Genomic DNA, 144,179 nt, shown 5'->3' on the forward strand with positions numbered 1-144,179 from the left:
ATAAGAGGGATTGTTAGCACAAGTGACTGTATTCCCATAAGGGATAGACTCGAGAGGTGTAAACAAGTCACGATGTGAAGTAATGTGCTTTGTAGCACCACTATCAAAGTACCACACATGTGAATCTGTAGCAATTGACATACATGCATCATGGAAATAAGGATCATAAGTGCACTCTGCTCTAAGTGCCCACTCTGTATCTACATCAACATTACAATCTTCTTTCACAAAAAATTCTACAATAGCTACACTTGTAGCACCACTATCAAAGTACCACACATGTGAATCTGTAGCAATTGACATACATGCATCATGGACATAAGGATCATAAGTGCACTCTGCTCTAAGTGCCCACTCTGTATCTACATCAACATTACAATCTTCTTTCACAAAAGATTCTACAATAGCTACACTTGTAGTGGAACCAACCTCTTTCTTCTTGGCCTCTTCTGCCTTCAATTTAGGATACTGCTTAATCAAGTGATCACTATCCTTACAAAAATGGCAACGCATCTTCTTCTTGTCTTTTTCAACAGAATTCCCAGACAAGGTGCGGCAAACGGAAGCATTAGGAACAGGTGATTTGCTACTCATCGAAGAACCATGCAAAGTGGCTACATTGTTGTTACCACCTTTTCTTTGAGTATCAACAAAAGCCTGTTCAACTGCACAGTGTTTAGCCATGTTCTTTCTTGAAAGTGACTCTTGCAAGAGCAATATGCATTATGCATCAATCAAGTTGAGAACATGAGGATTTCCTTGGGTCATATGCCTCCAAGTACTAGCAATAGTCTGGTAAGAATGTGGCAATGCATAAAGAATAGTTTGCACAAGTGAACTGTCAGAAATGACATCGCCTACAGAAATGAGTTGCTCATTAGTATCCTTGATACCGATAAGGAAAGTGTCCATGTCATCTTCCTCATGCATAATCTTTGATTCTAGTTCTTTATGTAGCAATACAGTTTTAGCCTCATTCTGACTTGCATAAAGACCATCAAGAATATCCAAAACCTCTTTTTCTAATTTACCTGAGCAAATGTGAGGAAAAATAGTGCACTTCATAAATAATGCAATCAATGCATGAGCCTGCGCACCTCTAACATCCCAAGGAGACTGCTCCGCCGTAGGAAAAACAGCTCTGAGAGCAATAGTCCTGCCAAACTTGCAACATCCTCAATAGAGCCTCTATCCACAGAAGGCGGACGTACATCAATGCCCTACACAACATTCCAACCGTCCTTTGACACAAGAACATGTTGCATCATGTAGGCCCACATTGGGTAGTTATCTCCATCCAGTTTATCCTTAGTAGCAAACATCTTGAAAATGTCTATGTTGTTGTCAACCATGGCGAGTGACTGTACCTGATGCGACAACTGCCTGAAAAGAGGGAAAACGGTGTAGGACCAGCATGTGCTATACAACACAACCCAAAGAAGATCGCAAGGGTCCTATCACAAAAGGACGAATTACCTAAGATTGGGCATCTGTTCTTGTACAGGGGTGGATGTGGTGATAGGCGTGATTCTCATCAAATAATCGATTCAGTATGGTAGAGAAATTTAGAAGGAGGTTTGCAAGAAAGCTTTCGGAGTGAGTTTTTTTTTTGTTTTGTGAAGGGGGGGGACATGCCACGTGACACAAGAAAAAGTAAAAGCTCGCTCTGTAGCTCATTCGAAACCTACACTCCCTTAGGATCTATGTAGGTACTTTTGTGTGGTTAGCTTATGTGGCACGTCAAGAATGCGTTAGTCTTTGAGTAATATCATATCTACTCAAATGGTTGTCCTTGGCATCTAGTAAAGTATAAATTCTTGGAAGATTGTTGTGCATTTTCTAAAAGTTCATTTAGAGCTCAAGTTTTGTTTACCAAGGCAAAGATTACAATTCAATTAAGAAAATGCAAGGTGATGACTCATGTGGGCCCTTTAAAATTACATGAATAACATTTACAAATGTTTGTATGTGTATCTCTAAAGCCTGTTTCAACAAGGGGGACAAGGGGGGGGGGGGGGGGGGGTAAAAGACACGAGGCATAGTTATTAGTTATTTTGCTGAAACTATGCCTCGATCATGGTCACGCGAAAGGATCTTGCAAGGCATAATACTACTATGCACACAAAATTGTAACTATGCCGATTTCGGCATTGCTACTCTTGTAACCGGCTCAACTTTAGTGAATCGAAAGGCGTGAAGGGTTGTTAGCCTTTGCAATGTTGCACAACATGTGGGCTTCACAAGCATTACTAATGCACTTTGCAACGTGGCTCAACTTTAGTGTCGCATGAGGTGTAGGCCTCATAGGCATCGCTGCTGCATTGTTTCTGTCTATTGACCCTGCACGGTTAGCGATACAGTCTCCAGCTCTAGGTGGCGGTCATGCAGATGAACATCACCGCATGTGACCACTAAGGATGCAAGCATTTATTAATAAAGGCTTAGTTGGCCTCTATTCCTTTGAAAGGAAAACTATGCACTGTGTGACCACGCTCTAACTTCGGAGGAACAAATTGAGAGAGAGAGAGAGAGAGAGAGAGAGAGAGAGAGAGAGAGAGAGAGAGAGTAGAGTAGTGCAAACATGAGAGCGTTCGACAAGTCTCAGTGAGGTGGAACGAACCCTTCATTGATTGTGCCTTTGCGCACATGGAGGATGAATGCTTGTGGCTGGAGTTCTTGATGATAGCTTTTGCAGAGACTTTTGCTCTAAACTATCACTTCCTATTGGTTAAGAGCACTCCCCCATAAACCATAGAAAATGGAGAGCTCTCTAAGAAATTTAAGGGTAGTAGACAAAGAATTGTGGCTCCATACTCCCATCTTGCGCATTTTCCCTCCCGTCCCGTTTCAAGTTCATGCACCGAGGACTCGAATAACTATGATCTTATTTGCTTTTCACTGGATTACCCACTGCAGCTTGTGAAAGTGGCCATGCTTGCTTTTGGAGTGTGGTTGAAGCCACAGGCCCTCTAACAAGCTCGTGAACGGCGGGGGGCTCCTATTTACGGTACGTTAGTTTGCCATACGTTAGGTACATGTGAAGCCAAGATAGCGTGACAGCGAGCCGATTTCGAACACTCGTCGATAGTTTAAAGGTTCTCCAGATTCCGCCGTCGCAAAGAGAAGTCATGCACGGTCGACTAAGCTGCACGACAAGGCGAGAAGGAAATCTCCTGGAGCAATGGAAGAGCCAGGTGGAGAATTGCATCGCTGCTGCAACACAGAACTTTCAACAAAACCCATTTTTGGAAAACATTTCAAAATGGCCCTCTTCTTTTCTGCAACGTGCCACATCCACCAATGCGGGCGTTTCCGTCAAAAGGCTTATTTCGCACCATCGACAAAACCTCCCTCTCGCATGCTTGTCCACTTATCAGTCCAACCCTCCTACGGATAGCAAGCACCTCATTGATTTTGCCTTGAACAGTGATGACATCTCACAGAGGCTTGAGGGGATTCCTGTCTACGCTGTATGCAACAACTCCAGTGAGTTTGTGCTCGTCTCTGATAGTAGCAACCAGAAGTCATTGGGTTTCTTTTGCTTTCGCCGCAAAGATGCTGAATCTCTCCTTCAACAGGTTCCTTCTTTTTAATTCGCATGGCATTTGATTGAGGATTCCAATGGCTAGTGCAAAATCTATTTTTAGAGTTATATCGTGCGATTACGGCTCTGTGGCATTAAATTGAATACACTTAATGAGCAGTGAAAACAAAAGCTAGTTGTTAATGTCGACAATGAGCATAGCACTATGGTATTCTTGCCCTCTTGCTTTTATAGAGATCACGTGGCTTGTGATTTTTACAATAAAGTAAATGTTTTGTGGAATATGGTAGTACACAAGCACCTTAGACGGCAGGTTATTGTTGTTTCTCTCACTACTAAAGTGATCATAATGAGCTTTGATGCCAACAGATCTTTCCGTTTATAAAGAGAAACTGTTTTGTATGCAAACTCTCTCTCCCATGTAGGTGAAAGGAAAGAATTGTAGCTGTTGAGAAACAAACATCCTGTTACTGACCATGTCAAAATGCACATTGGCTCTGGGTGCCATATGGACATATTATATTGGCACTCAACATGTCACATGGACATTGGCTCTATGTGCCATTTGGACATGTTATACATACCTCATGGCCTATGTAACTATAGGAAAACTTAGGGAAACCTAAGGGATTGTGGTTCAGCAACCTTGTGAGCTTGTTTCTACAGGCAAATTACTACATTATGAATATTTTGATGCTTCATGGGATGGATGACAAAAGCATCATGAAGTGGGCAAAAGGAGAATATTGACCTCAGTAGAAATTGTGCGGTTGAATAAGAACATAAACAAGGAACATTTTTTACCAATTATGTTTTGAGCATGTATGCAGCATGAAACTGCACCCCAATGATGTGTGGACAAGTGTCTGTCATGATAAGGCCCTTGTCAGATGAGAGCGGACAGACAAGGCAAAGCGCGAACGGGTCCAATAAAAACCAGCGCTTCAAGCTTTTTCTGTCACACTGCGCGGTGGACATGGTGTTGCCAAGCTGAGCTGGAATTCCAACTCATGCCAGTCACCCCCTTCTTTACGTCCGAGGGGTAACCCTTGCCTACAGCTGCCCATGCCATCTTTCTTGAATTTTGATTGGAGCAGATTGACCTGCGCACGCACTTGTTCCACCGCTTCGTCTGACTGGGCCCGCGGACTCTCATGTGCGACCTGCTTCGGGCGGCATGGTTAGACTGTGCCACCTCACACGTATCTCTATTTCTATCTTTGCTGCGACACAGGCCTAAGTAAAGTTTTTTGATTGAGTTGTACAGGTTCCATTTATTTTCAATAATTTGGTCATTTTTAACTGTGTATGGTCTGTGTCACTTAAATATTAAGCATGGCAGAGAACCAAAGAAAACCTTTTAAAAAGCTGGCAACTTCTAAAAATAAGGCCGGAGAAAACCCAAAAAGCAGTAACAATTGGTATTGCAATACCATTATTTACAGACTTCTGATTACAAAGCGACACAGATACATGAGGCATGTTTTGTGAAACCGGCTCGTGGGGCAGTAGTCGTTGGCTTTCACCCGAAATTCTTTACTTTAGACACACACACACATCACTTTTGCAAAGAGAACCTGCGACGGGAATTAACACTTGAATACACACACGACTCGGAAGCTAGAATGCCCCGAGCAAACGCCGACAACCTGTAGGCCCCAAAATTGGTACCCCTTTCGGTATTTCTTTATTCTTTAGGAGGGTAAATTACAAAGTAAGGTCCTGGGAATCCTTTACCTGTATCACACTAGATACTACCTGATTTGGCCAAATTTCAGCAACATAACAGCCCCAAAACTTGCGCGAAATCAATTCCCCTGCTGGATCTCACTTGCATTGGCGTAAACCCTCTGATTCTTGCCCAAAAACAGCAAATTCAGCTCGCTGTATTTACTGGTTTTTTCCCTGTTTTCAGCCCCAAACAGTCCCCGAATTGTTCTTTGCCAGTGGGGCACTATTCCCAAAGGTTTTGGCGTCCGTATGGCTGAAAAACAGTCAATTTACAGCTCATACACAGCGCTGAATTTGCACCTGTACGTGAGGTTATGACCCTCACCGGTGCCTGCTTTGGAGTAGCAGCTAGCTACCCCTGTTCCTGCTCAAGGAGGCTCTTGCCTCAGCACAAACGCATGAACCCACACAGTTGTACATCAGTCAAATGAAGAGCCCTCTTGTGGGGCATCACATAACTGCACGTAGGGGAGAGAGAGAGCAGTGTGTAGTGTGCAGGTCATCACTCCTAGCACCACACTGTACATAGAGAGGAAAGCAAGCACTCCATAGCTCTTAACTTGACAGGTTCTCAATGAAGCATCCCCCAGCATAAATCGAGCGCCCCCTCTGCTGCCCTTGACGTGTAATGCATCTGTGAACAAATAGATGCAAAAAGGGGAAGATGTCCATGGCTGCCAAAACCTGCGTATCGCTGAAAACGCAGCAAAACAGCCTTGTAAACACGCATCTGATGCCTTCCAATGCTGAAAATGAGCTCCTTGGTCCTAGGTAAAGTCATGGGAAGCTCAAAAATGGAGAGAAATGGCTGAAAATCAGAGTTAACAGCCTCCAAAACTGCTCCAGAAAGTCAGTTACGGATTCTCTCCTCTCAAACTTGGTAAATTGACCAAAAAGTGCAACTTGGTACTCATAGATGCAATTTCTCCGCATTGGGCTTCCTGCTTAAAAATCTCTCAACTGGTGCATCAGTTGACTTTGTAGCAGCGTAATAAAATGTTCCTCTTGTCATTTCGAAGGTAATGACATGAACACATTTCATGGCCCAAAATAGCAGTTTCCTAATTTTTAGGAGATGCTTCCATTGGGCTCCCACTAGTCTTCTGACCATCTATCCTCATTGGAACCGCATCCAAAAGTGCAATGTGGCCCAATTGTCAGATACTTTCTGTTGGTGATTTCTCTTGGGGCAATCCTTGATTTGGTGACCCGTCTGGCCACATCCGAAGCAAGTCCCCTTCTTCACTGTATCAGCAACTCAAGCATTTTTGGCTTTCTTCTTCTCCTGAGAAGATCTTGGCGGTGATTTGGACTTATGCTGGAATCGGGGTCGCTTCCTCGAAGCACACTCACCGGATTGATGGTCTGCAGTGCTTTTCTTCTCATAATTCGCTCCATTTATTAAATGGAACGTCCTGGCTTTGCCATTGCATCCTCGATGGTCGGGCTTTGTCCTTGATTAAGGCCCAACGGTAATCCTCATGCAATTCCAGCAGGTACATGTGCACAGCGTACGTAGAATCCACCTTGCAGAAGGTGAGCGCCTCCTTGAAAGCTGTCGTATACTTATCAAAAGGCAGGGTTTTCATCGAAAGACTCTGCAGTTTGGCATAGGCTTTCAAAGGATCCATTTTGGCAAAATCCCTCTTGAATTTCACACAAAAGTCAGTCCACGTCGTAGGCTTCTCTGTCATGTCGCGCCACTAGGTAAGCGCCTTATTGCGCAGATAGAGAGGAATCGTCTGAATCCTTCGTTCATCATGCTCCCCATGGAGATCAAAGTATGTGGTCCAATGGTGCAACCAGTTATTTACGGCCAGTTCCGCACACTCCTTCTCTTCCCCTGAGAAATTTGTAGTTTTGTACGGAGTTGTGGCCGTCGGACCACCCTGTGAACGCCCAAAAGCAGCAATCTGCATCCACAATTGTTGGAGATGGGTTTCGCCCTCGGAAATATGCGCAGTCGTCGATTGAGCCATATTTTCGAGAGTAGAGAGTCGGGAACTGAGCCCTTGCACGACCCCTTCGAGAGAGGCCAAGCGAAGGTTCGTCTGAACGTTCGCGTTTTCCAGAGCGGTAACACGCTGGTCGAAACTCTGGAAAGTACTTGTAATCCATGTGTAGAGAGCATGCGTGAATGGAATCTGGATATTACCTGGCGCGTCATCACGCTGCACATTTGAGCTGGAGGAATCCATTGCAAAGTGCGTGAAAAGCTGGAAATTTCACGCGAAACTTGGCCTTTTCTGCACTTTCCATTCGCAAAAAGTTGAAGTTCGAGGAGCTCCACGCGTCGGCGTGAGCGTCTGAAGGCGAGCAGGTGATGGCGGGAGCGTGAGCAGATGGGAGAGAGCAGACTGGAGAGAGGAGCAGGAGAGAAAAAATAAGTTCTCTGTAACTCTGTAAGTGAGTTTTTAATAAAGCACAGGTTTCATACCATACTTAAAAAAAAACCCAAAATGTCTTGGCCACTTTAAAATAATTAAAGTGATCACTTGATTTAACCAAACCAAATTTAAGTGAGCGTAAAAAAAAGCTTCAACTCGTTACGCATGTTGAGAAAAAAAATCGAGCGTTGGTCTGCTTGCGGATGCCGCGTGGACAAAAAAATCCCGCTCGTGCACCCAACGTGGGTGCGTGTGCCCAGCGCACTCACAAACGCCAACGTGGAGCCCCCGTTGGACAGTCTGCAGCCTCAATGTTAACAACTTTGAGGAGATTGCTCGCACGCGAAGAGGTCTCTCTCTCTCTCTCTCTCTCTCTATGCTTCGCACAGAGGAAAAGGAGATTACAGAGAAAACTTAAAGAGGATACTGCATGCTGAATTTTAACCTAAAATCAGCCACTTAATGAGTAATTTACTGAGTTTCATAAAAAACCAGTAAAATCAATAAGTAATCCCCCAATTTTTAATAGTTTCACCTTCCAATTTACTGATTTTTGTCAAAAATCAGCAGCATAATATTGCTTTAGACTTGCAAACATGTCCATGAGAAGAAAATAATCGGTTAAACAATTATGTCATCAAAGATTACATAGAACAGTGATTATCTGACTCGAACCAGTCCGTAGGTGTGCACACAGTCCTTCGTGCAGCCAAGCCTGCTCAGATACCATAAAACGAACGCGGAGCGAGGATCTCCCGGCTACGCAGACCGCCTACAGACACGCGTCGGACGAACCACCCGACCATAGCCACCATCCGGCAGCTCCCCCATGCTGGGGCCAGCGTCCGAGGACGTAGGTGTGCACTTGTAAGACCGAGCGTCCCATACCACCCGGCCTCACTGTTATGTCCCGCTTAGAGGAGAGGGGATCTAGCCCAGATGCCATCGGGATGGGCGTCCAGTGTCCGGGCGGGCGTAGTGTGAACCCGGCCAGTGTGGCTGGCCATTATTATAAAAGGGAGGCCAAGGCCTCATTTACAGTTATCGACCCCCACTGGCAGAGTGCTAGTGGTTAGCCCGCTAGGCTAGGAGTGCGCGAGGTCACCTTGAGGAGGTGAGGCCGGGTGGTATGGGACGCTCGGTCTTACAGGTGCACACCTACGTCCTCGGACGCTGGCCCCAGCATGGGGGAGCTGCCGAATGGTGGCTATGGTCGGGTGGTTCGTCCGACGCGTATCTGTAGGCGGTCTGTGTAGCCGGGAGATCCTATCTCCTCGTACGTTTCATGGTATCAGAGCCGGCTTGGCTGCACGAGAGACTGCGTGCACACCTACGGGCTTGGTTCGTGTCGGATAATCACTGTTTTATGCAATTTTTGATGAATTAACTGTTCAACTGATTATTTTCTTCTCATAAGCTTGTGTGCAGGTGAAATTTAATGGGTTGCTCGCTGATTTTTTATAAAATTCAGCAGTCTAGCAAATGGGAGTGCTGGAAATTGAAAGGTTTTTGATAAATTTTATTGATTTTCGATGAAAATCAGAGAATTGCTTCTTAATTTACTGAATTTAGACTAAATTCAGCATATAACGCATTTAACATCTCTGTGTAAATCCCTCTCTCTATAAGTCCCTCTGTGCGAAGCATAGAGAGAGAGAGAGAGAGAGAGAGAGAGAGAGAGAGAGAGAGAGAGAGAGAGAGAGAGAGAGAGAGAGAGAGAGAGCTACCCCTCTCTGTGGGCGGGCCTTGAGTCTGCAGCAGAAGATGAAGAGGAACTGGCGTTATTTTTTTCTCCAACGTGGATTGCAGGGAAACGTGACAGTGCTGGCTTTTCCAGCGTGGACGGCTGAATAGCGCTGGCATATGGCGTAGTCTTTGATTTGTGCGTGCTGGCCACGGGCAACCACACGCCCTCTCGTCTCTCTTCGTGATCTCCACGTGGCAGCGTTGCCTTCGATTTCTTTTTTTTGCGTTGGTAGTCTGCGTGGGTTATTTTTACTCAAGAGCTTTTTTTTAAAGGCACTTTAACTTAAGTGCTCCATTTTAATGGCCAGGACACTTCAATTTTTTAAAGTTGGGTGTGAAACCTGTACATTATTAAAAAACTCACTTGCAGAGTTGTAGGAACTTACAGAGACCTTATTTCTTTAGTCTCCTGCTTCTCTCTCGCGCTTCCTCTCACACCTGCTCGCGCTCTCGTGCTCCCGCCATCGCTTGCTCGCGTTCAGACGCTCATGCTGACGCGTAGAGCTCTTCAAATTTCAACTTTTCGTGATCGAAAAGTGCAGAAAAGGCTCGGTTTCGCGTGAATTTTTCAGTTTTTCACGCACTTCGCCATGGATTCCTCCAGCTCCGATGTGCAGCGTGACGACACGACAGGTAACATCCAAATTCCATTCATGCATGCTCTCTATACATGAATTACAAGCACTTTCCAGAGTTTCGACCAGCATGTTGCCGCTCTGGAAAACGCGAATGTTCAAACGAACCTTCGCTTGGCCTCTCTCGAAGGGGTCGTACAGGGGCTCAGTTCCCGACTTTTTACTCTCGAAAATATGGCTCAGTCGACGACTGCGCGTATTTCCGAGGGGGAAATCCATCTCCAGCAATTGCGGATGCAGATTGCTGCTTTTGGGCGTTCATAGGGTGGTCCGACTGCCACAATTCCGTACAAAACTACAAATTTCTCAGGTGAAGAGAAGGAGTGTACGGAATTGGCCGTATATAACTGGCTGCACCAGTGGACCAAATACTTTGATCTCCATGGGGAGCATGATGAACGGAGGATTCAAATGATTCCTCTTTATCTGCGCAGTAAGGCGCTTACTTGGTGGCGTGACATGACAGAGAAGCCTACGACGTGGGCTGACTTTTGTGTGAAATTCAAAAGGGATTTCGCCAAAATGGACCCTTTGAAAGCTTATGCCAAACTGCAGTCTTTCGATGAAAACTCTTTCTTTTGATAAATATACGACAGCTTTCAAAGAGGCGCTCACCTTCTGCAAGGTGGATTCTACGCACGCTGTGCACATGTATCTGTTGGGATTACATGAAGATTACCGTTGGGCCTTAATTAAGGATAAAGCCCCGATTGATGTCGAGGATGCAGTGGCAAAGGCCAGGACGTTCCATTTGATAAATGGAGCGAATTATAAGAAGAAAAGAACTGCAGACCATCAATCCGGTGAGGAAGTGATCCCGATTCTGGCATAAGTCCAAATCATTGCCGAGATCTTCTCAAGAGAAGAAGAAAGCTAGAAAGGCTTCAGTTGTTGATGCAGTGAAGAAGGGGGCTTGCTTCGGATGTGGCCAGACGGGTCACCAAATCAAGGATTGCCCCAAGAAGAAGAAGACGCAGAAACCGCAAGGCCGTCCTTCGGTTCAAATCCACGAGATCTCAGGTAACTCTGACGTTGTTCAAGTTGAAATCCATCATTTAGTGCACAGTTCCTGCACTAATTGTACTTTTAGCACCAAAGTGTTTCATAAGCACGATCTTCTCCGTTTTCCCGGGAAGATCAATGGTCACGATGTGACCGTACTCCTTGATAATGGAAGCTCACACAATTTTGTGGATGCAAAATTGGTGCAGAAACTGAGCCTGCGGACGCGGGACAGTGACCATGAGTATAGCGTGAAGATGGCTCGTGGCGTGGATACGGATGTATGGAATCGGATGGTTCCAGACTTGTTGCTCGAGCTAGCCGATTACAAAGAGAACCTGGATTTCCACATCATGCACCTGGACAGAGCAGATGTTATTTTAGGAATTCCATGGTTTTATGATAAACAAGACTCATTGTATATAGACTATGTACATCACTCTCTTGTTTTTGTTAAGGAGAACATGCCTCATGTATTTGTGTCGCTTTGTAATCAGAAGTCTGTAAATAATGGTTTTATAATACCAGTTGTTACTGCTTTGGAAATGTATAAAAAAATAAAGTCTTCTGATGTTGACTTTTATCAATGTGTATCATCTGCTTGGTTTGATTCATTAGTCCTTGGTACTTCTGTCAACTGAATTTCGTAAAAATGTTTCATGTTCTTCTGTTGAACTTGGGGATCCCGACGAATCCAACCTTATCCGAGGAATCTTGACTGATTTCGCAGATGTTTTTCCCCGATGATCTACCTCCCGGCTTGCCGCCTTCAAGAGGAGTAGATCATGGCATTGAGTTGGTGGCTGGTAGTCAGCCCTTCTCAAAGCAACCCCATCGGTTTAGTAAAACCGAGGAGGACGAGATTCAGCGACAGCTGAAGGATTATCTCGACAGGGGTTTTGTTCGGCCTAGCAAATCCCCGTGGGGAGCGCCAGTGCTATTTTCTCGAAAGCAGGATAACACTGTGCGCTTCTGCGTGGATTACAAGGGGTTGAATAAACTCACTGTCAAGATCAAGTATCCGCTCCCGCGTATGGAAGATCTGATAGATTGGCTCCATGGAGCGTTGTATTTTACGAAAATAGACCTGCGATCAGGCTATCATCAGATACAGATCAAACTGGAAGATATTCCTAAGACAAGCTTCCATACGTGTTATGGTCACTACGAGTTTTTGGTCTTGCCTTTTGGTTTGACCAATGCTCCAGCTACGTTCCAGTAGATGATGAATGATCTGCTGAGACCATTTTTAGGCAACTTCGTTGTTGTATTTCTTGATGATATCTTGATCTATAGCCGAAGTTTGTCTGAGCACGCACTCTTCTCGAAGTACTGAGAACTGAGAAGCTTTACGCTAAGGCTTCGAAGTGTGAAGTCTTTAAGAAAGAGCTTCTGTATTTGGGTCACATCATTACTCGCGATGGAATTCCCGTCGACCCTGAAAAGTTAGATAAAGTGCAAAATTGACCCATTCTGAAGAATGTACGCCAAGTAAAGTCCTTTTTAGGGTTTACTGGATTCTTTCGCAAGTTTATCAAGGATTACTCTAAAGTTGCTGCTCCGCTTACGCAACTTTTAAAAGGAGTGTGAAAGGGTCGAAGACTTCGGGTCCTCGTCGTAAAGGTAATCCCCCTGTTGTTTGGAATGAGCGTTTCGACGAGAGCTTTCTGACACTAAAGCACTTGGTGACTACTGCGCCAATATTGCACATTGTGGATCCTAGCAAACCGTTTGTGGTTGAAACGGATGCTAGCGATTATGCTATTGGTGCGGCTTTATACCAGGATGGATGTCCTGTTGCGTTTGAAAGTAAGAAGCTTTCTGACGTTGAGATGCGTTATCCAACGTACGAGAAAGGAGCTTTACGCTGTAGTCCACGCCTTGAGAAAATGGAAGCACTACTTGTATGGCTCTACGTTTGTTGCATGGACATATCATCATTCCTTGCGCTATATTCGTGATCAGGGTTATCTCAGAGGCCGGAAAGCTAGATGGGTTGAGCTTATGCAAGAGTTTGACTTTGAGATCCGTTATAGAAAAGGATCCAGCAATCGAGTTGCCGATGCGCTCAACAGGATTTCTGAGGTTAATGCCTTGTCTATGGCTGAAATCTCGACGGATTTCTCTCTCTCTCTCTCTCTCTCTCTCCGAGGGCTATGTGGTTCCGATGGCCATTTTGGCAAGATATGGAACGAGGTCGAAGCGAGGCATGAATCGCATACAGGCTTGGTGATCCGGAGACCCAAGTGAGTCGTGCTGGAGAGACGAGACAACGACAATATTCCATTAGAGGTTGACTATTGTTCAGAAATGTTAAAGTCCGCGTGCCGGAAATCGATGAGATTCGACAAAGGATTTTGTGCGAATGCCACGATGTTCCTAGCGCTGGGCACCCAGGCATCCAAAGAACTTTGGCTTTGGTCAAGCGATATTCCTATTGGCCAAGAATGCGCTCTTACATAGAGAGCTATGTGAAGAGATGCGCTCAGTGTCAGGTCAATAAGGCAAAGCGCCTTAGGAAAGCTGGCCTGCTACACCCATTGGAAATCCTAGATGCCAAGTGGCAGAGTATTTCCATGGATTTCATCGTTGGTTTGCCTAATACTAGTCGGGGCAATGACGCTATTTGGGTTGTGGTCGATAGACTAACAAAAATGGCGAAGTTTATACCAACGAAGTCAACAGTAAAAAGCCACGAGTTGGTGGTTTTATTTGTCGATCAGTTTTATAAGCTGTAGGGTTTTCCATAAGATATAGTCAGTGATCGAGATACTAAGTTCACTGGTCGATTTTGGCGAGATGTGTTTGCTCATCTTCAGACGAAGTTGAGTATGTCGTCTTCTGACCATCCCGAGTCCGACGGACAAACTGAGAGGATGAATCAGACGTTAGAGGACATGTTGAGAGCCTATGTCTCTCACAAGCAATCTGATTGGAAAAGGTATCTCCCACAGTTAGAGTTTGCCTATAATAGTAGCAAGCATTCTGCTACTGGATTTAGCCCGTTCATGCTGATGTATGGATTTGAGCCTAAATCCCCAATTGCTATTGGCTTAAAGAAAGTCAAGGAACGCCAAGCTCGTGATTTCCTGTATGACATGCAAGAAATGCTCGAATTGGCTAAGGACAATATAAGAACGGCTTGTGATCGAGTCACTACTTATGCTAATCAAAAGTGATCTCCAAGGACTCTAGATGTGGGTGTCACCAGGAGGTGTATTTTTCCTGTTGCCTTTCGTAAATAAGTACTAGATATTTTTAGTTATTTTTATTTCTACTTGTTTTCCCCGGAACCTTTGAAAAGGTGCAAGTGGACATTGCATGGCCAGTGTGAAACGGCTCTGGCCGAATAGGTTTCTCACATTGGGAGTCTAAGTCGGTCAGTCTGGGACTGGTCGGGCCGATTAGCACTGAACTCTGATGAATATGGAAGCTTGTGTTCGCCAAATGAAGTCTGGGCCACTCGGAAAGTCACTTACAACTTTATAAGTTAGTGGGAACTAGGGAATTAACTCAAAGGGGCAAACTGGACACTTGGTAGGAGGAGAGCAGCCTGCAGGACACCTCAGCAAGAGGAGGCGTCCATTTGAGGCTCGGGGCTGTTTTTTGCTCAATAAGTGACCTACAGTGTGTATATGAGTAGTGTGTGCAGGTCTACAGCTTCAATGGAAAGCTTGCCTTCTCCTCTGTCTCATGTAGCGCGATGATTTGCTCTCGTGCATCTCTCTCTCCCCTTTGGCACATTTGGTAATGCCCCACTAGTTGGGCTACTCAGATGAACATGTACAATTCTGGGGGTTTATGCGCGTTTGCCAAGGCAAGAGCCTTCTGAACAGGAACCGGATTAGCTAATTGCTAATCTCTTATAGGTACGCACAGTTCCATCGCGAAAGATTGCGAGTTCGGAGAGTTTTCTTGAGTGAAAACTCGTCCAATTCACAGGGGAACTGTCCCATTGTGTGCGGGAGCCCTTGGGACACGCGTAGGCGTGTTCGCTCCGCTAAAAACGATCCGAAACAGCGAATTACAGCCTGTTGTGTTTTGATGCAGGTTTAGGGTTTCGCACCTAAACTGCAAGGGAACCCAGGGGGAGCCTCGTGAGAGCCTTGGGATGCGTGTACAGGCTTTTGGGCACCCGGCAGTGAAAAACAGAGAATTATAGCCCGCTGAATTTCTGTGACAGCTCACCAGAAAGCTTCCAGATAGCGAGGGAATCCGTCCTAGACAGGTGCTTTTGACCTACAAAGGTTTTTGCGTCGTTATGTTGCCGAAATCCGGTCGAAAACCTGCGTTTTCAGCCCTCGTCGGGTTTGGACAGCTATGTGAAAGCTTGTGGTAAGTGAGCGGATCGTCTACCTTAATTTGAATAAAGAAATACCGAAAGGGGCGCTAGTCTTTGGGGCCTACATGGTGTCGGTCTCGTGTGCGCAGTGACATTCTAGTCGTTGGACGCAACTGTGTTCTCTTCCCTTCTCAGTGCTCTGTGTAAAGTTAACAGGTAATTCAAATAGTACCGCCCTCTACGTTGTATAGGCCGGTTATATGGTTCCATCGACGGGATAGTCACTTTTTCTTCAAAAAGTGCAGCGTGGGTTGTTGTGGGTGAAAGCAACATAGAGCTTGTCGATATGGCAGAGAAGGGAGACCAAGTACCTGAAGAGGGATCTTCCTCACATGACACAGAGGAAATTCCTTCAACTCTTCAAGAAGAGGACAGGTTGTTTAGAACTCAACTGCGTTGCTGCATGGACATGTTTCAACAGTTGGCTAACAACCCAAGGATGCGGGAGTTCTTACAGGCTCCGACACAGGGTTTTCAACCTCCTACACAGGGCATGACTGAGCCGTTGCAGGAAAAGGAGATTTCCAATGCGCAGAGAACTCACGATGCTCGAGGGAAAGCCCATGTGGTTGAGCAACTAGCGGTGTCCAATGATCGAAAGCAACTTGCTTTAGCTGGACAGGAACCGTTTGTGAATGGTCAAGGGAGTAATGAACACGCTATGCGTTAGACCCTTCCATTACCTATTACTTATCCTGGTTATTTTGGAGGTGGTTCAGTGTTTCAAGCTATGGCTGGACCTTCCACAGGTTATATGCCAGGGAATGTGTTCGGGACAATCCAAACAGGCATGTGTAACCCTATGTACGCGAACATGGGTGTCCAACCAGGTTTTCAGGGTGCCTATGGCCAATTTCGAGTGCCTGGAATACAATTTGGTATGGCTGGTTTTTCGCAGCCATACGTACAAAATGCAGATACGACAGGAAAAACAGTTGATACGAGTGCTGGAATGAACAATCATGGAGCACCAGTGTTACAGGCTCCTGTTTATGATAATGTGGCTCCTTTGAGTCAGCCTAAGGATTACAAGGAAGGTGGGCAGGGAGTGAAGTTTGAAACTTTCAGAGGAACTGAGGACCAGTTGAAGGCTTTGACCTTCATACAACAGTTCGATGCAGCTTATGATGGAGGAAACTTCACGGAATCTTCAAAGATACGCAAGGCTGCCACTTTCTTGAAAGGGAATACGCTTCAATGGTGGACCACATTGTTGAATCAGGGTCAAGTCTCAACAAAGTGTGTCCAATTCAAACAGCTTTTTGCGCCTGCATGGCTGACAAACACTTTTGAAGTGGATGTGATGACAGAATGGCACGAGTTGAATGCTAAACAGTGTGAGAATCTGGAAGAGTACAATAAACAGTATTGGGCCGCACTGTTGCTAGTCACCTCTTACAGGTTTGTGCCATTGTCAGAACAAATTGAGAAGTACTGTTGCGGATTGCTCAAGAAAATCAGGGACTATTGCACAAAGACTACTGTCATGAATATGTTTCAATTGATAGAGAATGCAAGAGTGGCCAGCAATCTGTCGAAGGGAGATTCCGATGGATTTAATAGCCACAAGAAAGGGTCCAAGGGCAAACAGTTTTCAGCCAAGGGCAATGTTGCAGCAAAGCCTTCTGAGCCTCCCACAAAGAAGCCCTCCACTGAAGAAGGTGATATGTCCAAGAAGCAGTCTAAGTCTTCTTCAGGACGAGGACAAGGACAAAAAAGACATTTTTCTGGCAAAACTTTTGAAGAAAGGAAAGCTCTTAGGGAGGCCAAGAAATGCTATATTTGTGCGCAAGAAGGACATGTCACAAAGTGATGACGTGGCGGACAACAGAAACCCTAATTTTTGCCAAAAACCCTAAAATTTCTGCAAACCCTAATTTTTGCCAAAAACCCTAAATTTCGGAAATCGCGGAGGCGGATTATTATTATTATTATTATTTTTTTGGAAAATGATGAGCGACGCGAATTTTGCTTTTGCTTTTTTTTATAACAAAAAAAGAAAAGACTCTCTAAGAGAGAGAGAGAACTGATGCTTTTGATTTTAAAAGCTTTTGGGGCTCTGCTTTTGGGCATCCCTTGTAACCTTTAAATTAGTGGTGAGGGCCTCACTTCTCAGAGCATCTGGACGCAGAGTCTGAGAGTGAAACCCTAACCGCTCTCTTGTACTTTGATGATTGATTAATATAAAAAGAAATACCGAAAGGGGCGCCAGTCTTTGGGGCCAATATCTCTAGGCACGGAACTCCGCCGGACCAGTGTAAATCTATTGTGATCTGTGAATTGTTTTGAAGTGGTTATTTGATGCTGTCGCGGTTGATTCTTGACTTGGAGTGTCCAAGTTTGTTACAGTGGTATCAGAGCACGGCCGATTTCTCTTCTACGGGAAATGCGATCCCCGAATTTTTTTTTCCGCGGCACCTATGGCTTCAGGCAATGATCAGTCGACTCCCTCTGCATCTGGAGATGCGGGCTGGGATCACAACGAAGATTCAGGCAGATTATGGCCCGCCTTGGCCTACTTAGGCGGAGCGACGAGAGAGAGCAAAATATATGAACCAGACCTCTTTGAAAGAGGTACAGATGGAGTGGCAGAGAACCACAACCACTCCCGAAACCTGCTCTCAAGAAACCTTCTGCCTCCATGAAATATACGGAGAAGGAACTGGAGAACGTGGTTGATGCACGGATTGCTCAGCTTTTTGACATGCAAAAGAAAGCCAAAAAGCACGGCAAAAAGCAGAAGAAAGGCACTGACTTCCCGGGATATTTGGGTCGTCGGTTGACATTTGACAAGGCAAAGAAACGGAAGAAGCGTGTTCGATTTGAAGGAGTACCCAGTTCTTCTTCTTCTTCTTCTTCTGATAGTTCTTCTAGCTCCTCGGATTAGAGCGAAGAAGACAGAAAAAAGCAAAAACCGAAGCAAGACACAAAGCTTCGGAACGGGCAAGAAAAAGGCAAAGAAGGCTACATCTCGCCCAGAGACTGACAGTTCTACTGAGGACTCGTCTACAGACAGCTCAGATTCCGATGACGGAAAGTTTTATGCGAACAAGAAGAGTTTTTACAAAGCCAACCAGTATGACTTTCTCGAAGATGAAAGCAAGAAAGTCCGAGAGTTTAAGGAAGGTGGCCACTCGATCAAGTTTGATACTTTTCAGGATACTCAGATGCTTCGAAGGCTTTGTCTTTTATACAGCAGTTTGACATCGCTTTCGCGGGAGGACGCTATTTAGAGCACTCCAAGATTCGGAGAGCTGCCTCTTACTTTAAGGGGAATGCTCGTACTTGGTGGTCCACGTTTCTATTAAGCAAGACTGTGCCAGTTACATGGCTGAAATTCAAGAGGCTTTTTATTTCTTCTTGGTTGACTCAAGAGTTTGAGCGAGATATACGAGCTGCTTGGAACCATCTCCGGATGACCAAGAGCGATACAGTGAATTCTTATTGTGAAAGATTCTGGAGCTCTTTTCTACCCGCCTCTTCATTCAAGAAGATCTCGTTCAGAGAACAGATTGAGCGGTTTACCTTGGGTCTACCTACAGAGATCCGAGATCACTGCTTGGAACAGAAGTCGGCTTCTATTCAGGAGTTGATGAGTCATGCAACGCGGGGCTTTGCCATTCACTATGGCAGTCTGACCTACCCCACAGATGAGGCCATGACACAACGAGCCGAACAGACTTCTGGGAATGAAAGTAGAATGAAAAAGAGCAACCCAGAGAAAAAAAAGAATGCACGACCCAAGCTTACTCCTGAGGAGAGAGCTCGCTTCATCAGAGAGGGGAAGTGCTTTGGATGCGGGGAACATGGACATATTTCCGCGAAGTGCCCTGATACGGCACAGAAAGAACAGCATGATAAAAACGACGACAGGCCTAAGAGTTCGAGAGCAGCTGAGGAATGTGGCAGAAAAGGCAGATAGAAAAGCAGAACTGGTACCACATGGTGTGGGACGTGCACCGAATCTAATGAATGAAAGTACAAACTTTGCCGCTTTCGGGGCAAAGCGAAGGATCAGGAAGCTCTTTTGAAGGAGCCAAGGCCAACTTCTTTTCACTTGGAATTAGCGGCTCGATTTGGAACTACGCCCGACAGACTGACGCCACAGGCGGAGGTAGTTTGACTGGCACCCGGATGGGATGTTGCCATTACACCGAGCATTGGCAAACTTGTTTGCAATGACAGGGGTGTTCAGGGCACGTGAGTGACGTTCTACTCGGGATCCCTTGGTACCACAAGAACTACGCTGTGGTTGACTACCGGGCCGAGAAAGCGACTTTGATAAATGAAGGGCTTAGAGATTGTACTTGATGAACTTCAGTTTTCTTACTCATTCTTTTGGGAGAACTGAACGATGGATAAAGGTTGAATATGTTTTGACCTGAAGAAAAGAACGCCAAGATTTTTTTTTCTCCACGCTCATGCCGATTGCTTTTGAGAGGGCCTGAAGATCATACCATTGATCTGATATCTGGAAGCACGCCACCGAATCGGCCACCTCATCGTGTGAGCCGAGTACAGAATGAAAAGATTATGAACTCAGTGAAAGAACTCTTGGAAAAGGGTCTTGTCCAGCCTAGTACTTCACCGTATTGCTCTCCAGTGTTGTTGGTTTTGAAGAAAGACGGATCTTGGAGAATGTGCATCGATTATAGCACTCTCAACGAAATCACCATCAAGAACAGATTTTCGATTCCTAGGATCTATGATATACTCGACAGGTTACAGGGATCCTCGTGCTTTAGCAGGATTGACTTGAAGAGTGGATATCATCAGATCAGGATAGCACCAAGAGATGTCTACAAGACAGCCTTTCGGACGACTTTTGGGTTATTTGAGTTTTTGGTGATGCCTTTTGGCTTAACCAATGCTCGTGCGACATTTAACCGGATGATGGACAGGATTTTTCGAGAGTACAGGCTATTTGTTGGCACTTTCTTTGACGACATCATTGTTTTCTCCAAGAATGAGGTAGAACACAGAGATCATCTGCTTCAAGTCTTTCAGGCATTACGAGATCACACGTTAGTGATTAATGCAAAGAAAAGTGAATTTTTCCTACTAGAGATACACTTTTTGGGACACATTGTGTCAGCAGCAGGAGTACGAATGGACCCAGCCAAGATAGAGACTATCCGTGATTGGCCCGATTTGAGGAATGTCCATGAAGTTAGAAGCTTCTTGGGACTGTGTTCGTACTACAGGCGGTTCATACGAAAGTTTGCAGAGGTTGCTTCCCCTTTGCATACCTTGACACAGAAAGGAGTACCTTTTTCGTGGGGACTCCCAGAGGTGACTGCCTTTCAGACGTTGAAAGAGAAATTGACTACGGGACCTATTTTGACTTTGCCGGACTTGCAGAAGTCATTTGAAGTATTTTGTGATGCTTGTGGTCGTAGTCTGGGTGCGGTCTTGATGCAAGAAGGCCATGTCATAGCTTACGAGAGCCGTTTATTCTCTAGGCCGGAGATGACAGCACAGATCTATGGGAAAGAGCTTTTGGCGGTTATCCATGCTCTTACTCAGTGGCGGCATTACCTACTCGGAGCGGATTTTACTGTCTTTACAGACCATCAGAGTTTGCGCTACTTCTTGTCACAGAAGCAGCTTTCGGAAAAGCAGATGCGGTGGGTGAACATCTTGTCACAGTTCCACTTCCAGATTGTCCATGTGCAGGGACAGAAGAATGTGGTGGCAGATGCTTTGTCTCGGAAACCGTTGGTTCTGGCTATTTCCGCGATACATCATAGGAGCTTCGAGGATATGGTCGATCAGTATGCCACAGTTATAGGTTTTGCAGATATTTTCACACGGATACGGGATGGGGAGACAGTAGCTGGATACTCCCTTCGGGAAGGCTACTTGATGAAAAAGACTATGTTGTGAGTTACACAGCCGTTGAGGGAAAAGGTTATGACTGATTGCCACTGTCCACCTTTTACGGGTCACCGCGGCATTGCTACCACCATGAAAGGGGTAGAGAGAGATTTCTTTTGGCGGAGATTGAAGAAGGATGTGAAAGAGTTTGTGCGCAGTTGCTTGGTATGCCAGAAGGTCAAGTTTGACAGGCATAAGGCACAGGGATTGTTATAGCCTTTACCCATACCCACCCGCCCCTGGGAAAATATTGAAATGGATTTCATTTTTTTTGATCTCCCGAGAATACAGAATGATCACGATGATTTTCCGATTACATGGCACGCCTGAGACGATTGTCTCCGACAGAGACCCCAGATTTATGAGTTTGTTTTGGAAAGCAATTTGGGAGAACATTGGCACGCAGTTGCAGTTCTCGTCATCGTTCCACTTGCAGACTGACGGGCAATTTGAGATTGCCAATTCAGTGATTTTAGATTTATTGAAGTCTTGTATCTCGGATCAGAAGACTCAATGGGAAAAGAACTTACCTTTGGTGGAATTTGCCTACAATAACACGATACACTCTTCGACGGGGAAGACGCCATGTGAGATTGTTGAAACTGCTGCGAAGGTTCCATCCTTCCTGAGCACGAAAGATTAGAAATTTGAAGCGGATGAATATTCGCATGATTTGGATACGGCTTTTGCCAAGGTTCGCGAGACTTTACAGAAGTCTCAAGAACGACAGAAAAAGGCAGCGGATCGCCATCGTCGCGACTGGAAACTGAAGGAGGATGATTGGGTGCTCTTACTTTTGAGAAGGCACGCCTAAGAAAGAAACAGGGAAAGGAGAGGCTTTTTTCAAAGCTTAGTATGTGATACTATAGACCTTTCCAGATTACTGACAAGATAAATGATGTCTCCTTCCGATTGAAACTGCCAGATACTTGGAGGATTCACAATGCATTGCGTGTGAGTCTCTTGAACCCTGTTAAGGGTGATGTGCCTGATGATGGGGAGCCTGATGAGCAACCCAAAGTGGAAGAAAACGAGGAGATCCTTGTCCTGAACAGATTTTGGCACATAATGATACGAAGAAAGGTAAAGTCCGAAGGCGGTTCTTGGTTAAGTTCAAGAACTTTCCTGCATTTGATGGGAAGTGGATGGAGGGAGGAGGACCTAGCAGATACTCCTCGGATTGTGAAACTTTACCTCGATGTTTTGGTTTAGCATAGTCTACTCCAAACGGAACCCAGAATTCATCTTGGCCGGAGATCTGGTGCAGTGGGATGCACAAGAGGGGTGTCACTCCGCTCCCTTGTCAACAGATGCCTCGATTTTGATACTAAAGTCACTGATGTCTCTTTGAGCTTCAGGGATACTGAGAGCTGACAGTATTCTGCTGGATGACTTTATGAAATGGAATTCCTGATTATGATACTGATTTGTTCTTGACTTCTTGTGAGTGTAGGAACTGATAGCCGAAATGATTGCAGCATTTTGGTCTGATTTATCTCGTATAGACATGGTTGCAATAGGGGTAAGTCAATCGGACATCGTTGAGGTCCCGATTGGACCTAGATGTGATTGCTACCTACATTGCCGATAAATCATGGTCTAAGATCCGAATGAATGTTGAATGTCATGTGATGTCCTGTGATGTCTGGTGATGTCCTGTGATGTCGTGTGATGTGACTGTCGATTTTGTACATGTGCTAGATGTGCGTTCCTAGTACGTAGGTACTAACAGTCAGTGTCTGCTAAGATGGTTTATGGCTTTTGTCGGTTTTGCAGGCGTAATTGCGGTCGATTACAATGCTTTCAAGAGGGGGGTATGTCACAAAGTGATGACGTGGCGGACAGCAGAAACCCTAAATTTCCTGCAAACCCTAATTTTTGCCAAAAACCCTAAATTCCGGAAATCGCGGAGGCGGATTATTAATTTTTTTTGTTTTTTTTTTTGGTGGAAAATGATGAGCGACGCGAATTTTGCTTTTGCTTTTTTTTATATAAAAAAAAGAAAAGACTCTCTAAGAGAGAGAGAACTGATGCTTTTGATTTTAAAAGCTTTTGGGGCTCTGCTTTTGGGCATCCCTTGTAACCTTTAAATTAGTGGTGAGGGCCTCACTTCTCAGAGCATCTTAACGCAGAGTCTGAGAGTGAAACCCTAACCGCTCTCTTGTACTTTGATGATTGATTAATATAAAAAGAAATACCGAAAGGGGCGCCAGTCTTTGGGGCCAATATCTCTAGGCACGGAAGTCCGCCGGACCAGTGCAAATCTATTGTGATCTGTGAATTTTTTTGAAGTGGTTATTTGGTGATGTCGCGGTTGATTCTTGACTTGGAGTGTCCAAGTTTGTTACAGGACATTTTGCAAATGAATGCCCACAGAAGAAGTCACAGGATAAGGATGACAAGTCAGACCAGAAAGGGAAGAAGCCAAAGCCAAGTGCAGGACTTGTTCCAGATTTGGTTGGAGACCAGCCAAACACAGATGCCACGGAGCTGTGTAGAGCTTGGGGCAAAGTTAGAGACCAGACAGTGCTGGTTTTCTTTGATCCAGGAGCGCGTGCAAATTTCATATCACCAGAATTGGGATCAAAGTTGGGCATTCGTGCAGAGGAGATGGGTATGACAGGGGAAGCAGGTTTGGCATGCCCAGGTCATTCAGAGCCGGTTACTACATTTTGGGAAAGCTTTGTCTGCACATTCAGAGCTATGTGGATGTGGAAGAATTTCATATTATGCCACTTGAGGGCTGTGATGTGTTACTGGGTATCCCATGGTGTTACAGGTTGCATGCTATGGTGGATACTTACAACAAAAAGATTACCCTTGTACATAGAGGAAAGACTCATGTCCTTGATGTAAAGCTTAAAGGCGAGTCTGTTCCAGTTGTTTCTGCTTCTGCTATTTCATCTATAATAAAGAATCATCTTTCTGCGTACTTGATCTTTGCAAAAGAAGTACCTCAAGTTGTATCTAATTTGTCTACCTTAGATAAAGACAGGTCGACTTTTTTGAGTGGTTTCAGTGATTGTTTTTCGGACTCGTTGCCAGGGGAGTTACCTCCTGAGAGACCTGAGGATCATACCATAGATCTTGTGCCAGGTTCTGTCCACCGAATAGACCACCATACATGGTTAGTGCAGCCCAGCAGAAAGAGATTATGAGTCAGGTCAACGAGCTTTTAGAGAAGGGGCTGATTCAGCCCAGTTCATCCCCTTTTTCTTCGCCTGTACTCTTAGTGCAGAAGAAGGATGGTTCATGGCGCATGTGCATTGACTATCGCGCCTTGAATAAGAATACCATCAAGAACAGGTTCCCCATACCGAGGATAGATGACATTCTTGATCGGCTTGAGGGAGCGTCATTGTTTACAAGGATAGACGTAAAGAGTGGCTACCATCAGATACGCATTAGGCCAGAAGATGTCTATAAGACTGCGTTCAGGACAACATTTGGTCTGTATGAGTTTCTTGTCATGCCATTTGGTCTCACAAATGCTCCTGCCACATTTAATAGAATGATGGACATAATTTTTAGACCACATAGAAACTTCGTGGGTACCTTCTTTGATGACATGATTGTCTACTCGAAGTCTGAAGAGGAGCATAGGGATCACTTGACTGCTGTTGCTAAACTGACTTTATTTGACAAGAAAATAATTCTAAATGAATTATTGGATTTATAAGTGAGAGGGTTTTCTCGCTTGGAACAACAGGAAAAATAATTCTAAATGAATTATTGGAATTTTAAGTGAGAGGGTTTTTCTCACTGGAGACATCCGACTACAGAGTATTCCTAGTGCGTCGTTCAAAGTAATGACGGAAGCACTGAGAACGGGAATATCTGTAAGGCCACCAGGAACGGGTACTTCTGATGCGTCACATCGGATGGGTGACAGGGAGCATCGGAAAGAAGTATCCGACCATCCGGGAACGAACATCTCTGATGCGTCATAGGATGGGTGACATAGAGCATCGTGAAGGAGATTGTACCGTAAGTTCGATAGGAAAGGACTAGGTGATGGGTATTCCTGATGCGTCACAAGGTCGGTGACGGGTGCATCTGAAAGGGAATATCCATAGTCGGGAGGAAATTCCGAACTGTGTTAGAATTGTGCACAAGGTAAAGCAAGCACTTGAATGAAGATGGGTTCAGAGGAAACTTCGAGGAAAAACAGATGCTTTCTGAGAAAGCGGGATTGCTTTTCGGGAAAGCAGATGCTTTCCCGCGAGGAAGTTTATGTTTGCATTGCAATTGTGCGTGTGATTGCATCCAGGGATGCCTGGGAAGTGCTGTGAAAGCATTGTTTTTAACTTATAAGGTTTTATTGAGTTTTTGGGCAGGTTCAGACTATTTTTAAAATACGCCGGCTTTCCACTTAATAAGTGGGCAACCATCTGATAAATAAGGCAACATATCAGCCAGCGTTTTCTCTCTCTCTTTTTCTGGCAGAACAGAAAAAAGAAGAAGAAAAAAACCGGCCGCGATCTCTATGCGAGCAGCTATTCGTGCCTGTGGCTAGGAGCTATAAAAGCATCACATGCCCTCACTCAGAGAGGAGGACCAATCTTTGCAAGGAGGAGATGCTGCTGCAGATTTCAGCCGTAAAGAAGACGTTGCCGGTGATGCCCATGGCTGCCCCAAGTGTACCAGATGTCGCCAAGACCCAGTGCGCGAGTTCCCTCGCGAAGAAGTGCCTACGAAGCGTGTTTCCATCGCGACAAGTTGCTGTTTTTCTCTGTTTTCAGCCCATAAACGTCGTAGACGGGGCTGATTTACGAGAAGGAACCCGAGAACACACCTCTTTTGTGTGTAGGATTGGAAGAGAGGATTTTCTATGGAGAGATCTCTTCCGAGGAATTGCTTTTCGAGAATCGAGTTGCGTTTCGAGCGTCGAGACTTCGAAGGTAACGATTTTCATGTTCTGATCTTTGAGTATTTGATTGCAGGTGTACTTCCTCTTCGTGAGGGAGTAGGAGCAGAGGAAGGCATGAGCCTGTGTTGGAGAAAAGCGCTTTGAGGAACTAGAGCCAGATCAGCCCAAGGGTTTCGTACCCGAGTTTGGGAAGTAGATCCACGGATCGGAGAGGTAGTCTCTCAAGTTGTGATCCGGAAGTTGGGATTCCCAAGTAAGGACTTCGTGTCCGGGAAAGCAGAGTTCTTCTGTGGGAAGAGGACTCTGGAAAGAGAGTTGGAAAAGAGTTGCAGGGATGCCATGCCCTGAGTCTGGAAGGTGAGATCCAGAGGCGAGAACCTTGATTCTCGAGGAATTGGAATCAGGAACGGAAGTTCCTTGGAATAGGGTTTTGCCCTAGGAATCGGAAGCTGAGGCTTCCCGGAACCATCAAGTCTTATTCTAGAACGAACGTGGTAATACGTTCGGTTCAAGTGCTTGTATAGACTTCTCCTCAGTAATAAAGATACTATTACGGGGGGGGACCAGCCCATCTTCTGGTCCCCAGTACTGTGTCGATCTTCTCACTCTCTCTCTCTCTCTCTATTTATTTCTCTCTATATCCTCTGGCTTCAGTAATAAGTGATAAATCCTATTTATCCGAATGTATTTTATATTGTTATGCGCTCCCATTTGTGACAGTGGTATCAGAGCATGGTCTCCTCTCTTTCTCTGTAAAGGAGGACGACTCTGGGAAGATACGGGAAGAAGCCATGACAAGCCAAGAGAGAAGTAAGCAGGCGGAAACCTAAGTCCTGTAGGAAAAGCTCGCAGAGTTGGAAAAAAAATTCTCTCTGCAAGAAGTCGACCCAAGACTTGGGATTCTCTGAGAAGGCGACAAGAGCATGATGCTCAAGAACCTAGAGAATCCAAGGAGCGGAATGGTCAAGATCCTTTAAAATTCAAAAAATATCCATAAACATCAATCCAAAACCATAGCCATGAAATCCCGTCATTTCGGGAAGGATATGAAGAAGGTCTCTACACCTAGGAACACTTGTGACGGAAGAGAAGATGTTCCGAAAGCTATCGCTTTAATTCGATAGTTTGAAGTTGCCTTTGCAAATGGCAATTTCTCGGAAGCGTCGAAGGTGAGGCATGTGACTAAACACCTCAAGGGGGATTGCAAGTACTTGGTGGTATCCCAAAGCTCTGCAAGGAACTTACAACAAGACTTGGATTCAATTCAAGGCTGAATTTTTTGACAAATTTTTTTCCTCTATGCTTTGAAGAAGGCATCCAAGAAGATTGGGATCGGTTTGCCCAATAGGAACACGAGTGATTCAAAGCAAGTAGTGGTTCACTCTTGCCAAGGTAGCTCCATTCTTGATCCTCTCTGAGGAAGGAAAGATGAACAAATTTAACGAAGGACTTTTGCCCGAATTTGTAAACCCATCTGCAAGATACTTTGCAGCAGATGGTGGAGTCAGCAATAAAAGTTGAAATCGTACACCTTGATGTACATAGAATACAATCCCCGCAGTGGGACGAGAACCATTAAACCCAGAAACAACGAATTTTTGTTACCTCTCCTCGAAGGATACGTTGCTATCCGGAGAAAGTTTGGAGTAAGGAAATTCAATCTAACTCCTGAGTTTTTTGAATAGAAGACTCTCAAACTTCAAGTGAGAGGGCAGGTCTGATCAAAGTTACGTCTTTGAGGAAGTTACAAAGCGCGTTTTCTTTTTTGCACGAGGATTGCGTAAGTCTAGCCAAGACTGATTACTCTTGAGTGCTTATGAGAGTAGGGTTGAGTCAGAACATTGTTTTATACGATGAACTACTTTGCTTAACCATCCGGAAGGTCCACAATTGATCTGGTATCCGGTAATTCTTGAACAGATTACCTGCTACTGCGGGTAGGAAATTATGAAGGAACCATTATGAGCTTTCCAACAAAGAAAAGCTTTCATTAAGCTTGAGTACCTTATGAACCAACACCCCTACCCGGTAAGGGAAGATATGGTAGTGCTTTTTGCACAAGTGAATGAACACTCTCTTTAGGAGGGAAGGAACAAGCGACAACTACGGCTTGTGCTTGAGGAATCCAAGGATTAAAATCCTAGATTATTTGATGAGCGGGTTTTGCTCTAAGATCGAGCCAAGTGATCGTCAAGTTGAGCGTCTTCGCTCTAAGGATCTTACGAAGGGAAGGTAATTTCCCAGGTTCACCGAAACATTAACACAGCTTAAGAATTATGTACACTTTTGAGTACATGGATAACACACGAAGATGCAGACCTATGCCAAGGAACTGGACGAGAGTTTGTTATACTCTCTTGAGCGCCTTTTTGCGCGCAAGAATATTCCGACACGAGAATCTCTATTTGAGATGTGTTTGGTAGAAGGAATTTGAGTTTCTCTACGGAGAAGAGGTTTTCCGATGGTCGTTGATCATTGAGTACGTTATGTGCCTTTACCATTACAGTAGCAACTTTTGGTTGCGGTATATGTTTCTCTATGAGAAGGTCAAGTAGCATTTACACGCTGCTGGAATAAATTCGAACTATTATGTTCGTAAGAATATAGCTCGCCAACCGTTTCAAAATGGTAAGAATTACAAATGGAAGAATATCCCTGAGAATCAAAGAGGGTTTGCTCTATTGTGAACCAGGTTTGAACGTACGTTCAGAAAATGCTATGGCTAGAATCCTATCTGCCTGAGATTTGGCAAATCGCCATTGATGCTTGCAAGGTGAATCATTTTTTAGGATTTTATAAGGAAGAGACGCTAATGGGCGTCGGGAAATCACTGTTGGTGGTAATAACTCGCAGGAGGAAAAGATTGGAAGGAAGTGCCGCCGTGCACAAAGAATCTTCGGATTGGAACCGTTCGCGTACGTTGAGCGACTGCCCGAAACAAGAACCTTCTTTAAGGTGAAGGAAGATATGGAGATTAATGCTCTATGACTTGAGCATTCCCTATGTGGGAGGACACAAGAGGTTTAATACCCTCTGGACTAACAGCACAGGATTATGCGCAAAGACAGATACCTAGATTGATTTCTAGGAGGATTATTCTTTTCGGATTGAGAAGGTGGAATTGAGTTAACAGACTCTGGAATGAGGAAACTTCCAATCTGTTGGAAAGACGCGAATGACGAGTTCTTACATGGCTCGTAAGTTTGATAATTGGTGAAGGATATCCTCGAGGTACTAGAAGAAGGACATGAACCGGTAAGGTAAGTATTGAATTATTGAATTATTGAATTTCTGTTTAAATTAATTTTAAAGTTCTCTTTTGAGAAAGAACTAGCTCAACTCACCATTGAGCAAGATTTGAATTCTTTCCGGTTTCTCCCCGGCAGTTCAGCTGGACCTCTACAGTTGAGGACAACTGTTTATAAGTGAGAGGGATGTTGCTAAACTGGCTTTATTTGACAAGAAAATAATTCTAAATGAATTATTGGATTTATAAGTGAGAGGATTTTCTCGCTTGGAACAACAGGAAAAATAATTCTAAATGAATTATTGGAATTTTAAGTGAGAGGGTCTTTCTCACTGGAGACATCCGAGTACAGAGTATTCCTAGTGCGTCGTTCAAAGTAATGACGCAAGTACTGAGAACGGGAATATCTGTAAGGCCACCAGGAACGGGTACTTCTGATGCGTCACATCGGATGGGTGACAGGGAGCATCGGAAAGAAGTATCCGACCATCCGGGAACGGACATCTCTGATGCGTCATAGGATGGGTGACATAGAGCATCATAAAGGAGATTGTACCGTAAGTTCGGTAGGAAAGGACTAGGTGATGGGTATTCCTGATGTGTCACAAGGTGGGTGACGGGTGCATCTGAAAGGGAATATCCATAGTCGGGAGGAAATTCCGAACTGTGTTAGAATTGTGCACAAGGAAAAGCAAGCACTTGAATGAAGATGGGTTCAGAGGAAACTTTGAGGAAAAACAGATGCTTTCTGAGCAAGCGGGATTGCTTTTCGGGAAAGCAGATGCTTTCCCGCGAGGAAGTTTATGTTTGCATTGCAATTGTGCGTGTGATTGCATCTAGGGACGCCTGGGAAGTGCTGTGAAAGCATTGTTTTTAACTTATAAGGTTTTATTGAGTTTTTGGGCAGGTTCAGACTATTTTTAAAATACGCCGGCTTTCCACTTAATAAGTGGGCAACCATCTGATAAATAAGGCAACATATCAGCCAGCGTTTTCTCTCTCTCTTTTTCTGGCAGAACAGAAAAAAGAAGAAGAAAAAAACCGGCCGCGATCTCTATGCGAGCAGCTATTCGTGCCTGTGGCTAGGAGCTATAAAAGCATCACATGCCCTCACTCAGAGAGGAGGACCAATCTTTGCAAGGAGGAGATGCTGCTGCAGATTTCAGCCGTAAAGAAGACGTTGCCGGTGATGCCCATGGCTGCCCCAAGTGTACCAGATGTCGCCAAGACCCAGTGCGCGAGTTCCCTCGCGAAGAAGTGCCTACGAAGCGTGTTTCCATCGCGACAAGTTGCTGTTTTTCTCTGTTTTCAGCCCATAAACGTCATAGACGGGGCTGATTTACGAGAAGGAACCCGAGAACACACCTCTTTTGTGTGTAGGATTGGAAGAGAGGATTTTCTATGGAGAGATCTCTTCCGAGGAATTGCTTTTCGAGAATCGAGTTGCGTTTCGAGCGTCGAGACTTCGAAGGTAACGATTTTCATGTTCTGATCTTTGAGTATTTGATTGCAGGTGTACTTCCTCTTCGTGAGGGAGTAGGAGCAAAGGAAGGTATGAGCCTGTGCAGGAGAAAAGCGCTCTGAGGAACTAGAGCCAGATCAGCCCAAGGGTTTCGTACCCGAGTTTGGGAAGTAGATCCACGGATCGGAGAGAGGTAGTCTCTCAAGTTGTGATCCTATTTATCCGAATGTATTTTATATTGTTATGCGCTCCCGTTTGTGACAACTGCAGTTTTCAATGAGCTACGTAACAACAGGTTACTCATTAATGCAAAGAAGAGTGAATTCTTTTTGCAAGAGATTCACTTCCTTGGGCACATTGTTTCAAAGGATGGGGTACGCATGGATCCCGCTAAAGTGGAAGCAATTAGGTCATGGCCAGACTTGAAGTCCGTACATGACATTCGAAGCTTTCTAGGCTTATGTTCCTACTACAGGAGGCTCATCCAAAATTTTGCTGAGATTGCTTCTCCACTTCATGCACTGCAAGGAAAAGGAGTTACTTACAAGTGGACAGCCAAAGAAATTTTAGCGTTCAAACACTTGAAAGAGAAGCTGACTTCAGACCCGGTAATCATTTTGCCAGATCTTTCGAAACCTTTTGTGGTTCAGTGTGATGCGTGTGGCCATAGTCTTGGTGCAGTTCTAATGCAGAATGGCCGAGTAGTCGCATATGAGAGCAGAATTCTTTTGAAGACTGAAAAGAATTTGCAAGTCTATGAGAAAGAATTGCTTGCAGTAATTCATGCTCTCACTAGTTGGAAACACTATCTGCTGGGGGCTGATTTTGTTGTCCAAACGGATCATCAAACCTTGCGATATTTTTTCACACAGACGAAGTTGTTTGAGAAGCACATGCGATGGGCAAACATCTTGTCAATGTTCCATTTTCAGATTGTGCATGTGCAAGGGAAAAAGAACGTGGTGGCTGATGCGTTGTCACGAAAGCCCCAAGTTTCAGCAGTGTCAATTCCGTACCATTTTGAACTATACGAAATGAAGACACAATATGCTGAAGATTCAGATTTTGCAAGGATTTATGACCAGCTTGCTGATGGGCAACATCATGAGCACTATATGCTTAAGAACGACTTTCTCATGATGCATGGAAAGGTATGCGTTACTAAACAGTTACGGCCAAAGATTTTGATGGAAAGTCACGCTCCACCTTATGCTGGGCATCGTGGAATTGATGCAACAGTAAAAGGGGTTGAGGCATTCTTCTATTGGCCAGCTTTGCGTCAAGATGTTGACACATTTGTAAGATCATGCTTAGTATGCCAAAAAGTCAAATTTGATAGGCAAAAGCAACCGGGATTGTTGCAACCATTGCCGATCCCTGATAAGCCATGGGAAAGCATAGCAATGGACTTTATCTTTGATCTTCCAAGGACGCAAACAAGCAATGATGGGATTTGGACTATCATTTGTAGGTTCAGTAAGCAGGCCCATTTCATTCCTGTGAGGAAGAAGATAAAGCCAGAACACATGGTCAAGATATTCATGAGCAATATCTTTAAATATCACGGGATGCCTCAGTCAATTGTCAGTGAGGTGACAGGGATCCACGTGTGACGAGTCTTTTCTGGAAGGCTTTGTTTGAGAACATGGGCACTACGCTAAAGTTCTCTTCTTCGTTTCATCCGCAAACTGATGGACAGTTAGAAGAGGCAAATTCTACTGTCTTAGACCTGCTCAAATGTTATGTGTCAGAGCACAAGGCAACTTGGGAACACCATCTTCCATTGGTTGAATATGCTTACAATAACACTATGCATACGTCAACAGGTAAGGCACCATTTGAGATAGTGGAAGGAGGAAAGAAGGTCCTGCCCATTTTTGCAGACTAAGGACAAGATTTTTGAGGCAGACAAGTATGTGCAAGATATGGATGAAACATACAGGAAGATAGAGATTGCTCTTGAGAAGACTCAGGCTTAAGCAAAAGAAAGCTGCTGATCGTCACTATCGTGAACTTATATTTTCACTTGGTGATTGGATGCTTTTGCGCTTTGAAAAAGCCAAGGTAAGGAAAAGGAAAGGCAAGGAACGTTTGTTTCTTAAGCTCAATATGCGATATTATGGTCCTTTTCAGATTTCAGAAAAGATCAGCGATGTGGCTTACAGGTTGAAGCTACCAGATGGCTGGAAAATACATAATGCTTTTCATGTCAGCCTTCTAAGACCCTTTGTTAGTGATTTGCCAAAGAATATGCTTGATGAGGAACAACCCAAAGTGGAAGAATTGAATGAAATCCTTGTTCCTGAACAAATATTGGCACATAAAGAAAGAAAGGTTAGAGGAAAGGTTGCAAGACGCTATTTGGTGAAGTTCAAGAACTATCCATCGCTAGATGCCAAATGGATGGAAGAGTCTGAATTGGTTGATTCACCTCAGCTATTGCAATTGTATCTTGAAGCCTTTCAGATGGAACCCACAGTGACTTGATGTACCCTTTTTGGAGCAAGGCAAGAGCATGGTTCATGATGCTCAAGAGAGTAGTTAAGCAATTGTATCTACTCTTTCCATACAGAATTTAGCTAGAGAAGTTTGTGCTCGAGTGTACATTAGAAGACTTCTATGCTTGATATATGTGTTGTAGCCAGGTTGGTGGGATTGTTTAATCGTCCAACACTACATTTCCGGAAGCATGTATATCTTGGATTCCCATCATAGAATATATGTGATATCAGGAGATATTCGCATGTATTATTGGCATGCAAGTGAGGTCGCTTGCAGTATTTCAAGGGTGGGGTGTGTCACCAGGAGGTGTATTTTTCCTATTGCCTTTTGTAAATAAGTACTAGATATTTTTATTTCTACTTGTTTTCCCCGGAACCCTTGAAAAGGTGCAAGTGGACATTGCATGGCCAGTGTGAAACGACTCTGGCCGAATAGGTTTCTCACATCAGGAGTCTGAGTCGGTCAGTCTGGGATTGGTCGGGCCAATTAGCAATGAATTCTGATGAATATGGAAGCCTGTGCGCCAAATGAAGTCTAGGCTACTCGGAAAGTCACTTACAACTTTATAAGTCAGTGGGAACTAGGGAATTAACTCAGAGGGGCAAACTGGACACTTGGTAGGAGGAGAGCAGCCTGCAGGACACCTCAGCAAGAGGAGGCGCCCATTTGAGGCTGGGGGCTGTTTTTTGCTCAATAAGTGACCTACAGTGTGTGTATGAGTAGTGGGTGCAGGTCTACAGCTTTACTGGAAAGCTTGCCTTCTCCTCTGTCTCATGTAGCGCGATGATTTACTCTCGTGCATCTCTCTCCCCCCTTTGGCACATATGGTAATGCCCCACTAGTTGGGCTACTCAGATGAACATGTACAATTCTGGGGGTTTATGCGCGTTTGCCAAGGCAAGAGCCTTCTGAACAGGAACCGGATTAGCTAATTGCTAATCCCCTATAGGTACGCACAGTTCCATCGCGAAAGATTGCGAGTTCGAAGAGTTTTCTCGCGTGAAAACTCGTCCAATTCACAGGGGAACTGTCCCATTGTGTGCGGGAGCCCTTGGGACACGCGTAGGCGTGTTCGCTCCGCTAAAAACGATCGGAGACAGCGAATTACAGCCTGCTGTGTTTTTCTGTAGGTTTAGGGTTTCGCACCTAAACTGCAAGGGAACCCGGGGGGAGCCTCGTGAGAGCCTTGGGATGCGTGTACAGGCTTTTGGGCACCCGGCAGTGAAAAACAGAGAATTACAGCCCGCTGAATTTTTGTGACAGCTCACCAAAAAGCTTCCAGATAGCGAGGGAATCCGTCCTAGATAGGTACTTTTGACCTACAGGGGTTTTTGCGTCGTTATGTTGCCGAAATCTGGTCGAAAACCTGTGTTTTCAGCCCTCGCCATGTTTGGACAGCTTTGTGAAAGCTTGTGGTAAGTGAGCGGATCGTCTACCTTAATTTGAATAAAGAAATACCGAAAGGGGCACTAGTCTTTGGGGCCTACAGGGTGTCGGTCTCATGTACGCAGTGACATTCTAGTCGCTGGACACAACTGTGTTCTCTTCCCTTCTTAGTGCTCTGTGGAAAGTTAACAGGTAATTCAAATAGTACTGCCCTCTACGTTGTATAGGCCGGTTATAGTGGGACAATGGGTCTATCTGAAGATACCCAAGGATTTCAAGACTATGCGAACAGGAAAGCATTATAAGCTTTCAGCTAGATATTGTGGTCCGTTCTTGGTCACAAAGAAGATTGGCCAAGTTGCCTACAAACTAGCTCTTTCTCCGGATGTTAGGGTACATCCAGTGTTTCATGTCAGCCGCCTTAAAGTGAAATTGGGCGAAGCTGACGTTGTTGTGTCCATCGAGGAAAATGTATGGCAAGATATGCAAACTGAGTCTATTCCTCGAGAACGAGAAGCAGTTTTAGATCATCGTACCCGTCATTCGCGCCAAAAGGCTTATGACGAGTACTTAATTAAATGGAAGGGTCAATCTGAAAGGTTTGCTACTTGGGAACCTGTTAGAGCTTTGAAGGCTCAGTATCCCCGCTTCATTGATGAGGATATCAATGGTTCTTAAGGGGGGAAGTATGTTATGTCCCGCTCACAGAAGAGGGGATCTAGCCCAGATGCCGTCGGGATCGGCGTCGAGTATCCGGGCGAACGTAGTGTGAACCCGGCCAGTGTGGCCGGCCATTATTATAAAAGGGAGGCCAAGGCCTCATTTACAGTTATCGACCCCCACTGGCAGAGTGCCAGTGGTTAGCCCGCGAGGCTAGGAGTGCGTGAGGTCACCTCGAGGAGGTGAGGCCGGGTGGTATGGGACGCTCGGTCTTACAGGTGTACGCTTACGTCCTCGGACGCTGGCCCCAACACAGGGGAGCTGCCGGATGGTGGCTATGGTCGGGTGGTTCGTCCGACGCGTATCTGTAGGTGGTCTGTGTAGTCGGGAGATCCTATCTCCTTGTACGTTTCACTCACCTCCTCGAGGTGACCTCACGTACTCCTAGCCTCGCGGGCTAGTCGGGATCGGCGTCGAGTATCCGGGCGAACGTAGTGTGAACCCGGCCAGTGTGGCCGGCCATTATTATAAAAGGGAGGCCAAGGCCTCATTTACAGTTATCGACCCCCACTGGCAGAGTGCCAGTGGTTAGCCCGCGAGGCTAGGAGTGCGTGAGGTCACCTCGAGGAGGTGAGGCCGGGTGGTATGGGACGCTCGGTCTTACAGGTGTACGCTTACGTCCTCGGACGCTGACCCCAACACAGGGGAGCTGCCGGATGGTGGCTATGGTCGGGTGGTTCGTCCGACGCGTATCTGTAGGTGGTCTGTGTAGTCGGGAGATCCTATCTCCTTGTACGTTTCACTCACCTCCTCGAGGTGACCTCACGCACTCCTAGCCTCGCGGGCTAACCACTGACACTCTGCCGGTGGGGGTCGATAACTGCAAACGAGGCCTTCGCCTCCCTTTTATAATAATGGCCAGCCACACTGGTCGTGTTCAAACTACGTCCGCCCGGACATTGGACGCCCATCCTGACGGCATCTGGGCTAGATCCGCTCTCATGTGAGCGGGACATAACACGGCCATAAGATGATCTCGAATGAACGGCCTTCTGGATGATGTCCTCCACGGCTACTTTTGAGAGAGGGGCTCCCTGAGTGATATGAAATGTCTAAAAGATAGGAATGGTGATGATGCATCTACTTGCAATGAATGGATTGGCCAGCCTTTGGTGCTTCAACTCGGATGGTGTGTACCAAAGTGGAAACCGGATTGATGCTCATAGAGCGAATGGTTGGATTTGCGAACACTGATTTCCTTGTTGGTTACTGTCACAAACTGGTGACGTGGCAGGTCCGGGACAAACACACACAGGTGTTGACGTGGTAGAAACAGTATGAACAGCAGTGGCAGAAAACAGTACGGACAGCAGTACGGATCTCCGCATATCGTGTTGACATGCTGACGTGGCTGTTGTACGGATTTTCGCAAATTGCACTGATGCTTTTTGTTGGGCAGACTTCTGGGTTTAGTTGCTTTTGAACAAATTGCTTTAAGGGATTATTTGCTTTTGAGTTTAATTGCTTTTGGGGGCTCTGATTTTGGCATTCGTTGTAAGAATAAAAGAGCCCTCAGGGCCTCTCTCTTCAGGGCATCTGGACGCAGAGTCTGAGAGCAGAGAACCCTTTGGGAGTTGTACTTTGCTCAAAGATTAATATAAAAGAAATACCGAAAGGGGCACTAGTCTTTGGGGCCAATCTCTTTGGGCACGGAACTACGCCGGGCCGTGTCGACCAAATTGAACTGTGATTTTTAAAGTTGTGAAATATTTTAAGTGATTCTCTCTCATGGTGTGACAGAATCTAGACTTGGGGTGTCCAAGTTTGTTACAGTGGTACCAGAGCATCAGGCGTGTGTTTTTCTCAAAGCATACCTGTCCTATCAAATTGCAGACATGGCACTCTTGGAAATTGTTATTTAAGGAATCTTCGGGTCCCGACCTCGGACTTATTAGCCACTCCCACCCTTCATACATCGTGTATCGGGCGTGCTCCCGTCTTCATCGCTCCGTCTTATAGGGCATAAAGCCATTAAGAATCCCAGATTACACATGGGTTCTCGTGGAGAATCTGACAGAGATAACACCTCCCAGTTGAAATCAGGCGTGAGAACTGAAGAAAAGAATGAAGATTTGGGCAAATTTTTTTTAAGTTTGCTAGAGTAGAATACAAGCGTCTACTTACAGGTTGACATGGGTATGAAAAGATTGATGAAGTACTCCAGAGACCCGAGATTTGCGAAACACCCGAAGGATTACCCAATTGATGAGATTCACTCGAGATGGCTTGAGGCCATTGATTCCCCTCTGAGGACAAGACGAAAGCTGAAAGGACAGAAAAGTGCATAAAAGCGGAAGCTTTATGTCACAAATTGTTGACGTGTCGACCTTCTGAAGAACGGAGCTATCGGCCGAGGGGCCTAAACCCTAGAAGATGCAGAAGCAAGAACAGATTTTTGAAAATTGCGTAGCTGTTGATGATGTGGCAGATTTTTGAAAATTGCGTTGGCATGATGATGTGGCAAGTTGTACGGAATTAGTGCGTTTTGCACTGGCTGATGACGTGGCAGGTTGTACGGAGAGAGAGAGAGAGAGAGAGAGAGAGAGAGAGAGAGAGAGAGAGAGAGAGAGAGAGAGAGAGAGAGAGAGAGAGAGAGAGAGAAATGAAATGAAAATGAAATGTTATATTAACGTCTTCAAAAGGCAAAAGTGACCTATGAGACCTGAAAGTTACAATGTGGTGGATCTGATACAAAGTCCGAATAACAAAAGTAACAAAATGAAATGAAAATGACAATATGACAAAATGACAAAATGACTAAATGACTACTATGGAATCCTAAACTGCAAGGTGTGAACTGATCAGCTAGCTGGGATAGCTAAAATCACAAGAGATCCAGCATCGGTCGCTGGCGGATCTCATCAATCTCCTCCATGGTCAGTAGCTTGACCGAGCGTTGTGCATGTCGGGCCAAAGTGATCTGAATCCTCTGATGCAGCCTCCGTCGGTGCCGTGTAGTCCTCCGTAGTTGCGGGCATCTGGATCTCCCTAGCTCGGTCGCTCGGTCGATCAGTGTGCCTCCGGTGTGAGGCGGCGAGCTCTTCTGTGTCTGCGCAGCTTGAGCAAAAACAGACCCAAGCATCTCTCATCCTCGTACCGCATGACTCTGGAGAGTGGTCCAAAGCCCTCTCTGAACAAGCAGTGGAAGCGGCCTCGTATCTCGTAGTAGACGGGGCAATGGCATGTGTAGTGCAACTCTGTCTCAGGCTCTATGTCACATAGGGGGCATGTCTTGGCCTCTGTTGGTACTCTGCTGTATCTCCCAGTCTCGGTCCGCAGCTGGTGTGAAGATGTGCGTATCTGGCCAATAGCACATCGTACCCCATGAGACAAGTGGGTGTCCATGTACCTGGGCCTCGTCACAAAACCGTCCTCTGTAAGCTGGAGAAGATGCTCTCTGTAGAAAGCCATCTTCGTGCCCAACTCCTGTGCTGGCTGTATCCATGTCCTCCTGGTGTCTAGCTGAGTCAGGTCTTGGCGGATGAGCCTGGTGATCTCGGACTGTGTAAGAGTCAGAGAGGGTGCATCCAATGAGTACTGGAAGGGAGGCAATCTGTCTATGCTGAACCCATGTACCTGAAACCATGATGTCATCTCCCCATACCAGCATGCTGTATCTCCCTGCATGGCTAACTGTCGAGAGGTCTCAGGTGCAAGGCGGGCATATCTGTCTCTGGGAAGTTCCCACATGCGGTGTATGAAGGAGACAGATCTGGTGAGCGCCTCAACCACTAGTTGGGGGGCAGCTAGCTCTGCTTGGACAATGGCATGTGGTACTGAAGCCTTGGCTCTAAAGAGCCGCAAGAGCATAGAGACCAGAGGCTTCTCCATGTCCCCTCATCCATCAGTGCGGCCTGTCCTCCCGTGATGATCCAATGAAGGTCCCCAAATCTCAGCTCCATAAAGCAATGCAGAAGCTACCAAAGTGTCAAAGAGCTAGAGCTTCGTTCGAGCGTCCTGAAACTGAACCTGTGAACACATGCTTTCCAATCTACCCAATGCTGCCTGGGCTTTGGTCAATCTAGTCTCTGCTGCCCTCCTCAGTGAAAATGCTGTCCCACTAAAAGCCACTCCAAGGTAAGTGTAAGCATCTGTATACTCCACCTTCTCCTGGCCGTATGTGAATGCGGGCGCTGACCTCCTGATCCATTGTGGGGTGGTATTAAATACCATGACCTTGGTTTTACCAAGGTTGACGAACAAACCACTTTCCTGGGTAAACCTATGCAAAGCATCCAAGTGACGTTGCATCCCCTCCGGAGAGTCGGAGATCAACACAATATCATCAGCATATAACAATAGTGGAATCCATGTCCCTGCCAGTTGTTTTTTTTTTATTTTGTGGAAAAATCAGGGCTGTATATTACTAAGTACAATATAATCCCCAGCGGATGCCAAAAAAGCCTATCACGTGGGGCGTACAAGCTGAATGTAAGGGTGAGAGCCACTATAGTGACAACTCTACTAGAACAATCTCATGGTGGTCTATATGATGAGTGGAGGAGAAACCACTGAGGAGGTGCATAATGCCATGTAATCTGTCCACCTGTAAGTCGGAAGAAGAGTGGAGATCGAGCCCAACGCCAAAGGAAGGCAAATCGACGAGCCTCGGCTGCTCTAGATGTACCTGAGGAAGAATCCCACTGCCAAATGAGGGTGTGAATGATGTCCAGCCAAATGGCAGTGAGGGTATCCAGAAGGAGCTGTGGAGCCGCACTGAGAATGTGAAGACAACGAGCTCTCCAAACATTCCATAGTGCAATGCTAGTGATAACTGAGAAGATTTCATCACGCGTCTGAGGATTCCCCTGCCAAGCAATCTGTGGTAACATAGCCAAAGTCCCTCGCCGATAACCAGTCGAGGTAAGCATAAGAGCTGGATCTGTGTGTGAGCCCTCGTAGAAAAGATGCGGTCCTGGCATCGGCATCAACCAGGAAACAGATCCCCAAGTGAGAAATCCATGCTGAACACCAGCTCTGCTAAGTAAAGAGCAAACTGCTAGCCACACTACATGAGAAGACGAGCATGACCAAAGACAGTGTGCAGGTGACTCAGGTAGTCGCAAAGGACAGCGAGTACATAGCGGATCATGACCCATAGAAGCTAGCCAAGTCCCAACTGGAAGTCCTGCATGTGCAATCATCCACATGAAAAAAGAAATACGACGAGCCACATGTAAATCCTAGATGGCTGACCAAAACTGCTGTAGATAGGCATGGGAGAGACCTGAATGTAACTAGAAACGCATACAAGTGGGCTGCTCTGTGCTGTCTCATCAATGCGAATCTTCCAATTGTGACATTGTACTCAAAGAATGATACATGTGCACCGGTGGGGTTAGAGTGAGGCCAATGCCACTCTCCTGGGTCCCAATAAAGCTGAGATAGGGCATGACCCTCCCACACCCAAAGCCTCCAAAGTGCGGCATCGGCGGAAGCGAAACGGGGGTCAACACAACGACGCTTCCCGCGAGAGCCAACTACTCGTATGGCCTCCCATCGAGCGCCGCTGTGGAGAAGGTGCGGAGAGGTGGTAGCATATGTCAATCTAGCATGCATCCCCGGAGAGTAGTCAGTCTCAACTGTGAACAGCATGGTGTCAAAACGAACTAATAAGAGAGTGCTCTGAGCAAAGAGGCCTTCCCAGCCACAATGTGGAGGCATCTGAACCGTGCCTCGCATGACTGCATCCCAGTGTGAAGGAATGGCGGAGTCAATCTCAAGCAATCTGTCTGTTACCCCGCGACCAATGTCATAATGTTCTGCCACAAAATCTGCATCCAGCATACGTGTCTCATGAAACAACCGCATAGAGGCAGCAGGGCCAGTGTCCCTGCCAATTGTGCACCTCTATCACCATCTCTCTCAATGTAGTCAGAAACCTCATCCACATACATACCAAATAGAGTAGGAGAGAGCGGGCAACCCTGCTTCACCCCAATAGTGGAGTGAACCGGTGTGGATAGACCCTCTGAGGTGCATACATGCCCCACTACTGACCTGTATAATGCCATGACCCCCCAAATGAGCTCTGTGGGTACTCCCATCTGCTGTAATCTGCGCATCAATCTAGCTCTGGGTACTGTGTCAAATGCTTTGCGGAAATCCACAAAGCTACAATAGATCCGTCTCCCATGTGATCTGCCCTCCTCAATGATGGCTCTGAGTGTCAAGATATGGTCAAGAGTAGAAAAATCCCTCCTGAACCCTGCCTGCCCGGCTGCGCGTATCCCCTCCCTCTCTGCCCATCTACTTAACTGCTGCTCAAGAATAGATGCGTACAACCGTGCCAATGTGTGTCCAATCATGAGTGCGATAAGTCCGAGGCTCCATAGGGTCTCCCGACTTGACGTTAGGTACAATAGTAGATAGGCTCCAAGTATCAGGCAAGCCCTCACACATGGCACGGTTAAACATAACTGCTAGAAGCTGTGCTAGTAGATCTCTGGCATGCGTGAAATGCTCAGCCACTAAGCCATCATGATCATATGCTCTCCCAGTCCTCATCCTGTCAATGGCCTTCCTCACCATCTCAGCGGTGAAAAAAGCACATGTGTGTGGGCATGGATTGGGGGGGTCGGAAAGGGAGGGCTGCTCAGGAACTGTGTACAGAGATGATGCGTATTGGCCCCAGGCCTTTGTAGAAGTAATGGCGGGGGGGGGGGGGGGGGGGGGGGGGTGCTCATGAAAGAGCCGCCATGCCTCACGCGAGTCCTGACTCAAGAATAGCTGGTATATATCCTGCTCTAGGCGAGCCAAAAATGCCCTCTTCTTCCGCCGCACTAGGCGTCGGAAGTCAATCTGTGACTGTCTGTGAGTGATGTCCCCCAAAAGTACCTCCCTCTGAAGTCTGGCTCTAGTGTCCCGGCATTCCTCATCATATCAGCTGTTCTAGGGCATGCTCCCCGAACGGCGTCTCTGCTCAGGCTGGGTATGTGGGTATGCCTCTGCTGCTGCATCATGTATGATGTAGTGTTTGTGTCAGTATAGTAGTAAGCTCCTCCAGAGGTCGCCCTGGGTCCTCTGTGCACACGCGTCTGTAGATCCCATCTATGTATACAGAGTCCGTCTCCCGCGTGAAGGTGTAGCGAGTAGGGGCTACTGCCCGTGGCCTGTGTGCTACACTAAACTGAAAAGAGATGGTAAACGACACAAGAGCATGATCTACTGCCACACCCACAGGTCTGGGTCCAAACCGTGAGATCCTGGATATGAGAGATGAGGCTCGGTTGTGCCATGATATAATCCACTGTGCTGGCTCCATGTCTGTGTGGAAAGCATGTAAAACCCCTCGCAACGGGAAATCTCTGTAGGCCATTCAAGATGGCCAATCCATGTGCAATCCCCATGTCTATCAAGTGTCGTCCATACTCAGTGTGTTCCCCATCCTGTGATAGTATGGATAGGCCCGTCTCTGCAACATCAAGCTCTCTCAACATCTCCTCTGAAGTATCATAAAATACTGTCTGATGAACGGCAGTCCTAGCATTGAAGTCCCCTAGAATGATGATGTCACCATCTCTAGAGAACTCACCATCATCCAAAATAGAGGAGGACGACTGTCCTCTGGGTGGTGCATAAACTGACGTGCTCGGGGGAAAGTAGCAAATAGCAATGTAAAGATATCTGCATGTCTCTGCTCTCAATCTCACCCACATGTACGTAGGTTGCTCATCCCTGCGAGCTATATGTATCAATGGTTGCAACTCCTCCCTGAATAACATTGCCACTCCTCCTAAGCCCCGCCCTCTGTGCTTTGATCGTGTCTCCTGTCTACAGGTTGTCTCCCATCTATATCCACTAATGTGAGGCATAGACTGCCCAGGGGCCTGATACACTATTACTTTAAGAAAACCACATTATCTTGGAAATTTGACTTGGTATATCACTAAATATAAATTTTGTGTATCACGTGCGTTCAACAACTATTTTAAACTCCTTATCTTTGAATTTTTGACAAACAATTCAATCTAAAAAAAATAATTCAATTATATTTTATGGTATCTTTTTGTATGTGAAAAGGTGAGAAAAAATAATAATAACCCCTTCTGTTGTACTCACGTGATAGTCGCATAGATATTAAGTGACCCCCCCTCCCCCTTGCCCAAGAAATTTGAAGGGTGTCCTTGGTGAGACGGAGCCCTATGAGCTAGAAAGGAAAATCTTAATATCTCTCTCTCTCTCTCTCTCTCGTGTGCACGTGCATGTGCACGTACACGGACACACATGCAATGCAACTCTCTCTCTCTCTCTCTCTCTCTCTCTCTCTCTCTCTCTCTCTCCCTCATGGTCAATAACATGGATAACTACTCCTTCATTTGCATGTATTTTCTCAAAGTGAAACTATCCCAAGTCGACACCACACGAGTTGTTTTTTTTTTTTTTTCAATCTCTTTAAAGAAATAAAAACTAAAAAAAATATATGTCAATATTGGTCTTGAAAAGAAACTCTTGAAAAGTAAAAACAAAATATATCTTCAAAAATTAAATCCTCATTAAATAATAAAATCTCCACTAAATTTATCTCCTTTTTGTTATGTGCATTTTAACCAATACATTTATTCTTTGTAGAGGAGAAAGCATTTGATTTTCTATGATTAAAGCACTTTCGACTACTAAAGAAAAAGTAAATGACTTTGTACTCTACATAGACGAAATGTTTCAATTTAAATGCACATAACAAAAAAGGAATACTTTTAGTAGAGATTTTGTTATTTAATGAGAATTTAAATTTGGAAAGTATATTTGGCTTTATTTTTTCAAGGGTTTTTTTTCAAGATCAATATTGATATTAAAAGAAAAATTTGGTAGAATGTATTGCTTTAAAGAGTTTGAAAAAAAACTCGATTAGCATTGACTTGGGGTTGTCTCACTTTGAGGACGTGCATGCAAATAAAGGGGACCTTATTCACATTATTGGCCATGAGAGAGAGAGAGAGAGAGAGAGAGAGAGAGAGAGAGAGAGAGAGAGAGAGAGATATTTTACCACCGAGCTCATAGGGACTCTGTCTCACGAAGGGCACCCTTCAAACCCTTCAAATCTCCAAGAGAGAGAGAGAGAGAGAGAATGAAATGAAATGATATATATTAACATCTACAGAAGGCCAAAGTGACCTATGAGACTGTCACAAGACGGGCACCACGTGCCAATAGAAAAGAACAGACTGAACATAATTTTAGCACTTCAATAACAACTGAACTGAAAGAGAGAGACGACACGCGACACGGAGTGGTGGAATTCCACCCCAGAGAGTATTGGCCCCAAACCTTGGCACCCCTTTCGGTATTTCTTTTTATTGCATCAACACAGTACAAGCCGATACTCCAGACTCTGCACCTTCTCCAGGAAGCATGCCAGAGAAATAGCCCTAGCCTCATATTTAAAGGCCCTTGGCCTGAAAAGCAGTTACAGTAAAGAGCCTTTAAAACTCAAAAGCTTCTGGTCCAAAAGCAATGCCAAAAAGCTGCCAACGCAATTTACGAAAATCCGTACAGCTTGCCACGTCATCAGCCAACGCAAAACACGAAAATCCGTAAAGCCTGCCACATCATCATGTCAACACAATTTTCGGAAACTGCCACGTCATCAGCTGCGGGTCCTGCTTTATTTTAATCCTTTATGTCACTTGGGGCCCCATTGGACGAGGTCCCCATAAGTTGGTAGGACTTCTTCTTCTGTTACTTGTTCTTGTTAGGGTTTAGGCCCTCGGTCGGCATCTGCAAGTCGGCTCCCTTCTTCAGGGCTTTGACACGTTAGCAATTTGTGATAGAGACCAAAAAAGTTACAAGTGGTGAATCTAGTACAATGTCTGAGTACAACTAAAAAAGGGGGGGGGGGGGGGGGGGGGAGGAATGGGAGCTGATATAATGGTACAATGGGTGGGTTGATACAATGGGTGATATAAAAATGGTAGGCGAATCAGGGGAAGGGGGGGGGGGGGGGCTGTTCAGAGGAAATCCCTGATTGATCGGTGGCAAATCTCGTCAATATCCTCCATAGTAAGTGCTCTGACTGGGCGCCTCGCATGTCGAGCTAGGGTGATCCGGATCCTCTACTGCGGCCTCCTCCGGTATTGTGAAGCCCCCCGTGATCATGGTCGTCTGGATCTCCCTAGCTCAATCGTTTGATCGATCAACGTATCTCTGGTGTCGGTGTGATCTGAAGCTGAGCTCTGGTGTGGTGAGCCCTCCTCTGACTGCTCATTGTTTGGTGTAAAGAAATTCGTGATCTGCCTCTTAGACTGTCTCTCCCCTGATGTCCTCAGCAAGCTCTCCTTGTGTTCGAGTAAAAACAGGCCTAGGCATCTCTCATGACTCTAGAAAGTGGTGTGAATCCCTCTCTGAACAAGCAGTGAAAGCGGCCACGGATCTCATAGTACACAGGGCAGTGACATATGTAGTGCAGCTCTGTCTTTGGCTCAATATGGAAATAAATGACATATCCTGGCCTCTGTTGGTACTCCTCGAAATCTACCACTCGATGTGAAGCTTATGCGAGGATGTGCCTATCTGGCCAATAGCACACCGTATCCCATGAGATAAGTGTGTATCCCTGTATTCAGGTCTCGTCACAAATCCGTCCTCCATGAGTTGGAGAAGATGCTCTATATAGAAAGCCATCTTCGTGCCCAACTCCTGTATTGGCTGTATCCATGTGCTCCTGGTATCTAGCTGAATCAAATCCTGATGTATGAGTCTAGTGATCTCTGTCCGTGTGATAGATAGGGAGGGTGCATCTTTGGAGTACTGGAACGGGGGCAATCTGTCCATGCTGAACCCATGTAACTGAAACCATGATGTCATCTGCCCATACCAACATGTTGTATCACCTTGCAATGCTAGCTGTTTGGAGGACTCAAGAGCCAGCCAAGCATTTCTGTCTTTGGGGAGGTCCCATAAACTGTGCATAAAGGATACCGATTTGGTAAGTGCCTCGACCACAAGAGCAGGAGCAGCTAGCTCGGCTCGAATAATGTCATGTGGCACTGAATTCTTAGCCCGAATCATCCGAGAAATCATAGAGACTAGAGGCCTCTCCATACATCTCCATCCATTAGTGCTACCAGATCTGCCATTGTGATCCATCGAGAGTCCCAATATCTGAACTACATAAAGCATAGCTGAAGCCACTGGAGTGTCAAAAAGCCAAAAAATTGCTCGAGGTTCTTGAAACTGAACCTGCGAACACATCCTCTCCAGTCTCGCTAATGCTAGGTAAGCTCTGGTCAGAGTCTCGTCTTTGCTGCTCTCCTCAAGGAGAATATTGGGCCAGTGAAGACCACCCCAAGATAGGTATATGCATCCGTATACTCCACAGTCTCTCGACCGTACGTAAAGGTGGGAGCTGACCTCCTAACCCACTGTGCTGTGGTGTTAAACACCAATACCTTGGTCTTACCAAGGTTCACTGACATTCCACTATCCTGGGCAAACACCTGTAATGCATCCAAATGACGCCGAATCCCTTCTGGAGAATCTGAAATTAGCACAATATCATCAGAATATAACAACAACGGAATCCATGTCCCTGCTAGCTGAGCACCTATGACTCCCTCTCGCTCTACATAATCTGAAAACTCATCGACATACATCGAAAAAGAGTCGGAGATAGTGGGCATCCCTGCTTCACCCCAATAGTGGAGTGGACCATGTCAGACATATCCTCAGTAGTGCGTACTCGGCCTACCACTGTCCTATATAAAGCCAAGATACCCCAAATCAGCTCTGTGGGCACATCCATGTCTTGTAGTCTACGTATAAGTCTGGCTCTCGACACTGTGTCAAAAGCTTTGTGGAAATCTACAGAGCTACAATAGATCCTCTTACCATGGTGTCTACCCTCCTCAATAATAGCTCTGAGTGTCAAAATCTGGTCAAGAGTAGAGAAACCTCTCCTGAATCGTGCCTGCCTTGATGCTTGTATGCCCTCTCTCACTGCCCCTCTACTCAGCTCCTGCTCAAGAATAGATGCATATAGCCTAGCCAATGTGTGACCAACCATGATTGTGAGATAATTCCTAGGAATCATGGGATCTTTTGCCTTGAAGATAGGCACAATCGTGGACATACTCCAAGTCTCAGGAAAACCTTCATACATGGCTTGATTAAACATCATAGCAAGAAGCTCTGCAAGCATATCTCTCACATGGATGAAATGCTCTGCTACCAGACCATCATGATCATGTGCTCTCCCTATCTTCATCTTGTCAATGTCTTTGCTTACCTTTTCAGCAGTAAAGAAAGTACACGTCTCTGGTGGGTCCAGCAAAGGTGGTTGTCCTGATGTTGTGTAGAGAGACATGGCATATTCCCCCCATGTCTCTGTGGAGCAGTGTGACATAAAAACGCGTTTCATGCAAATGAAACCTCGAAACCCCGAAACCTATGAAACGTTTTGCCGAAACGCATGAAACAGACATGCATTTTTTATGAAACGTTTAAAATTGGGGCTTTATTTCTTTTTTTTTGAGGTTTAGCTCCAGTTAACAGATGATTGTGGTCCCTAAAACTTATGGTTTGTGACAATGAATTAAGTTTGAACTTTGTTCAATAGAAGTACTTTGCTAAATGAATCAATGATGCATCAGTTATGATTCATGAAACTAGTGGCTGTGTTTTAACTTTCATCAATACTGAACATCTCTTTGATCGTGCTTGCTTGAAGTCGCTTCTAAGCAGTGATCACTGAGCAGTGAGCGCGTCTCTCTCTCTCTCTCTCTCTCTCTCTCTCTCTCTCTCTCTCTCTCGTGTACATTAATGTCTAGAGTCATGTGTGCTACATTGTATACGTATTTATCATATTTTATTAATATATAATTTAATGTCGTTTATGAAACCCGTTTCATGTTTTTGACGCTATGAAACGAAACGTTTCAAAACCTCGAAACCCCGAAACGACCGAAACCACGAAACGTTTCATGTCACACTGCTGTGGAGGTGATGGGTGGTGTTGGTGAATGCTCCTGAAATAGCCTCTATGCCTCGCCCAAGTCCTGACTCATAAATAGCTGATCTACAAATCTTGCTCTAACTGAGATATATAATCCCTCTTCTTTTGTTGCACTAGGCGGCGAAAGATAATCCGTGACTGTCTGTGTGGTAATACCCATGAGCACCTCCCTCTGTAGTCTGATCCTTGTCTCTCTACACTCCTCATCATACCAGCTGTTTTGGGGCATGCTCCCATATCGTTTCCGTGTAGTTTGATTGTGGGGATATGCCTCTGATGCCGCATCATGGAGCGTTTGTGTCAGTATCTGAGTGAGCTCATCTAGTGGCCGTCGTTGCTCCTAAGTGCATAGCTGCTTGTATATCTCATCAATGTACACGGAATCCGTCTTGCTCACGAAGGTATACGGAGTGTATGTGGAGACTTTTCCTTATGCTGAGCTGTAACATGAGAGTGAAAGACAAGCTAGCATGATCAAGTGCTACTCCAACTGGCCTAGTGCCCACCATGAAATCCTCAAAAAATGGAATGAGACGTGGCTGAGCCATAACATAATCCACTGTACTAGCCCCATGTCAATGTGGAAAACATGTAAAACCTCCCGCTGTAGGAAATCTCTGTAGGCCATTCAAAATGGCCGATCCATGTGTAGTCCGCATGTCTATCAAGTATCGGCCATACTCAATGTGCTTCTCATCCTGTGATAGTCTGGATATGCCCATCTCTGTAACATCTAGCTCCCTAAGCATCTCCTGTGAAGTATCATAGAATATTGTTTGGTGATGGGCAGTCCTAGCATTGAAGTCCCCTAAGATGATAATGTCACCATCCTTGGAAAACTCCCATATGTCATCATCCATAATAGCGAAGGGGGACTATCCTCTAGGTCATGCATACACTGACATACTAGGAGGGAAATAACATATAGCAATGTAGAGGTATCTACCTGCCTCTGCCCTCAGTCTCACCCACATGTACCTAGCATGCTCATCCTTGCGGGCTATATGTATCAATGGTTGCAGCTCCTCCCTAAATAAAACTGCCACTCCTCTCGAGCCTCGTCCTCTAAGCTCCGATCAAGTCTCCTGCCTGCAAGTAGTCTCCCATTTGTATCCGCTCACATGTGGCATGGACTGCCCAGGTGCCTGATGTGTCTCAGAGTAGAAGATGTTGTCACTCCTAGTGAAACTATCCTCAAAGGCACCTACATCAAGGCGTAAAGATCCATTACAATTCTAGGTGGCAACTTTGAGTGTGGTCCCATAGGTCTCGTGCCGTCATGCGGAGCGCCTCTGCATAATAACCACTCGTCCATCCTTGTAGAAGGCCACTTTCCCTTTCTCTCGAGCTGTCCTTATTTTAGGCATTACTTCTTTCATATGGGCAAGGTGTGAGAGTGTGAGGTCATTCCCAATAAATATCCCTGTTGTCTTTAGGGTGGGACGCCCCTTCAAGAAATCCTTCTTGGCTTCTATGGAGGGGAAATGCATGATTAATGCTTTTTTCCTTTGAAGTCTCCCCCTTTCCTTCTCTCTTCTTCCCCACTCTCCATGCCTTTGTGTGAGTAGCCTCACCACCCATCATGAAGAGAAGTTCTTTGACTTCCTCTTCCACATCATCCCGGTCTTTTAGACTAGTTACTCATATATGCAAAGAGAGAGAGAGAGAGAGAGAGAGAGAGAGAGAGAGAGAGAGAGAGAGAGAGAGAGAGAGAGAGAGAGAGAGAGAGAGAGAGAGAGAGAGAGAGAGAGAGAGAGAGAGAGAGAGAGAGAGAGAGAATTCATGCGATAGACATGGAAAGGCGGAGTTCTACTCAGAGGGCAATGGCCTCAAAACCTTGACACCCCTTTTGGTATCTCTTTTATATTGCTTCACAAAGGTACCACAAACCTGGCATGCCAGAGCGAGCCGCTCGATTACATATTTAAAGACCCTTGGCCTAAAAGCATACGCAGTGAAAAGCTACTGCTCCAAAAAGCTCTCTACAGCAAAAGCAGACACTCAACTTCTCTTGCGGCTGTCCGTACAGCTTGCCACATCAGCATCTGTACGCTCTCGTGATTTGCGGCGCAGACTTCGGGTCTTTGTACAACTACCATGTCAACAGTTTTTAGGGATTATTTGTCTTCGGTTGGTTGTCCCATGCTGGCTTTAATATCCTAACCCCCTTTGGAGTTGTGCCACGTCACCAATGTCTGACATCGAGGATAATCCTAGTTCATCTTCAGATATTTCCGATAGTTCCTCTTCTGCTAGTTCCAACGAAGATGACAAGAGGGGAAGAAGTAGAGAAAGGCTAAGAAAAGCAAATCCAAGAAGAAGTCTAGAAAGCACAAAAAGCAATCTAGCAGTTCAGAGGAGGACACCTTGTCCTCTTTTGACAGTGATTGCCACACTTTTGGTACCTTTTATGATAAGAAGCAGAACCACTTCACAAGAGCCACTTAGTATGAAACCTTGAAAAGAAGAAAAAGGAGACCAAAGAGTTCATGGATGGGGGTCAAGCAATACGATTTGACACTTTTTCGGGCTTCAAGGATTCCCATCAAGCTCTTGCTTACATATACAGCAGTTCGACACCGCTTTCTTTGGGGTAATTCTCTGAAGCCTCCAAGGTACGAAAGGTGGTTTCTTTTCTTAAAGGTAATGCTTAGACATGGTGGTTGACCTTGCTTCTGTTAAGAAACATGGGTAAAGTTTAAGAAACTATTCACTTTAGCATGGTTGACCAAGCAATATGAACAAGGCATGATTACGGTTTGGAACCATGTGAGGGTGCGGAAAGACAATACCTTGGTTATATATTGTCAACAATTTTGGGATGCCTTTTTGCCAATTGCTTCTTTCCGGAGGGTCCCTTTTTTGGAGTAGCAGTTTTGTTGCGGATCACGTAAAGAGATCCGGTGATACTACTTGAAGCAAAAGTCCAAGAGCATTTAGAAGCTCTTGGAACACTCAAATGACAGTTTCTCAATGCATTCAGGCTCCTTGACTTCGGGGAAAGAGTCTTTTGAAGATAAGAAGAAGGCAAGAAGCAGAAGAAGAAACCCACATGCCCTAAATTGACAGTGGAGCAGTGTGCAGAGTCCTTCAAAGAGGGAAAGTGCTATGGCTGTGGGGAATAGGGGCACATTTTGACAAAGTGTCCTAAGAAAGAATCAAAGGAGATAGCTGAAGACAAGTGAGAGAGTTCCAAACCAGCAGAGGAGCAAGCAAAGAAAGGAAAGACAAAGGCAGGACTGGTTCCAAATTTTGTGGGGGCGACCTTGGATCAGAATGATGAGAGTACCGAGCTCTGCAGAGCAAGGGGGAAAAGTACGAGATTAGGAGGTTCTGATATTCTTTGATGGCAGAGCCAAGGCCAACTTCATTTCATTGGAATCTGCGGCGCGACTCGGAATAACGCTTGAAGAAATGGGACCACAGATAGATGCGGTTTTTAGCGGTACCCGGGTGTGGGTGTGTAACAGACTTGGAGACTCCAAGTCAAGAATCAACCGCGACAGCACCAAATAACCACTTCAAAACAATTCACAGATCACAATAGATTTGCACTGGCCCGGCGGAGTTCCGTGCCTAGAGATATTGGCCCCAAAGACTGGCGCCCCTTTCGGTATTTCTTTTTGTATTAATCAATCATCAAAGTACAAGAGAGCGGTTAGGGTTTCACTCTCAGACTCTGCGTCCAGATGCTCTGAGAAGTGAGGCCCTCACCACTAATTTAAAGGTTACAAGGGATGCCCAAAAGCAGAGCCCCAAAAGCTTCAAATCAAAAGCAATTGCTCTCTCTCTCACAGAGAGTCAAAACATGAAAGCAAAAGCATTCTCTCTCTCTTTCTCATTTAAGTAGAGAAAAAGCGAAATTTGCGTCGCTCATCATTTTCCAAAAAAGTTTTTTTAAAAAAAAATAAAAAAATAATTTTTTTTTTCAGCCTCCGTGATTTCCGGAAATTAGGGTTTCTGCTGTCCGCCACGTCATCACTTTGTGACAGGGTGTGATGTCGCCATAACACCTGTCATTGGCAAACTGCGGTTGCATTGTAAGGGGTATCTAGGGCACAAGGACTTCTATATCATGATGCACGTCAAAAGGCTTTTGAAGATGTAGAAGAATCAAAACAGGTCCTGTGGTTAACTTCTCCTTTAGGCACTCAAATGCTGTAATTTGAGTAGGTCTCCAATGGAACTTCATTCTTCGTAGTAAGGCATGCAACAGTGATGCAAATATCTGCAAACTTTCTGATACAACTCCTGGCCTTAGAACCTCCTCACGCCATGCTCCTAACCTCATGCACGTTCTTTGAAGATAGCCAACTACAAATGCCTCTAACTTGGCTGGATCCATACAAACACCCTCGAGAGACACAATATGTCCCAAGAAGTAAGATTGTATTTGACCTATCTTAGTGGCCACTTTCTTCTAAAGGCTTTAGAAGCACTATATTTATGTAGTGTCTTTCTGGTCTTTTTTATCATGACTATTTTGGAGAAACATTTTATGTACGCTATATGACATTTTATGTCTCAAAAGATGGTAACTACACTGTATGATATGGTTTCATTGTGTTCAAGAATTGTGGGTGGATTTTGTCCTAGTGCTTGGAGACATAACACTTTGCCAACGTCCAATGCATGAAGTGTAGGGGAGAAGGGACGTATCTGTAGTGCCAACCTCCAATACCCTGATTACTCCCTTAGTTAATTACCAGCCACAATTATGGAAGACAAAGGCGACTGTAGAGTTGCTGTGAGGCTGCACTGGATTCGAAAAGCCAGAATTGATCAGAGCTTGATGGTGTAATAGCTGATGTGTACTGTTACTGATTTGTACCAGGCAAGGATATCAAATTCTTGATACAACAGGCGCTATTGTAGTTTTCTTTTCTGTGCTATGAATGGGTGCACTTTATAGGGGGATCCATGGTGGAAATCATCCACTTTACAGCTGGCCTTGTTCGCAGGCATGAACGGGCCAAGAAGAGGATTAGTTGTGCACTTTTCTTCACTTCCTCACTTCTTGTAAACATTCTATTTATTTCATCAAGAAAAAAGTGAACCAAAGCTGTAGTAGAGTAGCCCAAAATTTTGAAAAATGTGGTAGAAGTTGTTGCCAGCATAATGATAGGGGCCAAGCTTCTGGGTAAGATAGTGGTCATACAAACCTATGTGAAATTGTTTTATCATTTGATCTATGGCTTACTTAGGCATGAGGCGGGGCCCTCTCAATACATGTCCATAAAAGCTGTAAATTTAAGGTGATTAATATTCCAAGATAGAATGCTTGCAGGTCTGAACCCATAATTGAGAGGTATTTTCCCATAACATGATTATGCAATTTATTCATATGTGAGTCATATAAATAGTTCTTGAGCATGAGGACCCAAGAATGAATTCTTTCTGTTAAAGCTGTGTAGGTACAGGCAAGGGAACCAGTTACTGGTAAGGGAGCAAAGGTTGTCGCTGTCTCTCTCAACAAGGTTATATTTTAGTACCTGTTTCCCTCCATTGTCAAGTTCATTCACCTCATGCAGAGGTGTCATGTTGTGTGTTTCTATGCATGTAATATACAGGTGTACAAACTTCATGCCGAGGGTATATCATTCAGGTTTCTTCCTGATCCAGAACAAGTAAAAAACGCTTTACAGGTTACTTTTATTATCCTTCAGGGATACTGCCAAAATGCTAAAGTCTCAACTCTTTCTTATTGCACTATTAGAGAGGTCTAGGATGCTCTTCTTCTTGCTTTTTATTTGTCCCCCTTATTTCTGGATGCTTGATTTCTAAACTACACAATTCTCTCATTCTTATTTTATTCATTAGGCATCCTTACTCCAAAAAAAAAGCTTAAAAATGTTTCAGTAAGACTTGGTGTGTGTGTGTGTGGAAAGGCAAGGCACGTCCTTTATGTAGATTCTGTTGTCTGGTCTCGGTGTATTCAGCTTTAGTGAGGAGCAAATGTTTCTACAGATGTGTGTCACTAGTGTGATGCAATATAGTTATTAACATCCTTTGGCTACTTTACTATCTGAATGGACACTTTCCAGAATTACTTAGTAGCTTTTTACTTATAGATAAGTGATTCGTTTGCGCTTGCTTTACAAAAAGCTTCTGTTTGTAGACTTGTACTGAATTGTTTGAAATTGGGTGTCATTCACATGATGGTTAAAGGTGCTGTAGGCCAACACTTCAGTATCTTATAATACTGTTTTGAGCAGGATTTTATATGGGTGTGAACCCATGTGGCTGGAAAATGATGCTAAGACTTTTGCTGAGTGTCTGTGAGGTATTAAACTGGTATAAGATGGGCTGCACGGTAAGTGCATCTGATAGATTATCCTATGCACAGAGGCTCTTGGTTGCAAGCGTCCATCCACTGTCTCTCTTTGTTTTCTTGTGTTTCTTTCATCACTTTGGTTTGCGCTGGTGTGCTCTTAGCTTTTTGTCTTTGCGCTTCCCTATGCATTCTTCAAAAAAGGCTCATGGCCCGGCAAGGGAGCATTGGCACTACGTTTTCAGCCCTAAAAATCATACTCCAAGAGATAAATATGCAAGGAAAGCAGATTGTTTTTGTAAAAGCAAGACTTCCTTAAATTTCCAGATATCTTGGGACGACACTCAGATTTAGCTGAAAGATCTTTGATGTGAAATGATAATGATGTACCTTTTATCGATGATGGTCAAATTATGATGGCTTTGCGATCTTATGATGAGTGTCATGTATATAAGAGCTCCCCTTTCTAACACAGGTCCATGTTTATGCTGTCGATCGGGGCGAATCCGCTTCCGAATATTCTTCATTTGACGACTGCTTGGAACTCAGGCTCGTAGTTGGACCTGCTATCATTGTTGCCATCTGAATAAGAGTCTGATGGTTCCTGCTCAGAGGGGAGCTGTTGCTCCTTGTTTCTAGTGAGGACCATGTTTATGATTTCACTGAGTGCAATGACAAAACTGTGTCGGGAGGCTAATTCCACTGCACCAAAATATCAACAAAGTGCACTCAATTGTCACAGTATACTAATGTCCCCTCAATGAAACAATAGCAGCTGTGTACAAATTCCATGTCGTTGTGAGCGGGATGGAAACACATGCAACGCCTCTATGATCACCCGACACACACTCTTGGAATGATACACACACACACACACACACACACTATGGGGCACCACTCGGCTTACACAACCCACCTGGCCGAGACAGGGAACACACCAATGGAGTGAGAGGAGAGAGACTATCCATTTGTCCACTCAACACAGAGACACACACACAAAAAACTCAGCTCAAAAGAGGAAGATTTCTGATGTTTAGATACAATTGAGCTTGGGCCAACACCAATAGGGCAAATAGCTCACACAATATGGATGAAATATGTCAGATACAATCACAAATTTGAAGAGAAGCTTCGCTCACAGGAGAAACTTACACAGCCAAAACAACAAGAAAAAGTGAGAAATTTGGCAAAATGGATAGCACCATTGCGTCCGGAGCGGCCAAAAACCGAGTCTACAATATCAAGAGTGCTCCAATCTGACCTCGGATGAGCAGTTTATGGTGAAAACAGGCTCCAAAAACAGCAAAAACTGAGTTGCGGCTGTTCCTTCTCCTCTCTCCATGTTTTTTCTGGCCTTCTCTCAGGTTTTTCGGTGTCCACACTTCACTTTATCCCTTGGGTACCTTTGGCCTTTTAGTTGACCTCAATCGGACCCCGAACATGCCAAAAACTGGCCACGCAGTGCATTTTTTTCACCCTTCTCCATCCATCCGCACATGTGGCATTCAACTTTTTTCAATAATGCATCCCGCAACCACGTGAAGTGGCCCCTAAATATAGTCCTCATGATGATCTTTCTGCATAATCATCACAAGAAAACACCCACGTTGTGTCCTCGCTTACCTACATGCAAGTATTGACCCCATTCAACCTCTTGACGCTACTAGATGCCATCTGATGCACCTGCTTGACTCCTGTCGTCGGCCCGCGGATAGCTTCCTCGAGAAGTTTTAGGCACTACCAACTCCCATTATTATAGAAAAAACGCACTGGTACTGGTGATAATGAAAATCGATGTACTATGTACATGCTGTCTTACCTGTACACATGTGGGTCCCACGCAACCACCTGGCTCTAGAAAATGGGCAATCCTTTATTCGATGCACCATGCATGTGTATGTACATATGCGCAATCACTTCTTCCAGAAAACTCCTAACATAATTTGCCTATCCCCTAGTCTGCTAGATCATTCATGATCAGCAGCAGCAAAAAGAGATATGAGACTCGCCGTGTCACAAGTCTCCTCATCCCTCACATACATTACTTGTTCTGCAGACATCTCGACTTGCTCCACTATCATTAATCTAGCATGATACAATTTAAGACGCAATCCATTTACCCTTGACTTATGTAGAATCCCATCCAGGTTAGCCAACTGATATGTACCATTCGGAAAACACTCGACTACCTTGAAAGGGCCTTCCCACTTAATTTGAAACTTCTTTTGGGATGTCTTGTCCAACTTACTGTTGTAGCGCAAAACCAAGTCATGTTTCTTGATACCCTTACTTTTGACCTTTTCATTTATCTTTTCTAAAGCCTTATCTTGCATCTGCCCATAATGTTCCAATTCGCTCATTCTATGTAGCTGAACCTCATGTAATTTTAAGAGCCTCTCTTTGAATGCATCACTAAGCGGCCCAAGCAACTTCTCTAGCATCTTGACTGTAGGCAACTCTACTTCCACAGGCAATAGTGCTTCCTTTCCATATACCAAATGAAATGGAGTAAACCCTGTACCTGTCTTCATCGGAGTACGGTAAGCCCATAATGCACTAGGCAATTCCAAATCCCAATTCTTTCCTTGGTGCTTTGTCACTTTCGAAAGAATTTGTACCAACTCACCATTGAATCTTTCATGTAAGCCATTACATTGTGGATAATAAAGAGTGGTATGTTGGTGCCTAATCTTCATCTTCGCGCATAAAAAGTCTAATAGCTTAGCTCTAAATCCTGGCCCCTTGTCCGAAAGTAGCTCTAGTGGCACCCCAAACGTGCAACATATTTCATCGTACACAAATTTTGCCACATCCTTTGTAGTGATTTGTTTTATTGCTATAGCCTCTGCCCATCTAGAGAGATAGTCCATTGCAGTCAAAATATAGCTTTTGCCCCTGCTTGTGATAGGTAACGGGCCTATTGCATCAATCCCCCACTTTTCAAACACATGAAATGCCATAATGGTTTTTCGTAGCTCTGGCTTCAACACTCTCTTCCCAAATGCTTGATACCTATTGCAAGACCTACACCAATGTTGAACATCCTTGTGCAAACTAGGCCATACATACCCCTCTTGCAAGATCTTATGCAAGGTGATCTTTAGAGCAAAATGTCCGCCACATGTGCCTTCATGATTCTCTTCCAACACTCTATAAAGCTCCTCCCGCCAAGGTACACGTCTCAACACGAGATCAGCTCCTTTTATGTACAAGACATCATCAATCAATTTGTACCTGGATGCTCTACGCACAAAACTATACTTCTTAGACTTGTGAATGTCCTTCAGAATGATTTCGGTTAGCAAAAACTCCTTTTCTTGAGCCAAACTTTCCCGGCCATGATAAAGAGGTAAATTGCTAACACAAATAGCTCCCCAATCATGCTTTGAGCTGCTTCATGTGCCTCTCCATTTAGAGCACGTTCAATGTGTCTGATGCTCGATGCTTCAAACTTTTTTAACAGGCCTTTAATTCTGAAACACATTTCCTTCAATGAGGTGTTCTCGCTCTTCCACACACCCAACACTTGCTTCACAACTAACAAGGCATCACCTTTTATGCTCAATCTTCTAATCCCATGCTTCAAACAAATGTGTAATTCGGCTTCCAAAGTAGCATATTCAGCCTCATTGTTACTATGACATCCAATTTGAACCCTCTCTTGCATACTAGCTTTCCCTCTGGATCGTAAAGTGCTATACCTCCTGAAGCCGTATCATGGCTCTTTCTGTATGAGCCATCAAAGAACAACACACGTGCATTGCTGATCCGTGGCACTTCTTCAACTACCCTTCTCACCACCTCTTCCAATAAATCAACTAGGGTAGCTCTTGTACTGTCTTCCACTAAAAAAGAGAACTCAAACTCTTGCAGCTTAATTACCCATTTCTTGACCACATTTGACATGTTAGTGCCATTAATTAACTGTGGCAAAAAGGCGTAACTTGTTAAGAAAACAAAAGGTCGTGGTAGCAAGTAATGACGAAATCGTCGACAAGCAAATATTACACTAACCATCACTAGCTCTACCTTCAAGAATTTTCTCTCTGCTACCAACTTCACTCGGCTTGCACAATACACTGGCCTCATATAATGGCTGCCCTTCTCCTTTTGCAATAGCATGGCTCCAATGGCATCATCCCCTACTGATGGATTTACGTAAAACACTTGCTCCCAATCAGGAGCCTTCATGGCTGACAACCCCCCAACACCTCTTTCACCTCTTGAAACACTTCTTCACACTTGTCATCCCATTGTAATGGATCATGCTTTGCCACTTGTTGTAATGGATAAAGGAGCTGTGAAGACAATGGAATAAACCGAGCCATGTACTTCACTTTGTGTATAAAGGTTTCCAATTGCTTTGTACTCTTAGATGATGGAAGAAGAATAAGAGACTTAATTTTGTCTGGATCAGCCTCAATGCCATTTTCTGACACCATGTGGCCCAATAACTTCACCCTTGTTTGTGCTAAATGACATTTCTTTAGATTTAGTTGTCCTCCACATTCATCATATCGAGCCAATACCATATGCAACTTCTCATGGTGTTCAGCCCTACTGCTGTAGACACATAAGTCGTCCATAAAAGCTTTAACACAACTACCAATGAATGGTTCCAATACCCAATTTGCTCTCTCTTGATAGAAAGATGGTCCATTTGACAATCCAAATGGCAATACCATGTAGCAATAACAATCCCATGGCGTAATGAAATTTGTCTTTGCTCGGTCTTTAAGAGCAATCTTCAATTGAAAATAGCCTAAAAAACCATTACACACTGTACCTCTCATAATAAGCGACTGAATCCAAGATCTGATCGATGAATGAAAAAGGATATGGGTTCTTCTTAGTGGCTGTATTTAAGGGTTTGAAATCTACACAAATCGTCCACTTTCCATCCTTCTTTGGGCTGACTACTACTGGACTCACCCATTCTGTGGTTTCCACTGGGACTATGAACCCTGCCTTCAATAACTTGTCTACCTCTTCCCGCAAGGCTTCCATCTGCTCTTGACCCATCCTTCTTAGCCTTTGCCGCACTGGCTTAGCACCTTCCTTCAGTTCTATATGCATCTCTTCTCCCTTGAACCCTCTAATCTCTTCATATGAAGTAATAAACAAATCAGGGAAACTAGCAAGCATGTGCAAATATATCTCCTTCTCCATAACTGAGAGGTCTCCATTGATCATTTGTGTCATCAATTCTTGCTTCTTTGACAATTCAACCTTGGTTTGCATCTGCCCTTCAATCACTTCATAAGGCCCTTCACTTTCATCTTCAATCTCATTTGCAAATGCAACTAAACCAGACTCATGGATTTCTTTGTCCATCAAAAGAAATGCAACATCAACATCCTCATCATTGCTGGTAGTACTATCACTGTCCTCATCAGTCACTATGGAATAGTCATCATCACTAGACTCATCTTCATCTTCATAAAGCTCTTCCAATACTTTTCTTTTGTCCATATTATATAGCTTCTTGGCACCTGTCTTTCCATAGAGGCTAATCTACCACGTCTCTAATCTTGAACAGCTCCCATTGCACGTAACCATGGTCTGCCCAGTATAATAGGATATGCTCCCAATCCCGCTGGCATCACATGAAAATCAACCACCGCCTTTGCATCATACGCCTCCACTTCTAAGCTCTTTACAACGCCCAAACATTTTACTTTTTGATGGTTTGCCAATCCAATCCGAAAGCCTGACACCCAAGTCCACTGTAAGATCCATCTTCTCAACGCATTAGTGTGTTATGTCACATATTTGGGCACTGCCATCAACATAACCTTGTCCTAGATTTTTTCTTTTGTGCCACACATCTACTATTGGGCAAATGTCTGGTAGCTCATTCATTGCCAATACCTTCACTGAACCTCTCTCTGGTTCTTTCTCCATTGGATTAACCATTCTCTTCCACTGTCGCTTTAGCTTAGGCACCATCTCTATAAGCTGCCCAAAGGTAACATCTGCTTTCCTGCTTGTCAGATCCTTCTTCAAGTCATAGCTTAATTGCCCATCTTCTAGTGGAAAATCTGAAACATGAAACTTGCGACGAGCCCTTCTTTTCCTCTTGGCTTTGACATCCTCGCCTTCATGGCTCTTTCTCTTCTTCTTGCTAGGACCTGGGGCACTTCTTCCTTTCTTATCCTATGTGGTCTTCTTCCCAATAGGCATCACCAATGTATCCTCCAGCTTTGCTGCCTTCTCCAAGGTGACCACACTTATCACTTTTGTCTTTCCCTTTTCCTCTTGGGTTAATCCACTGGTTCCTTCTTCTCCTTTAATTTCAATGCCATAATCATTAGACCTAGTTAGCACATATCTTGGCAATGGATACATGTCTCCCCCCATCCTTGGTGGCTTATCACATTGCGGGCTGATGTGGCCCAACTTTCCGCAATTATAACATGTGGGCGTCTGCCTCCAAAACCTACCATTGCTTTGTCCAACACCATTCCTAGGTTTTTCTTCACCTCTTGGCTGATTTGCAAACCTCCCCCGACCTCGATTATTTCCCACATTACCTAGCATGTTTAGGTTGAGATTCTTTATTAAATCTACCACTTGCCTCATGTCTTGCCTTAGCCCATCATCTTACACTGCTATAGTGACCATTGCTGGTATAACTTGAGGAGTAACAGAAACCACTGGTTCATGATGAACCCCTGGCATGTGACCTTGCAAAGAATCCATAGGTTGAAACTCAGACCTCCCGGGCAAAGACTCTACTCCTAGCTGACTCATTCTTCTCAGCTTCCACTCTTTGTTCCTTGCTACCTCTAGTGCATCTTCATATGTGCTAGGCTTCTTTAGCTCCACTCTCCAACGTATATTCTTCGAAAGACCAGCCAAGAACCTGTCCTTCTTCATCATGGCAGGTGGGGATACCTGTGGTGCTAAGGCCTTGCACATCTGCTCCCACGCCAATGAAAACTTACGTATGTATGCATCTAGTGGCTCACCTTCCCTTTGCACTAAACCCTGTACTTCTTGCTACACTTTGTCAGGATCTTATGTCTTCACAAACTCCACTTCCAATCCATGCCTTAGATTGTCCCAACTTAATCTCACAGGTGGATCCACCGCTCGCAGATCCTCTTCAAATGTAGTGCATCACTCTTCAAACAGATTTGGAGAAGATGTAACATCTGTGCAGGATCGTGAATCTAATTGCTAATACAGGCAACCTCAATCTTTTCCAAAGAATCTTCCACATCTTCATCACTTCTTCCTTGAAACTCCGGATAAGAGAAAGCCATGGCTACCCAAGTTTCAATGCTTTGAGAACCCCTTCTAACACACGTGCAAGAACCCAAACTTTTTACTCACCCTATCCCCAGAAACTTCAATGGAGCTCAACTTTAGATAAGGACAAACACATGCACATCAAATATGTTTTCATAGTTAATCATCGGAATTACAACAGGCAAAGGGCATTTCAGTATCTCTCTTAATCTTCTTGGCCCGAACATAAAGACTATGCGCTGCTTGAAAAAAATCTTCTTGGACACATGAACATTTATTTGGATTCTTTGTGTTAAATGAAAAGGAGTGAATTGAGGTCCGTTTTGATCATCCATTAAAGCAAACAATGCAACTCCCAAAAAGGCACATCTGACTTATCCTCTGATTTTGCCAGAATTTCAACAACATAACAACATAAATTGCTCAAAAGACCAAAAAACCAGCCATCACAACTTTGAAAAATTTTGGCAGAGTTTCCCCAGAAGTAGAGCAGTAAGAACCCAAAATATAGAATGTATATGTATGCATAACCTGCCAACAATAGAACCCGAGCATCAAGTAGGAATCTCTAGTACATAGCCTATGGCGAGGTCACGAAAAGGGTGCTCCAGCCACCTGTATCAGCGAAAGAATCTCACATTTGAGAATCCCCCAGCTCAATAAAACCTCACGCTGTCAGGAGTTTTTTGGAGCAAGGAATTGCGCATATGTACATACACATGCATGGTGCATCAAATAAAGAATTGCCCATTTTCCAGAGCCAGGTGGTTACGTGGGGCCCACATGTATACAGGTAGGACAAGGTGTACATAGTGCATCGATTTTCACTATTACCGGTACCAGTGTGTTTTTTCTACAATAAGGAGGAGTTGGTAGCGCGTAAAACTTCTCGAGGAAGCTATCCGCGGGCCGACGACATGAGATAAGCAGGTGCGTCATATGGCATCTAGTGGCGTCAGGACGTCGAATGGGGTCAATACTTGCATGTGGATAAGTACAGACACGACATGGGTGTTTCTTTGTGATAATTATGCAGAAAGGTCATCATGAGGACCATATTTTAGCTTCACGTGGTGGCGGGATGCATTATTGAAAAGAAATGAGTGCCAGGTGTGCGAATGATGCAAAAAGGTGACAACTATGCACTGCGAGGTCAGTTTTTGGCCTGTTCGAGGTCCGTTTGAGGTCAACTAAAAGGCCAAAGGTGCCCAAGTAATAAAGCTAACTGTGGGAACTGAAAAAACAGAGAGAAGACCAGAAAAAACATGGAGAAGAGAGGAGGAACAGCCGCAGGTGTGTTTTTGGGGTTTTCGGAGCCTGTTTTGGCCATAAACTGCTCATCCGAGGTCGGATTTGAGCACTTTGACATTGTAGACTGGGGTTTTGGGCCATTCTGGACGCGATGGCGCTGTCCATTTTGCCAAATTCCTTACTCTTTTTCTGCTGTTTTGGATGTGTAAGTTTCTCCTATGAGTGAAGCTTTAGCTCCAATTTGTGATTGTATCTGGTATCTTTTACCCATATTGTGTGAGTTGTTTGCCCCATTGGTGTTGGCCCAAGCTCATTTGTATCTGAACATCAGAAATTCTCCTCTTTTGGACTGAGTTTTTTGGGTGTGTGTGTGTGTGTGTCTGTGTCTCTGTGTGGAGTGGGCAAGTGGATAGTCTCTCTGCTCTCACTCCATAGGTGTGTTCCCTGTCTCGGCCAGGTGTGTTGTGTAAGCCAAGTGGTGCCTCATAGTGTGTGTGTGTATCTTTCCAAGAGTGTGTGTCGGGTCGTTATAGAGGCGTTCTGTGTGTTTCCATCCCGCTCACATTCTTTTGGCGCCCCCACGGAGGATCTTCTTCGAGTACCTTCTGCTTCGAGCTTCAAGCTTCGAGATTCGGGCTTACAAGTTGCAGGTTACAGGTTACATGGACAGCTACAGGTACAAGTGATTCACACAGGTACAGGTAGCTGGAGTACAGTGATATACTAGCAGTGGTGTCACTTACAGTTGTTGTGGGTATGCATCATTTGGCGCCTGTTTGAGTGCATTGTCTGCTGGATCGTACGTTACTCATGGAAACTGCCATTGTACGTCTCTGTGGAGCCATATTTGGTTTTATTTGGCAGTCCCAGCCATTTCTGAGACTTGGTCTGGAAGATAGTCATTTCTGAGACTTGACTATACGCGATTTGCATTAGCCTTCGTGTGAGGGTCGATAGCGTGAGGTTTTATTGAGTTGGGGGATTCTCAAATGTGGAGATCCTTTTGGTGATACAGGTAGCTGGAGCACCCTTTTCGTGACCTCGCCATAGGCTATGTATTAGTGATTCCTGTTTGATGCTCGGGTTCTATTGTTGGCAGTTTATGCATACATATATAGTCTATATTTTGGGTTCCTACTGCACTACTTCTGGGGAAACTCTGCCAAAATTTTTCCAAGATATGATGGCTAGTTTTTTGGTCTTTTGAGCCATTTATGCTGTTATGCTGATGAAGTTTTGGCAAAATCAGAGGATAAGACAGGTGTGCTTTCTTGGGAGCTTCATGGTTGGCTTTGATGGATGATCAAAATGGACCTCAATTCACTCCTTTTCATTTAACTCAAAGAATCCAGATAAATGTTCATGTGTCCAGGAAGATTTTTTTCGAGCAGGGCATAGTCTTTATGTTCGGGCCAAGAAGCCTTTGCCTGTTGTAATTCCGATGTCAACTATGAAAACTCATTTGATGTGCATGTGTTTGTCCTTATCTAAAGCTGAGCTCCATTGAAGTTTGTGGGGATTGGATAGTGAAAAGTTTTGGGTTCTTGCACGTGTGTTCGAAGGGGTTCTCAAAGCATCGTAACTTGGGTAGCCATGGCTTTCTCTTATCCGGAATTTCATGGAAGAAGTGGTGAAGATGCGAAAGACTTTCTGGAGCAAGTCGAGGTGGCATGCATAAGCAACAATATGTGTGATGAGGAGAAGATTTTGAAGCTATTTGGATTCCTTTTGAAAGATGAGGCCCGTGTTTGGTTTATGGATTTGGAAGGTAAAGAAGCAGTGGCTTCTTCTTATGGTTTGAGTCTTGACAAGTTATAGAAGCTTTTTTAGAGCGTTTTCAGGTTTTTGAAGATACAAATGCAATATGGAATGAGCTCAATGCTCTTAAGCAAGGTTCTTGTCAAGGTGTTGATGCCTATATACAAGTTTTTACAGATTTATGGACTCGTTGGTGTGTTGCTCTTAAGGATGAGACCCCCCCTTGTTCATTGAAGAAAAGTTCTTTTGTTGATGGTTTGTCACCTTGGTTGCGGTTCGAGGTTGAGTTGAAGACGCCCGAGTTTTTTGAAGATGCGGTATGCATTGCAAAGCACAAGGAATGGAAGTTTAAGCGTCTTGAGGAACATGGTATCAGTACAGGTATGCATGTGCAAAATGGATTTGACATGGAAGATAAAGTTAAGCCTAAGCAGGTGAAAAGTAGCCTATCCTATGATGTTTCTCGTTTCTTCCCAAGGTCTATTGTGAAGCGTAAAGAGGTCTTGCAGGTTGACAGGTTTATGGAAGAGCCTAAAGAGGTGAGTAATGCTTTGGATACAGGATTGAAAAGTCTTGAAGAGGATGCATTGGCTACTTGTGTACCTCGTGATTCTGGGTGTGAGTGTGAGGTTGAGGTTATTGATGATGAGCACGTATCTTTGGATACTAGTTCCTTGGAAATTAGGGAAGAGGGCAAGGTTGAGAGCCATTTTGTGGATTTGTTGGATGTGGAGCCTGTTTTGAAGCCATATTTTGATGTATGTGCAGTGATTGAACCGATTTGTGAGCATGATTGTGCTTTAGAGCAGGGATCTGTATTCTTGGAGACTGATGAACCCATGCTAGAAGCTATGGATAGTGGTGATAGCCATGATTATGATGTGGATAAAGTTGTGTGTGATGATGAGTATGCTTATGATGATGAGAAGGGGTTTGGCATATATGAGTCCAATCTCAGATATATGGATGCCTATGCTAGGGATATGTGTGCCGCGGGGATACTTTTGTGCTTTGGATATCAACAACTTTACCTTCACACAATGCTTTTAGCTACTTAGGTGCATGATTTGCAGGTTGTTGCTATGGCTGGTGAAGCCAAGATGCCAGGTGATGAGTCACTTGAGTTGTCTCTATCGGTTGGGTTGAATGTGGCATGCAATATTTATGCTTTTGGAACTCCAGACAGGGCGGATGTGTTAGTTGGATATGCCTATGGTGCATTTTGGTTGATTGTTGACAAATGTAGGTGTGGTGTTAAGATGCTTCTTGCGAATCAGGCGATATGCCTTTGGCCTTTTGATCCAGGTGGAATGAGCATCTACTAGTGCTGCTGCTGACCATGAATGCTCTAGCAGGCTAGGGAGTGGGTAAATTATGTCAGGAGTTTTTTGGAGCAAGGAATTGCGCATATGTACATACACATGCATGGTGCATCAAATAAAGAATTGCCCATTTTCCAGAGCCAGGTGGTTACGTGGGGCCCACATGTGTACAGGTAGGACAGGGTGTACATAGTGCATCGATTTTCACTATTACCAATACCAGTGTGTTTTTTCTACAATAAGGAGGAGTTGGTAGCGCGCAAAACTTTTCGAGGAAGCTATCCGCGGGCCGACGACATGAGGTAAGCAAGTGCGTCATATGGCATCTAGTGGCGTCAAGACGTCGAATGGGGTCAATACTTGCACGTGGATAAGTACAGACACGACATGGGTGTTTCTTTGTGATAATTATGCAGAAAGGTCATCATGAGGACCATATTTTAGCTTCACGTGGTGGCGGGATGCATTATTGAAAAGAAATGAGTGCCCGGTGTGCGGATGATGCAAAAAAGTGACAACTATGCACTGCGAGGTCAGTTTTTGGCCTGTTCGGGGCCCGTTTGAGGTCAACTAAAAGGCCAAGGGTGCCCAAGTAATAAAGCTAACTGTGGGAACTGAAAAAACAGAGAGAAGACCAGAAAAAACATGGAGAAGAGAGGAGGAAGAGCCACAGGTGTGTTTTTGGGGTTTTCGGAGCCTGGCGCCACACTTGATGCTAAAGCTCTTGTTGTGGTTAAATCCACAAGAAGCTGACCCCTTGCATATAGTGCTTTCCTTGTGAACCCGGTTACTGCAGGTCCTACTATGCTTCAACCCATCTTAGCCCTTCCCCTCTCTGGCACTGCTAGCCCAGACGCTATGCCATCAACGCACCCACCCCTCTTGCGGCCTGTCTGGCCATAAACTGCTCATCCGAGGTCAGATTTGAGCACTTTGACATTGTAGACTAGGGTTTTGGGCCGTTCCGGACGCGATGGCGCTGTCCATTTTGCCAAATTCCTTACTCTTTTTCTGCTGTTTTGGCTGTGTAAGTTTCTCCTATGAGCGAAGCTTTAGCTCCAATTTGTGATTGTATCTGGTATCTTTTACCCATATTGTGTGAGTTGTTTGCCCCATTGGTGTTGGCCCAAGCTCATTTGTATCTAAACATCAGAAATTCTCCTCTTTTGGAGTGAGTTTTTTGGGTGTGTGTGTGTGTGTGTCTCTGTGTGGAGCGGGCAAGTGGATAGTCTCTCTGCTCTCACTCCATAGGTGTGTTCCCTGTCTCGGCCAGGTGTGTTGTGTAAGCCGAGTGGTGCCTCATAGTGTGTGTGTGTATCTTTCCAAGAGTGTGTGTCGGATCGTTATAGAGGCGTTCTGTGTGTTTCCATCCCGCTCACAATGCTATCGACGCTCTCACGAAAGCTTATGCAAATCTCGTATAGTCAAGTCTCAGAAATGACTATCTTCCAGACCAAGTCTCTAAAATGGTTGGGACCGCCAAATAAAACCAAGTATGGCTTCACAAAGGCGTACAATAGTAGTATCCACAAGTAACGTACAATACCAGACAAATGTGCTCAAACATGCGCCAAATGATGCATACTCACGACAATTGCAAGTGACTTCCACTTGCCAGTGTACCACTCTACTCCAGCTACTTGTACCTGTGTGAATCACCTGTACCTGTAACCTGTAACCTGTAATCTGCAATCTGTACTCCCAGAGCTGAAGGTACTCCTCCGTGGGGCCACCAAAAGAATGTGAGCGGGATGGAAACACACACAACGCCTCTATGATCACCCGACACACACTCTTGGAATGATACACACTCTTGGTGATACACACACACACACACACACTATGGGGCATCACTCGGCTTACACAACACACCTGGCCGAGACAAGGAACACACCAATGGAGTGAGAGGAGAGAGACTATCCATTTGCCCACTCAACACAGAGACACACACACACACAAAACTCAGCTTAAAAGAGGAATATTTTTGATGTTTAAATACAATTGAGCTTGGGCCAACACCAATAGGGCAAATAGCTCACACAATATGGATGAAATATGCCAGATACAATCACAAATTTGAACAGACCACAGGAGAAACTTACACAGCCAAAACAATAGGAAAAAGTGAGGAATTTGGCAAAATGGACAGCACCATTGCGTCCAGAGGCCAAAACCCGAGTCTACAATATCAAGAGTGCTCCAATCCGACCTTGGATGAGCAGTTTATGGTCAAAACAGGCTCCAAAAACAGCAAAAACTGAGTTGCGGCTGTTCCTCCTCTTCTCTCCACGTTTTTTCTGGTCTTCTCTCAGGTCTTTCAGTGTCCACACTTCACTTTATCCCTTGGGCACCTTTGGCCTTTTAGTTGACCTCAAACGGACCGCGAACATGCGAAAAACTGGCCACGCAGTGCATTTTTGTCACCCTTCTACATCCATCCGCACACCTGGCACTCAACTTTTTCCAATAATGCATCCCGCAACCACGTGAAGTGGCCCCCAAATATAGTCCTGATGATGACCTTTCGGTATAATCATCACAAGAAAACACCCACGTTGTGTCCTCGCTTACCCACGTGCAAGTATTGACCCCATTCGACCTCCTGACGCCACTAGATGCCATCTGATGCACCTGCTTACCTCATGTCGTCGGCCCGCGTACAGCTTCCTCGAGAAGTTTTACGCACTACCAACTCCTCATTATTATAGAAAAAACACACTGGTACTGATGATAATGAAAATCGATGTACTATGTACATGCTGTCCTACCTGTACACATGTGGGCCCCATGCAACCGCCTGGCTCTGGAAAATCGGCAATCCTTTATTCGATGCACCATGCATGTGTATGTATATATGCGCAATCACTTCTTCTAGAAAACTCCTAACATCGTCTTACGTATATTGAACCCACAACCAGACATATGTGCTAAACTTATAAAGACTCTGGCGAGGTCTGCCTGGCAACCCTCCTCTATATTGAACCCACAACCAGATGCATATGCTAAACTTATAAAGACTCTGGTGAAGTCTGCTTGGCAATCCTCCTCTGTTTGTGTCTTCTTGTACTTTGACCTGTGTGTGGCGAGAGGAGATCAACAAAGCCAGGGCGCTGAGGATGGGAGGTGGGGTGGTGCCTGTGGTGGAGCTAGTGGGGCCTCCCATTGAAGCTGCACAACAAGCTCGGAATGCTTAGTAAGGGTGTTCTGAAGTGTGAAGAATTATCGTGCTGAATTGTAATACGTGATAAGTGGGGTTGTTTTTGAAACAAAGCTAGCTATACAGAATATCAAAAAATGGCCATGTAGGATTACTCCAGGCGAAGGGCGAACACCCACTGGCAAAGGGATGGGGGGTAAGAGGCGAGGGCCGAGCAATTGGGCAAGAGGTGAGGGAGGGACCAATGGCGAGCACCTTGGGCGAGAGACAAGGGCTGAATGGCAAGCAGCTTGGGCGAGGGCGAGGGAGGGGCTAAGGGCCAACGACGAGGGTCGGTTGGGCAAGGCGAGAGATGAAGGGCTAAAGGCCAACGGCAAGGGTGGCTGGGCAAGGCCAGAGACTAAAGGCAAAGGGCCAATGGCGAGGGTCAATTGGGCAAGGGCGAGAGGCGAAAGTTTAAGGGCCAATGTCAAAGGTCAATTGGTAAGGGTGAGGGCGAGAATGGTGGGGGCGAGGGAAGGTGTGAGGACAAGGGCGAGAGGCAAGAGGATAGGTACAAGGGGGTGAGAGGCCAAGCTTGACGATGAAAAGGCTTGTCAGCGTCTTGCTAGATGTTGCATAAAGCTCTTTATTAAGCATCTAAGTGTGAAAGAGGAGGAAATTGTCTACGGGGCTAAACCTGTAGCAGACACTGCATGACCCAAAAGCGTACCTTGAGTGACCAAAAAGTGGCATTTGTTAGGATTGAGCTTAAGGCGCGTCTCTAGACACTTGAGAAAAACTACGGAGAGCTGAAGCAGGTGCTCCTCTAAATTCTCCACAGGGGTGGGCATTTTTCAGCCCAAATGACATTGTCTTGTAGATGAAAATACCCGAGGGAGTCACAAAAGCGGTCTTGATCTGGTCATCAAGATGAATTCCTAATTGATTGTAGCCATTGAAACCATCCATGAAACTTTAGAGTATGTGCCCAGCCATATGTTCTAGGACTCTTTCTGTGAAAGGGGTTGGAAAACCATTAGGGATTGTTACCTTGTTGAGCGCGCGGTAGTCGATGCAAATGCAGATTTTATTGGATTGCATCTTGGGAGCTATGACCATTGGTGATAGCCTCTCGCAATGCTTCAAGGCACGATGATACCTACTTCTTGCATCTTCTTTAGCTCTAGTTTGACAGATTCTGCATGCTTGGGGTCGACCTTGTAAGCTTGGCCTCTGACCGGCTTAGCCCCATCGACTAGGCCTTCCAAATCTTGGTAAGATGAGGCAAAACATCCTCGAACGAGTAGCGTAGGGTGATCGCATAGCCAAGCGGCTAAAAGAATGGGCTGTAGGTTGTCAGGGTCACCGAGGTTGACTTCCTTGACTGGGTCAAGATGGGGTACTAGTGAGGTCGAATGTAGATGAAGATGCTGATGGAGCATCGAGACATTATGAGCCGATGTTTGATCAATTTTGGAATCGTATATGCTTCTTGTAGCCATCCTTGGGGAAGCTCGTCGAAGGGTAGTTCATCAGACATAGAGGTGACCTTAGCTGTGGTTGGAGAATCAGACTTAGAGGAGGTTGAGTGTTGGGTGAACTATTGTAGAGGAGATTTCTTCCCTCTTACATGATCCTCTAAAGGCTCACCAAGCCTAAATTCTTCCACTTAGGAGCATTTGAGTCATCGACCTCGATGACCTTGATGCTTGCTTCTGGGCTATGCGGCACACTAGGGCCAGCTACTGTAAGATCGTTGGAAGATGGGGTATCCTCAGGTAGAGATTGAATAGAGACCACATAACAAGGCATAGACTTGGTAGCCTCCAACCAGTCAAGCAAGTCCTCTGATCCGTTAGGTAGAGTGGGCTATTCCAATTCGAGGTTGGACTCCATGGACAAGGAACTATGATGCACCACTGGATCCATCCCTCCTCCAAGGTGAACGGGTTTCATTGGGGATCCAGGATTATGAATCCACATCGCGTCATTTATCCAATGATGTAGCGTCGTAGTGTGCCATAGCCATGGTCTGTCGATGAGCAAAGGGAAGCCGCCCTCAACCTGCCTTGTACGTGGAGACACCTTGTCCACTATGACCAATGGATAGACTATCCTCTGGTCAGCTAGAGTAACCTTGTAGGGGGTGGGTAGGGTAGGCTTCAGACCTAATACCAAAATAGTGAACTCAAGCATCCGGTTGATGCCAGATCCACCATCCACTATCACACTTGAGAATTGCCACCCCAAGATGAACACAGTGAGACGAAGGCTTCTATAATTAGTGAGGGGAGCAGCGGGGTAGGAGATCATATAGGACTCTAATGGCTGCACTAGAAGGGCCACTAGGGCCTGCTTCGGCGTAAAGCGACTGAATAACTGCAAGGGTGTCACTTCAAAAACTTGCATCTAGCAGTGACACTTCTTGAAAGGTATTCTTTAGGATCGTTTCTACTATAGGTTTCTCTCTCTAGGTAAGTGCCTTGTCTGGTTCCTTGATCTGCTGTAGGTCAACTACTACTTTCAAGAAGGCCCCATTGATATATAAGAGTAGAGAAGTAGATCTGCCCTTGGCACTTGTAAATGGCTTGTCAGCTGGGAGAGGTGTATTCATTGAGGAGGGAAGAGTTGGACCTATTGGAAGACTGAGGCCAAGGTTTGCCCTTTGTGCCCGAATGAGAACACCAACAAGCTTCTCTACTAGCTGCAATTCGTCTCAAGGGGCAACCCCATGGGAAGAAGGCGGCGACTGAGGGATTGTAGCAGGGCTACAATGTCACTAGCACATGACAGGCAGTTAGTTACAGTTGGGTTGGAGTTCACATTGGACCCTTGTCAGTGACACGTGGCAGGAATACGGATGGTGGTCTAGTCGACACTGTGGCAAGATCACCACCACCACGGTTTCGAGATAGACTTAGCTGGGTTGGGATATTTTGCTAGCCGCTGGTGGCTCTTTATGATTGTTATATATTTGTAGTTGGTTCTAATTAACATCATCATCATCCACTTTCTATGGTCTAGCGTCTTGAGTCTTGAGTCCAATACCACACACTTGCACCCTCCCTGCACATTGAAGCCTCGACACCCCCATTGTATCTGTGAGTCTTGGGTTTGGAGCCGAGTCTACTAGCCAGAGTCTGTATGGTTCTATGAGTTGTCGAGTTCCAGTGAGTTCTGAGTCCGCTGTTGTGCTTTGAGTTGTTGTTAAATTGCTGTGTGATGTTTTCTTTCTGTTTGAGTAAGGTTTCACACATACTGCATTGAGGTTTCATGTTGCACTGAGGAGCACCCACTATAGAGAGCATGACACACTTTCACTGTTACAGGGATGGTGCTAACTGCAATCAGATTAATTTTTGGAAATGTGAATTCTAGTTGGCTCTGACTGGGGCTCGAAGTTGTTGAGGCGTGCTGCTTTGGATAGTCCTTGCTATAGTGATCCTTGGCATTTGGGCAATGTCGGCAAGGAGGAGACCCTTTTGGCAGAGGACGTTTGCGTTGGTAGTGCCCATATGCCCCGCATTTGTAGCACAAAATGGGCCAATTGGATGGGCGAAACGGGGGGGATGGGGTGGTCTTTGCTCCTACTACATGGAAGTGGATGCTGACGTGTAGAAGCTCTGAGGGGCTATTGGAGTGCTAGCATGATAAAAACTTTGGGATGGAAAAGTACCTTGCATACCTTGCATAGGTGGGGTGGTTAGCAAAGGAGGCATGTAATTTGGATGGCCATAGGGGGAGACCATGTTGGATGTGGCAATCCTTGTTGACGAGTAGGGGCGAGGCTGCAACAAACTTGGACACTCCAAGTCAAGATTCAACTGCAACACAACAGAGATTCACTTCAAAACAGTTCACAGTTCACAATTGATTCAACACGGCCTGGCGGAGTTCTGTGCCTAGAGATATTGGCCTTAAAGACTGGCGCCCCCTTTCAGTATTTCTTTTTGTATTAATCTGAGTTCAAAGTACAAGGGAGCGGGAGGGTGCTCTGAGTTGTGAGAGCCCAACCCACTTATTTATTGATTACAAGGGATACCCAAAAGCAGAGCCCCAAAGGCTGCCTTTTAAAAGTTCTTAAAATAAAGCAACTTATCCCAAGCTTAATTCAAAAGCTTGTGTAGAAATTTCAGCTGCTTTTCCTTTCGCCAATCAGCGCAAAAAGCAGGATTCCGTACGCTCAGCCACATCAGCATGCTGCTGCGATTTACGGGAGTCCGTACGGTACTGCCACGTCAGCATCTTGCGGAATTTCCGGGCTACTGCAGCCGGTGTGTGTGTGTATTTGCTGCCACGTCACCCATTTGTGACATACCCCCCTCTTGAAAGCATTGTAATCGCCCTCGATTATGCTTGCAAAACAGACAGAGGCCATAAATTGTTTTAGCAGACACTGACTGTTAGTACCGACGCACTAGGAAAACACATCTAGCACATCAGTCACGTCACAGGACATCATAGGACGTCACTTGACATCACAGGACATCACATGACAAATCACATTCAACAATCATTCCAATCTCAGACCATGATTAATCGGCAACGTATTTAGTAATCGCATCTAGATCGAGTCGGGACCTCTCAGATGCCCGATTGACTAATCCTTATTGCAATCATGTCTATAGAGATTTATCAGACTGAAATGCTGCAGTCATTTCGTCTATCAGTTCCTGCACTCAAACAAGTCAAGTACAAATCAATATCATATTATCGGGAATTCCAGTTCTTAAAGTCATTACAACAGAATAGTATCAGCTCACAGTATCCCTGAAACTCAAGAGAGACATCAGTGACTTTAGTATCAAAAAGCGGGGCAATCTGTTGACAAAGGAGCGGAGTGACTCCCCTCTTGTGCATACCCACTGCGCTAGATTCGCCCATGTTGAAGTCGGGGTTCTATCGGAGTAGACTATGCTAAACCGAATGCTCTAAGGTAAAGGTTCAGAATCTGAGGAGTATCTGCCAGGTCCTCCTCCTCCATCCACTTCGCATCCAATGCGGGATAGTTCTTGAATTTAACCAAGAACCGCCTTATCACTTTACCTTTTATCTTTCTATCTTATGTGTCAATATCTGTTCTGGAACGAGTATCTCCTCGTTTTCCTCCACTTCGGGTTGCTCATCTGGCTCCTCATCATCAGGCACATCGCCTTTAAAAGGCTTCAAGAGACTCACATGAAAAGCATTGTGAATTCTCCAAGTATCGGGCAGCTTCAACATAGTAACAGGGAACGGCCGGAACTGGCTCCTCCCATTTCCGGAACGCGTTCTAGACAGGCATTTTGCCTCAGAACGGGAATGGGAGCGGAACGGTGTTCCGGCTCAGAGTGTAACTGGAACGGCCGGCCGGAACGGACCCGGAACGGCCGGGCAGAACGCTTGTTTCAAATTTAAAAAATCTGACCCCTCTCTCTCTCTCTCTCTCTCTCTCTCTCATCTTCTACCTCATCATCTCCATCTCTTCTACACTGTTTATGGGCTGAATTCTCTCTTTCTCTACTGTGTAATGCTAGGAGTTGTGAGCTCCAATCTCTATCACTTGTCTTTGAGCTGAAAACTCTCTTTCACTCTGTCCCTTATGCTGAAACTTATGTGTGCTCTCTTCCACCACTTGGGCAATAGCCCCCAGCCGGTTACAGTGGTACCAAGCCCAGCTGATTGTTCTTTTGTGTGGCAATCTGATCCAGATTTATGGCCATTTTCAGTAGCTATGGAGAACTCCAAGTACACCAATAACCATCAAGAAGAGGAGTATGAAGAAGTTACAGCCATTTTCAGACATACATGCAGTTCATGTATGGCATGTTGACACATTGGCAATGCATGCATGGTAGATGGCCACACAGTGTAATAGGGAACGGACGGAATGGGCCCTCTCTACTAACGTATAGGTTAAATCCAACCTAATTTGAGCATATTTTAAGCTTACCGTTCCGGCCCCCGTTCCCGTTCTGCTTTTCCGAGGGTCCCCCGTTCCGGAAACGTTTCGGAGGTCCCATTCCCGTTCCCCGTTCCCGTTCCGTGTAACTTTGAGCTTCAGCTTAAAGGAGACATCATTTATCTTTTCGGAGATCTGGAAAGGTCCATAGTATCTCATGCTAAGCTTTGGAAAAAGCCGCTCCTTTCCCTTTTTCTTTCTTAGGCGTGACTTCTCAAAACGTAAGAGCATCCAATCGTTCTCCTTTAATTTCAAATCACGACGATGTCGATGTGTTGCCTTTTTTTGTCTTTCCTGAGATTTCTTTAAAGCCTCCCGGACCTTGGCAAAAGCTGTGTCCAGCCTCGTGTACTGGTCGGCTTCAAAAATCTTATCTTTCGTGCATAGGAAGGGTGGAACCTTTGTAGCACCTTCAATAATCTCAAATGGCGCCTTCATCGTTGAAGAGTGAATCGTGTTATTGTAGGCAAATTCCACCAAGGGCAAATACTTTTCCATTGAGTCTTCAGATCCGAGATATAAGACTTCTATAAATCAAGTACGATTGAATTTGCAATCTCCGATTGCCCATCTGTCTGCGGGTAGAAAGATGACGAGAACTGCAACCGCGTGCCATGTTCTCCCAAATTGCCTTCCAAAACAAACTTGTGAATCGGGGATGTCTATCAGAGACAATTGTCTCAGGCATGCCGTGTAATATGAATATCTGGGCAATAAACAGTGTCGCTAAGTGATCCGGCTCGATTGTTTTTTTCACTGAAATGAAATGAGCTTGCTTGCTAAATCTGTCAATAATAGTCCAGATACCATCATGCCCACTCTGTGTCTTCGGGAGATCAAAAATGAAATCCATTGCAAACTTTCCCAGGGGCGGGTAGGTATGGGTAAAGGTTGTAACAATCCTTGTGCTTTATGCCTGTCAAACTTGACCTTTTGGCATACCAAGCAACTGCATACAAAATCGTCCACGTCCTTCTGAGTCTCGGCCAAAAGAAGTATCTCTCCACACCTTTCAAGGTGGTAACAATGCCGTGGACAGTGGCATTCAGTTAAAACCTTTTCCCTCAACGGCTGTGTAACCCACAACATCATTTTCTTCATCAAGTAGCCATCCCGAATGGAATATCCCGCTACTACCTCTCCATTCTGTATTCGACCGAATACATCTGCAAAATCTGGATCTGTGGCATACTGATCGACCATATCCTCGAAGCTTCTATGGTGTATCGCGGAAATAGCCAGAACCAACGGCTTCCGGGACAAAGCATCCGCCACCAAGTTCTTCTGTCCCTGCACATGGACAATCTGGAAGTGAAACTGTGACAAGATGTTCGCCCACCGCATCTGCTTTTCCAATAGCTGCTTTTGTGACAAGAAGTATCGTAAACTCTGGTGATCTGTGAATACCGTAAAATCGGCTCCGAGTAGGTAATGTTGCCACTGAGTAAGAGCATGGATAACCGCCAAAAGCTCTTTCTCATATACCTAAGCTGTCAATTCCGGCCTTGAAAACAATCGGCTTTCGTAGGCAATGACATGGCCTTCTTGTATTAAGACCGCACCCAAACTACAACCACAAGCATCACAATATACCTCAAATAACTTCTGCAAATTTGGCAAAGTCAAAACTGGTCCTGTAGTCAATTTCTCTTTCAATGTCTTAAAGGCAGTCACCTGTGTGGGTCCCCACGAGAAAGGGGACTCCTTTCTGTGTCAAGATATACAAAGGGGAAGCAACCTCTGCAAACTTTCTAATGAACCGCCGGTAGTAAGAAAAGAAGCCCAAGAAGCTTCTAACTTTATGGACATTCTTATCTCCACTCTTGTTGCTGAGACGATGTGTCCCAAAAAGTGTATCTTTGATAAGAAAAATTCACTCTTCTTTGCATTGATCACCAACTTGTGATCCCGCAATGCCTGAAAGACTTGTGGCAGATGTTCTCTATGTTCTGCCTCATCCTTGGAGAAGACAATAATGTCATCAAAGAAAGTGCCAACAAAAGATCTGTACTCTTTGAAAATCGTGGCCATCATTCGGTTAAAGGTCGCTAGAGCATTGGTAAGCCCGAAAGGCATTACCAAAAACACGAATAAACCGAAGGTCGTCCGAAAAGCTGTCTTGTAGACATCTCCAGGTGCGATTCGGATGTGATGATATCTGCTCTTCAAATTGATCCTAGTGAAACAAGAGGATCCCTGTAGTTGGTCTAGAATATCATCGATCCTAGGAATCGGAGATCTGTTCTTGATGGTGATTTTGTTGAGAGCTCTATAGTTAATGCACATTCTCCAAGATCCGTCTTTCTTCAAACCCAACAACATCGGAGAGCAGTAAGGTGAAGTACTCGGCTGGATAAGACCCTTTTCCAAGAGGTCTTTCACTTGGTTCATAATCTCTACATTCTAGGCTCAGCTCACACGGTAAGCTGGCCGGTTCGGTGGTGTGCTTCCAGGTATCAGATCAATGGTATGATCATCGGGATGAGCTGGTGGCAACTCGCTTGGCAGGCCCTCAGAAAAGCAATCAGCATGAGTGTGGAGAAAATCTTGGTGTTCTTTTTCTAGGTCAGACATATTTGTCCTATGATCATCATTCAACTCTTTCAAAAAGATAGAGTAAACAAACAGATTGGATTTCATTAATTTCGAAACGGCCGAAGCTGATACAATAGGGACACACTCGCCCTTAAGTTTCACATCAAGTACAATGGTTCGGCCCTTTTCAGTAGTCAATGTCGCTTTCTTTGTCCGATAATCGACCACGGCGTTGTTCTTATGGTACCAAGGGACTCCCAGGAGAACATCACAACCTTCCAAGGCCATTACGTAGAAGTCCTCGTGCCCCAAATACCCCTGACAATGCAACCGAAGGTTGCCAATGAAAAGGTGTAATGGCCACGTCCCTGCCAGGTGCCGCTAGAACTGCCTCTGCTTGTGGTCCCATCCGATCGGGTGTAATCTCGAGCCGCGCCGCCAATTCAGGTGAAATGAAGTTGGCCTTGGCTCCTCCATCAAAGAAAATCAGGGCTTCTTGATCTTTCACTTTGCCCCAAGCTCGGCAAAGTTCTGTACTTTCATCAATCGTGCTTGGGTCAGTACCCATGCAATCTGGAACCAGTCCTACTTTCATCTTGCCTTTTCGTCCACGTTCCTCAGCTGCTTTCGAACTCTCTGACCTTTCTTCATCATTTTCTTTCTGTGTCTTTTTAGGGCATTTCGTGGAGATGTGCCTAGGTTTCCCGCATCCAAAACACTTCCCCTCTTTGATCTAGTTGGCTCTCTCCCGAAGAGTGAGCCGGGGTCGTGCATCCTTATCTTTTTGATCTTGGGGGCTCTTCTTCTTTCTACTTTCATTTCTAGAAGTCTGTTCGGTTTTTTGCGTCATGATCTCATTTGTGGGGTAAGTTAAAACGGCCTGAATGTATGGCAAAGCCCCGTTTCGTATGACTCATCAGTTCTTGAATAGAATCTGACTTTTGTTCTAAGCTGTGATCTCGGATCTCCGTAGGAAGTCCACAGCTAAACCGCTCAATCTGTTCTTTAAACGAGATCTTCTTAAATGAAGAAGCGGGTAGAAAAGAGCTCCAAAATCTCTCGCAATATGCGTCCAAAGTATCTTTCTTGGTCATCCGGAGATGATTCCAAGCAGTTCGTATGTCGTGTTCGCATTCCCGAGCCAACCAAGAAGAAATAAAAAGCCTTTTAAATTTCAGCCATTTAACTAGCGCTTTCTTGTTCAATAGAAGAGTGGACCACCATGTTCGAGCATTTTCCTTGGAAGTAAGAGGTAGCCCTCCGAATCTTGGAGTGCTCTAAGTAATGCCCTCCAAAGAAAGCTATATCAAATTGCTGTATGAAGGCCAAAGCCCTGGAAGCATCTCGAAATCCAAAAAAAGTGTCAAATTTAATTGACTGTCCACCTTCTTTAAATCCTCGAACTTTCTTGCTTTTATCCTCCAGAAAGTCATACTGGTTGGCTTTATAGAAATTCTTCTTCTTTGCATAAAATCTGTGATTGTCGGAGTCCGAACTATCCGAAGACGAGTCCTCTGTAGAACTGCCAAGACATTGGGTGAAACTTAGGCTTCTTTGCCCTTTTTTTGCCCTTTCCAAAGCTTTGCTTTTTTGCTTCGCTTTTTCCTTTTCTTGTCTTCTTCGCTTGAGTCAGAAGGGCTAGAAGAAGAAGAAGAAGAAGAAGAAGAACTGGATACTACTTCAAATCTGACATGCTTCTTCTTCTTTCTTGCCGAGGCAAAAGTAGATTGACGACCCAACTAACCCGGGAAGTTGGTTCCTTTCTTATAGTTTTTGTCGAGCTTTTTGGCTTCGTTGTTCGCGTCAAAAGGCTGGGTAATTCGTGTATCAACCACCTCTTCCAATTCTTGCTCTGTAAACATCCTCGGAGTAGGAGGTTTCTTGAGTGCCGGTTTGAGGGGTGGTTCTGTGGCCTTCCGCCACTGAGATTGCACTTCGTCGAAGGATGTCTGAGTTAAAAATTTTGCAAATTTTGGATCCTTCGCAAGGTTGATCATCATCTTTGTCGCATCGTCAATCAATTGTTGACGTTCCATCTCTTCAATCTCCACCCGAGGCGGGCCGTATTCTTAGTGAGAATCTTCTTCGTGATCTCTTCCCGCATTTCCAGATGCAAAGGAAGTTGACTGTTCGTTGTTGGAATCCATAAGTACTGCGAGAAAAGGATCGGATTTCCCGGTAAAAGAGAAGTTGGCTGCGCTCTCCTACCACTGTAACAAACTTGGACACTCCAAGTCAAGATTCTACTGTGACCCAGCAGAGATTCACTTCAAAACAGTTCACAGTTTACAATTGATTCAACACGGCCCGATGGAGTTCCGTGCCTAGAGATATTGGCCCCAAAGAGTGGCGCCCCTTTCGGTATTTCTTTTTGTATTAATCTGAGTTCAAAGTACAAGGGAGTGGGAGGGTTCTCACTCTCAGACTCTGCATCTAGGTGCTCTGAGTTGTGAGAGTTACAAGCGATGCCCAAAAGCAGAGCCCCAAAAACTGCCTTTTAAAAGTTTTTAAAATAAAGCAACTTATCCCAAGCTTAATCCAAAAGCTTGCGTAGAAATTTCAACTGCTTTTCCTTACGCCAATCAGTGCAAAAAGCGGGATTCCATACGCTCAGCCACGTCAGCATGCTGCTACGATTTACGGGAGTCTGTACGGTACTGCCACGTCAGCATCTTGCGGAATTTTCGGGTGCTGCAACCGGGGGGTGTGTGTATCTGCTGCCACGTCACCCATTGGTGACAGAGGCTTTGTTGTAGTTGCTGCAATCCCTTTAGGTAGTAGCAATCTTTGTCTACATGTTTGGACCTTTCATAAAAGTGGCAATAAGCCCGAAGCGGGCATTCTTTTGGAGGATTCCTTGGCGAGTGACATGAGCTACACTAGACCATATGCTTAGACCCATGTTGACCCTTCAATTCTTCTAGCTCTCTCTTGATCTAGTCCAAAGCTTCTTGATGTGAGGACTTCTCCTGTCAAAGAGAGGAGGACCTCTCCTCTTGAAGAGCTCGTTTGCGGAGATGTGCCCTTGTTCCCCGCAACCAAAACACTTTTCTCTTTGAGATAGTCGGTTCTCTGTTCCGTAGTCAAACGGGGTCGTGCATCCTTCTTTCTCTAGGAGTTCTTCTTCTTTCTATTGTCGTTTGTCGAGGTCTGTCTGGTCGTCTGAGTCAAAACTTCATCAATGGTATAGGTCAAGTTACCCAAATGTATCAAGAATCCCCGCTTAGCATGTCCCATCAGATGTTGTATGGACTCATACTTTTGTTCAAGGCAGTAATCTCGGATCTCTGTAGGCAGTCCGCAACAAAACCGCTCAATTTGTTCTTTGAAAGTGACCTTAAACGAAGAGGTTGGTAGAAAAGAATCCCAAAACCTTTCATAATATGCATCCAAAGTGTCACCCTTGGTTGTCCGAAGATGGTTCCAAGCGGTTCTCACATCTCGTTCCTACTCCTGGGTCAACCAAGAAGAAGTAAAGCAGAGTTACCCGGAACGCGGAACGGGAACGGTGATGGGCCTCCTTGCGGAATGGGGGAACGAGAATGGGTCCGGAACGGGAACGGCGCGGAACAGGAGGCTAAAAAAGCACCCAAATATTGTTTCTTTTAGCGTTATGTGTTTGAATACAAGTAGTACTAGAGTCCTTTGACTCTAATACTCACAAAAAACACGATTCGAAGACCATTCAACCTTATTATGACTTGATTGGGATGTGCGGCGCCCAGAGTACACATTGCACATACACAACATTGAACAAACACAATGCCCATACACAATTGTCAATAACATATGTAATTACAGATTAGAGCTCTCAAATAATTGCAAGAGTAGAAGTTAGAGATAACACTTTTCGCTTAATTATGGCTAACAAGACCCGCCAAGGCACTACAAAAAAACCAAAGATGACATACCATAATGAGAGTCGAGACTACAAGGGGGCCAAACCCGTGACCACAATACCAAAAGACTGAAGGTGACAAATACCATAAAGATGCTAGTAGCTACAAATGTCAAAAAGGGCAAGGCTTAAGCAGCCATACAAAAAGGTAAGGATAATGGAAGTCCTAAAGTCGCAACTCTCGAGCCTCAAGACTCGATGCTCAAGAGCCACTAGCCTGAGAGGCCTCCCAATTCGTAGTAGCCGGCTGTAAATCATCCACATCCTCCCATTCCTCATCATCGAGCTCTAGGCCCGGCTCAATCTTAGCCACGGATGAAGTACCTGGTGCTGGTGGATGTGCATCTCCACGTGCCTGAGGAGCCTCTTGCTCCATCTCCCACTGTGTAAAAGGATCTGTCTGTTGTCTGTATTCTTGCAAAGCATTTCAAATTTGCGTTGACAAAGACAAGATCATTAGCCTTCTTCACTCCAAGCGGATTCCAATGTGGCTAAAGGTACTCCACAATTGCTCCAAGCATGAGGTACTAACTGACTGGTTGAGAATACGGATCGCCAATCTCTGAAGCTCAGGGCCATCATAGCCATAGTCCTCCCACCATAGCACAGAATCTATCTTCCTGCAATCAATTTGAGCATCTGGACTGCCAAATGACCCCCGCATCTCTCTGTACTGTCTCAACTGATCGCTGACAATGCGTCGCCCATCTCTGTCTAGAACCATCTTGTTTAAGATCTCTGTAAATTAGTTCATGACTTCTCTATCTGTCTCTTGCCCTGCACTTTGGAACTCTGGATCCACCATGTACGCTGGCCCGTGTAAAGGAGAGGCATATGAATTCCACCTCGAGCTGCAAAGCGCATGGATCTCCTCATATCGCTCTACTTTTGGCTCAAGCTGTGCAAGCCGCTCGATCATGCGGTCCATTGCCTCATAAATCTTGCCAATGCAAGGATCCATGCCATCCAAAACTCGAAGCAAATGAACCACCGGTTTTACTTGTGTGTCTAGACTCTTGAGCTCCTTCCAGAACTCAATATCCTCTGCCTTATCCTTGCACAAAATCCCTGCAACTGTCTTTGCATAGGGGGAGGTGGTGAACTCATCACTGATGAAGACTTGTCGGACCGCATTTTGACATTTAGACAGCCTGCGCACAAGAAGAAAGTTGAATGCGAAGCGGGTGTCTGAATACTTTCGCACTTTGCCGCCCGACCTCTTGAGGTACTCACTCCGAACCAAGTTGTGATTGTTGATGAAAGTAACGATCTTCACTGCATTATCAATGACTGGAGCGATCAAGTCTAGCTTGCCGATGTCTTTTAGAAGGTTGTTCAAGCAGCGTGCCATGCAAAAGCACACTGCCACATGCGGATAGTGGCCCTCTATAATAGCTGCTGCTGCCCTTTTTGATGCCTCTCCATCTGTGACAAAGGTCACCACGTGTTGCTCGCCAATCGTTTCTATGGCCGCCGCTGTCCACTCTGCAGAGAGGACATCAACGGACTTGCCACTCTCGGTGGCTTCATGAGAGTGCACAAAGTACATCTCTCCATTGAAGTATGCGACGAGACCATGAATAGATCTCTTCCTTGTATCGCTCCACCTCTCGGCAATGAAGGAAATTCCATTGTTGGCCCAAAGACGTTGAATATTGAGTGTTGCTTACTCCACGATAGCCTTCTCTCGATCGAGCAAAGTGGTTCGGAGAGCCTCTGAAGATGCCGGCACATAGCCGGTGCCATTCTCTCCTATCCGTTGCACCATGACTTTCCAATACTGACCTATTTCGATCAAACATAGAAGAGGTTAGTATCAAAAAGGTGGCGACGATAACGGAAGAAATGAGAGAGAAGATTGATAAATCATAAAACAAACCTCGCCGCGACAAATGGGATATGGTCGTGATAGAAGAATCGGGCACGACCGTATCCACCTCTTCCTTCTTCTTTGGGTCCCAAGAGGTGGCAAGGGTCATTTGGCGACGAATCGGACCCGATGAAGATCCACCGGCACCTAAACCGGGTAGAGAGGAAGAAGGGAAAATGAGGGTCTTTGGATCGATGCCTTTGCGTGCGGGCTTGGCTTTGTGGTTGAATTGCCGATCCTTTTTCTCGAGCTCCTTCCTCTTCTTGATGGTTACGTTGGTGCAAAATTTCACCTCATATCCCGACACTTGAAGAAAGTGTGCCCTCACTTTGTCATGCCCTCCTTTCCGCGTGTAAGAGCATAGCTTGCATGCCCATGCACGAGAACCTCTTGCCGCCGACAAGGTGCCCTCCGAGGTCACCATCCCACCACGACCAGTCCTTCGTCTTTTGAGCCCATGAATGGAGGGAGTTGTACGAGAAGAAGAGGCCATGGATTATCCGCGAAAGAGAGAGAGCTTGATCTTTGAGGTTTTGAGAGAGAGACGAGCTTGAGAGAGGGCTTGAGAGAGAGAGGCTTGATTCCGTGAGAGCTTGAGGAATTAGAAGTTGAGATAGAGAGCTTGAGAGAGAGGCTTCACCTCTTGAAAGTTGAGACTGAGAGAAAGAGAGCTTGAGCCTTGAGCCTTGAGGGTTAGCCCAAGAGAGAGAGAGGCTGAGAGCTTGAGCCTTGAGGCCCTATGGCTTGAGAGTTGAGAGCAAGGGAGAGAGGGCCTTCAACCTTCACCTTAATGCATTTGTGAAGAATGGGGGAAGAGGGGGAATTATATAAGCTCTTGCTGGCTGTGAATGGCCGTTGGTTGCCCCAAACTTCAAAAACTACCCGTTTTTGGCCGTTGGGAACGTTCCGACCCGTTCCTGCCTGCCCGTTCTGGTCACAACATTCCCGTCGGAACGCTTGTCCGTTCCGGGGCGTTCCAAAAACTTCCGACCGGCCAGAACACCGTTCCGGCGTTCCAAGGCCCCAAAACACTGTTCCCCGATAACTCTGAAATAAAGAGCCATTTGAGCTTCAACCACTTGGTTGGGGCTTCTTTCCACAGAAGAAGAGTTGACCACCATGTTCGTGCATTTCCCTTAAAAAACGATGCTACCCTCTTGATTTTGGAGTGCTTTGAGTAATGCCCTCCGGAGAAGGCTATATCAAACTACTGAATGAAAGCCAAAGCCTTCGGAGCATCTCGGAATCCAGAAAAGGATTCAAATGTCACTGATTGTCCATCCTCTTTAAATTCCTTTGTCTTTTTGTTCTTACTTCGAGGAAATCATACTGGTTGGCTTTGTAAAAGTGTTTCTTCTTTGCATAAAACATGTGATCGTCCGAGTCCGAACTGTCAGAGGATGACTCCTCCGTAGAACTGTCAGAAATTGGTCGGAATCTGATCTTCTTTGTCTTTTTCTTGTTCTTTACAAAACTTTGTTTCTTGCTTCGTTTCTTGTCCTTTCTGTCCTCCTGGCTCGAGTTAGAAGAGAAAGAGCGAGAGGAACTGTCGGAAGAAGAGGAATAAGAACTGGGTAGTCCTTCGAAATGCACTTGCTTCTTTTGTTTTTGAGCAGTTGCAAAAGAAGATTGACGGCCCAAGTAACCGGGGTAGTCAGTCCCCTTGTTGCGCTTCTTCAATTGCTTCTTCGATGGCTTCTTCGTGTCTAGAAGCTGATTGATTCCGGTCTCAACAACATCATGAAGTTTTTCTTCAGAAAACATCCTCGGAGTAGGAGGTTTCTTGATTGTCGGTTTGATTGGTGTCTCAATGGCTTTCTGCCGCCACTGGGTATGCACTTCATCCATCGAGAGCTGGGTAAAAAATTTGCATACTGGGGATCCTTGGCAAACTAAAGCATCTGCTTTGCGCACTTGTCAACCCGCTGTTGGCGTTGCATCTCCATGAGTTCATACTGTGAGGGCCGAGGTGGCCCGTACTCATTCACCGCTAATTCGCTTGAATTTCTTGTACTGCCTCTCGCTTCAGGGGTGGCAGATGGAGTCGTCTGATTCTCTTTGGAATCCATAGGTGCCGCGAGAAGAAGGATCGGATTTCCCGGTAGAAGAGAAATTGGCCGTGCTTTGATACCACTGTAACAAACTTGGGCTCCCCAAGTCTAGGTTCTATCGCGACACAATAGAGATTCACTTAAAACACTTCACAATTAATGAGTCGACAAGGCCTGGCGTAGTTCCGTGCCAAGAGAGATTGGCCCCAAAGACTGGCGCCCTTCCGGTATTTCTTTTTGTATTAATCTTTGAGCAAAATACAACTCCCTCTGGTCCTCAGCTCTCATACTCTGCATCCAGATGCCCTGAGAGGTGAGGCCCTTGGGGCCTGGGCTCCTTATAAATTTACAAGGGATGCCAAGAGTAGAGCCCCAAAAGCAGGTAAACTCCAAAAGCACTTGTTCTCAAAAGTTAGCGCTAGAAACTGCCAAAAACAGCCAGCGCAAGTTGCGGAGATCTGTACGGCCTGCCACATTAGCATGTCGACGCGTTTTACAGCCATTCGTACAGATGTCAGCGCGATTCGCGGCAGTCCGTACAGTGCCATGCATTAGCTCGTTAGTTTTGTTTGTGTCCTCTTGGTCCCCCCTCGGCAAGGGTACCATAAGTTGGTACAATTTGCAAGCTTTAAAATCTTAAAAAATAGGCCTTTCGGATAGGCTTCTTAAAAAAATGGTAAATCTTTATCTGCCCTTTTGTTCAGGAGTTGGCTTTCCTGCTGTCTGGTGGTCATGCCACGTCATCACTTTGTGATAGGTTCTCAGCAAATTGATTGTACCATGTGTCTGCTAAGCCATCTAGGGTTGACGAGAAGAGCACTAGGTAGGCATCTTCTTTGTTGAGGCCATGACCTTTGCAAAGAGATATAAACCTCCTCGCATGGTTGTCTGCATCCTCTTTGGAGAGTCCCTTGAAAGTCGGAAACTTTTATGTTCACCTTGGCAAGAATGCTTGTCAGCTCCATTGTGGCCTGCTCAGGAGTCGGTTGTAACACAGTTGGTGGAAAGTGTATTGGGGGAGGTGACACGGGTGTTGAGGAGTTGGTTGAGGTAGATGCCAGAGAGGGTAGTGGATGTGGGGGTGGAGGACTTCTACTCAGTAAGGGGGGTGCTGTTTCTGTGATAGTACTGCAAAGGACTCCATAGGGGGCTTGGTCGATCTCTAGACTGCCTTGTATGTGTCGTACAATAGCAACAAATCCACCCAAACTGTGGGCAAGAAGATCTTTTTGACTTGCTGGACAGTCTAGACAAATTGGACCAGACTCGACTCGACCAGCTAGACTCGACTCGACTTGACTAGAGCAGGCAGCTGGACGAGGCGAACTAGACAAGACTAGACCAAGTGGGATGAAGGCCAAAGTGGACTCAACCAGGCTAGACCAGACGAGTTGGTCCAGCACACTAGACAAAGGCGAGAGACTAGGCCAGCTAGACCAAGCTGGACCATGGCGAGAGACTAGATCAGCTAGGCCAAGCTGGATGAATGCAAAGATGAGCTAGACCAAGCTGGATGAAGGCGAAGGTGGACTAGACCACTGTAGACCAGACCAGTCTAGACCAGGCAAGAGACTAACCCAACTAGCTCTACGACCATGTATGCTCAGCGGAGTGAGATTTCAGTGGAGGTCCTACCGGGCGTGGCAAAAATTAGAGTATTTGTAGGATGAAAAGTATGTTGTGTTCTCTACGGTGGGTAAAGATCGAGTCACTAAGAGACACAGTAGAATGTGCTTATGTATTGATAGGCCAGGAGACAATGGGAGCTTAGAAGCAAGTGACAGTGGACTGAATAGGAGAGGGTGCGAGATGCCTTCACCTTCTGGAGAGAGAAGCTAACCTCTCTTTGTAATTGCCTAGCCACTCTAGAAGCAGACCTCAGCTTGCTTGATATCCTAACGCCCCTAAAGACAGGGCAGTTTGCAGCACAAGGAGGGCCCCGGCTTGTTGGAGAACTCTAAACTGCTTTAAAACAGGGCCCCAACTCGCTAGTTAACAACCCTAGAAGCAGGGCCTAGCGTGCTTGTTAAACCCCTTGAAAGCAGGGGGTTGCTTTGTTGCAAGGGCTGCAATTCTGCCCTCATTTCTGAACTAATCTGCCCCATAAAGTCCCCATAATGGCATTCCCTAGACACATTTGTATGCCCACATCTTGGCCTAACGAAGCTGGTTCTCTAGCTAGATACCCCAACACAAGCAAGCACATGGCTTTGAGCAAAAGTGTTGATACTGCCTGAAGATAACAAGGTTAATTTGCTTAAAAATAGGAAGTCTCTTTTTTATTGTCAGCCGACATTTTAAGGAGTGCCTTATTTCTTTTTATCACAAGTCCTATACTTGCTTGGTTTTAATACCTCAAATCTAGAAAGTTTGTCTATGGTTTAAAAGGATTGAACTCAACTTCTTCAGGTGGCGCAGGGTTTTGAGGAGAAGGTCAGGTCATTTGATGGAGTGCCAGTTTTTCAGGTACTAAACTAAGCGTGCGTTTTTGTTCCTTTGTTTTTCCCCTGGGCATATGTTTTGTTGTGTGATACTTCTCCTATTGGATGTTTTGGAGGTGCTCAAGCACTGCCTGGTTTCCTTAAAATTGAAAGTGCATAATTAAAAGAGTGAAGAATTTAATTTTTCGGTGATCAATGATGATTATTTGCAAAATTCTGTGCACTTGACTAGCTTTAGCATCCTCAAGCATGAGGATAGCAGCTGGTAGTGAGGTGGAGTTTTTGCATCTTATGATGCACGATGAGTTGATGATGGAGATTTATTTTGGTAGCAGTTGTGTATCCTTTTACTTGTCTCAGGGTTTTTGTTTAGTTTTCAAATTAATCAGAAAACTTTTCAAACGATTAGGCACCACATCAGAATAAAAGCTGAAAGTCATGCATAGATTTTAAATGTTTCAAAATCAGCAGAGCACTGACTAGTATGTAGTTGTACAGCAAAACATCACTTGTTTTCATTTAAACAGAACTGCTTGAGACAAAACATGATGAAGATTCACAGGCACTGAAGTAGTTCTGTGCCATAAAATCCAAGGGAGATGGCTAACAGCACTAACGATTGTTCAAAATAGTTGTCTCAGAATGTGTCCTCCGAAATCCAGTCCTAGTGCTTACAAGATAGGAAAGGATTGGTAAGAAATTTTTCATCACTCAAGTCCTTACCTGTTCAAATCACGACTCTGGAATGTGGGTATTTGTAATGACAAGTGCATCAAGCCATCATTAGAGAGTCATGCTTTTTAAACAGTCACAACTAAATCACTGTATTATGGGTTTAGAGTGTCATACGAATCCTGAGAATTCAACCAGTCATCAAGGATGGCTCTATCAAAATCTGTGCCTAATATCTCATTACTCTTTTTGTTTATTTTTTAACCTTTGGTTTGAGTGTTGATTACATAGGTTACTTTTGGGATCCCAAGTGTTGTTGAGTCATGTTTCATGTCCTGATTATCATGGTGACTTCTAAATGATGGCAGTCCAACAATTTGATTGTGAGGAGCAACGAGGTCCGGTGCTCTCCGGTTTTTTTCCGCAAGGTATATTGCGAGCATCAATATATTGTTACACCTTTTAGCATGCATGCAGACTTATTTCTTTGTTGAGCCCTGTGATAATGGCCAATTGAAGTGCATGTTCAAATTCATTTCTGTTTATCTGCAGGAAGATCTAGAGCAGGCACTTCAAACGGCTTTCCAATTGCAAAAAAGGATCAACCCATCCATGCAAGTAAAAACTGACATACAGGTAACGTATATGGTCTGGTCTACAAAATACTTATTGGATAATAGCCTACATTAAGCTTTCATCGTGATATAATTATGGATGCTCCTTCTGAGAGTAGCTATGTAAATCTATTTCTTGAAGATTGATATATTATTGATAGTCTTAATACGAAACTACTCTGTGGATCTATTTCTTGAAGATTGAGATTTTATTCATAGTTTTAATACAACAAAAAGTCTTTAGGACAGTGTCTGTCACCTTTCCAGGAAGTACACAAAATCCTATGGGTGTATTGAGGCTCATTTAGTGCACAATCTTCATCACCTCTATTGGGACGGAGTAGGAAAGGTGTGTATCCGTGTGTGGCTTTACGATTGTATTGAGTAATTGGCCTTCTAGATGCTAGGGATGTCAGCTTGCATGCCACTCCAAAAGTTGAAAACTTTTGGTAAAAACACAAGAAAGCTGAGTGTTCCACTTGGATGTTTGGGCTGCTCCAAACACTTACAAGCTGTGTCCCTGGCCATATTTGCGAACCTGCTAGAGCCTTGTCGAGGTCACAAGATTGACCATGGTCTGGATGTCTCATAGTGAATATTCAACCTCTAATTCTTTACAAACTTGGTTAGAAAGAAGCTAGCTACATTTATCAATGGATAGTAGCTTTTCAAAAGCTTATGTAACGGTGAGTTACCTTCACAAAGGATTGGAGAGTAGAGAAGGATGCACAAATTCCCTGGACGTTGATCCTGCATTTGAGAGAGGAGGTACATTGGAGAGCTTTCACGAGTTGTTACGGGAAAACGCCACAGGACCATAAATGAGAGGTAGAGCATGAGTATATGGAGGATGGGGGTGATGGAGGGGTATTTGCCCCTTTAGTAGCAGGGGTAACATACTGGCAGACTTACTACTAGCCAGAGACTTTTTGTAGACCTTTCGACCTTTAGGATACGTGTTTCTTTGGACATAACAAGTTTATCATAACCTTCTCATTAATATAATTAACATGAATAAGAATAACTCAGGCTTCTGAAGACATTATCTGACTGCTGTATTTCACAAAGGTACCTTTTCTTAGCCATATGCTATGATGCAGTATGGAATGAATATTTTGTTGTAGGTCCTTTCCATTTTGGTAATTAAACTGGTGTCTGTTGAGAAGTAGTGAGCATATGCACTTACCATCTGGTAAAAACTGGGATGGTTTATACTGGCTTTTGGCTGCATATGCATGCTGTTGATATGTTAAGGTTTATTTCAAGGAGACAACCTTGTGAAAGACAACTTCAAGGCAGCTAGCGACATTCTGATTGCTGAATAAGAGTGCAATCTTTTGCTAGCTCTGGGCATTAATACAGAGTGGGGTAAACGGTTGTTTCCTATCTACTTTGAGAAGAATTTTTCTGACCTCTCCCTTTTAAATTGGTATTTTTGAAGACAAGAAAAAAATACTGACTTATTTCAAGGACACTAGGAGGTAATGTGCTGGTTTGGGCACACATAATGAAAAAATTAAAACAAGAAGTCATATGAGCTGCTATATTCTGTCATCACTTAATTGTACAGTAATTAATCTTTTTGGTTTGTTGTGGACAAGGATAACCACTCGTTTGGGTCTGTCGACCCTATAGCTATAGCACACATCCAAGCCTAACAAAATGTTTTACTTGGTTGTATGGATGCAGGTGAGGACCTGCCTTCCTTGATGCTAGGATCTGTTACTGTACAAATTTTTTTGAAAAAGCAGTTGACCTTCCTTTACTAAATTCAATCAAGTTTTCATTCTCTCTATACTGGAATTGTGTATAGTTCTTTTGTGTTATTCGTAGTAGTAGTAAAACGGCCACACACAGGATGTGAGAGTTACCTGCAGACAACTCTCAGAAATTGGGGAGACAAGCACATGGTACTCACAGGCGACACAGTGGTTTGAGCTACATGGGATAGACATGGAGAGACTACCCCCCTTTCGGTATGATCTAGATTCCCCATTCATCTGGCTCACACATAGTGAGCGCAACAAAGTACTCAGATAGGACTTGTGGCAGCTCTACATCAGAGAAACTTGGGCCACACCTAGACAACCTCTTTCCATGAAGATGCTGTACAATAGAGAGCAGGTCCTACCATACAAGCAGACGGGTTCATCCAGCAGCTACGGTACATGGACATCTACATGCTACATAGCTCACGAGTGGCGATTGGCCAGCTCAGAGTCTCATCACATAGGCTTGAGATAGAGACAGGTAAGGCTACACACTTCCCACGAGAGAAGAGGACATGCATACTATGCTTAGAGGAGATAGAGAGTGAGGAGCACCATGTATGCAGATGCACAACATTTGAGGGGATCAGGAACGGATACGATCCTTCCTTCTCAGGAGAGCCAACGCTAAGAGAGAAACTTTGAGCAAATGTTGTCGCTTTCTGAGAAAGCGGTTGCTTTTCGGGAAAGCAGATGCTTTCCCGCAACGAAGTCTACGCCTGCATTGCATCCGTGCTTGAGGTTGCATCGAGGGACGCCTGAGGAGTGTTGTGTAAGCATTGTTTTCAACTTATAAGTTTTTACTGAGTTTTTAGCTACTAGATGCACAAAGACACAAAGCGTGCCTTCTACAGACACCTACCAGTGGAGCCGCGATCGGGGGGATACAGTCACAACTCACAAATTTCTTCACCACCACACTACCTGCCCCACCACGAGGGGTGGCTCTTTAGTAGGCAGAGGAGGTGAGAGCGAGATGGAGACCCAGAGCTCGAGGATATAGGGCCCAGAGACGTCACCACCGGGAGATCCATACTCGGCACTATCAGGCCATAGAGGTGGCGCAAGAGAGAGCGATAACAAATCTTGTAGCCATACTCAAAGGGCTTCTTATCCCTGAACCTCCCATGCACCCCATACCACAACCATATTATGGCACTGGATGGAGCTAGATAGATTGATGCATCTCATGATTGTACTTCCTTGACCATATAGATCTTACACCTTTTTCACCCTTAAGAGATAGAGCTCCACATCCCCCAATACCTTGTATTGGACACCTATGAATCACTACCCCTTAGCAGTTTCCTATCAGTAGCACTGTTACATTACCTTTAACCTTTTGCCAATACGTAGATGATACCCTATTATGTACATTGTTTTGTCTCAGAGGTCGATTTCGGCCAATAATAGACATAAAATCTCTAGATGGGGGTGCTCATAGTGTTGATTTGGGGGATTATGGCTCTATACAGATCAGTGATGGGACATGTACGCACCCCGGAGGGGATATCTGATTTAGTTCACTCCACTATTGGGGTGAAACAGGGTTGCCCATTATCTCCTACTCTATTTGGTATGCATGTTGTTGAGGTGTCTGATTACATTGACAAAGAGGGTGATAGAGGTGCCCAGCTGGCAGGGATGTGGATCCCATTGTTGTTATATGCTGATGATATTGTGTTGATCTCTAACTCACCAGAGGGTAACCAGCGACAGTTGGATGCATTACATAGTTTTGCAGAGGATAGTGGATTGTCTGTAAACCTTTGTAAAACCAAGGTTATGGTGTTTAACACCACACCAATGGATGAGGAGATCAGCACCGACTTTCACATATGGTCAGAAGATTGTACAGTATACAGATGCATACACTTACCTTGGGGTTGTCTTCACTAGGCCGAGGTTTTCTTTGGGGAGAGCAGCAGAGACTAGATTGACTAGAGCTTATGTGGCCTTGGGAGGCTTGGAGAGGATGTGTTCGGAGGTTCAGTTCCAGGAACCTCGGACAAAGTTATGGCTCTTTGATACTTTACTAGCCTCATCTATGTTGTATGCGGTGCAGATATGGGGACCTTCTGTAGGCCAAGATGGTTGGAGACGTATGGAGAGGCCCTTGGTATCTATGATCTCTCGACTGATCAGAGCCAAGGCCTCCGTACCCCATGCTATCATTCGAGAAGAGCTAGCTGCCCCTCCTATGGAGATTGAGGCGCTTACTAGATCAGTCTCCTTTGTGCACAGCTTGTGGATACTACTAGAGACAGATATGCTAGATTGGCCCTTGAGTCTTCCAGACAGTTAGCTCTTCAGGGGGACACTTCATGCTGGTATGCACGGATGACATCATGGTTTCAGATGCATGGCTTCACCATGGACAGGCTGCCCCCTTTCCAGTACTCTCTTCAAACACCCTCGATATCTCTTACACGGGTGGAGATTACTAGACTCATTCGTCAGGACCTGATCCAGTTGGATACCAGGAAGACATGGATAGAGCCGCCACAAGAGTTGGGCACGAAGATGGCTTTCTATAGATAGCATCTTCTCCACCTCACAGGAGATGGGTTTGTGATTCGACCCAGCTACATGGATACACATATGTCTGATGGTTTGGGGTGTGCCATTGGTCAGACACGCACATACTCACATCAGCTGGAGATTGAGACTGGTCGATTCAGAGGGATACCATCAGACAACAGGATATGCCGCTTACGCCAGCTAGAGCCAGAGACAGAGCTACATTACATATGTCATTGCACAGTGTAATATGAGGTTCGGGGCCGTTTCCACTGCTTATTTAGAGAGGGTTTCGGTCCTTTCTCTAGGGTCATGAGTTATGAGGACCAGAGATGTCTTGGGCTATATCTACTTGAGTTACACAGGTATAGAGACACTTTACTGGGGAGAGCTAGAGAGAGACAATGCCTGAGACAAATTACAGACTTCTTTTCACTAGATATGGGACAGCTAGAGGAACAGCCATCACTGCAGAGCTCAGCCCACACTCATTCGACCACTACCGGCACTCTCATCGACCGAGCACTGGAGCTACGGAGATCCAGACGGCCACGATTGAGGAGAGGGGCTACACAGCATTGATGAAGACTACAGCAGAGGATTCGAGCCATACTCTCTGGACATCGAGAGTGCAAATGAGGATGGATTCTAGTAGTAGTATTTTTGTTCTAGTCTTTTTGTACCCAGACATGGGTATCAGATTACAAGTTTGTAACAGTTTGGTTTCATAGATCATTTTGGCCTTTTGAAGACGTTAATATAACATTTCATTTGATTTTCATCTCTCTCTCTCTCTCTCTCTCTCTCTCTCTCTCTCTCTCTCTCTCTCTCTCTCTCTCTCAGCAGCCGTTGCAGACGTAGGTGACGCATCCACAGAAGGTGCACATCAATCATCGGGAGGGTAACCAATCCAACAAGATAGGTTGCCCGTCACCTATTAGGGTTTGTGCTCAGCAGGAGAAGCCCTCCACATGTAGTAGAGTTCAAAAAAATAGGTCTCCGTCACTTGTTAGGGTTCTTGTGATGTTAAATTCGTGACTTGAAAGAGTTCAAATGGCAATTTTCTTTAGCCCGCATGTGTGGTAGGCTTGTGTTATAGCATCTCAAGTGAGTAGCCCAATGTGATCCCATATGTATTTTGGCTTTAGGTATGTATTTTACTTATTTGTCAAAGTCTTGGGTAGGGCAATTTGTTGAGGGGGGTACTTAAAGGCCCCCAAGCTAGTATATAAGCAACACCTAGCCCCCATTGTATAATCACTACTTCATTGCCCAGTTGGTTGGCTCAACAATCTCTCATGGGTATTACCACACATAGACAGTCACGATTTATCTTTCGCCGCCTAGTGCAACGAAAGAAGAGGGCTCATATATCTCAGTTAGAGCCGGATTTGCAGATCAGCTATTTATGAGTCAAGACTCGGGCGAGGCATAGAGGCTATTTCAGGAGCATTTACCAACACCACCCATCACCTCCAGAGAGACATGGGGGGAATATGCCACATCTCTCTACACAGCATCAGGACAATCACCTTTGCTGGACCCACCAGAGACATACCTAGAGACATGTACTTTCTTTACTGCTGAGAAGGTAAGGAAAGCCATTGACAAGATGAAGACAGGGAGAGCACCTTATCATGATGGTCTGGTAGCAGAGCATTTCATCCATGTGAGAGATATGGCATACGAGCATCAGGGCAGGCAGGATTCAGGAGAGGTTTCTCTACTCTTGACTAGATTTTGACACTCAGAGCTATTATTGAGGAGGGTAGACACCATGGCAAGAGGATCTATCGTAGCTTTGTAGATTTCCGCAAAGCTTTTGACACAGTGCCGAGAGCCAGACTTATACGTAGACTACAGGACATGGGTGTGCCCACAGAGCTGATTTGGGGTATCTTGGCTTTATATAGGACAGTGGTGGGCCGAGTATGCACTACTGAGGGCATGTCTCATGGTCCACTCCACTATTGGGGTGAAGCAGGGATGCCCCCTATCTCCGACTCTTTTTGGATGTATGTCGATGAGTTTTCAGACTATGTAGAGCGAGAGGGAGTCATAGGTGCTCAGCTAGCAGGGACATGGATTCCGCTGTTGTTATATGCTGATGATATTGTGCTGATTTCAGATTCTCCAGAAGGGATGCAGTGTCATTTGGATGCATTACAGGTGTTTGCCCAGGATAGTGGAATGTCAGTGAACCTTGGTAAGACCAAGGTATTGGTGTTTAACACCACGACACAGTGGGTTAGGAGGTCAGCTCCCACTTTTACGTACGGTCGAGAGGCTATGGAGTATATAGATGCATATACCTATCTTGGGGTGGTCTTCAGTGCCCCAATATTCTCCTTGAGGAGAGCAGCAGAGACGAGATTGACCAAAGCTTACACAACATTAGGAAGATTGGAGAGAATGTGTTTGCAGCGAACAAAGTTCTGGCTTTTTGACACTCTAGTGGCTTCAGCTATGCTTTATGGAGTTTAGATATGGGGACCCTCGATGGATCACCATGGTAGATTTGGTAGCACTGATGGATATGTATGGAGAGGCCTCTAGTCTCTATGATTTCTCGGATGATTCGGGCTAATGCTTGAGTGCCACATGACATTATTCGAGCCGAGCTAGCTGCTCCGCCCCTCGTGGTGGAGGCACTTAACCAATCCGTATCTTTAATGCACAGTTTATGGGACCTCCCTAGAGACACATATGCTCAGTTGGCCCTTGAATCCTCCAGACAGTTAGCGCTGGAAGGTGATACAACATGTTGGTATGGGCAGATGACATCATGGTTCCAGTTACATGGGTTCAGCATGGACAGATTGCCCCCGCTCCAATACTCCTTGGATGCACCCTCCCTATCTATCACCCTCTATCATCTATGTCCTAGGGCTCTTGAGCTTTGGATGCTTCCCATTCCACATGTGATTTGAAGCCCATGATCCATCATCCATGTGACCTAAAGGCTAAATTCTAATGACATTGGATGGCATTGCAATTTGCCACTTCTCTCATGCTCTCCGTCTCTCATGCTCTGGCCTCTTCCTATTTAAGCAATGCCTCTCCATCTTATTCTCCAATACTTACAAGGTCTCAATGCTCTCAATGCTCCCATGTTTTAGCTCTCAAGTGACAAGCTCTAGAGACTAGACTCTTGCCTCTCCATCTTCTCTCCCGTGGGTCTCTCCCTCTCAAGCTCTCATAAGTCATGTCTCCATCTCTCTTCCCCTCCCCCCCCCCCCCCCCCCCAAAAAAAAAAAAACCCTCTCTCTCGCTCTCTCTCTCTCTCTCTCTCTCTCTCTCTCTCTCTAATCTATTGATACTAGTAGCTACATAGTACATACTACATAATGCCTCCTCGAAACATCTTGATTCTCTACTTATCTTTTTGGTTTATGTAATGCTCATTCTCTTGAGTCTTGACCCTTTACATTGTAGTATTGTAAATTGTAATTTGTACAAATGTCAAGTTTGTTTAAGTGGAAAGTTTAACCTTAGACTTAAGAATTATTTGTTTTTTTATTTTGAATGTACGTAACGTCGTTGTAGATCTTAACTTTTTTTAGTTCGTTTAGTACTGCACATCATTGTACGTGTACAAAACGTATGGGACCATACGAGACCACTATGGCTTGCTTGTGCACAGTCGACCTCAAGCTTCCAGTGCTCATGAGCTGCTACTGCACAGAGATCCCAATTCTCCGCACGTTTGATTCGGGGTAGTTCACGCGAGGCAAAGATAGCACTCACCGAGGCAACTGCAGTACGTGCAAAGAAACTTGGCACACTAAGGGTGCTTGAGGATGGACCAACCAATCAATGTCGAGGATGACAACATTTATGAAAACCCGTTAAAATCGAAAGCGACATTTAGGCGGAGGTTTCGAGAGAGCACACTATTGCTAGGTTCTGTGAGAGTAGAGAAACTTTCTTGAGTCAAAGATGACTTAATGTATGAGAAGGTACAGTCGAGGATTAAGGCGCGAAGGATTAAGGCGGAGCTGAGCCTCTTGAGGGGTGACATTGAAAAAGAGATGTATGGAAATGCAGAAATTTACAAAAAAGCCATGTATGCAAGTATGAGGAAAGAATTGGACAAAGAGATGTTTAATAAGCGCGAGGAGATGTACACATCATTGAAGGCCGAAATGTAGACGATTATGAGGGCAAAGGTGAATGTAGTAATGGAATGTATGATGCAAAAAAGATTACAGGATGCACTTGCGATGTTTGAATCCTGGAAAGAAAAAATTGAAGAACGCATGAATGAAAGAATGCATTGATCAAAGCATGTAAGGGAGACCTTGCAGCTTGCAAAAATACCCCCGCAAAGGAGGCAAAAAATCAACCCTCAATGATCAAGGAGCTTGAAAGCATTAAGGAGCAGGTGAAAACTCAGGAAGAGCAAAAGGCACGAAACTCTTCATGGACGGAGCACCTATTCAAAACACAAGAGAAGGCTGATAAAGCTGAAAAGTGGATCGAGGACGCAAAGGAAGGAAAAGGTAAGATGCCTGAAGCCACACCGACATTGACTATCATCAATATGAGAATTGAGGAGGAGAAAAAGAGAAAGACTAGAGCCCTTCGTGTGCGTGTTACAGGTCTCAAAGACACTGGAAAAGTAGAAGAAGAAGTGCAAGAGCTCTTGAATCGCATGGGTATTTTTGAACCCACACACAGGTGCTTGGGAGGATCTTGGCTCTATACAAGTGAGTAGTGGGGCATGTACCACTCCAGAGGGGATTTCTAATTTGGTTCACTCCACTATTGGGTGAAACAGGGTTGCCCGCTATCTCCTATACTATTTGGCATGTATGTGGTTGAGGTTGCTGACTACATTGAGAGGGATGGTGATAGAGGAGCACAGTTGGCAGGGATATGGATCCCACTATTGTTATATGCTGATGATATTGTGTTAATTTCCGACTCCCCGGAAGGGATGTAGCCTCATTTAGATGGTTTTGTGCTCATTTTCCCATGATAGTGGATTGTCTGTTAACGTGGGGAAAACCAAGGTTATGGTATTTAACACCACACCACAGTGGGCAGGAGGTCAGCACCCACATTTACATATGGCTTAGGAGACGGTGGAGTATACAGATGCATACACCTATCTTGGGGTAGCCTTCAGGCTTCAGTGGACCGGTGTTTTGATTGAGGAGAGCAGCAGAGACTAGATTGACGGATGATTCGGGCTAAGGCCTCAATGCCGCATGAGATTATTCGAGCTGAGCTAGCTGCCCCCCCTTTCGTAATTGAGGCCCTTACTAGATCAGTTTCCTTCATGCATAATTTGGGACCTCCCTAGAGACAGATATGCTTGGCTAGCCCTTGAGTCATCCCGACAGCTAGCGCTACCAGGGGACACAGCATGCTGGTATGGGCAGATGACACCTTGGTTTCAGTCACATGGCTTCAACATGGATAGACTGCCTCCATTCCAATACTCCTTGGATGGACTCTCCCTTTCTCTCACACAGACAGAGATCACTAGATTTATACGTGAGGATTTGATTCAACTAGATACCAGAAGCACATGGATACAACCGGTACAAGAGTTGGGCACGAAGATGGATTTCTATAGAGCATCTTCTCCAACAAACAGAGGATGGATATGTGATCAGACCGGCCTATATGGACACTCATTTATCCAATGGGATACGATGTGCTATTGGTCCGATACGCACATCATCGCACCAGCTAGAGATTGAGATTGGTAGATTTAGGAGAGTACCAGCAGAAGCCAAGATATGCTAGTTGTGTCATATAGAGCCAGAGATACATTTACATCACATTTGTCATTGTCTGGTACTATGAGATACGAGGCCACTTTCATTGTCTATTTAGAGAGGGCTTTGGACCGTTGGCTAGAGTCATGAGATAACATAATCAGATAGACACATGGAGAGTCTCTTGAGGAGACCAGGCAATGGGAGACATTCACAGAGGGAGATCACTGACTTCTTTGGAGCAAGGACTCAGCAGCTAGACGAGCATGCTTCACAGCAGACTTTAGAGCCCACTTATACCAGAGGTATATTAGCGGGGATAGAGCCACTGAGCTCGGGAGAGCTAGACGCCCATGTCTACGGGGGCGATCACGACATCGACCCCCTTTTGGCCTTTATACCGTGAGCTCCCTCTTTCAATTCTTGCATATGGGATTAAAGCCCTGCCATGTGGTGGCCCAGAGACCAAGAACCCCTTGGGGGTAAAAAACTCCACCAAATACTCAAACAAAAAAAAACCTTTTTTCCTTAATCGGAGGCTCCATTAGAGAATCAGGACTATTCTAGCACGACATGGGAGATGCCCAGTACGACTATTTACAGAGGCGGACATTGATGAAGCTCTTCAGCGACCGATGCAATACTTTCTCGGACAACGCCCGATGCCGGGCATCCTCGGTCATGGATGATGTTGATGATGATTTCAGTATGACGATTTTAGTCTTTTAGTTTAGTCTTTCACTTCATTTTATTTTTGTTCCCAGACATTGGATTAGATCCACAAGGATTGTATCAATTTGGTCTCATAGGTCATTTGGGCCTTTTGAAGACGTTTAATATAACATTTCATTTCATCTCTCTCTCTCTCTCTCTCTCTCTCTCTCTCTAGATTTGTCAGGTTGAGGCCCTGACCAGATTTGTCTCCTTCATACACCGCATTTGGGAACTTCCCAGAAACAGATATGCCCGCCTTGCACTCGAGTCCTCTCGACAGTTAGCCATGCATGGAGATATAGCATGCTGGTATGGGGAGATGCATCATGGTTCCAGGCGCATGGGTTCAGCATAGACACACTGCCCCCCTTCCAGTACTCACTGGATGCACCCTCTCTGACTCTCACACAGTCCGAGATCACCAGGCTCATCCGCCGGACCTGACTCAGGTAGACATCAGGAGGACATGGATACAACCAGCACAGGAGCTGGGCACGAAGATGGCTTTCTACAGAGAGCATCTTCTCCAGCTTACGAAGGACGGTTTTGTGACGAGACCTAGATACATGGACACCCACTTGTCTCATGGGATACGGTGTGCTATTGGCCAGATACACACATCTTCACACCAGCTGCGGATTGAGATTGGGAGATACAGCAGAGTACCAGCAGAGGCCAGGACATGCCTCCTATGTGACCTGGGCCTGAGACAGAGTTGCACTACACATGCCACTGCCCCGTCTACTACGAGATACGCGGCCGCTTCCACTGCTTGTTCAGAGAGGGCTTTGGACCACTCTCCAGAGTCATGCGGTACGAGGATCAGAGATGCTTGGGTCTGTTTTTGCTCGAGCTGTGCAGACACAGAGAGAGCGTGATGAGAGGAGAGGCCAGCCAGTCTCAGAGATGGATCACAGACTTCTTTAGAGCAGACACTGGACACCCGGAGAAGCTACTACCACAGGAGAGCTCGCCGCGTCACACAGGAGGCACACTGATTGACCGAGCGACCGAGCTAGGGAGATCCAGACTCCCACGACTGCGGAGGACTACACAGCATCGACGGAGGTTGCATCAGAGGATTCGGATCACTTTGGCCCAACGTGCATGACGCCCGGTCAGGCTATTGACCATGGAGGAGATTGATGAGATCCGCCAGCGACCGATGTTGGATCTTTTGTGATCTGTGATTTAGCTATCCCACCTGGCTGGATCTTTTGTGATCTGTGATTTAGCTATCCCACCTGTCTGCTTAGATCACACCTAGCTGTTTCAGATTCCATAGCATTTTATTCTGTCATTTTATTTTGTCATTGTCATTTTTGTTACTTTGACTTTGTATTAGATCCACCACATTGTAACTCTTTGGTCTCATAGGTCATTCTGGCCTTCTGAAGACGTTAATATAACATTTCATTTCATTTCTCTCTCTCTCTCTCTCTCTCTCTCTCTCTCTCTCTCTCTCTCTCTCTCTCTCTCTCTCTCTCTCTCTCTCTCTCTCTCTCTCTCTCTCTCGTAGTTAGATAAACGCATACATATCTATACATATGTGGAGGTAGACTATGTACACTTTTCTTTTTAGGGTCTTTGTGCAAGTGATGGCTGGCCCTTCTTTCAAGAACTGAGATTCTATTGTAATCTTGTAGGTTGGCAGTTTGGAGCATGTATTGAAGCAAATGGAGGTTCGTATTTTTTTCTTATTGGTCATTAACATGCTTGCTAGAAAATGATTATTTGTGATTTAAACAGGCTTCTATCAATGAGCAAGAATGGGGAGACATTGTGTTTATCCCACCGGGAATGAAAGCTCTTAGCCAGTTGGACAATGTGAACAAGACCACTATTGGATGAAACATATTCTTTCCTGCTAGTGATGAAGGGGTGTGGAAGCGTTTCGAGTTTACTTCCGAGCAGCATTCCAAAAGTTGATCCCTTGTCCCACGAGGGTGATACAAAGGATCACCCTCGGTGGCCACACCCATTTTACCGCACTTTGTGCACACACAAGGACTTATGTTAACACACCCAGCCTTCGACGACCTCTTTGAATCCTTCAACTGCTCAATTTTAACTGATCTGTCTGGTCCAAGTAGCTTCAGAGCAACTTGTCAAAGGGTGCTTTTGGTAGAATAGCTTTACTTGTAATGGTTCTTTTATATACCATTCACCATTCAGACAATCCCAGATATATAATCGTCCATCAGGTGCGCATTCATGTAAAGATTCTTGGATAACATGGTAGGGCTTCCTATCAATTTGATTGCTAGAAAAGATACTGTCCCACAGCGGCCATTTTTTCGTTGAAATGAGATTTTTCTTCTTACTGCTGTAAGACGCGTGCCTGCTGTGAATATGTGAGGGCAGGAATGTATTGGCTTCCTTCACATCGAGCGCATTCATTTAGCATCTGGCATATTTGTAGCACGAGAATTTTTTTTGAATCACATACTTCCCAATTTTTCAATTTGTTTATATCATTAAAATTGCTGAATGAAGCTGCTTGCGCAATTGCCTACTTTGAACAGGGCCCAAACCTCATCTTCACGACGTTGTTGTTGTCGTTGTGTGTGTCACAGAATTTACAAAAAAAAAAAAGTGTGACACACAAATACACACACACAGACAGAGAAGAAGAAGAGTATTTTATGGTCGTAGGAAACTATCCCAAAAGACCTTAAAGATCTATCCAACGAGGAGAGTTGAACTCAAGACCTGTTATTTAAGAAGGAAATGACATAACCAATCATGCCAAAATTAACCAGATGTTTGCTCAAGAGCCTTTACTACCTTCTCATGCATTCCATTTACCAAAAGAATTAGAAAACATGATCTAAATGAAGTACTTAGAGATATGGAAGAAGATGCACGTTGCCTCTAGCTCAAGGGCTTTTGCTGAGTGATTCATATTCCATGCACTTTTATGTAGTTACCCTACTGCAACCTAAGAAACAACAAAAATTCAGAAACAAAAGCAAAAAAATACTTTGAATTCTTGAGAGATTATAAGCCTAATTTCTCATAAAGCTTTTGATGAAGCGCTATACGACCTAAAATCATAAAAACACACAACTACGATGTGATCTTTGGAGAGTATCCCAAAATTTCTAGCTTCCACAAGAGCTTGGATTCACACATCCATGTTTCAAACGCTAATATTAAAAGTAGATGCGGAGAACAAAATCTATGGCAAGCAGGAAAAAGAGAAGATGAAGAAGTAAAAAATAGAGCACCACCATAGCCACACGGTTAAGGACAAGACTTGTCTCAAAAAAAGAGGCAACCACAGCAACTACGGTCACAACAAAGGCAACAGAAAGCAACAAAGAAGAGGAGGAGGAGGAAACTCCCCTAGAAAGAAAAACTGGAGAAAAAGGAAAAGCTAAGTGGATGAGGAGGAGCTCAAGAAAAGGCCATGTCTCGTCGTACCAGTAGAAGAGTCTACTCAAAAGGCGGCAAGGGTAGTAGCCGCAAGGGCTCAAAGGCAATTTTGAAATGAAATGGAAATCCTCACCCAAGAGATTCAAGTTTCGAACCAAGAATCCCATGCATCATTTGTATGATGATCTTATGGATGGATTGGAATATCTTTATCAAAGAGAGGAGTGTCAAAGAGAACATGCAAAGTCACAAGAAGAAGAGTCAACACCACCAAGAGAGGAACCGCCTGAACATAAAACAATCCAGAGTGAAGTCTAGAGGGTCTTAACAATCGAAACATACTCTCTCTCTCTCTCTCTCTCTCTCTCTAGTTTAGGTCAATATATCCGTTGAAGCCCAAGCTTTCTTGAACTCAGTGTACCTTCTTGCCACCCCTAAGGTTATCCCACCACATACAAATCTAGTCACCTATGAGATTTAAAGCAACTATACTCCCAACAATTAGCTAATGGTCGGCTTGACAATCTTAGAGCATCTCAAAATAGGCTTCAAAAGTGGGCTTACATTTAATCATTTGATGGTTGAGGTTAAGGTACTTGGAAGTTGTGGGTGAGGTACCAGCAAAGGCCTGCCCACACAAGAGTAAAGAACTGCTCTCAAAACAAAGAGGAGTCCACAAATCGATTCATCTCGCAAACTCGTACTTAAACTCCATGTCTCCACATGTCAAGACGTGATGTAGGGCCCAATCATTAACATCTATTGTCCACATTGCGTATGCCACATACTTCAATTTAAATCTTTGGCATGTTAAAGGCCTTAGCAGCCAAAGGATGAAGGTCGTTCAATTTTCATTGTTAGACAAGTGTCCCTAAGGGAACCTTAAAATTCTTGTGAATAGAAAGAAATCATAGCCTTTTAAATGCTATTCTCCAAAGGTGCATTCACTTTTTTAGCATGCTTTAAAAAGGTTTTAGAGAACAAAGGATTAAATGACATATTCATAGGAGTTTAATCCCATGATGTGAGATATTGATAAAGGGTTCTTTCATTTAAAGACAAAAAAAATTATTTCACTTTATTGTTTTATGATCATTAAATCTATCTTTTCTTATAAGAGAGCATTTTTTTTGTTTTAAACTTTAATTGTTTTTTATTTTACTTCCTTTTCATTTATTTTGTTTCAAAATGCTTATGTGCGGTGTGCACTTGTTATAAGGATCAAGCTCATTTTCAGTTTGTACCACTTAGCTTGGTAGCATTGCCATCCTAGATAGACCAAGGGGAGGATGGTCTCTCCAATGTAAAATGGATGACTAAGGTGCACTGCTATATTGGAAAATAAAATTGAGAGAAATGTGAGCAAGGAAAAGAGAGCAACAAAGATGTAGGGCCCAATTGCATTCCCGAGATTGATGACACGAGTCAAATTGTCATCAAATCTTTATTGGTTTCACTGGTGGTTATACACCCTTATCTCTTCACATCATGTTGACTTAGCCGACCGATCTTTATTGTAGATTAAGTGATGATGTGAATGGCTAACATATATTTCTCACAAGAAGGAGGCAGAGGTGCAAGCAATTAGGAGAGAACAACAAAGACGTCAATGCCAACTGCATTCCCAACATTGAAGCCAATGTAAAAGCCAAAGATAGGAACTTGGATTGATGGATAAATAAGGAGAGATATGCATTTATGTATGTATCAAGTTATTAATGATAACACCGCTGTGCAAATTAGTGCATCCAAGGGTTTGTAGGTGCTTTTTCTTTGCCGTGTTGGTGTTACTATCATTAGTTAGTTTAAGAGAGAATGATGAATAGGAGAAAGTTTGTATATAATAATAATTTGATAATGGAGCATTGATTGTATAATTGGTATTACATAGTAAAAAAAGCAGTGAAACTTGTCCACTTGAGAGGAGAGGGTCGTTTTACAAGAATAGAGGCCATGCTTCTTTCAACCGTAGCAACGCGCGGGTCACATGCTAATATTATGTAAGCGGGGCCCTTCGTAATACAAAAAAGAATTGTTATTATGTATGTATAATAGATAATACAATTTTATATTAAAACACAATAAAATTCATGTGATTGTAGGCATTTATTTAAACTTACTCTCCCTCATCCTCCCTTAACTTAGCAGGCCTTTGTGCTTTCTCACCTTGTTTCTTCTATGTGATCCAAGCTGTTCACTTGTATGGTTAAAACCTTCAAACATAGTCAATTTACCTTAACAAACCTAATAAACACAATGAGCGGAGATTTTCAACATGAAAATCATGCTCAAAATAGCCACCCTAAGCACGATCTTAGAGCCAAGGAAGTCATCTCCACTTGGTCACCCTCTTAGAATAGCTGCACAAACACACTCTCAAATACGAACCAACGAAAAAAAAAAAAACTTGACATATTACTCTTCCTTGGGTTCCATGATGCGCATGCTTGTGCATTGATTGCATTATGTGTGAAGAGCACTATTATTCCCCACATTCTCTCAACAAAATCAACAAAACAAGCTGTGGATTCTCTAGCTGGTCTTTATGTAAGTTGGAATGAGACTAGAATTGCATTGTTGCGTAAAGCGCTAGAGTCGAAGATTATGTAAGATAAAGATAACATGAAATATTTTCTTGCTGGTATATCAATGATATCAATGAGCAACTCATCTCTATAGGTGAAGTTAATTCTAGCAATTCACCTGTGCAAACTGTTCTTCTAGACTCTTACCAGACTTTTGCTAGTACTTGGAGACTTATGACCCATGGAAACTCTCAAGCTATCAAATTTTATGCATTATGTACATTGCTATTACATGAGTCACTTTCAAGAAAGAACACGGCTAAACAACATGCAATTGAATAGGCTTTTGTTGCAGCTCAAAGAAAAGGTAGTAATAGCAAATAGGCTTTTGTTGCAGCTCAAAGAAAAGGTAGTAATAGCAATGCGACCACTCCAAATGGTTCTTCTATGATTAGTAGTAGTAGATCACCAACGTCTAATGATTTTGATGACGAAAACTCATCTAGGAATTCTAGTACAAAAGGCAAGAAGACGATACATTGCCATTATTGCAAGGCTAATGATCACTTCATAAAGCAATGTCCTAAGTTGAAGGAAAAAGAGGCCAAGAAGAAAGAGGCTAGATCTTCTAACAGTGAAACTATTATAAAATCTTTTAGGAATGGAGATTGTGCTTTTGGTGTAGGTGCTGAGTTGAAATATCGTGCAGAGTGTACTGATGATCCTTCTATCCATTATACATGTATGTGAGTTGTTGTAGAGTCACATGTTTGATACTTTGATATTGGTGCTACAAAGTATAGTACTTCACATTGTGACTTGTTTGCCTCTCTTGAGGCTGTCCCTCATGAGAATACGATCACTTTTGCCTACGATGCATCTTATCTTGTTGCGAATGGTAGTTCTTTCACACTTATTGATGCACTTTATGTACCCCAAGAATAAAAAACAATCTTTTGTCTGTATCTACACTTGCAAGACTTGGTTTTGTTGTCAAATTTGTGGATGACAGATATACAGTTTGTGATCTCACTTTTGGTGATCAAAATGTTTCATCTAGCATTGTGTGTTGTGGGATCTATAAGCTCCCTTTTTTTGACAAGTGTGGGAAAAATTATGCGAACACAGTTGTGGATTCAAAGGCTGTTTCAAATGCCAAATTTTTTCGTGCCTGTTTTGGGCATCTAAATTTTTTCAATTTGCTACATTTTCACAAATTTGATATGGTTGCTTCTTTGCTGCCTCTTGAAGCACCTTCTAAGCATGTTTGTGAAGGCTAAATTTTGGGTAAGATGTAGCGCTCAAAGTTTCCAAAGGATGGTTCAATAAGTGCTATGTACAGGTTGCAACTTGTACATATTGATGTTTATGGGCCTATGCAAACTCCATCCCTGAGTAATTACCTAAACTTTGTGGCTTTCATTGATGATTACTATAGGCATGCATAGGTATATCCGCTTAAAGCTAAGTCTTAAGTTTTCATACGTTTCAAGAAATTTTTGGTTATGCCTCAAAATGTCTGTAAATATACTATGAGTACCCTCCATTCAAATCAAGGGAGGGAAGTATATTTTTCATGAATTTAATGCGGTTTTGGCTAGTCGTGGGACAAAACACCAATGTACAATGCCATATACACCTCACCAAAATAGTGCTGTTGAATGAGAAAACACGTCGCTTATTAAAATGGCACGATGTATGGTCAAGAGTCAATCTTTACCACATTCTTTGGAGATTGAGGTTGTCATGTGTACTACTTATGAACTTAACAGGTGTCCTATCAAAGTCTTGTAGTCTATGACTCCTTATGACGGATGGCATGATAAGAAGCTACCTATTGAACACATGCACATTTTTTGTTATTTAGCTCATGCTTTAGTGCTACAAATACACCAAAGAAATTTTGGTATAAGGTTGTCAAACACATTTCTATTTATTACATTCCTGAAAGCAAAGGTTAAAGGTTATGCTATCCACCAACAAAATGTATCTTGTTTCACAAGATGTTGTACTTGTGGAAAATTATGTTCAACCTTTGTTATCATGTATCAGAGATAGTAATGTAAGCTCATAGGATATTTATGACAATTTTTTGGGTGGAAACTTGAATGTAAGTTCCAATGAGGCACCTATACAACCTATGGGGTTTCTAGAAATGTTACAAATCAGGTTATTACTAATGCAGAGGATAATTTTGAAGGAATATTTCCATGACATTTCCTAAAATACTAAGGCTTTGTGTACATGCCATTAGTACTATGGCCGATGGCTAGTGGTCAATGGTCGATGAGTGGTGGTCAATGACCGGTGGCCGTTGACAGTGGGTTGGCATAGTTAATACAACACGAACCCCCCCCCCCCCCCCCCCCCCCAACAAAACACACATGCACACACCCCCGCCCTCCCCCACACAAACACTTATCTACCACCCACCTGTAGCACTATATAAGGATGCCATCTCCATGAACCATGGCATCCATATTGAAGGATAACTCGTCCCATGTATTTTTGCCTACTAGCTCTAGTTGTCTTTATCGCCATCTAACCTCTACCTTGAGAGTGCATGGGTGGATGACACCAGCACTTTGTAATAGTGTTAGTCTAAATTTTGTTTTTCCACTAATCTACTTTGCAGTATATCTCTCTCTACTCTCCTTGCTCTAGGATCCTATTTTTTTTTCTATTTCTTACATGGTATCAAAGGTTTATGTGCTCGTAGCTAAGATTGTACGAGAAGTACTTGTATTACTTTGCAAAATAATCTCTTATTATGTTGGTGTCTCCAAATGTTTCTATTGGTGCTACTCCATGATGCATTTATTCACGAGCCTTCATGAAAGGCAAGCTTGATGGCACCAACTACACTATATAAATTCAAATTCTGAATTTGTATGAATTAGTGGATATAGTGTTCGGGAAAAATGGCGATGACCCAAATCCTGTAACAAATATTGATCCAAAAAATCCAAGTCTTCTAGTTTCTCTAGATGCTACTCTTCTACATGGCCTAGAAGAGAAGGAATGCATATACATTGTGCCCCATTGTCATGTGTGAGTGATTTTGTTCTCACTTTGATTCACCATCCCACTGAAGCACATGAAGATTAGAGCATATTGGCTCACCCACATGAGGTGCACAATCACACCAGAATTCAAAATCTAGAAAATCAACTTGTTGCTGAGAAACTTGTTGACAAAGAGGTGGAGATTTTTATCAAACAAGAGAATTAAGGATCTCCAAGATATTGTTGGTGTGGCTATTTCTCAAGAAGATTTAGCTCAGTGTTGCATTCACATACTTCCAGCCAAATATGATGGTCTTATTATGGCATTCAACTCTTAGGTTCATCCAGCCCCTCTTACATTTAAAGAGCTGAGTGCAATGTTGCTTGAAGAGGAGCTATGACTTAAAACTAGGGATGGTGGGGGTGATGTTGCTTTCATGATCAAAGCAAAAGGCAAGGGGACGACATCAATGTTCTTTAAGATGAAACCCAAAAGAAGAAATTTATAGGTAGTTGTTTTTATTGTAACAAGAAAGGTCATGCTATTCAAGACTGTAGAAAGAAGAAAGCAAACGACATGAACATCACCATGAAAGCTTCTTGGAAGGAAAGAGAGTCCACCAAAAATGCTGAGGTGCAACTTGAACTATGGGTCACCATAGAAAAGGCATGCTCATCAGTACAAACTCCATTTGTTGATGGTTCTTGGATTCTACATAGTGGAGCATCTTGACACAGGACTAGTAAGAAAGATTAGTATAGTTCTTGGAAGCCTCTACGCATTAGTGTAATTATTGCAAATAATGCAAAATGTCCATCAGAAGGTTTTGAAACAATCTCTTTTCTAATAGTTACAGGTGAAGTTAAGTAACTTTCTGATGTATTGTATGTGCAACAAATCAAGAAGAATCTGCTTTTGATTGTTGCAATCATTGATCGTGATCTTGAAGTTCATTTCAAGAAAATTGGAACAAAAATTTTGGGTTCTCAAGGAACTACAAGGGGAAAGGGAGCAAGGTGGCACAATCTTTATGAGCTTTTTGCACATATGGTAACTACAAAAAAAGGTACAACTTAGTTATGTCATGAGAGATTTGGTCACTTAAGTATTGCTGTGTTAAAAGAGATGCAAAGATTTGGGATGGTTGCACACATGCCTAAAATCTTAGATATAAATGAAGTATGGGAGGCTTGCATGATGGGTAATCATCAAGGGAAGGCATTTCCATGAGAGACTAATAATTGAACACAATCTCCTCCTCTAGAGCTGGTGCATGCGGTTATCTGTGGTAAATGTCTACTAGTGTGGGTGAATCTTTCTATTTTTTTGCTATTATTCAATAAATTTAGTAGAAAGATGTTGGTGTATTTCATTTGTGAGAAGTGTGTAGCCTATGGAAAATTTAAAGTGTGGCACAAGCTTGTAGAAAATGAAATAGAAAAGAAGGTCAAGACACTTTACATAGATAGAGGAGGAGAATTCATTTCAAATGAATTCAACAACTATTGCAATGATCATAGAATTAGGAATCATCTTAATACTACTTACACACCAGAATAGAATGGAATTGTGGAATGTACACACTGGGGCAGTGATGCTCCAAACACCATTTTCAATATAAGGGTGCGTGACACTAGAACCGAGGGTAAAGACATGAAACCTAAGGAGAGAGTGTCTTATCAAACTCCGTCAAGGGCACCTATCAGTGGGTACAAGGCAAGAGATGCTATAGTAGGAGAGCCTAGAATGATGAAAATGGTAGCAAAAACGCAAAGGCTGTGACCTTCTCAAGTGGCAAAGTGTTTCCAAGAAGTACAATGGATCAGTAGATGAAGCACCAAAATAAGGAGCTAACTCTATTACTATTCCTGAATAATCACAAAGAGAGGATGCCACAACCTCAACAACCATAGAGACCCCTCAAATAAAGTCTTAAAATTACTCCAAGTATTCACTCTAGCTTGTGGTATTGTCTCCACTCAATGAAGAGGATTCACCAAAAGTTGCATACCAAGAGAGTGATCTACCTGAAGCAACATCCAAATACCAAGAAGAAAGACTTGAAAAAGGCAACCAAGGAGATGACATAGAAGGATAGAAGGAACCCAAAACCTAACAAATGGCTCTTCTTGAGGATATTGAGGAATATGTAGACTATGCTACAAAATTGTAGAGAAGATGAAGATGAAAGTATATATTAGGAAAAGTTGTATTCAAAATTTGCAAAGTTCACAATTGCAAAACTTGAAGTTGAAGATGCCTTTAATGGAAAGTTTAGTGAATTGCACAAAAAAGTCCCAAAAGGAAATCAAGGACTTATAGGAAGTGAACCAGAGGAAACTCCAAGAGATCATAGAGTTTGCTACACTCATGGAGCAGCTCTCTATAGTAAGCAAAGCACAGGAACCTCAAGGGGGTTACTATGTATAAATTGTGTATATCATGTGCATTCAAGGAGTATTTCTAAAACTCCTTATTTGTGAATTTTTGACAAATAAAATACACCCTTTTCCTATTCAATTTGTAAATTGTTTTTCCAATTCCCTTTTATGGTACCCTTCTGCATGTGATAACGTGAGAAAAAATAAAATTTAATAACCCCTTCCGCTACACTCATGTGATAGTCAAATAATTATTAAGTGACCCCCAAGACAGGAATAGTAGTTGAAAGAGGTAACCACCACTGCATGTGATAATGTAAGAAAAAATGAAATTTAATAACCCCTCCTCACGTGATAGTTCAATTCCACTTTATGGTACCCTTTTGCATGCAAAAATGTGAGAAAATATTAAATTTAATAACCCCTTCTATTGCACTCACGTGATTGTCAAATAATTATTTAGTGACCCCCCGAGACAGGAACAATAGCTGAAAGAGGTAACCACTATCCAAAAAAGTGCAAGTGTAGCTCAACATAACCAATACCCAATTGGCACAAGCAAAATCAAGGTATAGTGAGCAAATAACAAAGACCTCTAGGTGGAGCTTAAGCTTGAGAAAATGCAAAGATTAGAGCTTTCAATGAGCTTTATGCAAAAAGAAGAAGCCTAATGAAAGGAAATAGAACAATTGAAGGCAAATGACTCTTCTAAAAATAAATAGCTAGACATAGATACAAAGCCACTAGAGAAGGCAATGAAAGACGCAAAAGAATTTCAATTTCTACAATGCATGTAAGAGACAAGTGATGGAACCTCATCACTTCTACAAATAGCTCCCTTAGAATTGGAGGCTGGTGTCCTTCAAATACCCTAGAAGGTTTGAGCATTATAGCAGATAAAGCATTGAAAACAAACATCTTGGAAGAGACTGAGTAGACATGGAAAGAAGAAATGGAGTGGAGGTGAGCATTGTCCATTCCATTAATGTACCTCAACTAATACCAGATGAATGGCATCAAAGTCTCACCCCTATCCATTGGTCAAATTTGATCTATGAAAGGTAAAAGAAAGACTAGCAAGGGAGTAGGTAAGAGGTACAACCTAGGCACCCCGAGCCTAGAGGAGGGCTCACCGACCACCCAAGGTATCTAATACTACATTTCAATGCTCCCCAAAACTCAAAAACAATTTGACAAAATTCCGTGTGCCATGAGTGAGTATCAAGGCAAGCCACCATCTTCTATAGTAGAGCCACCCAACATGGCTAGATTACACAAGGCTTGCACCACCTGCAGATGATAAGAAAATCAAAGAGCAGATGAAAAAACTCTTACATGTTTTGTAGGATTCCCAATATAGCCTGCATTATGTTCATTAAGATTTCTAGGATGATGCTGACTTACTTGGATACTTTTCACAGAGCAGAGTGGGCAGATGCAATTCTTAGAGGGAACAAAGGGTCTCTGCTATGATCTCTCCATTCATCCCAAAGATGATATATTTTATGGATTATATGCTCCATTGATGTTGTCACCCTCAAGCTAAATGCATACATTTAAAAGGGTCTTTTACATAGGAGGGTTCTTCACTCACCGATCAAAGATCTTTGGCCCATTGATCACAAACCTATGAGCAAGATTCATTCCATGGAATTGAACAAGGTCAACATACATTTCATCATGGTAGACAAGAAAGAGATTCATATCCGATATCAACAAGTATTGAAAGAACTAAAGAAACGATATGCAACAAGGAAACCGACACACTACCTCACTAGTAGGTGGTTGCATCGTAGACAACAAAGACTAGGAGAGAGAAATGTTAGCAGACATACCATAGCCTTGGGGGGTTCATTATGTGTAAAACTAACATATCATGTGCGTTTAAGACGTTGTAAAACCCCTTATCTGTGAAATTTTTAGGAATATAAAGTACCCTTTTCTTCTTAAATCTTTAAGATTTTGTCAAATTTGAAAAATTGTATTTCTGTATGTAAAAAAGTTTCAAGAACTTTAAATGTCCTTTTGTTGAATCCACATGATAGGTTATATTTTTCTTAGGTGACCTCCCCAAGACCATAGCCCAACCACTAAAAATTCACCTTTGATTATTGAATGAAATTCCTGTCAAGTCCAAAATTTTGTAACTGAATCTATTCATTTGGAGGTATATGACATGTAAATGGGCCCAAGAGCTTTGAGATTGCAATTATATTTTGATTAAATGTGATTCTCATGCCTATTTCACCAGTCAAAGTCTTTATTCTAAACCTTGTGTAAGATTTAAAAGCCATTTTTTAAAGAATGAACTTAAGTTTTGGATAATGAAAGTGAGTGTATGAATGTTTTTGTTGACTTTGTCTTCCCTCTTGCTTCTCTTACTCATATCTCTCTTGAACGGTGTGGCATTTCAATTCCAAGTGTAGATACACATTCGCTCTTTCATTTGATGTGAGTTTCTTGCAATATTTTGAGATTTTAAGCACGCTTTCATAGAATTATTTTTCCTCTCATATTGCACAAAAAAGGATTTGACATCATAGGGACATGTAATACAACATGGTCTATTCATTTTGTAAGTTTGAGTGCATTTGGAGTATTGTAGCTATCTCAAATTATCACTTGATGCTTGTAGGAAAGTAGAGGAGATTTTGGTGCTTGATGCACACTTGAGATTTGGACTTTGGATTAGTAAGCTTGACTAGAGTGTTTCGAGGGGCTAGTTGCCTCTTATAGCCTCCATGAACTAGCCAGATTAGCTACGTCCCTCAGATTGACATATTTGTGTATGTGGTTCTCTCTTTTCTATCATTGATATGGTGAGACTTGGCACCCACCAACAAGATATCATTCATCAAAATCATCATAATGGTCAAGTCCAAATCCATAGTAGTGTCTCATCATCATCGTAAACCAAATCCAACTCCATGTCAATATAATCCATATCATTTTCTTTATATAATCAATTTAACAAAATCACACTCGTAGAAATGGTGGTCAACTACTACAATATGATTTTTTAATCGGTGTTGCTTAAACTGGCAAATTGACACCAATTGAACGCCTTGCCTAAATCAATAAATTTGCACTAGTGCTGTTGGAATTAGAGTTGCAGAGAAACACACACAACTTGTAGAAGACAAAGGAAGCTCAAGGCACACAGTAGAGAGTGTGTTTCTGAGTATGCAATAGAAAGATAGATAGCCCTAGAGTGATGGGCGTATATACAATGCTCGGGGGAAAAACCTCCTAAAGAGGGAAAAAAATGCCCCGGTGGTCCTCGTGTGTTCACACACATCACTACCACATGTATATGGTAACAAATCCCCCCCTGGAGTGAACGAGAGCTGGCACGTGAGTAAAGGGAAGTTCCATGCCCTGAGGACATGATCAGTCCACAAAGGGGAGTAAGCCCAAAGCTTTGCGGAAAGCTTCAAGCTTCTCAGAAGACAATGCCTTTGTGAAAAGATCTACAAGGTTGTCCTGTGTTGGCACATAAGCCAAGCTGATCTCTCCTGCTGAGAGCCTCTCCCTGACATAGTGGTAATGCACCTCAATGTGGTTTGTGCGAGCATGAAAAACTGGGTTCCTCGCAATTGCAAATGCGCTCTAACTGTCAGTGTAGATAGTGTTGGCAGTGTCCTGTCCAACACCCAAATCAACCATAAGGCGTTTGAGCCATACACACTCAACCGTAGCTGTGAAGACTGCCCTGTACTCAACCTCACAACTCGAAGTGGCCACAGTAGGTTGCTTCTTGCTCAACCATGATATACATGAACTGCCAAGCATGAAACAAAAACCACTTGTGGACACTCGTGTGTCAAAACAACAAGCCAATCTGAGTCCAAAAAAGCATGTAAGTCTGGCGGCAATGATCCCCCCTTGGGATAAAACAAGCCAAGATGTAAAGTGCCACTAAGGTAGCGGAAAATCCTCTTGACTGCCTGCCAATGCTTAGACCCTGGGATATGCATAAATCTGCTGACCTGTGAGACTGCAAATTGAATATCTAGCCTCGTGTTGCATACATAAATGAGGCAGCCAACATCAGTTTGGTAAAGAGTGACATCAGCAAGATCACCAGCATCATGTAGACTCAACTTCAAACCTGTTTCCATGGGAGTGGCAATAGGTTTGCAATCCTCAAGTCCAAACTTACATAGCAGTGTCTCTATGTAACTTTTCTGACACAAGGCAATACCACGATCACACTGCTTAAACTGTATACCCAAGTAATGATGCAACAGCCCCAAATCTTTCATCTTGAAAGTAGCATTCAAATCAGCCTTAAATTCAGCAATATGTCTCTCATTTGGTCCAGTGATCAGCAAATCATCGACATGAAGAACCACAATGAGAAGTACATCACCCTCATGCTTTACATACAATGTGCTTTCTATTGGACTTTTACGAAAGCCTCGTTTGACCAAATGAGTGTCAGCTTTCTCATACCAAGCACGAGGAGATTGCTTCAACCCATAGCCTTCTTACATCTACACACTTTGTCCTCTTGTCCTTTTATGACAAAACCACGAGGCTACGCTACATAAACTTTCTCAAATATGTCACCATTCAAGAAAGTAGTAACAATGTCTGATTGATGTACATCCCAACCAAAATGAGCTGCCAATGCACATAGAAAACGCACAGTAGTCGTACGACAAGTGGGAAGCAAAAGTCTCTTCATAATCTATGCCTTTTTGCTGTGCTTAACCCTTTTCAACAAGTCGAGCCTTATGGCAATCGATCTCACCATCTGGCTTGTGTTTCAACTTGTAAACCCACTTCGTACCAATGGCCTTTTTGCCAGGAGGCAAATCACATAAAGTCCATGTGTCATTTTCTATAAGTGCATCATATTCTGATTGCATAGCAACCATCCAATTTTCTGAATTCTGTGCTTCATCAGAAGACAGAGGCCCCTCAACATCATGTAAGCTAGACACAGCCAAAGCATAACAATCTAATGCATAAGATGCATGGCGAGAGCCCGAACGAGTACAACTAGACAAAGGTGCATCCAATTTAGTGTCACACAAAGTGTGCACCAGCCATTTTGGCATACCTCTACCATGCTCATTTTCAGCCCTTTCCTCATCAAGTACATCATGTATATCTGCATCAGTAATAGGCTGATCTATAACATTTTCAGGAACCCCCATAGGCTGTACATTTGCCTCATTGGAAATTACATTTGTATTTCCACCACTAAAAAGAGGCAACAAGTGTCATAAATGTCCTGTGAGCTTACATTACTGTCTCTAGTACATAACAGCAAGGGCTGAACAGAATCTTCCACAAACACTATGTCCCGTGAAACCAGAATACGCTTTGTTTGCGGATGATATAACATGTAACCTTTGCTTTCAGTACTATAACCAACAAAAATACATTTGACAGCCTTATCATCCAATTTTCAGCGCTGTGTTTGTGGCACCAAAGCATATGCGAAACAACCAAAAACATGCATGTGCTCAATAGAAGGCTTTCTATCATGCCATGCTTCATATGGAGTAATAGACTGCAAAGCTTTCGTAGGACACCTGTTAAGTACATAAGTGGCACACATGATGAACTCAAGGCAAAAAGAATGCGGCAAAGCTTGACTTTTGACCATACATCGTGCCATTTCCGTCAGTGACCTGTTTTTCCTCTCAGCAACACCATTTTGCTGAGGTGTATAAGGCACTGTACATTGGTGTTATCCCACGACTAGCCATAAATGCATTGAATTCATGAAACATATACTCCCCCCCTCGATCGGAACGGAGGGTGTCCATAGTACATCTCGAGACATTTTCAGCCATAGCCAGAAATTGTTTGAAGCACATAAAAACTTCGGACTTCGCTTTAAGCGGAAATACCCATGCATGCCTGGAGTAATCATCAATGAAAGTCACAAAGTACAGGTAATTGCCCAAGGACGGAGTTTGCATGGGCCCACAAACATCACTATGCACAAGCTGCAACCTGCATGTGGCCCGAACTGAACCATCCTTTGGAAATTTAGAACGCTACATCTTACCCAAAATACAGCCTTCACAAACATGTTTGACAGGTGCTTCAAGAGGCGGCAAAGAAGCAACCATATCAGATTTTTGCAAACGCAGCAAACTCGCAAAATTCAGATGATCAAAACGTGCATGCCAAAGTTTTGCATCTGAAATAGCCCTTGAATCTGCAACAGCATTTGCAAAATTTTGTCCACACTTGTCATACAAAGTGAGCTTATACAGCCCACGACACAAAAGGCCAGATGCAACAATTTCATAACCAAAACTAAGATCATGCACTGTACATCTGTCATCCCTAAATTTGACTACAAGTCCAAGTCTAGCAAGTGCGGATACAGACAAGAGATTCTTCTTGATCCCAGGTAAATAAAGTGCATCAAAAAGTGTGAAGGAACTGCCATTTGTAGCAGTAAGCACAATCTTTCCAACTCCCTAAACCGGATAAGAGGCATTGTTGGCACAAGTGACTGAATTTCCATGAGGGACAGACTCGAGAGAGGTAAACAATTCACGATGTGAGGTAATGTGCTTTGTAGCACCACTGTCAAAATACCACACATGTGAATCTGCAGCAACTGACAAGCATGCATCATGGACAACAAGATTATAAGTGCACTCTACGCTAAAAGCCCATTCTGCATCAACATCAGCAACACAGTCTCTTTTTACAGAAGACGCAACAATGGCTGCATTTGTAGTGGAACAAGCATTTGCAGTGGAACCACCCTCTTTCTTCTTAGCCTCTTTGGCCTTCAACTTAGGACATGACTTGATCAAGTGATCATTAGCTTTACAATAATGGCAACGCATCTTCTTTTTCCCCTTATCACCAGAATTTTCATATGAAGCGGTGCCAGCAGAAGCATTGGAAACATAAGTTTTTCCACTCACAGCAGAACATAAGAAGTGGCTGCATTGCTGTTACCACCCTTTCTTTGAGAAGCAATAAAAGCCTGTTCAACTGCACGCTGTCTAGTCCCCCTTTTTTTTAGGAAAGTGACTCTTGCAACAGTAATGTGCATAATGCATCAAACTTGACAACTTCTGGATTTCCTCGGGTCACAAGTCTCCAAGTACTAGCAAAAGTCTGGTAGGAATCTCGTAAGGCATCAAGAACAGTCTGCATAAGGGAACTGCAAGAGATGACTTCACCTGCAGAAATAAGTTGCTCATTGATATCCTTGACACTAGCAAGGAAAGTGTCCATATCATCTTCCTCATGCATAATCTTCAACTCTAGCTCTTTACGTAGCAAAGCAATTTTAGCCTCATTGCGGCTTGCATAAAGACCTGCTAGAATATCCCAAGCCCGTTTTGCAGATTTTGCTGAACGAATGTGAGGAACAATGGTGCGCTTCAGAGACAAGGCAATCAATGCCCGAGCCCGCGCATCCTTTACATCCCAACGAGCTTGTTCTACCGTAGGCAAAACAACTCTAATAGCAGCAATCCTTGCAGCAAGACCTGCAACATCCTCAACATCGCCTACATCCTTAGAACCAGGACGTACATCAATGCCCTGCACAATGTTCCAGACGCCTTTTGACACAAGGACATGTTGCATCATATAAGCCCACATAGGGTAATTGTCCCCATCCAACCTGTCCTCAGCAACAAACATCTTGAACACATCTGTGTTGTTGTTGTCAGCCATGGTAAATGTTGCACCTGATGTGAAAACTATCCAAAAATAGGAGAAATGGAGTGGGAACAACACGTGCTATATAGCACAAACCGTAGAAGACTATGAGGCACCTGATATACAGAAAACATCACTGAAAGAAATTCTGCACAAAATGACTAAATAGCCTGTGCAGCACTGCCTGTAGTGAAAGCGGAGGCCGAAATGAGCCCGAATAAAAAATTTGAGCTCTCCCAAAATATTTTTCGACCTGCGAACACTCGCCAAAGCTCAATGAAATTGGAGAAAGTGAGCAGGTGTGTGCTGGAGCAGCTGGCGACTAAGCCCGGAAGGACGCAACCTGCTCTGATACCAATTGTTGGAATTAAGGTTGCAGAGAAACACACACAGCTTGGAGAAGACGAACGAAGCTCAAGGCACACAATAGAGAGTGTGTTTCTTAGTATGTAATAGAAAGATAGATAGCCCTAGAGTGATGGGCGTATATACAATGCTCGGGGGAAAAAACCTCCTAAAGAGGGGAAAAATGCCCCGGCGGTCCTAGTGTGTTCACACACATCACTACCACATGTATATGGTAACAAGTGCTACCTAAATCGATGAATTTGCACTTATGCTAATTAAACTGGTGAATCTATATTTATGGTCATGCTATCTGAATTGCCAAATATGTACCTTTCGAGATGTTAAGCTCAACATGTACAACTCGTGGATGGCTATCACCGACATTCTTCATCATTGGCACACCTTGGTGGATATGCATATCTTCACTTGTTACTACATTTGTACTACATCAAGTTAGTCTGCCTATCGGAGTGATGGCACACTTATCCATTCACCTCACTCATTAGCGGTTCACATTAGACCGTTGTATTAGCTTCCTTTTATGTTGTTATTGCCACTTATGTTTTTACGTAGACCTCTTATTTTGAGTTAGTAAAGAAGAAGAAGAACCGATTTTGCCTCCATCTTTGTGTGCGTGCTTGCAAGAGATGAAGAGCTCTCTCTCTCTCTCTCTCTCTCCATATTACTAGAGGTTGGTTGTGTCTGAGGGCTTGAAGTAGCAAGCAAGAGAAATAGAGAAAGCGATCTTGAAATTCTCGAGAGCCATGGTCAAATGATCTCCAATTGACGTGATTTCTTTTGGAGACTTTTTGTCTCAAGGTTTCATATAGTCCTTTGGACTCACTGTGCAACTCAACTTCCATTTTGAGTGTTCGCATGGTGATGCATAAATGCTAAGGTTTGAGACTCTATAGATTTGCATATTGGAGGTTCAAAAAGCTTCCATTCTGCTGTAGTGTTCACATATACTGTCAAGTATTGTGAGATATGTATATGTATCATATTGTGGTTACGTAACTGACTATTTTTAGGTGGCTGCTCATAGACTAGGTGAAGGGTTGGAAACATGTCGTCCAAAAATGATGGACCTAACCACATTGTGACTGAGAAGCTGGACAAGAATAAATTCCATGCTTGGAAGTTTAGAATGAAAAATCTCCTTATGGGTAAAGGTTATTGGGAGTACATTGATGGAGAGCATGAGACAACACCACCATTACCAGAGGAAGGTGCAAGTGTTGCACACATAAGGATGTTTGAAGATTGAAACCAGGGAGCTTGAAAGGTCATGTATTGGCTTTTGTGAGTGTGCAAAACACTATGATTTGGCACATACAAGATGCTCACACCCCTAAGGAGGCTTGTGATACCCATCAAATGTTACCAACACAAAGGAAAGGAAGCTACAATTGAACATTGAGCTAAATACAACGTAGAAGAAAAACCTCTTTACCAATGGCTACTCATTAAAGATAAAGAACATATGTGAGTCACTTTCATGGATTGGTGTTACAGTCGATAATGATGATAAAGTGGAAGTCTGTCGATGAGGTTTGGTTCAAGAGTATAAACCGCTTAAAACTCACATCCATCTCCAGAGAACATTTTCTCTTTTACAGATTTGGTGTCCTTCTTGATTTTGAAAGAGAAGGAACTTGAGAAAGGCTGCTCTACACACGATGGAAACAATTTTGAACGGGTTCTTTTCAACAACAAAGGAATAGGAAGAGGACGTGGTATAGGTCATGGAGGAGGTCAAGGAAGAGGCAACCACCAAGCACAATAGGAGAATAAAAATCACAGACAGAATATAGGTGGTCGAGGAAACCTTCGAGTTAGGGGAAGCCCAAGAGGTCATGGAAATGTGCAACGTAATAATATAGATCAATATAAAAATGTAGTATGCCGGGGTTGTGGAAGACATGGTCATTTTGAATGTGGCTATCCTGACAGGAGGCAAAAAATAATTATGCAACCACAAGCAAGAATGTAGATGAGCCTTAGAGGCTATGTGTGGTGCAACCACATGCTAAATACTATGTCTGTAATTGTGGCAAAATCTAGTGATAACATTTGGTGTGTGGATTCCAATGCATTAAATCACATGACCAGTCATGGTGAGTGGTTTAAGAATATGAGCCAACGATATAAAGTGCTCACCGTTGTAGTCATATACAATGAGCAAAAGGAAATATACCAATCTCCAATGCTATCAAGAAAAAGGTTACAACTATAGATAACCCCTGCAATAACATCACTAGGAGAAGCATCGAGGAGAAAATTGGAAATAACATAATTGTACCTCATCCTTGACAAAGTAGCTTGTTGTGAGAGCAAAAGCGTAAAAAATGGATAACATGGAATTAATTCCACCTAATTGGCTTCAATGATGGTCGCAATAGTTCTTGGACAATCTGTACTGGCATGGATACATCACAATTTGATGTTGACAAACGTAAAATGTGAGCTTCAATGGAATTGTTGTGAGCGCATCAAGAGTTCTTGTGGAATGAGATGACCACACAGCTAGAATTGGGACAGTACCTCGGTATGCGATAGGAGGCTTGCTTCTCATATGGCCTACAAAGCACTTTGCTTTACAAAGTAGAAGATCTTGTCTAAATTTTAAAATTGAAATTACTAAAAAACAAGAAAACTTGAAATTCACTAACCTTGTTGCCCAATTGGGGCAAGATGCTGCAAAAGCCTTAAGCAAATGCTTGTTGAAAGTGAATGTCATGAAAACTTTATCATCCTTGTTTGAATTTGGCTCATAGCCATGTATACTAACAAAGTCAAAGTTGTCGTATGTACCATTGCTGACCCGTGGGTCAACAGCACGGCAACTCAACAAAGTCTTAATTTCTGAGAGTTATGAAATGCTACATATTATGGTTAAAAACATCATTTGTAACGAGTAGTTAGTCTAGTTTCAGAAGCTTGGGTGCAATGACACTTCCATATTGTACATACAAAGCCACTCTACCCCTTGAACTCTATTTTAGGTTTAGCCTATGGTAGCCTTAGTATATAAGGTACCTAGGTCATTTTGTAAAGACAACTTTTTATCATAATCAAGTTTTAAGCTGCCGTCCACTTTGTGTGAGAGAAAAAGAGAGAGAGTGTGTGAGCTTCATCCTAGCGCTACTCCCCGCTCATTCATCACATTGAAAATTTGTCTACACCATCATGCTAGGCTTGACGAGAGCTATGCAACAATGCCAAGCATTCCACATAGAACGGAGCAAACATGCTTTCACATCTACGAGCTATTTGTGGTTGTAACTAATCAAAAAATGTATGTTTCCTGCATGCAAGTAGTCATTAGAATCGAGGCGACATAAGCTACGCATAGGTACTCACAAATTTCAATTTTAAGCACTTTCAAATTTTGCAATGTCTTCATACGAGTTTTCCGTAGATGGGTCTAGAGTGAGGGTTTTGAGTGTAGTCTTTGGGATAGGTGTATCCTAGTGAGGGGATGATGTTGCTTAAGTTTTGTATTAAGTTTCGTATGAATCTGGTATGATTTTGTGTGTTTCTTCCGTTTGTGTGCATGTGGTTGGGTGGTGTAGTTGAGAGTAGTGAGATTCCACATTGTGGTTTAGTTGGACTTCCAGAGTGTTTTATGCGTGGGATGGTCTCAACCTAACAAGCTAAAGAAATTTCTCCATGCTCCTATCGTGTCATCTATGTCCTCGATTGATATATGTTGATCTAGGTTGTGTTGCATGCAATCTATAGGTGGTATGATTCGCTCCCACAACAATTGTTGTAATTAGGGTTGTCGAAAAACACACACAGCTTGTAGAAGACAAAGGAAGCTCAAGGCACACAACAGAGAGTGTATGACTTAGTGTGCAATGGAAAGATAAGTTAGCCCTAGAGTGATGGGCGTATATACAATGCACGGGGAAAAACCCTCCTAGTGAGGAAAAAAATGTCATGACGGTCCTAAGTGTATTCACACACATCACTACCACATGTATATGGTAACAAATCCCCCCTGGAGTGATGCGGTGAATGAGAGCTGGCACATAGAGTAAAGGGAAGTGCCATGCCCTAAGGACATGATCAATCCACATAGGGGAGTAAGCCCAAAGCTTTGAATTTCTCACAAGACAATGCCTTTGTGAAAAGATCTGCAAGGTTGTCCTGTGTTGGCACATAAGCCAAGATGATCTCTCCTGATGAGAGCCTCTCCCTGACATAGTGGTAATGCACCTCAATGTGCTTTGTGCGAGCATGAAAAATTGGATTCCTTGCAACTGCCAATGTGCTCTGTCTATCAGTGTAGATAGTGTTGGCATTGTCCTATCCAACACCCAAATTAGCCATAAGGCGTCACTCAACCGTAGCTGTGAAGACTGACTACCCTGTCCTCAGCTTCACAACTGAAAGTGTTCATAGTAAGTTGCTTCTTGCTCAACCATGATATACACAAACTGCTAAGTATGAAAGAAAAATCCCTTGTGGACACTCGCGTGTCAAAACAACCAGCCCAATCTGAGTACGAAAAATCATGCAAATTTGGTGACAATGATCCTGCCTTGGGATAAAACAAGCCAAGATGTAAAGTGCCACTCAAGTAGCTTGCCAATGCTTAAATCGTGGGCTATGCATGAATCTGCTAACCTGTGAGACTGCAAACTGAATATCCGGCCTCGTGTTGCATACATAAATGAGGCATCCAACAACAGTTTGGTAAAGAGTGACATTTGCAGGATCACTAGCATCATGAAGACTCAATTTCAAACCTGTTTCCATGGGAGTGGCAATAGGTTTTCATTCCTCAAGTTCAAACTTACATAGAAATGTCCCTATGTAACTTTTATGACACAAGGAAATACCACCATCACACTGCTTAAATTGTATACCCAAGTAATGATGCAGCAACCCCAAATCTTTCATCTTGAAAGTAGCATTCATAACAACCTTAAATTCACTAGTATGTCTCTCATTTGGTCTAGTGATTAGCAAATCATCCACATAAAGAACCACAATGAGAAGTATCACCCTCATGCTTTACATACAATGTGCTTCTGTTGGACTGTTACGAAAGCCTCGTTCGACCAAATGAGTGTCAGCCTTCTCATACCAAGCACGAGGAGATTGCTTCAACCCATACAAAGCTTTGTTATATTAGCACACCTTATCCTCTTGTCCTTTCTTGACAAAATCACGAGGCTGCATTACATAAAGTTCCTCAAATATGTCACCATTCGAATAAGAAAGAAGTAACAATGTCTTTTTGATGTACATCCCAACCAAAATGAGTTGCCAATGCACATAGAAAATCTACAGTAGTCATAGGATAAGTGGGAGAAAAAGTCTCTTCATAATCTATGCCTTTCCACTGTGCATAACCCTTTGCAACAAGTCGATCCTTATATAGATCAATCTCACCATCCGGCTTGCGTTTCAATTTGTAAACCCACTTTGTACCAATGGCCTTTTTTCCAGGAGGGAAATCACATAAAGTCCATGTATCATTTTCTATAAGTGCATCATATTCACATTGCATGGCAGTCATCCAATTTTTTGAATTTTGTGATTCATCAAAAGATAGAGGTTCCTCAACATCATGTAAGCTAGACAGTTCCAAAGCATAACAATCTGATGCATAAGATGCATGGCAAGACCCTGAACAAGTACGACTAGACAAAGGTGCATCCAATTTACTGTCACACAAAGTATGCACTAGCCATTTAGGCATACCTCTAGCTTGCTCATTCTCAACCCTTTCCTCCTCATCAAGTACATCATGTACATCTGCATCAGTAATAGGCTGATCTGTAGCATTTTCAAAAACCCCCATAGGCTGTACATTTTCCTCATTGGAATTTACATTCAAACTTCCACCCTTAAAAGAGGAAACAAAGTGTCATAAATGTCCTATGAGCTTACATTAATGTCTCTAGTACATGACAACAAGGGCTGAACAAAATCTTCCACAACACAACATCCCGTGAAACCAGAATACGCTTTGTTTGTGGATGATACAACCTGGAACCTTTGCTTTCAGCACTATAACCAATAGAAATACATTTAACAATCTTATCATTCAATTTTTTGCGCTGTGTTTGTGGCACCAAAGCATATGCCAAATAGCCAAAAACATGCATGTGCTCAATAGAAGGCTTTCTATCATGCCATGCTTCATATGGAGTGATAGACTGCAAAGCTTTTGTAGGGCACTTGTTAAGTACATAAGTGGCACACATGATGGCCTCAAGCCAAAACGAATGCGGAAAAGCTTGAATTTTGACCATACATCGTGCCATTTTTATAAGTGACCTGTTTTACCTCTCAGCAATACCATTTTGTTGAGGCGTCTAAGGCACTGTACATTGGTGTTTTATCCCATGAATAGCCAGAAATGCATTAAATTCATGAGACATATACTCACCCCCTCGATCGGAACGGAGGGTGCCCATAGTACATTTCGAGACATTTTCAGCCATAGCCAAAAAAAATTTGAAGCACATAAACACTTCGGACTTCTCTTTAAGCGGATATACACATGCATGCTTGGAGTAATCATCAATAAAAGTCATGAAGTAAAGGTAAATGCCCAAGGACGGAGTTTGCATGGGCCCACAAACATCATTATGCACAACCTGCAACCTGCATGTGGCCCTAACTAAACCATCCTTTGGAAACTTAGAACGCTTCATCTTACCCAAAATACAGCCTTCTCAGACATGTTTGATAGGTGCTTCAAGAGGCGGCAAAGAAGCAATCATGTCACTTTTTTGCAAACGCAGCAAACTGACAAAATTCACATGTCTTAAACGTGCATGCCAAAGTTTTGCATCTGAAATAGCCTTTGAATCCAGAACTGCATTTGCAAAATTTTGCCACACTTGTCATACAAAGTGACCTTATACAGCCCACGGCATAAAATGCCAGATGCATTGATTTCATCACCAAAACTGAGATCATGTACTGTACATGTGTTCTCATCGACAAATTTGACTACAAGACCAAGTCTAGCAAGTCCAGATACAGACAAATGTCTAGCAAGTGCAGATACAGACAAAAGATTCTTCTTGATACCAGGTGCATAAAGTGCATCAACAAGTGTAAAAGAACTGCCATTTACATTTGCAATAGTATGCACAATCTTTCCAACTATCGGAACCGGATAAGAGGCATTGTTGGCACAAGTAACTAAATTCCCATGAGGGACAGACTCAAGAGAGGTGAACAAATCACGATGTGAGGTAATGTGCTTTGTAGCACCACTATCAAAATACCACACGTGTGAATCTACAGCAACTGACATGCATGCATCATGGAAAACATGATTATAAGTACACTCTGCACTAAAATCCCATTGTGCATCAACATCAGCATTACAGTCTCCTTTCAGAGAAGACTCAACAACAACTGCATTTGTAGTGGAACCAGCATTTGTAGTGGAACTACCCTCTTTCTTCTTAGCCTCTTTGGCCTTTAACTTAAGACACTATTTGATCAAGTGATCATTAGCTTTACAATAATGGCAATGCATCTTCTTTTTGCCCTTATCACCAGAATTTCCAGACGAATTGCTGCCAACAGAAGCATTAGGAACATGTGATTTTCCACTCGTAGAAGAACCATGAGAAGTGGCTGCATTACTGTTACCACCGTTTCTGTGAGTAGCAATAAAAGCATGTTCAATTGCACGCTGTCTTGTCCTGTTTATTCTGGAAAGCGACTCTTGCAAAATAGCAATGTGTATACTACATCGAGCTTGACAACTTTAGGATTTCCTTGGGTCATAAATCTACAAGTACTAGCAAAAGTCTGGTAAGAATATGGCAATGCATTAAGAACAATCTGCATAAGGGAACTGTCTGAAATGACTTCACCTGCATAAATAATTTGCTCATTGATATCCTTGACACTAGCAAGGAAAGTGTCCATATCATCTTCCTCATGCATAATCTTCGACTCCAGCTCTTTACGTAGCAATGCAATTTTTGCCTCATTGCAACTTGTATAAAGACCGGTCAGAATATCCCAAGCTTGTTTTGCAGATTTTGCTGAGCGAATGTGAGGAGTAGTAGTGCGCTTCACAGACAACGTAATCAATGCATGAGCATGCACATATTTTACATCCCAACGAGCTTGTTTTGCCGTAGGCAAAACAACTCTAGCAACAGTAATCCTTATAGCAAGACCTGCAACATTCTCAACATCGCCTACATCATCAGAACAAGGACGTACATCAATGCCTTGCATAATATTCCAGACACCCTTTGACACAAGAACATGTTGCATCATGTAAGCCCACATAGGGTAATTGTCCCCATCCAGTCTGTCCTCAATAGCAAACATCTTGAGCACATTTGTGTTGTTGTCGGCCATGACAAATGCCTGCACATGATGTGAAAACTGCAGAAAAGAGGAGAAATGAAGCGGGAACAACACGTGCTATATAGCACAAATTGTAGAAGACTGTAAGGGACTTGTTATGCTGTAAACGAAACTGACAAAAATTTTACACAAAATGATGAAATAGCATGTGCAGTATTGTCTGTAGTGGAAACAAAGGCCAAAATGATCCCAAATCAGAAATCTGAGAAGACTAAGCTCTTGAGCCTTCCCAAAAATTTTGTCGACCTGTGAACGCTTGCCAAAGCTCACAAAAATCGGAGAAAGTGAGCAGACGTGTGCTGGAGCTACGGACGACTAAGCCAGGGAGAACTCAACTTGTTGTGATACCAATTGTTGGAATTAGGGTTGCAGGAAAACACACACAGCTTGAAGAAGACAAAGAAAGCTCAAGGCACACAACAGAGAGTGTATTACTTAATGTGCAATGGAAAGATAAGTTAGCCCTAGAGTGATGGGCGTTTATACAAAGCACGGGGGAAAAACCTCCTAGTGAGGGAAAAAATGTTCGGCAGTTGTAAGTGAGTTCACATACATCACTACCACATGTATTTGGTAACAACAACCATGCATGCCCACTTGGTGTGGCTCATATTGACACCCAATGAGATATCATTCAAACATATTGCAAAGTTTCTCCAAGTTCGTTTGTTGACAGCACATTCCAAGCATTGAAAGCTTCTATGCAAGATAGCTAAATTGAAGCCTTCTCCACAAAATATTACAGTAAAAACTTCACCAAGTTATTGTGCTCATAGCCATCTGATGCCTCTGTAGACATTCACCTACCATGTAGTTTTTAGAAAAAATGTATGTCATTCAATGGCCCACATACAGGAAAGTCTAGCAAAGAGAGCAATGAAGAATACCGGCAAGGTAATCGGCAAACAAGCCCTCAAAAAAACAAAAAGAAAATCAACTTTTACAAATTCTTTACTACATGTGTTGTATCTATCACTCTATTGCATCATATACAAAGATTTGAAAAGTTAGATACCTGATGTACGACTTGAAAATCACGGTGGCAACTCCTTAATGAAATCCATTAAAGCGCTATCGATACATGGCATTGGGACAATGCTTTTATTAATGCTATCCCAAATAGTTAAAACATAAATTTTGCACCTTTGCTCTTTGAAAATATGTAGTTGACAGTCTCTTTTTGACCACGTTGATTGCGATCGTTTCCCCCTTGGGTAGCTACTCCCTCCTTCGAGATAAAAGAGGTGGCCAACTTTGTAAGTGACTTCACCCGAGTGTCGAGCAATTGGATACGGACTGCCAACTTACGAAATCGATCATTGAAATCTTGAAGATCACGTTGTGTGACATATTCCTTTGCATCAAACAAATTATTGTTATCCTCTAAAAGTCTAGGGAGGAGGAGTGGATACTTGTGGAGAAAGCTCAAAATAAATAAGGTGATTTGCCCAACTATAAGAGGGTTGGTTGGAAAAATTTGCAAATGGATACATGACTCGAGAATTAGGTTTTACAAACAAGCTCTATCAATATGCACAAAAGTTGTTCGCTTTTGCTACTTTAAGACAGTCTGAAAGACCATGAAGAACCGATGCATCTTCGAAAACGTCCTCTCTTATGCTGGCTTCAATGAGATCACTCAAGAAAGTGTTGGGAAAAGGAGGAAGTGTGGAGAGTGGAACCAAGCCATCCAAGCCATCACAATCACACCTAGTAGCGCATATCAATATGGGGCTATGTAGCTCCCTTTTTGTATCCTTTGGCTTCTTATGGAACCAATGTCCCATCAAGGCACATGTAGTGCTTGAGGTTGATTGTGTATTTTTGGCCTGTGGAAGGCCATAGGGTTCATTGTGCAAGGTTGTTGCAACACTGAGGCCGTTGGATTTTTTGGTTGGATGAGCGCCACATGGCAAGGGTCTTTGTAAAATAACTTTGTTGTCTCCTTGCACACCTTCTTCGAGAGACAAGTGTCCCTAAGGGATTCAAAAGTCTTGTGAATAGAAAGCTAAAACTTTGGAATAGAAAGCTATTCTCCAAGACAACATTTACTTTGTTTGCATGCTTGAAAGTGACTTTAGAGATCAAAACATTAAACAAAATATTCATAGGAGTTTGATCTTATGATGCAGTTTTTAAGATTTTTTTTTTTGTCTAAGCGGCAAATTTTCTCCTCATACAAATACAAAAACAAACTATTTCCTTGTATATTTTATCGGGTTTTTTCTCCTTTGCCATCCTTTGTAACCGGCTAATCTTGATTTTCAATCGGCTTAAGCCTAAGCTCAGACACACCTTTCTCAAACACTGAGGTATTGATAAACGATTCTCTCATTTGAGGATTTCAAAAAACAATCACTTCACTAAATTGTTTAATTATTTTCTATGCTTATTTGAAAGCATTTAAATATTCTTTTGTTTTGATTTTTAATGTGTCTTTTTATTTAACTTCTTTTTTTGTTTTATTTTGTTTCAAAATACTGATGCGCAATGGGCACCATTTATCTTATTATTGGGGCCCCTTCATAATATATAAGCCATTTGCGAGTACCGACTAGAAGAAAATAAAAAAAGGTCTGATTGAGACTTACCTTAAATGTTATTTAACTTTTGTAATATTAAATGGATCTTTTTATTTCACTTTTATATGGACAATACAATTTTATATTAAAACAATACAATTGTAGCAATGATTAAGACCTACTTTTGATAAATCTTTCCTACCCACTTGCCTTCAAGAGGCCATCGTGAGTCCTGACCTTGTTTTCCTTGTGTCGATATAACATCTCCACTCACAATTGTGAGTATGGCAAAAAAGAAAAAGTCAAGTGCAGTCTTCGTTTTTTTTCTCCCCTACGCTTCTACTTCTCATTTCTGCCCCAAGGATGGGTCACAGAAATCTTTTAAGAGCATTTGATTAAGAGAATGCTTGAGTTACAATCTTGCTCTTTGGACGTGGAGAAGAGACAAAACATTGGAATATGAATGCTGATTGTGCCAATTTGCTAAACAACACTTTAGGAGAAGGGACAAGGAAAGGAGAAAAAGGGGAGGGGAGGGGAGGGGGGGGGGGGGGTGTTTCTCGTTTATAAGGAACTCGGGGTCCAAGTAGAGGAATCAACGACGGCAAGGAAACCTTTTTAGTGGCGCAAGTGATTGGGGCCATTGGATCGATGCAACGCGGGCACCGGGGGGGCAAGATTTATATAATGCTAGAGTCACAATGCTATCAATGAATCGCACTAGGCGAGGTGGATTGGGTGTGTGTAGGGGTAGGTCAGAGGTTCAAGACGCAGTGCAACAGAGGGGGAACCATTTTTTTAAATCCCATGTAGATGGGATCAATGGTGGATGAAACCCCACCATAGATCCCATGACTTTGGGTGTGTCACTTATAAACAAGAGGAAGAGGGGGGGGGGGGGGGGGTTGTGGGGGGGGGGGGGGGGTTTCTGTTGTGCTGATTTCTAAAGGAGCAAAAGAGCACTTGGAAAGCATTCAAGCGCCAAAAGTTGGCAAGTAAGCACAAGTGTTGGATTAGCACATGGGGTGGGCACACCTTTGGAAAAAGTAAAGGCACATGAGTGAAGATAGAGTGTTTTCGAGGTTGCAAATATGCTCGAGGAGAGCAAGACATTTCAAGAAATGAAAGATAAAGTTGAATAGCAACATGAGGGAAAGATCCGACTCCATCGAGTTCATTCAACAATTTTATAAATGACTTACTGGACCTTCTTTTTATTAAATCGGTCTTTGTTTTTTTTTTAAGTGCTCAGTTGAGCTTGAATTGCAAAAACTAGAAAGTTAGAAAGAGCCCTCCCATATCGTTTGCACAGGCTTATCCAAGAAAAAATACATCAAAGGTGATCTTACCAACCTTACATCTTAACCTTATTAGAGTATATTCTCCACCAGCACTCTTCAGGAACAACATTAGAGTCCACGGGCTCATATTTTCCTTGAAAGAGTAACGCATTCTTCAATTGTCAAAATAGCACTCAATCCGTGGCTCTTACTAGGCATATGTTAGTCAGAAGATCCAAATCATCAATGCATTTGGAGTCCAAGGCGAGGTCTTGCCTAAAGAAAGGAGTTCCCATATGGCTGCCGTGAAGTCACTGATTTTCGGACATTCCCAAAACAGGTGTGCAAGTGATTTGTTTGGGTGCTTGAATCTCATGCAAGACCCTTTGAAAAGACCCTTAACGTTGGCTGTCACTGCTCGGAATGAAACTTGGTCCCATTTGCTTGCCGCCCACTTTTTGGACTAGATCGTGTTGAGGTGATCAATCCACTCCTCAGCTTTTTGTAGATTGTCTTAGACTTGGGCGTGTTAAATAGTCTCTCTCCTATCCACTTCCACGCTTTCCAATCCAACGATGTTGAGTAGGAAGGAAGGGATAGGATTGAAACTTTTTATAGAAGCCTTTTGACGAGGACTTCCTCATGGAGCATTAGGTTACAACAGACCTGCCAATCCCCTTTTTGTTCATTCCACAGAGCATCCAAGGAGCCAAAGCCCTTGTTACTCAAAATCCTGGTAATTTCTAACCAATGGTTATCAAGGCTCAAATCTTCAACAATTGGGCCTCACGGAGACCAGTTGCTAGCCGTCCGCTTCCAGTATCTAATTTCCTCTTTCCATTTGAGTGCCACCGCAGCTTTACGACATTTGTCAATAAACTTCCTAGTAAAGCCACCTACTTTAGCCTTCACTCCAGAGGAGGGGAGAAGTCTGTTTTGGAGGCTAAGATTGGACCATATGCCGCCTTTGGATTTCGTGCGGGCTTCCATTAACATTTCCCTTGCCATGATAGCCCAACTCTCATCATAATTGGCGAGGGTGCAAAATTTAGCACATAGAGCTAGGTCATGAGTAATAGGGTCTATTATGCCCAGTCCACCCTGAACTTTGGGCTTGGCAATAGCTGTCCATTTACCCCGTTGCCAGGGTCTACCTTCAGTCAGCTTATTCCTCCATAAGAATTCCTTAATTGGTTTCAAAAAAGACCTCCAATTCTTCTTGGATAATTGTAGGAGAGGCGATGAGTATGTTAGATACGGGACGAAGAGCTACGATCGGTCCATGTTGAGAAATCCACCATAAATACATAGAAAAACTAGATACTTACATATATTTGTAGATACAACCACATGCATACATGTGAGTGAGTTATCTATAGGTAGGATGTGGGTAGTGTTGCGATTTATTAGAGGGTATCTAGATACCCTTTGGGAAAGGAAAGGCCAAGAAAATGGAAAGAGGAGCATTGTGGGCATGTGGCAGGGACTGGAAGCTGTGTTTGGGAAAGTCTTTTTTCATAGGCGGTCTTGTTTCCTCCTTCTTAAGATGAAAACCGGCACTACTAGTAAAATCTTTCAAATTTGCAAGATTTTAAAACTATTTCCTTGTGATTTTAGTCGTCTTTCTTCCCTTTTGCTTGGTGAAAAAATTGGCTAATTTTGAATTTGAACCGGCTCTAGGCTAAGCTGAGGCACACCTTTCCTGGAAAATGGCAGGAAGGGGAGGGTAAAGGGTGACACCTGAGCAACATGTGTGCCAATAGGAAAAGGTTGTGAGGGTGGTAGAGTTCCCTATGCGAGAGAGGAGATGCAATAAAGAGATTTTTCTTTATAGGGAAAATACCAAAATACCCCTCTAATTTATGGAAATTCCCAAAATACCCCTCAAATTTCAAAAATTCCCAAAATTTCATTTTTCCATTGGTTGCTATTATTTTTTTATGGTGAATACTGCTCGGGGATGACTACACATACATGGGCCTTTGGGTTGTGTCATCTTGGAGCTTCCCTGAGGCAATCGTGTTGAGGCTATTGATTAACCATAGTTTAAGGTTGGGGCTTATAAATGTTGCCAAAGAGCCAATCAAATGCCCAAAAAAGTGCGATAGTACTCAAAGGGAGCTTACACATTTTCTCCTGCTCTATCTTTGTCATGCACTAGTGAGTGTGGTCATCAGGGTTGCCAGCAAGAGTGTTGTGAACGTGTTAGAGCTTGCTTGCGTGCTTGCATGCATCCCTGCGTAGAGCTTGCCATTTGCCTGCAAGAAGTGCGAAGGTGACACGTACTTGCAAGATTCTTAGGCATCTTGCAACTAATGAATTTTATTAGAAGGTTCCCATTAGTAGGCACCGGTAGAATGATGAAAACCCTCGCTCGTCGTTTCAAATGGGCTACCATGTTATGGATGGGTGCCCATTTGAAAATGGGTATGTGGGACCAACCTAACTTTTATCAAGTTGTCTTCTCAAAAATCAGTCAGAAGGCGAGGCACAGAGAGCCAACTCTGTCGAAAATGATAGAGTTGAGAAGCCCGGGTAGCGTTGCTGATGCATACTGGGCAGGGGTAGCGCCCCCGTGTGGAGCCCCTCTTAAGTGCGCAAGGTTACATCCAAAGGTTTGAAGTTTGCCCAATTCTAAAAACCGTGGAAATCTTGACTCGAAGCAAGTGAATGGTGGGACATGCCAATGACCACATCTTGAACACATCTTGAGGGAGAAGCTTGGGTATTAGTACAAAAGGGCGGGGCTCTCATTCTTGTCGGAGTACCTAAGCCCATGTAGAAGCAGGGTTGCAGACTCGACATTCTGTTAGCGATGGCGATCTGTGCCTGCGGCGAAGCTAAGCAACCATCTTCTTTGCCGCACGATAAATGTGGCGCACCATCATTACTGCAGATAGACGAACTCTCAGAGGAGGACATATGGGAAGCTTCAATGGTGGCGGCCAGCAATATGCACTTCAAGGATGAGATAGTTGGCAGCAGCAGCAGCAGCGGCAGAAATATGCACTTCAAGGATGAGATAGTTGGTGGCAGCAGCAGCGGCGGCAGTAATGCCACCGACGGCGGCAAATCCGCAGTCGTTGCGATGGGTGGCAATTGGTGGTCGGATCGAACAGCCCCTTGCCCGTCTGCTCCTTTGAGAATCCCCAATTCGAGATCTGAAGTATGTGGAGAAAAGGGGGCAAGCTTCATCAGATTGCAGAGTGAAGAGCTTGATTGTGCATGCATGGCCACATGGTATGCACATAATTGGGGTGCCCCCCTTTACAATCTTAAGGGAGAAGGGAACCTAGCTTTTTCTATGCTTCAAGGACATGGGCGCACCCGTAAAGGCAGGGACCTCATCAACCTTCGTGATGCTGTGTGGCAAAAAACAGGTTTTTGTGGGTAAGCCTCAATCAGTCCTTCATAAATGCCTAAGCCTCAAGTTTTCCTTTATACTTACACACAAAGCAAACCCCCCTATACCAGCAGTTTGGGCATTCCCGCCCGATCAGATACAAAGGTGCGCCTTCGGGCCGAGTGGTGCGCCTTTAGGCATCACTCGGCCGCAATCAAACCCATGACCTGAGTTACGCGCTCGAGTGCTCAACCAACCGAGCTAGCTCCCGTCAGCAAGCCCCCTCTATACCTACCCTTCTTGGGTCCAACCGACTTAGATATTTGGACTCTGAGCAAAACGTAGGCAAGCAAGCATTACAAATCCTCTGTCCCCAAGGTTGAGCCTCCCTGGTACACTATGTGGCATGAAAGTCCACCAAATGATTACTTAAAGACCTTAGTGTATGATCTGGCCTGTTACTTTGGATAATATGCATGTTGCTCATCACCTTCGGATATACACAAGAAGTTTTGGACAAATTCTCACAATAATTCCCACATTGTGACTTACCTCAACATCATGAGCTTCTGTGAGGGAGGCACCGCATACCTAGCTAGGTACGATTGGGTGCAGGAACCGTCGGTCCGGTGGGGGGCCCGGTGGTCCCCTGCCCCCGATCGTACCTAGCTAGGTATGTGGTGTCTCTCGAGCAGAAGCTCATGATGTTATGAGGTATGCATTGTATGAAAATGGAAAAGACTCCATTTTCGTACATGAGAAAATTTCTAAATCTTCTGTGTGTAAGATATGTATTTTATTTGAGAAAATACCAAAACTTATGGATTGCATTTCTAGCATTGTCCATCAAGGATAAAAATTTCATATAGATTAAATATATTAAAAATTTTAATGTCAAGTGAGCCTACAATGGATGGAACTATGCCATTTTGGTAAGTAGACTTTTCTTCATAGTAGCTCATTGATCTTGGCATGCTTGACAATACTTAGTCTTCTTTGTTTGAGTATCCCTATCACTTTCTTATTGCAACAATATACCACAAGGGGTTCCATTATAGCCACTATGTTCAAAAGGTGGCCTTGTTTGTATGTCATCAAACTCTTCACACACAGAGTTCCTTGATCATTGAGCTCAAACCTAACGAAGCAAAGACATTTGCTTGGCCATGCTATGGAGTTAATCTAAACTAACATAATATGGTGGAAGGGGAAGCCCTTTACACGTGTCAAAATCTGCGACATGAAGGCTAAACTCCAAAAACTGAGAGAAGCCCATGTGCATGCGATAAAGAGGGAGAGGAAGAGAGAGAGAGAGAGAGAGAGAGAGAGAGAGAGAGGCCACCGAAGGCGGCTGACCGTACTAGTCTTCTATATAAAGAGAGCTTTTCAAGAGTCTTCCCTTTGCATCTTTGTCCCATTTGAATTTGTGCTCTCTCTCTCTCTCTCTCTCTCTCTCTCTCTCTAGGCTTGAGCCTACTGCCCACTACAAGCTATCAAGTCAACAACGTTCACATTGGCGCTCACATATCCAAGTTTCTAGTGCACTGTTTTGGTAAACAACGAGCAATCATGGTCATAATCCCATTGGACCTTAAATTTCAAGGTTAAAAATTGAGTATTTTAATTATGAAAATCTTGGTAAATACCCTAGATTTGGGCATAAATTTCAATTGGGCATAAATCCCAATTGTCTCATTAGCTTGATCTTAAAAAGGTCAAGAAAATGGTTTTCTTTTGAGCAGTGGTTCTCTCTCTCTCTCTCTCGTTCGTTTGACTTTATATGCAGGACGTCGACTTATTATGCTATAGCAATGTATTGTACATTAGTATATTTTGGTAATGGGTTTTTGTTTCTTAATAATTTGGCCAATTTTAGTAAGATTCACGAGTCATTATTTTATCACACATAATTTATGTATGCTTGATTTTGGAAAAAGTCAAAAGAGGAGAATCAAGTCAAAGGCACTCCACATAGTTTATGAATATCCTATAAGCGTCACCAATTTTGTGTACATAGAGTGCCTTGTGTTTTCACCACATGAAGGGTAGACCTTTTTCCACATGCAAATTAGGGATTGAAGAAGCTTGCAGAATCTCTTTACTATTTAAACCATATTCAAAGGGAAATCATGTCTCCAGATGCAATAACCTATCAATGCTTTTACCTTCAAGGCATGTGGCCTTGTGTAAGACGTATGGTGTCAGGCCAAGGGTCTAAAGGCCAGGGGAAGCTCAAGGGTTTGCCTATATGAGGGGAAAGAGGCTGGGAGGTTACAAACTCCCTGGTCTCACATTGGTACTAGAGCTATTTTGGGCAAAGCAGGGCACGATCTAACTTTGGCAAAAGGTTGTATGAGTTGAGGCCGTGGAGAAGAAGGCCAGGGGTCTTCACTATGAAACAGAGCGAGATTGGTTGATTGGAAGGCGAGAGGAGTCGATGATGACCTTCACCAAAATCTACATTTTCAGGCTCAAAATGTGTACGCCACTGTGGGGAGCAAGATTTGTTTCTAGAACTACACCATTTAGGCTTTGCATTGTGCTCTCTCTCTCTCTCTCTCTCTCTCTCTCTCTCTCTCTCTCTCTCTCTCTCCCCCCCCCCCCCCCCCCCCGGTGTTGGCACAATAAGTGTTCAACATGCACGAAATCCGATGGCATCATGAAGAGATATAGCTAGGAGGGAGAGAGAGCAGACAAGAGAGAGAAGAAGGATAAGGAGATAAGAAATGGATGCTCTACAAATGAGAGAGGAGTTTCAATTAGATTTCAGAGAGCCTTATGAAGGCTTTACAAATAGATTCACACATAGGAAACCACCCAAGTTGATCTGACCTCAACAATCGCCCCCTTCAGCCAAAACTTTGATACCAGTCGTTGAGCATGGGCGAAAGCCAATGGCGTCACGAAGAGACATAGCTAGGAGGGAGAGAGAGCACACAAGAGAGATAAGAAGGATAAGGAGATAATAAACGGATGCTCTACAAATGAATGAGGAGTTTCAAATAGATTCCACCGAGCCTTATGAAGGCTTTACATATATTCACACATAGGTGGCCACCCAAGTTGAGATGACCCCAACAATAACCAGCAATGCCACAACCCGTTTTAGGGAGATTTTGTTCAAATGGACCACCCAAAGGGGAGGGTCACTTTTGACCTTAAAATTTAACAAGGGATTGTTCCACACAGGTATGCCCCCTCTCCTAGCTTGTGAATACTTCGGAGAGCATAAGGAAAGGTGGTACTCGACACCGACGGAGTCATTGAATTTTTTTGACATTTCAAAAAATAAAAAAGAAATGACCTGACTTTGTTTCTCTCTTTGTCAACAAATTTTGGTGCTCATTAATGTTGACCACACATAGCAAGACTTCTTCTTCACCAGATTTGACACGGTCATGTTCGACAGGGTTTTAAAGTTTGTCAACAAGTTTTTTGACTAGACGGTGACTTTCAACGTTCAAGATCGACATCAACAATTTATAAAAAATTGACGGATTCGATTTAATAAGGCTAGTCAATTTCTTTTGTGGTTGCTCCATCGGTGGTTACTTATTGGTTTTGACAAACATTTTTTTGCCACAAGGTACTCATTTTCTCTTGCTAGCATAGCACGTTACTCCATGGATTCGAATGTTGACATGAAACATACTTTTGATTTTGAGAACCTTGCCAACCTTGCCCTAGTTTTGCATGTTGCTACCCCGTGATGAGCCATTATCATGGAGGGTGCCCACGTGGAAACGGGGCCGGACGATAGCATTGAATTACTTGATATCCAAGAGTTTAGAGCATTGTAAACATGTATGATTGTTTTAGAGTCTAATTTTGCATACTTGAATGTGAATGTCACTAAGATGTCTGATATGCTTGTGCAATTCATGCAACAATTATCAAAGGGCCAAGTTAATGAGTAGACTAGGGTTTTTGCAACACCCATGCTTGGGGGGAGCACCCCTGGTCTATGAGAGCTAGGATCCAATTTGGAAGGGTTGCACCTTCTCTCTCAAAAAGAAGTATATGACTTGTTAAAGAACACCAAGCCATCGATTTTTTGAGGATAGGAAAAGGAGCACAACAAAGACATTGTGAATATATTCTAAATGGGATGGTATTCACAATCTTGAACACACTCCAAATGTAGCAAGGCATTGCAAATAAGTCTAACACTAGAGGATACACTGTATCAATGGTGGATTTCATTCAAGAAAAGGGCATCATACCACAGACTTGAGCAACCTTTGAGGATCTGTTCAGAAAGGAATAATTGTCCACTAATGAACCGGACAGAAATTTGTATGCATGGGATAAGTGCTCTATGCATCAGCATAAGACACTGTTAGAGTATATCTCGCACTATTGTGATGTGATTCTCAAGCTAGAGGGTCTAAAAACCTTTCAAAAAGCGCATGGGTTTATTTGTGGGTTAACACCAGAGCTTAAGAAACACGTTAATACCTAGGACCCAAAGATACTTGAGGAAGCTATAGTGGAGGTGCATATACACGCTGATCCCTATGAAAAAGCACACTACACATGCGAATGCACAAACACCTCATGGGAATTATAAGAGAACATTTATAATAGTTGTATTTGATGTGTCCAAGAAGCCCAAGAGGCCATCTGAGAAAGCAAAGAAGGAAAAGCTATGTTTTAACCGTTTAGGAAGTGGACTTGGCAAAAAGGATTGTCCCAAGGGAAAATCTGCTATCCAAGGTAAAGAGAAATCAATGCACATGGTGCAATTTCTGGCTCTTGAGTCCTCCTCTTGCTTTTCCAATGTGGAAGGATTACAGGAGTGTTCTATGGCCTCTATGGTAATCGACCTTTGTCCACACACCGAAGTAGTGCCTGCGTGTTATATTAAGGCCTCCGTGGTAGCTGACCTTTGGTCCACATGAGTCGATGCACATGCATGGGTTTATCCAAGGTCACATGTGAGAATCTTGGTAGATGATGGTGCTTTGCACAATTTCATTAACTATAAATTATTGAAATGGCTCAATTTTCCCTAGACTCCTAGTTCCCACAATGACAAGGTAGTGGGAACTAGACTCCTAGTTCCCATAACGACAAGGTAGTGATGATTTACGTCCATGACGTTGAGATGGGGGATACATAAGGATGTATTGCTGGACACTCAAGGGTATCACACATCCTTGACTTTCCCTGTCAACCTATGCCCAATGGATCGCTGCGTCGAACTACATGTAGCCATATCAACTCTAGTGATAGGTGAGCGTGCATATCCACATTAGAGCTTGCATGTAAATCCCGTAGACAACCATGTATGGTATGCAAAGCTCTATGAAGTTTCATTCTAGTGGCAATCATCGTACGACTAGCAATACATGCTGTAAATGCTCCCACGACAGCTGCTAAGTCGAGTCTCGACACTAACAAGTCAAACATGATACACCCAAATGCTGAAAAAACCTACACAAACCTGGCTTTCCTAGTCTCCCTTGCACTATTTGCATACACTGCATCATCAAGGTTACTCATCGCATATGGATGTGTCATTGCCGACATTGGGATGGCTATGTTCCTCTCACCCATAGGCGGAACCATGCATCATGGAATTAACTTATTAGCCTCTAGCATGAGCATATCAAAGCACTCCATGTCTAACTAATTTGCTTGTGTCTCTAGGGAGCAGACCCGTTGCCTGTACAAACTTTGAGAACACCTGTTGTGTTTCATTGGATCAATACCACTCTAACTCTATCTATTGGCATGTCTTGCATAGCTAAATGCTCTATCTTGTGAGCATGGTGGAGCTCACCCACCACCACGAAGGAGACATGTCTCATCTCTCACTCAATGCATGCCAACAACAAAACCAAGACCATGCCATCTTGTACCTTAGATACATACATAGGATATACCAAGCCACTGTGGGTCCCTTAGCAATCATAATGATCCACAATGCATCTACAAAGACTGCTCTCTAAGCAGTGTTTGACACCCACAATCTGCTAACTATCTCATTGAGATCCATCTCTATCTCAGTTGAGGAACACAATGCACATATCATAGTGTATATGATGTACCACTGGGTAATGAAAAGTAAACATTTCTTTCTCTTGCAATGTCAAACGCCAAACCATCGGCCAAGTATAGACAACCAAATCTCCCACTAGAGAAGGTGCTAAACCAATCATGATGTGGTGTAACTTGGAAAACTGCATCCTTATCTTGTAATCAATAAGGAGAATTGTCATCTCTAGAAAAATGCCTGCTGCAAAGACCTACATAAAACCTGTGATGATTGCCTGTAATCTGTAATCACACAAGCATATGCAATCTTCACTCCTAAGAAAGTGGGTACAAGAACACTAAACTCTGTCCAACCTGACAAAATCTGAAAAACTTGTGACTGCCTGTAACATGTAGCCACACAAGCATATGCACTCCTCACTCCTACGAAAGTGGGTGCAAGAACACTGAACTGTGTCCAACCTGACAAAAACTATCAAAGTGCGAGGCAAACTCGATCATTGAGTCATCTGAGAGTAAAACTACAGATACACACAAAACAAGGCAAGAATCTGATAGAGTTTCCCTTGAAAATTGAGTAAAAACTCAAAAAATCTCAGCCATAAACAATCGAAAACACAGACAATGCATAAAATGCATCAATGAAGCCGTTTTGGCAATGCATAAAAAATAGAGACTCAGTCTCTTATCCACAGATGTCATACATCAAGTCAAAAGTGACTAAACACTCTCCAAACATGATGGAGAAAAGCAAGACAAAACATGTAGGTCCTAATCAAAAGAATAAAACAGTCCAAGATCAATCCGCCTCAATAAAAAATCCACATATGGGCATAGATAAATGCCAAAACTATGGCAACCAAGCTCACTCCCACACATGAGTAGCTCTATGGAAACTCCGCCTGTTTGAAACATGTGATACCTACTATGAACCTATCACTTGTGAGCTACAATAAGATCAATCCATATACACATATGCATACATAACAAATCCACACAAAACAGTGCTAAAAAACACTCTTTAAACTCCCCACATAGTTATATAATGCGTACAAGACCGCATCCAAATGTGTAACAATCCAAAAGTCACATCTCAAAGCATCTTTTTCATACGTAAATGCAAGATAAATTCTCTTAGAACCACAATATGACATACATAGCCACAGATGCAAACCTTTACATTTTGGATAATGCATTGTACATTGTTGTTTGTGAGAACCATGTACTCTCCCTCTACCTTTTGATGCTTATATCTCTCTTATGAATGATAAGTGAAGGTTAGTACAAGATACTTTAAGGTCTATCAACAAGTCTCAACAAATTTGAATCACAAGACCGCATCCAAATGTGTAACAATCCAAAAGTCACATCTCAAAGCATCTTTTTCATACGTAAATGCAAGATAAATTCTCTTAGAACCACAATATGACATACATAGCCATAGATGCAAACCTTTACATTTTGGATAATGCATTGTACATTGTTGTTTGTGAGAACCATGTACTCTCCCTCTACCTTTTGATGCTTATATCTCTCTTATGAATGATAAGTGAAGGTTAGTACATCAAAAGTGATTCAAATTTGTTGAGACTTGTTGATAGACCTTAAAGTATCTTGTACTAACTATGGGGACCATGAAAATCTTGGAAATTTGAGAACTTAGATAAAAATCATGCTTATCTCCAACTTCAAAGTTGCACAATTTTCATCAAGTGAGAATACCACATGTTAGACCATTGTATATTGAGCTTAGTTTCCAATCTGGTGTCATTTCGAGCCATTGAGTGCTATATATCTCAATTTGAGAGATTGTATGAGTAGAATGAGACAATACATTGATAGATACCCAGAGTTGGAAATTCCACTTGAGGAGAGCCTTGTCTCATTATTTCTTGAAGGTCTACTCAATAAGCGTGCATTCTTGATGCGATAGACTTAGGGGATAATCGTGCAACCTTTCATGAAGAGAGTACTACAAAATATACTCAAAGCAAGAGGAATATATCTATTGTACCCACTCAAGTATGACCAATTGTAGCAGCTCCTCTAAGTGCCATAGAGGACATGCTCAAGTAAATGAATGAAATGATGAGCAACATTTAAAGGATTCCAGTGAGAGGTCCAAGACAAGGTCCACCACAAGGACAACCAATGGGGCCAACAAGGCCACCTAAATGATGAATGTTGAGGAAAAGTGGACAAACAATAAGAAAAATTACTTGTCATTATTGACAAAAATATGATGGAAATGTTCAATATGTGCCAATAAATTCATATAGACAACTCATGTATAGGTATCCACCTAACATGGATCTTACATGGGTCAAACACAAAAGACACCCATGGGTATGGAGAGACCATAACCCATACTAGGTCAACAACCACCACTACAAGGAAACAATGAAATCCCGGTCAAGTATATGCATCCTAAGGGACAAGTCAATGAGCAAGCCTTGGTACCAGCTACACCATACAATGAAGCTAGTTTGTCCTCTATGTTAGTTGAGCAATATTGGTATAATCAACCACAAATTTTTGTGGATGAACTAGTTTATTAGGCACCTCCAAAAATAGCACCTATGTACTTCAGTGCCAACTAAGGGGCTAGGCCATCCATGATGAAACTTGTATCTAAACCAGGAATGAAAAATTGTCATAATTGTGGATCACATGATCATTGAAAAAATGATTACCCAGAATTTGATAAGAATTCCAAGCCAATTGAGGCTTACTATATATAACATGGCAAAAAGGGGGTCAATATCCCAAGGATTGTCCAAGGAACCCTATAAACAAAGGAAAAATGTTAATAAATATAGTCAACATCTTGCCAATTATCCCCTTTGACAGCAAAATAACAATTCCAATCAAAGTAGTTATGAGGGCATAGGCCAAAAAGAACAAACAAAATAGTGCTAATGAGTTAGAGACTAGTAGGAAGTCATCTCAAGATTCCAAAAGAAGGAGACATCAATGTTAAGAGATTAGGAAATAGGAATAGAGAAAGAAAATCTAGGAAAAATCTCAACAATTATTTCAAGAAAGAAAAAAATCAACTTCAACAGAGTTCAAAGAACCTAAACCAAAATCAAGTGGTTCAGTACTTGTGGATAAAATCTATGAGCCCATCAACGTATCCGTAGAAGCATTCCAAGTAGGATTGAAAGCGGATCAAACCATGGAAACCAAATGGAAGAGTTATTCAACCCCTAATATGGAAGCAG

The 144,179-nt window shown here is 43.7% G+C and overlaps 1 protein-coding gene across 3 annotated transcripts; it reads left to right on the top strand.

The window, feature by feature from the left end:
• The first annotated feature begins 2,992 nt into the window (after positions 1-2,992).
• Positions 2,993-102,469, top strand: LOC147429713 (protein TIC 22, chloroplastic-like). Of its 3 annotated transcripts, XR_015185898.1 has the most exons (9): positions 2,993-3,578; positions 53,815-53,877; positions 53,971-54,045; positions 88,100-88,156; positions 89,172-89,231; positions 89,356-89,439; positions 91,019-91,106; positions 101,796-101,831; positions 101,899-101,995. XR_015185898.1 is itself a non-coding variant. In XM_086495960.1 (8 exons), the coding sequence occupies exons 1-8, from the start codon at positions 3,129-3,131 to the stop codon at positions 101,998-102,000; spliced, it is 918 nt and encodes a 305-aa protein (XP_086352086.1). In that variant the 5' UTR covers positions 2,999-3,128; the 3' UTR covers positions 102,001-102,469. The 3 variants fall into 3 exon arrangements, 2 of the variants coding, with proteins under 2 accessions (XP_086352086.1, XP_086352085.1); XM_086495960.1 differs by lacking the exon at positions 91,019-91,106 and having other exon boundaries at positions 2,999-3,578; positions 88,109-88,156; positions 101,899-102,469; XM_086495959.1 differs by lacking the exon at positions 91,019-91,106 and having other exon boundaries at positions 3,000-3,578; positions 101,899-102,469.
• Positions 102,470-144,179: the final 41,710 nt, after the last annotated feature.

Source organism: Adiantum capillus-veneris, chromosome 22 (genome assembly GCF_014529385.1).
Source record: "Adiantum capillus-veneris isolate H3 chromosome 22, ASM1452938v2, whole genome shotgun sequence".
Taxonomy (NCBI): Eukaryota; Viridiplantae; Streptophyta; class Polypodiopsida; order Polypodiales; family Pteridaceae; genus Adiantum; species Adiantum capillus-veneris.

Coding starts and splice junctions, on each gene's coding strand:
- LOC147429713 (XM_086495959.1), top strand. CDS start 3,129: ATGCACGGTCGACTAAGCTGCACGACAAGGCGAGAAGGAAATCTCCTG. Junction 3,579..53,814: donor CTGAATCTCTCCTTCAACAG/GTTCCTTCTTTT, acceptor AAAGCTGTGTAG/GTACAGGCAAGGGAACCAGT. Junction 101,832..101,898: donor ATGTATTGAAGCAAATGGAG/GTTCGTATTTTT, acceptor TGATTTAAACAG/GCTTCTATCAATGAGCAAGA.